Below are 144,179 nucleotides of genomic sequence, written 5' to 3'. Positions count from 1 at the left end.
ATTTACATACGTGTATATGTACATATGTAATTAGATGACTATAACACAAATAATAGCATGGTAGGATATTACATATTTTTGTTTTCTTTTCACTTATCCATTTTCCCAAGATTTCTACAGTAATCTTGCATTACCCGTGTTATAAATATATTTTTTGAAACGAGCATGAGATGAGCTATAGAAGAATGCTTGTGGAACATAAGTCTCCTTACATAGTCTCAGAAAACCCAAGAATATATAAACAGAAGGAAATTTACAATTGTATGTAAGTAAACACACAGAGAACTCAGGAAAATAGACTTAAGCCTGTGAAAATAGTGGAGCTGCAATTGCCTCCTTGGACTATTTATATACACCCACAAAGATATTTATATAAACTTGTGGTCCAAGACTTCCCATGTTACATTATTGCGATTTATGCAGCCCTGGTGGCCCCAGAAGAGTTTCCTTTACAATCCTACAATTGGGTACCTTAGCCTTGCTCTGACATATAAATCCAAAGGGTATTGTACTATAATATGGGGAATCTTCTCCAATAACAGCTCAAAAAAACAAAAAACCACCAAACTTCTAAATGCCATTAGTTTTTAGGAGAAATAGGGGCCAAGGAAGAAGAAAGAGTGGTTAAAAGGCACACAAACGAACAAAAACAACCCTATTCTTTTCTTTTAAGGCAGAAGTACTAAATTGTAACTGCCTTGTAAATCTCTACCAATTTGTGTTCCATGTAAATCTCAAACCAGAGTTCTTCTAGTCATCCCTCCCCTAGAAAGTGGCTGCCAGGATGTTTATAGAATCATTACTGGTTTAAGGTTTTTTCAGTAGGAAAATCTCAATTGCAGCTCCAGTCTTTGAGGGGTACAAAAAACTGTATTTCAAGAGGCAGTATTCTTTTATATTTAAAAAAAAACTTTAGATTTTAGTTCAGATCATATTATATTCTCACAAAGAAATCGAGATATGAAATTTTCTTCCTTTCTTTTTTTTTCCAGTAGATCAATGCCTTTACCCAAGCAACAGCTCATGAATAAATCTCTTTTTAAAGATCTAAAATGTGACACAAGCTCATTATTTTAAAAATTCAAATAACTAAGTATATAGCTTTAAGGGGGAAAGACTGTGGTATAGTGTTCTGAATCAGAGCCGCGTTCTCAATGATAAATCTTTTTTATTTTTTTAATTATTGGGAAACTACATTTTTGGTTAGATTAAAGTAAGATCTGTGAGATCACTTTTCCTACAGATATTTCAACTGTAACAAAATAATGCAACACTAATCTGTAAGGCTTTTTCAGTAATAGATGTTTTTCCTCAGTAAATCAATGCAAAGGCTAATTGGGGTGGAAGGTGACTATCTCTCGTGGTTATAAATACATTTGCATTGCTATCAATCTTTTCCACCACCAATGTTAAACGAGGCTGAACAACCTAGAAAAAAAATAATAATAAATAAATAAATAGAATAAAAATGGAGTTTAACTTTAGAGCATAGTAAATGCTGCCATCAAGTGGCCAAATAGAGAGTTGCCTCACAAAAAATAATACTGTTTATAACATGTATTTAATCTTATTCATAGTTTGATGTGTATTTTTAATAATAAATAAAGGCCAAATGTGGACTGTGATGGTCTTCATGCTAAAAATGTGGTCTACAAAGTCTGAAAAAAATACTGTGTAAGTGAATCATCTTATACTAGCTTGTTACTAAATGGTATGTCCTTATTTCTTATCCTGTCTGTTCCAATATTATGTTTTGGAATATTATACCTGGAATATTCAATGTTAAGCCATTGAACTCTATTTTCTTATATTAAAGTATAAATTATTTTATGTAATAGTCTTAGCACCTAATATGTGCAAACTTCATTTTTAATAATTTTCACCATTAATTATTTAGAACCAACTTTGAAGTAGAAGGGATATTGTTTCCCTAAAAAAATAGCCTAATTGCTTTCACATATTAGACATTAGAAAATACAGGTTTCTGGGCGGCGCCTGTGGCTCAGCGAGTAGGGCGCCGGCCCCACATGCCGAGGGTGGCGGGTTCAAACCCAGCCCCGGTCAAACTGCAACAACAAAAAAAAATAGCCGGGCGTTGTGGCGGGCGCCTGTAGTCCCAGCTACTAGGGAGGCTGAGGCAAGAGAATCGCGGAAGCCCAGGAGTTAGAGGTTGCTGTGAGCCGTGTGACGCCACGGCACTCTACCCGAGGGCGGTACAGTGAGACTCTGTCTCTACAAAAAAAAAAAAAAAAGAAAATACAGGTTTCTGTTAAAGATTGGCCTCCGTGTCTCTGTGATTAATTATACGATTAACTTATTTCCATTTTGCATAGCAGAATGGAGAAGCATGTAGCAAAAAATCACCCCCAAAATGATATTTTTTAAAAATCAAGAGATTGAATAATGTTCATGAGAGACAAAATTTTTTTTTATTTACATAGTGGCAGGTACAAAATCATTGAAACTAAGTCAGGATGTTTATTCTCAAACACATTCTACATTAGCAATTAAATAGCTAATCATTGCTCAATGAACATTCTAAATATGCATTTCATAACTAAAAGAATTTGGAAATGGGAGTAGGTTCTGAGGTTTCCAAAGTTCTTCTAAAACCTGTAGTGTAAACTTTAGGGTATTTCTCAAAGTGTAGTCAACATCACCTGCAACAAAATCTTAGGTAGTGTTTATTTTAAAAATCAGATTCTTAGATCTTATTTTGGACCTATTGAGTCAAAACTTCAAAGGGAAAATGGAACAAAAATTTAAATTCGTAGCAGATCTTATAGTAACTTAGGCAACCTTATAGTCTAAGAAACACATTATTTTAATAAATGAGAGACTAAAGAAAACTAATTCTCTTAATATCCCAAATCTGGGATTAGAATTAAAAGTAGAAACCAGCCTTCTTACCCTCTAGTCTAAAACTCATTATCCTATATACTATATGAACAAGGAAATACCTTCCCATTTCAGGTCTCAGAACCCTTGCACTATTACTGGGAACAATTGAGTATATGTAGAGGCATTTCTTAAGTTCTATCTTACATTCTTTAAAAAATAAAAACTAAAAAATGCTACATTATTAGAAAAGGAGAGATTATAGCATTCTTTTTATTACTCATCACCACTTAAAATTATAATAGTTTCACTTTCCATTTTAAAGGGAGCAGGATAAAATTGTTTCTGCTCCTTTCTTTACTATGAAACTAAATAACAATAAAGTCAAATATCATAAATCAAAAGATGACCCTAAATGCAGTAGATTATTTGCCCAAAGAAAGGCACAGTAATTCCCTCTATAACTGAATGTGTGTGCTTTTACAATGTGACTTTGCCACCCCTTGACACTTTTGGTTCTCTGAGTCTGTGTCTTTCTAGCCTCAACCATCAGAGATCTTTCTTCTTACCCTCTTAGAATACAGGGATCACCATGCTGTGAAGACATTCAGGATGAAAGACCCTGCACAAAGAGAATCCCAGATGCTCCAGCTGTTTCACCCATCCTAGCTGAGTCACCAGCTGGCCACAGCCACAAAAATGAATCCAGGTGAGACCAGAAGAACCCCCCAGAATTAGAAGTAATAAATTGTGGTTTATTAAGTCTTTAAGTTTTAGAGTGGTTTTTTACACAATAATAGACCATTAGTATGCTAAGAAACAACCATAATGCTAAACCACAACATATGAAGAAAAAACCACAATGCTGCTAAACCATAACTGCTGTCAATTGCAGTAAAAACAATGTGAAAAATAGGGAGGGCTTCATGGAGACACAAGCCTCTGCAGGTGTTGAGTTGAGTGAGGTATTCATCACAATAGGTGGGGAATACTAATACAAAAAGAATCACCCTTCACTTGAATGGCCAACTGAGTTTCATAAAAAGGCTATTCTGTTACTTTATACAACGGAATGGAAGATATTGTCAAGCTAAATAAGAAAATGTACAGACATGCCATCTTTTCAAGAGATGTTGCTGTGGTGAAAAAGGGTGGTGGAGACATTATCAGTGGTAAGAAGCCCTGCAGAGAAGCAAGGGAAAATTATTACCAAAAGAAGAAGGAAGGAAGGGAGGGAGAGAGACAAATTAATAAATAAATACACCTATGGCTTCACTATGTGCCAGGGAGATGTCTTGCTAACTCAAAATTGATTTATAGTCCTAGGGTAAAATCATATTAAGAATGTGATTGAAAGCCATGGTCTAAAATTCAAACTGTTTGCTATACTCCACTTAGCCCTCCTCTATGCTATCCATTATCAAATAGCTGATTCAGGCTATTTAGAGATAAATAGTAGGAAAAAAACTCAGCTTGAGGCATATACAAAGACAGTAGCAAAACCTAAGGAAAAGGATATGCCAAACAGAAGGCAAACAAAACATCTGCAAGATAAACACAAATAAGATAAACAATTAGCACATAAATCAAACAGACATACAAAAATATCATTCTTTAAATAAAAGGAATTTTAAAATATACAATCACTCTGAAACAAGAATTCAGACAAGACATGATAAAACTCAATGGAAAAGATCAAAAAATAAAGGTGATAAAAAGTGATGTTTGGGGTTCAAAAAAGAACTATTACATAAATGGAAGAGTACATTAGAAACATCAAAAAGAAAAAGAAAAGCTATTTCTGAAAACAAAGAAATATAAAATAACAAAGATTATTAAAGTATTAAAAATGAAATTTATGTTATGGAGCCATGAAAGAGGAGATATGAAATGTGTACAACTGACACTCTTAAATGAGAAATAGACCAAAATAAATATTCAAAGCTATAATAAAAGAAAATTGACCTAAAATAAAGGAAAAATCAATGGATAGAAAAAATGGGCACATAGTGTAAGAAAAACAGTTGCTACAGAATAATTAGCACATAACCTGGTTAAGCTTACTGGACTTCAATGATAGAGCATTCTCTGGGGGATAAGAAAGGATAAATTTTCTTGTAAGAAAGAATAATATCTGGCTGGCCTCAAACTTAAAAAAAAAATCACTATAAAGGGCAATAGAGCAATACCAAGTCCTCAAGAAAGGAAAATATTAACCAAAAATATTCGATCTAAACAAGTTATCATTTCAAGTATAAAAGTAATTTACAGGTAATGTGAACATACAAGAAATCACTCCTTTAAGCTCTTAAAACAACTACTGTAATATAACCTCAGATATAAAGGAGAAAACATTGTAAAAACACTACCCAACTGGGAGAATCAGAAGTACTGTAGAACAAAATGTAAATGTTAAGGTCGAATCCACTTCAGAAGATATACGGGAAGGAGATGTGGAAGAGAAAGTAAAATTAAAAGAAAACGTACTCATTTCTATAGCTTTTAGACAGGGAGTCAAACAAATTGAACTGTAAAGTAATAAGCTGTCAAGTCATGATTTAACTATATAAGCAAATGAAAAACTATGAACATTTCAGACCATTTAGCAAGTAAAAATGATTACGAACTAAAATATCATTAAAAAAATGACAGGTTTTAGGCTGGGTGGGGTAGCTCAGGCCTGTAATCCTAGCACTCTGGGACGCTGAGACACACAGATTGCTTGAGCGCAGGAATTTGAGATCAGCCTGAGCAAGAGTGAATCCTGTCTCTACTAAAGAAAAAAAAAAAAGGTGCTTGCTTCAGCAGCACATATACTAAAATTGGAACGATACAGAGAAGATTAGCATGGCCCCTGCGCAAGGATGACACGCAAATTCGTGAAGCGTTCCATTAAAAAAAAAAAATAGAAAAATAAGCTGGGCATTGTTGTAGGGACCTGTAATTCCAGCTACTTGGGAGCCTGAGACAGGAGGATTGCTTGAGCCCTAGACTTTGAGGTTGTTGTGAGCTATGATGATGCCATGGCACTCTACCCAAGGGAGCAGAGTAAGACTCTGTCTCAAAAAAAAAAAGTAAAAAATAAAAATGAAAAAATTAATCACAGGTTTTAAACCAAAGGTGGTTGTCAAAATATTAAATGTAAACAAGGCAGAAAATATCCCCCATATATGTGTATATTCTACATAAAAGGGTGATTCTGAAAGGCTTGAAGAAAAAGAACCAGCCAAAACAGATTGGTAAACAAACAGACCAGAAAACTGTTGGTCAAGAAAGAACCAGAGATCCACCAAGTTACAGGTAAGAGTCCCTGGTCCTCCCTCATCCATGGGGAGGGCAGTGAAGCCCATTCCTGCCTAAAAGAGGTACACCATCTAAAATGGGAAGCCAAAATTCAATCAATAATTATAATAAATAATAGCAAATTTCAACACACCTGATTTATTCAACATTTATTCAATAGCATTTAACAATTTTTTTAAAGTTTCACTATATTTATATTAATAAGGAATATCAAACTCAGAACTTAGATGAGCCTATTCTGCATTTTTTTGATTACTATTATTTTATTTCAGATTACTATGAGAGTACAAACAATTAGGTTACAATGTTTGCATTTGTTAGGTAAAGTCCCTGTTGTAGTTGTGTTCTGCACCCAGGAGGTGCGTATATAACCTAACCTTGTGCCTATTATAGAAAAGCACATCAATCCTTCTCCGTCCCCAATAAATTGAATTTTTCTGAAGATCACTTTTTTCTTTTGAGACAGAGTCTCCTTTTGTCACCATCCATAGAGTGCTGTGGCATCATAGCTCACAGCAACCACAATCTCTTCTGCTCGAGAGATCCTCTTGTCTCAGCCTCTGAATTAGTCAGTACTACATGCACACATCACCACGCCTGTCCAGAGTTTTTTATTTTTAGTAGAGACAGGATCTCACTCTTGCTCACGCTGGTCTGGAACTACTGAGCTCAAGCCATCCACCCACTTCAGCCTCCCAGAGTGGGAGCCACTGTACCCTGCTAAGATTACTATTTTAAATAGCTGTGTTTCAGGGTTGTTTTTACAAAAATAATACTTTCATTTTTTAAAGTAATTTTTCTAAGCTATTTTTTATTCACTGGTACAATGTACTTTTTACTCTAGGGAGAGAGGAAAAAGGACCATCTGAAAGGTGATGGTAACCCACTGAGTTTGATATTCTTTGCCATTTACATAATTTTCACAATATGCTTCAATGCTTCTTGAAAAATGTACTAAAGTGGCCTGACAGTCCCTAGAAAGCTATGTCATAATCCTCTATTCCAAGCAGCTTAGAAGAACAGTATAGGACAATGGGGACAGCCATCTCATTCTCCACCAACTTGGTATGAAAGGTCTTCCTCCTGAGTACGTTATGACTAGAGGTGATATTCTAGTAACAATTCACTGCCAAACAGAAAACCACCAGGATAATGTTCACAGGGAAGTGGCAAGTTCAACAGAGACCATAGATACCACAAGGCTGAATATACTGGAAGGAAGGAAGGGAAACTCAGCAGAAAATACCAACATGGGGCCAGGTGTGGTGACTCACACCTATAGTCCTAGCACTCTGGGAGGCTGAAGCAAGAGAATCACTTGAGCCCAAGAGATTGAGATTGTTGTAAGCTATGACACCATGGCACTCTACCACTCTACCGAGGGTGACAATTTGAGACTCTGTGTCAAAAAAAAAAAAGAAGAAAGAGAGAGGGAGAGAAGAAAAGAAAAGACCAATATGTATTATAAGTGCCCAAATAGGGAAGTAAATAAGCTTAGGTGATTTAAAGAAATAAATTGAAGGAGAGAGAGACAGGAGAGAAAGAGGAAGGAAGGAAGGGGTGGGAGTGGGGAGGAATTAAGTCACAAGTACCTGATCATGAGGTCCTTAAATTATTCTAATTAAGCTACAACATATGAAAGGGGATTCACTTTAACCTTTCCTCTAAAATGGACCACCAATAGGTTTGGGGTGAGAGCTTAAGCCAATAAAAAAAAGGATAAATCACCAAGAGGAGATGCTTTCATACAGTCTCTAGTAAAAGGATTACACAAAACTCACATTACTTTCATGAGGTCATCTGCTATCTCTAAAAAAACTTTAAAAATGCATCTCTTGGGTATTACAGGTGAGATTAGTTGGGAACATCATTTTATTCCTGCATTTGAGGATTGACGCATGTTGTACTGAGAGGGGAAGGAAAGGGAAAGAGTAAGTGGGGACCTGAAGGAACCAACAGCTGAACATTGAATCAACTCCTCACCTTTCCTGTACTCTAGAAGTGCACACTGGGTTAGCAGCTTCACTTTTCAGCCATTAACTATTTTAACAGAATCACCTGCTTAAGAAATTGCCTAGGCCTTAACTTCTTGTAGCTCATCAGAGAAATATGAGAAGCCAGCTGGATTTCACATTCATATGTTTTAGGACTGCCCCTATCCCAGAAAGAGTTAAGAAGTTTTTTGTTTATAAGTCCTTAGCAAACTGGCAAACCATTTTGATAATATGAACAAGGATTGTGGATAATGTAAACAAGAATCTGTGGGCCATGCTCTCTCTCCTGTAATACAAGTGAGAGAATTCAAGGAAGGGCTTGAAGAACGGGAAATGGGGTTTTGTTCTAAGACAGTGGTTCTCAACTTTCCTAATGCCATGACCCTTTAATACAGTTCCTGTGAGTCTCAACCTGTAAGGAGTAAGGTAGGAGGTGGGTTAAGAAACAACTGGAAATCTTTAAGTGAGGGAGGATGGTTCTGGTTCATATATAGAAAAGGTAAGTATCTGCTGTAACACAATGCCCTTGGGATTGACTGTGATAAAAATGAAATCCTAGGAACTATGGCCTTGAGTACCACAGAATAATTTCCACAAAATAAATTGTTCACTTATTTTAGGAGAAACAGATGCTCTGAACAGTAAACCAAACCTACTTTTAAATATTCTAAGGGTGCTGAAACAATAAGCAGTGTTTGATCAACTATGCTCACTATGCCCTTATCCCAGATTTCTGGCCTACTAAAGCATTTGAGGATTTGTTCAACTCTAGGGTGAGAAGCACCTGCTCAGTCATTATGATATTGGGTATCTGGCTAACCTATGTGAACAAGAGCTTAGATTTGATTTGATTTCAAAAAAATAAAACAATATGACATGTCTCGCACTCGAGTGTCATAAAACAAATACTTGTCTGTTTCATGTGTTTTACTTTTGCAATCATAGTCAACACAAGTTTTCCTAGGAAAAAATGTGTTATACTCAGTATCATATATTAAATTGAATCGTTACCCAGAGTTTTTAGTCTACCATCAATCTGTTCATACCACAACATGGCTGTTGAGCAAATTTATTATAAATAAAGGTAAAAGATATTATTATTTAATGGCAATCGATAGATGAAATACATGAGAAGACGGGATGAGATTTCTAAATTCAAGGCCTACCACTAAGACTTGCCATTGGATTGCTAAGGTTGAATATCATCATGGTGGATGTCAGTAGCCAATGGCTCTCATAAGCACCTCTCTCTCTGAGCCACTTCTGTCTGTGTACACTAGCCGGAGCTTGTGTTGGGACAGTTAAAAATTGTGAGGGCAAAACACTCTACACTCAAGCAAAGATGCTCTCTTGTGACATTTATATTATAGCTTGTGGTGGGTGAAAAAATGGCTCCAAAGATGGTCACATCCTAATCCCCAGAACCTGTAAAAGTTATTCTATATGACAACTGGGACCTTGCAGATAAGTTAAGGGTCTTGAGGTGGGATTATCCCGGATTGTCGAGATTCATCTATGTTATCACAGTGTCCTTATAAAGGAAAGGTAGGAGCTCAGAGAGAGGAGGAGTGAGGGAGACCCTGGAAGCAGAGACTGGAGCCATGCAGCCAAGAGCCAAGGACTACAGGTGGCCTCTGGAAACTAGAAAAAGTCAGAAACCCCTAAAAACTCTAGAAGAAATCATCCCTGCCAACACCATGACATTAGCCCAGGAAAATTGTGTTAAAACTTCGGACTTACAGAGATATGAAATAATACATCTGTGCTGTTTTAAGCAACTAATTTTGTAGGAATTTGTTATAGCAGCAATAAGAAACTAATACATATCTCTTCTTTTCCATGTTAATTCAGAGTGCTTCATAGTTTACACTGTGCTTTTCTATGTAACTGACCTAAGATTTACCCTGGTCTAATATTAGTTCAACTTTCCTACTCATACTTTGGAATTCACATTTCTCAGGCTAGAATGAAGAAACAAAAATCTATCTCCAGTGATCATAATGAAAACATGAATCCCTACCGGTTCCAGGCTTCCTCGCACATGCTACCTAGTATAATTCTTGCTGTATCTCTGAAAGGTAGGTAGTGATTTCCCAATATTTCACAAAGGAAGAAACAGACCCGGGGATGAAGTAACTTCCTTCCTCAAAACTTCACCTCCTCTGACAATCTTTCCCTAATCCCTCACCTGCCTGTGACCAGCTGGGCTCTCTCACCACCTCTGCATTCCCTGAGCACTGTGAGTTGGAAGTGAGGGACCTGCTTGCTCACCACGCCCACCCTCTCTGAACAGCCTTGAAGGCAAGAACTGTGCTTCATTCACGTCTACGCCTCTAGAAGAGCAGCTGGTATATCGTTGGGGTTCAATATATGTTTAATAAATGTATGAATTGAGCAAGCACAAAGAGGGAAGGCTTTGATGGCTCACGTGCCTGTCCAGACATGATATTAGGGACCTTCTGGTCCTCCTGTAAGTTCTGTGAGCTCGGCCAGTCTTCTCCATTAGGAACAAGCATTGATGATATACTTCAAACTCAAGATTTTTTAAAAAAGAAGTAAGCATCCCTGATTCTTATTTCTAGTTGCTTCTAAGCAACACTTCAGCTAAATTCATAGTTACATAAATTTCTCCTCCTAAACTATCCCATAAAATCCTCAGTGTTTAAGGAAAAAATATGCCATTTCTAGATAAAGTACCTATGCTATTTTATTTGACAACTTACCTTGTTGATAATGTTTTTAATCATTAATTTCAGATTCAGGGAGAGGGGGCTCAGCCATTTTTCACAGTCCCGCAGAGGTTATGCCTACACATTTCTGCTGAATCAAGCCTGAGATAGCACTGGGGGATTCACTCAACTGAAACACATCACCCCAGCCGCCATATGTTACCAACTATTAAAACAAAATGAGGATCCGTTTTCAACCCAATAGTTTACCTGAAAGTCTCTCTTAGGCAGGTTTGACCTTTATATCATGAATTTCATTTTTCTGTAAGCTCTTACATTTAGATTGCTGCTTAACATGCACTCTTCATAGAAATCTGCCCTAAGAATTTCTAACTGTATTTATTCATGTAGAGCATTCTGCTTAACTACCAGCCTAACAGGCAGCACAGAGAAATAACGTTTCCTGTTATTTCAGAGCTGTGAAGGTCAGACCACTTTCATACAAAGGGAAATGAAATGTTTGGTGTCTTTAGGCTGTGTAGTATAATTTAAACGCTTTGCTTACTGTTTATAGTAATGCCTCCCCCTGTTCCTATTTTACTATTTTGAACATGTTCTTCCCTGCCATCTCTCTCACACCATTTTAACTGAGCAAGGTTATTTCTAATGTTCTATTACCTGTAGAAATGATGTAACATGGACAGTCATGGACAATTAAAATTAAAAGGAGCCCTTTTTTAACCAGAAAGGAGTAGAATTACATTACTAAAATAGTTCTGCCAACTTCCTTCATCAAGTCATCCCTTGGATGAAGTCATTTATTTTATTCTGTATACTATTTTGAGAAGTCAGATGATCCCATAAAAATTGCCTATTAAACTTGCACACAATGGAAACACAACCCCACCCTGGTTAGTATAAGTGGTTGATTTTTAATGGAACATTTTTTAATTTATACATAACATTTGTACATATTTATGGGGTACGTTCATTGTCCTTAGGCACAGAATGTGTAATGGTTATGTTAGGGTATTTGAGGCATCCATCACATGAGTATTTATCATTTCTATGTGTTGGAAACATTTCAAGCCCTTTCTTCTAGCTGCTTTGAAATGTACAATCCACTGTTGCTAACTATAGTCACCCTACATGGCCGTGGAACTTTAGAACTTATTCCCTCTACCTAACTGTATGTTTGCGCCCACTGACCAATTCTCTTTACCCACCCCACACACACACACACCTTCCCCTGCCTCTGGAATCTATCATTTTATTTTCTACCTCCATGAAATAACAATTAAAGGAATTAATAATCTGTTGTTGTAAATTGATTCCACTCAAACATAAAACCTGTGGAAATCATGGTAAACTTATAGAAGTATAAATATTATAGGGCGGCCCCTGTAGCTCAGTGGGTAGGGCGCTGGGCACATACACTGAGGCTGGTGGGTTCCAACCCGGCCCGGGCCAGCTAAACAACAATGGCACCAACAACAAAAAAATAGCCAGGCATTGTGGTGGGGGCCTGTAGTCCCAGCTGCTTGGGAGGCTGAGGCAAGAGAATCACTTAAGCCCAAGAGCTGCCATTACTGTGACACCACGGCACTCTACCCAGGGTGACAGCTTGAGATTCTATCTTAAAAAATATATATATATAAATCATGAATATATTTTAAAACAATCTAATAGAGAATGAAGGAAGGAGTATGGTATAAGGAATATAAATACATTGACTTTTTTTATTTTGCAAGGCAAGATTATCACCAGATTGTTTAAAGTTGATGAATCTGGCTGGACACTGTGGCTCACGCCTATAATCCCAGCAACTCTGGGAGGCCAAGGTTGGTGGATTGCATTAGCTCAAGAGATGGATATCAGCCTGAGCAAGAGCGAGTCCTCATGCCCCCCCCCAAAAAAAAACAAAGAAATAAAGTTGATAAATAAAACAATAGAGCTAATGTTATTTTAGAGTACAAAGAGAAACATTCAAAGACATACATAAAAATAATATAGCCAGGCAAATTAAAAATAATATGCATTCCCTGTTTCATAGGAGACTGTATGTTGTAATGATTTTAAATCTTCATAAATCATTCCATAAATTGTGATCTCAGAAAAGGAAAAATATTCCCCCAGAATTTTAATATTAAAATATAATAAATGTTAAGAATTAGGTCAAAAAATAAACATGCAAACGTAAGTGGCTATCCTAATCAGCTATTAAAGTTTATCATAAAGCTATGGTAATTTTGAAACCAGAGTAAGTTAATGGAACAGAATGAAGTCTAAGAATATGTCTATAGTGGGAACTCAGCAGATGATAAGAGCTGTGTTTTAGAGTAACGTGGAGGGATCAGTTGGTCAACAGGAGTGTCAGGGAAAACTAGCCATGGACAGGAAGTGGATCGGCATACATCTCTACCTCACTCTATCAAAATAAAGTCTAAATAGACCAAAAGTTTTAAAAAGTTGTATATACACATACCCTTTAATTTAGAAATTCCAAGTCTAGGAATTTTTCTAATTTATATATTTGCTAATAACTGATACATGTGTTACCGTGGAACACTTTCTAGGGTCTATTTTTAAACTAAAAAGCAAGGTAGAAAACAGTACATCCAGTTTGTAGGGACTTGTATAGAGTATATAGCAAATATACATGATATGTATTTGGGTACGTGTGCCTGTGGGTGTAAAGTTTACACAAGCACAGAAACGTTTCTAGACAAGATGGAAGAAACCAAACAATGGTTGCCTCTGAGGCAGAGAGACGAGTTAACTGCCTATCTGGCTACGGGAGGAGACTTTCATTTTATAACCACCTGTGCTATTTGGATTTCTGTCATTGGAATATATTGCTCTTTGAAGTAATGAAAAGGTATCTAAAAGCCCCAAGTAGCAGAGGCAACAAGAGAAGCCCAGTGCTGACCCTTAATTCCTGGGACCTTGGGTCCCAGGGACAGGGCACTTACTCCACTGATTACAAACGTGTTGATGCAAGTTATAAATTGCATCAACACTGCTTGAGGGAAGGCCCAAACTTGAAAGAGGCATGGACTCAGACTGATAGCACATTTCTGTAATATATCCTCTATTTAAAAAGTTAACTCTTAGTGACTAGCCTGACAGGATCTTAATACTAGATTGTGAAGATAAAAGGATTATATTCATCACTTATATTCTAGAAAATAGTACTATGGCTTGGAAAATTATGGAACTTTAATTCAATATAAAGTTTGATCTCCTTTACTTGAGAATAGATACTTTGATTTCAAGGCACACTTCAGAAACTGAAAAATATCTGGTGATGTCTGAGGCCCCAAATACAAGGGGCATAGTTGAAAATAATTCTTTTGTAAGGCTGGGCTACAAAAGAATATTTTATAGGGCTCAGTGGCTCACACCTGTAGTTCCAGCACTCTGGGGAGGTGGGTGGATTGCCTGAGCTTAGGAGTTCAAGATCAGCCTGAGCAAGAGCAAGACCCTGTCTCTAAAAACAGCTGGGTGTTGTGGTGGGCACCTGTAGTCCCAGCTACTTGGGAGGCTGAGGCAAAAGAATCAGTTGAGCCCAAGAGTTTGAGGTTGCTATGAGCTATGACACCAAGGCCCTCTACCAGGATTCTGTCTCAAAAAAAAAAAAAAAAATTCTTTTGTAGCCAAGTTTAATATAGTAATTTATTTTCCTGATCATTTTACAGATACTTCATGGACATAGAGTCCCAGAAGGGGCAGAGCTTATAAGGCAGAGCTTTATCATGTTCTTTGTGATAACTCTCTAAGTTTCACATTTCAAAAGTGAACTTGGAGCCATAATTTCACATGCACATTATGTAAGCCAAAAGGAAACTGAGGCTCACGGGAGAATGACGTACCCATTCACTCACGTATTTTTGTAGTCAAAGAAAAGTTTCCATATTACATAGTCCGAAAGTATTTTGCATCTGAAGAAAAGAGAACATTTTTAGGGCAGGTGATGCTGCTGCTTTCAACTTAGTGAAAGGTAAATAAAGAGGAATTCAAGGTATCCTTGCAATTGAGACGGAGTTTATTCATCACAAAAGCTCTTGAAAACCTCTCACAAGTTAACTGCCTGTCATTTTCCAGCTGGACTGCAGGCTTCATTTACTGTTTTTACAAAACAGAAAAGAAAAAAAAAAAATCAGCTTCAGAAACACATTTAGCGTAGAGATTCTAAGGGATAGAATTCAGGGGTCCTCAAACTATGGCCCGGGCCACACGAGGCGGTGTGATTGTACTTGTTCCTGTTTTGTTTTTTTACTTCAAAAAAAGATATGTGCAGTGTGCATAGGAATTTGTTCATAGCTTTTTTTTAAGACTATAGTCTGGCTCTCCAACAGTCTGAGGGACAGTGAATTGGCCCCCTGTTTAAAAAGCTTGAGGACCCCTGGATAGATGATCTAAAATCAACAGAAATTTAAAAATATTTCACTAAATAGTGCTAAGTCCACTATTTATATAATTTGCTTATATATTTATAATATATATTTAATTATAAAATGGAGAACATAAGTACAGTATAGTTGTAAAAGAACGGATTAGTGTAATATATTAGCATCTAATAACTACCTATTTTTTTATTAGCCCATCTCCATCTTATTGGTGATACAGAATCGTATCTCCAGTTTAATAGACTTATATCAAATACTTTTTCTTCCTCCCTTTTTCTAATGAAGTTTCATTCTACCTGCTCCTTACATGGATTAAAAAACATTCTTTTCCATTAGACCCCAATAATAAAACTAATGAGGAAACAATAATTTATTGAGTACTACCTGTAAAGCTCTATGTTGTATACTCGGCTCTGTGAGAGACCAACATATTTTTTAAATGCTTCTAAAAGGTCTTGATAGACGAGAGTAGAGAAAATCTATTTCAGCCTTGTTCAGGGGGTTCTTGTTATGTGTTTAAGCCTTCCAGACAGCTTTAGTTGGCATCAGAAAGCAAGAGTCCCCATAGAAGAAACATAACCATTTCAATTTCCTTAAAAAATTTTGATCCCACACAACATTCCTCTCCCCTTCCCACTAACATCTATCTCATGTTATGCTAACATATTCTCAGGTCATTCGTTCACCAGATATTTGTAATAAACCACAATACAGTGTAAATAAGATACCTATTAAAGCAAACTAAAATTTCAAATTATACAAATGGAGGCTATCGTGGTGTCAATAAAGGTGGTGATGTTGAAACTGATCAGTTTACATTCAAGTTGTCAACAAATATGGATTTTCTAGAGTAGGATCTGTTAACAGAAAAAAAAAATTAACTAACAACTATACGTGTTTAATCTTGTTTGAGTTTGCTAAGATTCTTGACTACTCAAAGTCATAACTTTAACCAAATTAGGAAAGATTGTGGTCATTATTTTTTAAAATAATTGTTAAGCACCATTCTATCTTCTTACCTTCTTGAACTCCAATTGCACACATATGAAACTTTTGCTTTTGTCCCATACTTGCCCAAGGCTCTATTTATTATTATTTTAAAATATTTTCTTTTGTTCTTCAAGTTGGATAATTTCTTTTCTTTTATTAAATCATAGCTGTGTACATTAATGCAATCATGGGGTACAATGTGCTGGTTTTATATACAACTTGAAATATTTTCATCAACCTGGTTAACATAGCCTTCATGGCATTTTCTTAGTTATTGTGTTAAGACATTTATATTCTACATTTAGTAAGTTTCACTGTAGGTGTGGTCCCACCAATTACATCCATCCTCCCCCCTCCCCTCCCTTCTCCCTTCCCTTTCTCCTCCTTCTTGGGCTATAATTGGGTTATAGTTTTCATATGAAAGCTATAAATTGGTTACATAGTAGGGCTGAGTACATTGGATACATTTTCTTTCATTCTTGAGACACTTTCCTAAGAAGAATATGTTCCAGCTCCATCCATGTAAACATGAAAGAGGTAAAATCTCCATCTTTCTTTAAGGCTGCATAATATTCCATGGTGTACATATACCACAATTTATTAATCCATTTGTGGGTCAATGGGCACGTGGGCTTCTTCCATGACTTAGCAATTATGAATTGGGCTGCAATAAACATTCTGGTACAAATATCTTTGTTATAACGTGATTTTTGGTCTTCTGGATATATATGTAGTAGAGGAATTGTAGGATCAAATGGCAGGTCTATTTTTAGATCCCTAAATGTTCTCCAAACATCTTTCCAAAAGGAATGTATTAGTTTGCATTTCCACCAGCAGTGTAGAAGTATTCCCTTTCTCCACATCCACACCAACATCTCTGGTTTTGGGATTTTGTGATGTGGGCTAATCTCACTGGAGTTAGATGATATCTCAAAGTAGTTTTGATTTGCATTTCTCTGATGATTAAGGATGATGAGCATTTTTTCATGTGTCTGTAGGCTGTGCACCTGTCTTCTTCAGAGAAGTTTCTCTTTAAGTCCCTTGCCCACCCTGAGATGGGATCATTTGTTCTTTTAAGTTGGATAATTTCTAATGCTCTGTCTTCAACTTCAATGACTTTCATCCGTCATCTCCTTTCTACTATAATGTGTAACCAATGAATTTTTTAACAGTATTCTTCATTATCTGGAATTTCCATTTGTTTCTTCATTACAGTTTATATTTCTTTCATGAGATTTTCTACCTTTTCATTCATTGCAAGTTTATTTGTCTTTATATCCTTGAGTATAGTTGAATCAGATTGGTGCAAAAGTAACTGTGGTTTTGGACCATGAATTTTACATCATTATGACCAGGCCCAAACATGTCTTTTGATTAATGTATTACATTATGACCAGGGCCAAAATGTATTTTGATTAATGTATTACAATCAATACATTGTTGCCAATGAGAAATAAGTTTATTTCTTCCTGTAGCATAAAAATCCCTGCTTCGGGATTCCACAAACTTTGGGAAAGCATTTTCTGCATCCTGCTGGTTGTAGAAGTGTTTTCCCTGCAAAAGCTTGTCAAGCTGCTTGGAGAAGTGGTAGTCAGTTGGTGGTCAGTTGATAGGTCAGGGGAATATGAAATGAGATAAAACTTCATAGTCTAATTCATTCAACTTTTGAACTGCTGCTTGTGCGGTGTGCAGGTGGGCATTGCCGTGGAGAAGAATTGGGCCCTTTCTGTTGACCAATGCTGGCTGCAGGCGTTGCAGTTTTGGGTGCATCTCATCGATTTGCTGAGCAGACTTCTCAGATGTGATGGTTTTGCCAGGATTCAGAAAGCTGTAGTGGATCAGACCGGCAGCAGACCACCGAACAGTGACCATGACCTTTTTGGGTGCAAGTTCAGCTTTGGGAAATGCTTTAGCGCTTCCTCTCAGTCCAACCACTGAGCTGGTCATCACCAGCTGTCATATGAAATCCACTTTCTGTTACATGTCACAATCTGATCCAGAAATGGTTCAGCATAAAAGAAGATGACGTTTGAAAATGACAATTGCTCTGATTTTCAGTCAGCTCACGAGGTGCCCCCCTTTATTAAGCTTGCTCACCTTTCTCACTTGCTTCAAATGCCAAATGGCTGCAGAATGGTTGAGGTCTAGTTCTTCTGCAACCTCTTGTTGAGTTGTCAGAGGATCAGCTTTAATGATTGCTCTCTACTGGTCACTGTCATTTCTGATGGTGGCCACTGTGCTCATCTTCAAGGCCCTCATCTCTTTCTCAGAACTTGAATCACCACTGCACTGTATGTTTATTACTGTTCCTGGGCCAAATGCATTGTTGATGTTGACAGTTGTCTCTACTGCTTTAGATCCATCCTGAACTCAAATAAGGAAATCACTCAGATTTGCCTTTTATCTAACATTATTTTCATAGCCTAAAATAAATATAAACAGCAATAAGTCATTAGCATAAAATATGTAAAGCAAAAAATGTGCATTAAAATGATGTATAAAATAATAACCACATTAATTAAGAACATACTCTCCAATCAAATGGCAAATTTCAACAAAGCAAAAACCACAATTACTTTTATGCCCTATAATAGCCACTCTAAAATTCTTGTCTGGGCTCAGCGCCTGTAGTTCAGCAGCTAGGATGCCAGCCACATACTCCAGAGCCAGTGGGTTCCAACCCAACCCGGGCCTGCCAAACAACAATGACAACTACAGCAAAAAAATAGCTGGGCATTATGGCAGGTGCCTGTAGTCCCAGCTACTTGGGAGGCTGAGGCAAGAGAATCGCTTAAGCCCAAGAGTTTGAGGTTGCTGTGAGCTGTGATGCCATAGTATTCTACTGAGGATGACATAGTGAGACTCTGTCTCAAATAAAATAAAGTAAAATTCTTGTCTAATTTTAAACATGGGCCGTTTCAAGTTTGGTTTCAATCAATTGACTATTTCTTTTAAGAATGAGTTACATTTTCCTGTTTCTTAATATGTAGAATAATGCTGGATTATTTATTATAAATGTCTAGTTATGGAGTTCTATATTATGTTACATTCCTCTGAAGATAAAGGTTATTGCATTAGTTTGTTAGCTTGTTTGTTTTAATTGGCAGTTAGGCTGTATTCAAACTTCAAATTCTGTCTTTTGTGTCAACTTTCATTTACACGTGTTTTACTCTTACCTGGAACCTGTTCACATGTGTGGTTTAAGGGTCGCTTAAAGATATTGTCAGAGATTATGCATAGAATTTGGGCTTTCTTTCTGGAATTTCCTCCTCATGTTATTAGGTATAAGACATGATGAAGGTTGTGAAAAATGTATCCAAAAGGTAACCCAAACTGGACAAACTGTCAAAATTGTGTTATTGGTTTATTCTTATTATGAATGTACAGGAAAGCCTGAAGGTACTTACACATATAATAATACCCAATATCAGATGTGTGTGCCCCCAGCAGGCCAGCTGTTTGCTACAATCCTTCTGAACCCCCTAAAATGTGTCTTTTTATATTTTCCATAATAACTAGAAGTTTTCCATGTAGAAATACTATATATTTCTTAAGAATTATTTCTCTGTATTTCATATTTTGTGTTGTCATGCTAACTTTAATTCTTTAATTGGTAATGGTATTTAATGGATATTTGTATATTGAACTTAAAAAACAATAAAATAATGGTAAACATTTTAAAAAGATCATCAATTAAATTATTTTTGAAAAAAAAACAAAAAACAGAACTTTAAAAGCTAGAGACCCATCCTTCAATGGGAGATCTTAAACAACCTCGGATAAAAGACACTTAAGAGCCAGACACTTACGTGCCACTTGGTAAGGTTGTCCCAGGAAAACAGGCCTCCTGCTCGACTCTAAGGAAATGATTAGGCAGCCACAACACACATAGGTAAAAAGTAAAAAGGTAGATAAAAGGTATTTCATGCACACAGTAACATATGGGAGCTGTTGCAGATATACTAATTCCAGACAAAATATATTTCAAGACAAAAGTTGTTAAAAAAAAAAATAAGGAAGAATATTGCATAATGAAGAAATGGCCAATCTATCCACAACACACAGCAATTATAAATATACTGCACCTAACGGCAGATCCTCAAAATACATGAAGCAGACCTGACAACTATGGAACACTCGGCCCAACAAGAGCAGAGTACACGTTTTTCTTAAGCACAAATGAAACATTCTTTAGGATATGTCATATACTAAGTGACAAAACTAGTCTGAATGAATTTTGAAAGACTGAAATTTTACAAAGTATATTCTCTGACCACCAGGGAGTGATTTGCTGCTTGCTTCAAAAACCTCACTCCCAGAGAGCTATGGATGGCTACAAACATGCCCTACATTTTCATGTTGAAAAATTTGCAGTCAGGGTTTCCACCACCACATCCTTTCTTCGGCAGCTCTATTCCCCCACATTAATTAAATAATAACAGCCAATAGTAGCTGCTATTCATAGAGCACCTACCTTTAGCCAGTAACTTGCTACAATTAACATACCTGCCATCTTACTCTGCCTTCTCTGTTTCTCTTTTATGGTGTAAATAAAGGAGGTGTAATCTACTCTGCCAAATGAGCCCCTCTTGAGGAATACAGACTAGCTCAAGTCTCTGGTCTTGACCGTGTAAGCTTGCTAATCCAGCGCCATAACTTGTCTGATATATTTGGATGGAAATCTCTCTCTGCATTATTTAGCACATAGCACACATAGCTTTCTGTTTTCTTAAGCAACATAAAAGGAATTTAATATTTCACATTATTTAGGACAGCACTTTTCAAACATTTTAAAAAGATAAATCTATTTATCAACCAAAATTTTTTCTAGAACCTCAATGTAATAGGTTCACAGAAGAAAAGAGATAGGCAGGTTAACCTAATAAGAGAGTAACAGGGTAGAGATAGTGTAATAAATGGACCATATAGACAGGGGCCACAGGGTTTACAGAAATCCAAAAGGCAGACAACATAATTGGATGTGCTGTTCCACTGGAGGAAGGTGCTGTTGACCAGTAGACTGGGTGGGGCCAGGTCACTTAAGCAAGGCACGTGCTGATCAGCATGAAGCTGGCATGGATTTATTCTCTCTCGGAAGACTGGAGTGAGGTTGTGGTCAGCTGGCTCATTATCAGAAGCATGGACACTGGAACAGTATCTTTGCTCATTTTCAGAGCTTGTGTATTGATCTAAAGTTATCGTGAATTAACAGTAGTTACTTGTTCACAACTTGGGACTTTGGCTAAATACCCTTTTCCTATCTTGCACATGAACAGTAAGGACTTTATTGGGTCTTACCTCACACAAACATGTAGGAGAGATAAGGTTTTGTCCAGATGTTTATTTGTGGAGTTATGATTTGCAGTTTTTGTTCCCACTTAAGTAATGTAAGCACTCCACATTACTGTGGAATAAAAATAGCTCTAATGGCTGAATGTTTGTGATTTACTGGGAGAAAAAAAAAACCTAAGAGAGGACATTTAGAACACCCTGACAAAGTCCATACAGGATGCAGGACAAAATACAGCACAGGAAAGAAAAGTGATTGACTTTTTACCCATGTACTATTCCAACGTGAGATTTTAAATTTCAAGATACTATTTAAGACGGTTGGATTGAAATTTTCATGAGATCATGGTAAAAAATATAACTGACATGTTAAAGTGATTTTTCCAATGAATGAGGGTAAAAATTTCATTAAAAAAATTACAAAAAACGATTGTCCTATACAGCATCAGGTTAGAGATGACCAAGTGATTCACTCAAGAAGAGTTTGAAAACAGTATCAAGAATTCTTTACATTAATGCATATTCAAAACTATAAAAAAGAACTAGATAAAAAGAGGACATAGTAAATATGACATAGGAGTTATGGACACTGGATTTGATGGGTTTTTATTGAAATACACTCATACGAGGGGCAGAGAAGTATAGGGACAGGACAAACATGCCCAGTGAAATTCAGGACACCCAATGTTAAACGCACTGTGGTAAATATCTGGGCAAAGAAAAGAGGGGGAGCTGGCATATTATAATGAAAATACGTTAGAAAATGTCAGGCCAGATGTTTAAAAAATCAGATTTAAGCGCACAACTCATTGCCAGGAACAGTGTTCAAAAAGCACAAAATACTAAACACAAAATTTGGCAGTCACAGAGGACACCAATTGTCCAGAAATTCTTAACTTTACTAAAACGAGAGCATCCACAAGTTCTTTATATGCCGAAAATTGAATTTCCCAAGAAATAGAGAAAGCAAAGATTGAAGCTATCATTCTGGACCACAGAAATGGCCAGCAAGAAAAATTGATTGATGACGAGGAAGTGGCAGAGGCAGGCACCTTGGGAGGACATGAGCGTCTCAGCTTAGGTCTGCGATACTTGGTGAAAAGAACTCAAGATTCTCATGTCATTTCCCCAGTTAAAGATGATCCTAAAAGGAGGCAGGGGAAGAATAATCTTGAAAAAAAACCCTTGCTTTCTTCCTACAAGCTCAGCTTTTAAAAGACCACATGTAAGAACTAAAATGTATTGTGTATAGCAAATGAATATGAAAAAGTGATAAAATCCTTAAGGTGCCCTATTAGATAGGGATCTTTATTAAAGGCTAAAGCCAACATAAAAGGCTTCTATAAACTTTGTGTAGAGCCCGATGTAAGGGAAACGCTGAAGGATAATAAATAAAATATAAGGCTCAGCTTTTTGTTTTTTCTACTATGGTCTTTAGAAAATCAAGAATTTCACAAGCCTGGAAAGTTAAAAGGGAAGGAGAAATGGCAAGAAAGAAATAAAACCCGAAGTCATAATCAAACTAAATCCAATTTCTGTTATGATAGTATCATGAGAATGGCAAAGGAAGGAAGTAATGGTTTACCTGGATCTCAGCAAAGCTTATGATAAACGGCTAATGGCAGTTAAGTAGCTGTGAATGATTACCAGGCAGAGAGAGAACAATTAGACATCGGTTTACTAGTTCAGTGGGCTGATGCTTAACTTAATATAGACCACAGTGGCTTGCCATGGGACTTTGCCCTGGCTTTCTCTTGTTTTTTCATTTTTATCAATAAAGGTATAAAATTAATGAGTTTTCATGTACTGAGGTCATTGAGACAAGATAGCAATTGTACAATATGACAGAATTAGAGTCCGAATATTTTTAAACAGATAGGAATGATGGCTTCAATATAGGAAGACAAAGTTCGACAAATGCAGGCCTAATTCTTGTCCCAAAGAGCAGAGGCACACACATTCTATGAGACATCAAGGGGTTGCTCAGTTTAAAATTATACTTTACTATGAAGATAATGATAAAAGATGCCTCGCATTGAGAGCCATTATAAAGATTATTCCTAATCCTCAGAACCACTGCAAGTTGGCATTATCTCCAATTGGAGGTGAGGAAACTGAGGATAAGAAGTCAGATAACGTACAACAATTCTCGCAAGTTAAGTGAAGAAGTTTGGATTCAAGTCAAATTTGTCTAATCCCCAAATGCACGCTCCTTCCAAGATGGCAGACTGCTTCACCATCCATATTCAACACGGGAGCCAGACTTACCTCGTTTGATTTTTAACTCCCATATGTGCCATGGCCTTATTTTCTTTAACACTTTAATTCTTGGTGCTACATCAACATGCCCCTATTTTTCATAAAGGGAAGAAATGTCATCTTTTGGTAAGTAGTTTCCTTCAATTAGGTATAAATTAATTCACCTTAAATACCATAATCTTCCCAGTGTGATATAGAACAGAGGTTCGTAAACTATGGTCTAGAGGCCAAATTCAGCCCACATCCTATTTTTGTTCAGCCCACAAAGTAAGAATAGCATTTTACATTCTTAAATGGTTAAAAAAAAATCAAAAGAATATTTCATGACACATAAAGAGTCTATGAAATTCAAATTTCAGTGTCTGTAAATAAAATTTTATTGGAACCCAGCCATGCTCATTCATTTACACGTTGTCCCTGGCTGCTTTCATGCTACAAAGGCAGAGTTGAATAGTTGTGACAGAGACCATATGTGGCGCTTTCATTGCTTCGCACTGCTGTTAACACACTACAAATCTCAGTGATGGTTATAATTCAACAGCATTTCAAGTGTCACACATATTGTCATACATTTTATTATTTTTTTACTAGTGCATATTCATCATGTCAAAAAGTTTTTAAAAAGTGAACTTTGAGTGTTGCGCTTTTAAGGCACAGTGGAGGGTGGATTATTTTGTTATACAACTATATGGCAAAGCATTGTGTTTATTATGCAATGACACTTTAGCTGTGCTAAAAGAATAATTTTCAGACTAAGCACTCATTACAGTATCTCCAACTCACAGGAAACCAACAGTCGAAACAATCAGACAACTTAACACATGACATCTACTTACAGCAGAATTTATCAACAATAATAATGAGGAGAGGCGTGCAAAGTAACTTTCTGATTGGCTCATTAGTTAACCACGCAAAGGAAGCATTTTGCTGATGGTGAATTAGACTTTTGTTTGATTGTAGCAACAATAAAGTGTGTTCAGAGAAAATAAATTTGTTTATGCCTACTAGCTTTTCAGCAAGAACTACTGATTGAAGACATGAGGACATTGTGGCAATACCAACAGTCCATTCAAAAAAAAGGCAAACGACTTCAAGTACTTTTTCTTGGCTTTTGAAGAGTCCACAAACATTATCAATACTGTCCAGTTGTTTACATGAGAAGTCAATTTTGAGTTTGAAGTGCCTCAAGAATTAGTCTTTATGGATAGTTTACATGAACAACTACAGGAAAGACTATTTTCAAAGAAGTTAAGAAAACATGGATTCAATACATACATGAACAACTACAGGAAAGACTATTTTCAAAGAAGTTAAGAAAACATGGATTCAATACAACCTGAAGTGGCTCTGCTAAGATGTGTTGCAAGTGATGGTGGTAAAGTACCTGTGGGGGTGGGGGGAGAGCACAGTTGTACACAATTACAAAGCTTGTGAAAAGTCTGATGTTTAAAGTCAATGTAATCGTTGTATTATTCATCAGCAGGTATTTCATGGGAAATATCTGACTCTATGATGTTGCTGAACTAACAAAGTCAATGGTGAATTTCATTCACTTGTGGTCCTAGAAATCATCAGTTCCATTAAGTTTTGTCAGAAACAGAAGTCTAATATTCTGACTTGCCCAACTATCAGCACTGTTTGATGGCAGTGATAAAGTTTTATTGCAAGTTTTTGAGCCTAGACCCAAAATTGTTAAGAAATGATCAGAATTATCCCTCAACTATTATCATCAAACACTGAATAGCTTTGGAAATTGGCCTTTTCTAAAGACTTGATAATGTTTCTTAATAAATTCAACCTAAAATTACAAGGCAAAACAGCACTGATAATGTGAAACACACACTGCAACAGGCCATTTTGATGACAACTAACGTGTAACTCACAAGTAACGTCAAGCTGTTTTATGTACTTGCCATGCTGTCAAGTTAAAAGAAGATCTGCCTTCCCACACAGATTTGCAGTGGGTGTAGTTTCCAAATTCACCTACAGTTCCAGCTGCCTTTTTGGGCCTCGATGCAAGTGCAAAGGAAAGTCTCACATTTCAATGTCAATTTAAACTTACAATTGAGCAGCCACCTAGCCTTCATAGTGAGTGACTAATCTGCAGTATAATGACATCCAGAGAGGCAAATACCAAGCACAGAATCAGAACCTAATAGAATTCTATAAATACTGTCCATGATATGTTTATGATGTGTTTAATAAAAATCACACACTTGAGGATTGATAACAGTATTCGGTAACATCTGTTTGGGTAAAAAGAGATTTTGGAAGATGAAATATGAAAACTCATGTTACAGATCTGCATTAACAGATGAACAACCACAATTAATTTAGTGAAATATTACCAATTTAGTGAAATATTACCATCTCAAAATAATCCAGTTCTTATTAATAAACCTTTATTACAAAAAAATCCTAACCTATTTTGAATTTTACCAATAAAGTACATGGAAATTTGTTTTCTTTCTCATTACAAAAGTATTTAATAGTCTCTTGGCCTCAAAAATGTAAACTTTGCAAAAAGAGTTTGCCAACTCCTAGTCTAGAGAAGTACCAGAGTGTCCACTTACTTTTCAGAGCATGGTAAACATCCCAGCAAACAATTATTCTAACAAAACTATTTTCATATCCCAGTAATATTACCTGACAATACTTCTATACCTGACTACAACCAAAGATAGCCCTTTCTTTGGTTATGATCCATACAGTCTTAGGAAGAAAAAAATTATCTAAGAAAATAACGCAAAGTTCTGTAGTAGCACTGGACAGAGAAAAACTACTTATCCTGAACACGAGCCAAGCCTGATAATTCTATTTATTTGTACTTTAGTAGAAGAAATATTTTAACTCTTCTAACTCCATTATGTCACTAAAACCCTAAAAAGCTAAACAAAAACAAAACACACCAATGAGGTACTAGCAACCCGCCTTTTTACCTGAGTCCAAAACATTTTCCAAATGTATTCATTTGCTATAAGTGATTTCTAGTATTAACAACATTCAGATCTCTAAAATCTCAATTTTTTCTAATTTAAAAACAAGTAGGTTTGAGTTTGACTTCATGCTCCATCTCGTTTCTTTTCAGCATGATAGTGGATATTTGTTCTTCTTCTGAGAACACCACCTTTGTTTTCTTTTGGGTAATACCCCTCCCTGTCTACCTCATTTCTCAGTCCAAAGGTGTCTTCTGAAGGTCAACTCAGGACTCAGGCTAAGCTACTGGGAGAATATTCCCTTGCCCACTGTGACTGGCCCGGGGTGGGCACATGGACCAATGACGGAATGGCAGTCTTGGGATCTTCCTGGAACTGTTGAGAAAAACAGCTTTTTGTTTTTGCTGAGGTTACTAAAATGGTAGAGAAGAAATCTCAAGCTGCTGGGTAGCCACTTAACCATCACACACTGAAAGTCTCCTCGATAGTGAAACAGCAGAGTAGAAAGCAAAACATTCAGAGACAGACAGATGGGATTAAGGATGTCTGAAGCCAGCCCTGCCATTGAACTCTACAGTTACATGAGATCAATACACTTCTACTGCTCCAGCCAGGTAAGCTTCTGTTGACTACTGCAATCATGCAGATGAGAACACCAATCTTAAGCTGGATCTTTCTAGAGAGCGCCTTTAGTTCTGTGTCATCTCCAGATCTTTCTCCTCCATCTGAATGTCTCTGGTGCTTACTAGACACATCACTCTGTGCTGAGTGTGTACTGCTCTGCCTGATCTCACCTGTTGCATCCATCACTAAGTAGAGCACCATTAATGTCATCTGTAAAACTCCTAAAGCACCTAGGACAATGATAAACTGAGTTACTATCACAAATACAGTACATACTCTTTACTTGCAAAGCTTTCCTAAGACTTTTGCTTAAAATCAGATTAAAATGCTTACTCTCTGTAAAGACAACAGTTATGATTTCATTTTCAAAAAAGAATGATTCTGTTTATTTCCCTTAATTTATCAGAAGGCATTCGTTTCAATGAACTTCTCCAGTGAGAGAAGTTTTAAAATGTCAAGACACAAACTAAAGTTCACATACTTCCTGGTAGTGGTCTTTGCAACCAGGTTTGAACAAAGCAAAAGGAAACGTAATCAAAGCAACAGGAGTATTCCTTTAACTCCGCCTCTCACCTGTAACAGACCAAATGAACGAATTTTTTAAATTCCTATCTTAAATTAGTGAGTGGCAATATTTTACCAATGATTAGAGGAAATGGGAAAGAGCAAGTTTAAAAAAACTACCTTTATTTTTTATTTCTTTTTCAGTTACATACTTTTAAACAGGGATGTGTTTCATTATTCAGACATTCAGGCAATGTTGACTTCATTAGTGTTGACAGAAAAGAAGCATAAAAATGCAAAACATTGTTGGCTTAACCTGAACATACCTGCATTACCTATTACTGACCAGTTCGTGTTGCCGAAAGACTTATTCCTTGGCATTAAAATGGAGCAATTAAAAATATTGCTAAAAAGCAAATGTCTACACGCTGGTCTTTGCAGCAAATAAGGGTATTTATACTTTTAAAATATTTTAAGTCCATAATTGGATTAATATACACACCTTCTTATGTATAAGGGGTTCAGATCATATAAACACTGTACAATCCAAAAAACCCTACTGACAATAAAACTAAATAGACTTATGATAAGAAATACAGATATCGCATGTATTTACAAATATCATAGACACACAGATTTGGTCAAATACTGTAAAGAAAGAAGTGGTTTCACATTATAATGGCCAAAACATCCATCTACCTTGCTGAAAGCAAACAAAAATAAAAACTCGGTATGTAATTCCTGTAGTTTAAGACATCATGACAAGATACAAACAGAAAAGAAACTACCAACCAAAGTATACAGCAAATGTTTTCTGAGCTGAGTGTAAGTCTTTAAAATCAAGAAAAAGATCATTCACAGGATTCAGAACAACAATGATAAACAATGTCCTGATTTGTGTGCTGTTCGGATGGGTGCCTAATTCATCAAAAAGAATGCATTAAGCTTTTGGCTATTAAGAAAAATAAATTACAAAAGACAATCAAATCCCTGTAAATGTAATAATGAAGTTTAAAAAATGTGGGTGTATTTACTTTAACACACATTTTAAATGTTACCTTGAGACAATAAAAATAAATAAGCATGCCTGGAGGCACGCGCTTACAAACAAAGAACAAACTGCATGGGAGAAGTAGTAACTCCAGAAATGAAAAGGAAGTGCGAGATTTGTTCAACATAATTAATGTCTGCAGCCAGTTTGTTTGTTTGTTTGTTTTAACCCTTCTAGAAAATTCTGGCTAGAATGCCACTAAAGTACACCTGTGTCTTTATGGCTTAAAACAAAGCATACAGGGAATGGGCTTCCTTTTTGTATAGAATGACTTCTTTGTTCATGTGCAGGCACTTCAAAAGACTGGAGGCAAAGCACCTGACCCATCCTCTCCAAAGTATTTTCCAATCATTGAAATTATGCTAGAGAGCGGGAAGATTCCAGAGGAACAGCAGAGTTGAATACAAGAGACTAATGTGCACAGAGGCGAGAGAGGGACCCAGTTGTTTATTGCTGGGTTTTTTCTTTTTTCAATCAAAGAGCAAAATAATTAATAAACAGACACCATTGCATAGCACATCCAAAGCTCCTGCGTAAGGGAGAATGCAATCACTCAGCAGCAGGCTTCAGGGGCCTCTATAGGCTTCAACCTTACACATCGCAACGAGGTTCACATTTACTTCTTCTCCTTAGTGTATTTCTTTAAAATTCCAACACTTATCACTTCTTTAAGTATTCACTTCTTGCTGTCTAACATACATTATTACCTGGAAGCAGAAAGTTATGTTATACAAATATTTTGCATTTTTAAAAATAGGCGCTTTTGACGCTTCTGCAACACGGTACTTCACACAGTGGTGCGAGAACGGGAGAGCTCGTGTTTACCAGGCTACTGCCACCACTGGACCACTACCGTCTGCCAAACCACAGAGCTTTGTCCTCAGTACCTCTAGGTGGTGACGGTACCATGATTTCGCAGAGAAAATGTGACTATGACTCGTGAATAACAGTACCATCACAATACTGAAATCAATGGAGACGTCACAAAATAGGAACTTCTCAAAGAGTAACTTCTTTTAAACATTTGGGCAATGCTGTTGTCTTTGGCACTGCCCACTGGGGAAAGAAACTGCTGTTTGATTATGCTCTTGCAGAAGTTACAAAAAAACAAATTAGGCATAAAAGTGGTTGACATTTAAGGTACGGTACTGCCTTCTAGAAGAGCTTCTAAAAAAATGTTCTATAGAACTGTGTTCGTCAATACCATCTCATTGGTCCATTCCATTCAGCGATGGGCAAAGCACTCGTGTTTCAACAAAACCTTAAAGCTTCCATAAAAGTTAAATTAGAAAAAAATATGAATGTAAGACAACCACAAAATGAAGTATGAAAGTATGACATTTTTGTTTCTAAGAGTGAGTCCTTGAAAATACATGTGGTCACTACAGAGATGATTTAATCGTGAGACGGCAGATGACACGTGAGTAGCTCCCCAGGGTCCGTCTGTGTCCAGGGTCATTTGTGGCGCTGGATGGTTTTCCTTTTCCTTCGTTTGAAAAAACAGCAGCACCTGCAGATAAGGGAAATACTTTTCTTTATTATAAAAGTACTAAAATGTTACAAAGTAAAGTTGAATCTATCACATGAGCTTACATGATTGTAAAAAGCAACATGCTAGTGCGAGGTGAACAGTGATACACCAGGGCAGCATATGTATTAGTGAAATGGGACAGAGCTGTTACTATTCATTACATTCCATCCACATGCCTTTTAGGAACAGCAAGACATTGAATGCAACATAAAAAGGAGCCATGAAATTCAAAAGGCTTTTACCAAGACTACCTGAGAAGGCAAAGCTGAATCTCAGCTGACCCGCCATTTTTACTTAGGATGTTTCATAATCTCTGTCAGTGGAAAGCTTTTATGTTTGTCCTGTGTAGTCTTTCCCTTGCTCACTTACGTTTATACATGATTGTTGAGGCCCTTATTAAAAATGCAATAAATAATGACTCTAACATTAAATTTTATTTTCACCAAGAATCAGTTTAGATTCCAAAAGTGAAGCAGAAAAATCCAGCATACACTATTCAATAAACACTTCCCACCATATTTACAAACTAGAAAAGAGAAAATACATTAAATTGAATGTCAAGGCTGGCACTTGTTAATTCTTTAAAAGTTAAAGAAGATCAAGCTTATGAGAAGTTATTTTAGTGAAGGTAAAACTTATGCTTAACATTTAATAATAGCGGGTGGCGCCTGTGGCTCAACAAAGTAGGGTGCCAATCCCATATGCTGGAGGTGGCGGGTTCAAACCCAGCCCTGGCCAAAAACTACAAAAAAAAAAAAAAAATTAATAATAGCACAATCCAAGTGATTCCGGTTTATAGTCAATACTATGTATTTCAAACAATGAAGTTCAGATTTTGATTCCTAGAAAAAAAATCTAGATATGATCCCTGAGATAATAGATTCTCTCACAGTAATTCTCCGGTCCTAAGATACAGCACATCTTGGCTGCTGTGGAACAAGCCTGAGGCTTCATGAAGTGAAAAATGAGAATCACTCATCAGTTCCCAGCACAAAAAATGAAACACACACACACCAAACCACACTCTGAAAGTCTGGCTTTCCTTCAAAAATAAAGATATAAAGGTATGGCTTCAAGCAAAAAAATATAGCATTTCTTCCCTTCTATCCCCGAAAGTCAATTTATCAGAACATACAAAATGACGAGTGCTACACACAGTGAGGCAGCTTTTTTTAGAAGTCTTTAAACAGTCACCTCTAATTCCTAGGGTTGAGTTTATTTTAGGTACAGGCAAGCATGGCTGGCTATCCCTTGGCTACCCCTAAATTTTCCAACAATGAAGTGCAGTGTGTGTGTGTGTGTGTGTGTGTGTATCTAAATCTTAGTTTGTAATTGCAAGGCATATATATGTACATGGTGTGTGTGTTTATAATCTTATTTTATAATGCAAGCCTTATTTATATACAGGATTTCATCACCAAAAGCTGCCATGTCAAAGACTGTGTGTAACATGACCTGACCTTATGAAGATGTTCCTATAATTCCTATCAACCCACATTCATAAAATTTTAACTCCACGTTTGCAAGCTAAGCATAATAGATGCCATGTTGTTTCAAGTGTCCTACCCAGCAAAAGATTATGGAAGATGAAATAACTGCTAAATATGTTCTATATATTCCTGCAAGACAAATGTAAACAGAAATCCATACTGTCCAGTTAAGTCACACAATCTCTCTGCTCACATTATCTCACATTTCAGACCATTTATTATGATTTAGGGTATGATGACACCACAGTGGGGGCACTGAAAACCAAAGGATACAACTGTATGTTTTCAAGGCATCAAATAGCACAATGACTAGAATATGGACAGTGAATAATTCAAAACTGTGTATCAGCTGATAAAGATTCAGCTAGAAATATGTACAATTATGATATTACAAATTTTACTCTTACAAAGATAAACTACTGGAAAGAACTAAAATGAATTACCCAATCAAGGGCCTAGAGATGGGCTGCCATAGTAAAATAAGACCCTAAGGATAAGAGAGTTTTCCTGGATTTAAAAATGTAAGTCAAATTTATTTTTAACTGTCAGCTAACTAATACTATCTCAAATCTCATATAAATTTTCTGAAACAGAAAAGCAAAACCCAACATTATCTAAGCCAAAATACTCTAAAAAATATAAATTATTTTAGACGTTTTTAAATTTTATTTTACTATATACTATATACTTTTATTTATTTTATTTTACTTTATTTTATAGTATAAAAATATGAATTACTAAAAATATAGATTACTCCATTACTCCAAAATGAACTTTTCAATTAGACTTAGAAAAGTCAGAAAATGTCTATATGGTAGAAAACAAAACATGAAAAAATAGATTTGTAGAAGAATCAGGAAAATATAATATTTAGTTTAAAAATCTGGTAATATTGAAATATAAGTTCATTAACTGTTCAATATAAAGTATAAATAGTGTCATTGGTCTTTTCAAATTACCAAATATATTCTTTCAAAAATTTTTCTACACCAGGTATTTTAAGTTATATAATGCCTTTCATGTAAGGAATTTAATAGGTACTTTAACAAACAAGTTCAAGTCCCAGATGTTCTGCGCTTGTATAAGCGATTCGTCTCACCTAGTTCATTCTTCTAGTTTATTTGCTTTCAATTCTAAGTGAAGTTCTTCTGGTGTAAGCTTTCCTTTATTACAATAATTATTACTGAACACATAAATCTATGCCTAGAATTTATTTGAGACTAAGTAAGATTTTCATATGAGTTCTAATGATCTAGATTCTTTCAATTCAAACACAATCTAAAAAGACATCTATTTTTTTAGAAATAAACCCCACTAAAATATTTGCAGTACAGCTAGCATGCTATTAAAGTGACTACCACCAGAGGGCAGCATTGCTTCGTGTGCGAAGAAGCCCACTACAAAGACGACAAAGATGCTCTCAAAATATGGTGTCACAAAAGTCAAAAAGTAAACTGATATTTTAACCTTATGGCTTATTTACTAAGATAAAAGTCAGCCCCAAAACATCTTATTTATAGTCTTGGTAATTAAGAAATGAGGTCTCATTTCAATTGTTTTCTGTCCCCAAGCACTTGCTCTCAAATTACTAACTTCTACTTTGAAATCCTTACCCAGGACGACTTCACTGATCTTCCCAGCTGGAAGTACATATTCCATTCTCCAAACTCCAATAACATTGTATCCTTTTCCCATAGTGCTAATCCCACAATACTTTGTATTAGACCAACGCCCCTCAACATGTATTCTCACTAGAACCACCTTGGAAACTTTTATAAAATACTAATAACCAGATGCCACTACATAGCAACCAGTAAAATCAGAAACTTGACAGTACAGTCTAAGTATTAGCATATTTTTAAAACCCCTCCGGTGACTGTAATGTGAAGTCAGGGTTGAGAACCACTGTGTGAAAGTCACTGTGTGTTTTCCGTCCTCCCTATGGTACACACACATAGCCTTCACATATCTGCATAATGATCATATTAGCAGGCAAACAAGATCTGGCTAGTAAATGCTGCAAGAAGGAAAAAAAGAGAGAAGGGGGAGGGGAATGATTTCCTATCACTTAAAAAATAAATAACTAAATTAAACTTTGTTCACTTAAATTCCTGTAAAGAATGATGAAGATGCTATCATGTGTTATCACCTGCCTTAAAACTCTCAACTACAGTCAACAAATAAGGCAAAATCTAATTAAGAGGGAAGAAGTCATTTTATATATATATTATACTAGAATATTTTCTATCATCTGGAGATTATATATTTACCCCAATGAGGTACTATGCTGAGAAATGTAAGAATGATAAATGCCCATCATGGAATACATTCTACTTAATGGGATGGGATGAGAATAATTTCTGCCAATCATAGGTAAGAAGCATGATGGAAAGGAAACAGATTCTGAGAGAGAAGTTCTAAGCAGGTCCCTAATTAGAGACCAGAACCCAAAACACGCACATAAAGTGGTGGCAGAGAGAAGATGCAATTAGAATAAGAGCCAGGCACAGAGGCTTGCACACCTGTAGTCCTAGCTACTCTGCTACCCCAAAAATAAGACAGTGTCTTATTTTAAGGTGTGCTCCCAAAAACGCACTAGGTCTTATTTTCAGGGGACGTCTTATCTTTCCTGTAAGCAGGTCTTATTTTCGGAGGATGTCTTATTTTCGGGGAAACAGGGTACTGGGGAAGCTAAGGCGGGAGATTCACATTAGCCCAGCAGTTCAAAGCAAGCCTGGTCAACCCTATTAGACACCACCTCCAAAACATCAAAATACAAAAGAAAGAAAAGAAAACAAAATCATGTTCACATTTCATAGTCACAGACTAAGAGAATATAAAGAACACAATAATGAATGTGGAAAAGTATTAAAATAAACCTAATCAAAGAAAATACAAAACCTTCTGTGCTTAAAGGAGTTCTTACCTAGTGAAGAAGTAGGAAGGTTAAGACGTCCTGAACCCTCCTGAGCTAAAGCTTTGCTGATCTCATGGATTGCTACCTTTTCTTTGTGTTAACAACCACTTTATTAAAATATAATTCACATGTCATAAAATTCACTTTCTGGCAGGCGGAGCAAGATGGCAGCCGAGTAACAGCTTCCTTGCATCTGGGCACCGTGAGTCTGGGGAGATAGGACTCCAGGCATCTCTGGTTGGTGGGAACTGCCTATCATCACCCCTGAGAGGATACAGGGAGTCAGCAAGAGACTTCTGGACCCCAAGAGGAGGACTAAAACAGTGGAAAACCGGCAAGTGGTCGCGTGTGTTCAATCCGTCTAAACCCGCCCGCAACTGTAAGTCCAGTGGCAGCGAGACTGCAAACCAGGAAGGCCTTACTTGTGAACTGTTTTGGTGTCTTTGGACCTGGCACTCAGCTGAACTACCTTGGGGAGAGCCTGAGCGGGAGTGCGGAGAACTTTGGCCTTTGTCTAGGGCCCCAGTCTGAGCCGCTGAGCCAGACGGAGCTAATAGTGTTTGGATCTGGGTCACAGGCAGACATTGTGAGCGATCTGCCCCGGCAAGCTCCGCCCTCAGGGTCCCAGAGCTGGAATTGGGTGGGAGCTGGTAACCCAGCGACCAAGTAGCCTAAGGGCGGGGTCTGAGCCGCCTTGCAGCCCTAACCCTCTGGGGCAGAGGGAGACCAGTTTTGACACACAGGGTAAGTGGATAGCCACTTCAGCAGTGATTCCAGCGACAAGCACTTCCCTGAGAAAGCTTCTGCTCAGTAAGTGAACAAGTTCAAAGTGCCTTTTAAGTGGGCTGAAGAGAGATTTAGGGTGTCTACCTGCTGGGGTTTGAGAAACTAGCAGCCTCCAGTCGTATCAGAACTGTGATCAACATCTCATACCCCAGAAGACCACGTGTTGCCCAGACAATATTCAATAACATATACATACTACTTTGCTTTTGGTTGTGGTTTTTTTTTTTTTTTGGTTTGGTTGTTTTTTTTGTTTACTTTGATGTTGTGGATTGTTATTTTGTTTTTTAAGTTCAACCTTTTCCATACAGATCCTTTTTCTTTCTCAATTTTTCTAGTTTAATTATAATTTCCCATTGCTGCCTATTTCAATAATTAGAACTTCATTTTTGTTAGTGTTTCTACGGCTATTATTTGGTTTTTCCAACCAATTTTATCCCGTAAAGTTTTCTGTTTGCTTGTTTTGGTTTGATTTATAGCATTTTTGTCTTTCCTCTCTACTTCGTGGTGGTGGGGTACTGTGTTAGCAAAGAGCTGCTGACCTCAAGGGAACCACCCAACTGGGCACCCCCAGAAGGTGTTTTTTTTTTTTTAAGGTTGTATCAAAGTACCCTACTGTACACCTATATTGCTCTGTCTCCCTCTTTCTGTGTCTCTCTTCTTTTATTCAATATTCCTTTTACCCACCCCCTCTCCTTTCTCTATTTTTCTTTTTTTTTCCTTATCACTGTCCTCCTTTCTTTCATCCCTTTTTTGCTCTTAAACCTTCTCACCCTTCTGGTCCTGTAACCCTTAGTCCACAGGCACCAGAACTTAAAGAGCAAGAGGAAGTCAAAGGAAAATTAGGGCAAGGAAACAGATAAAAGAAATCACCCATGAGGAAGAATCAGCAGAAAACTCCAGGCAACATGAAGAACCAGTCCAGAACAATCCCGCCAAGGGACCATGAGGTAGCTACTGCAGAGGATTCCACCTATACAGAAATGTTAGGAATGACAGAAAGGGAATTTAGAATACACATGTTGAAAACAATGAAAGAAATGATGGAAACAATGAAGGAAACTGCTAATAAAGTGGACAATAACCAAAAGGAAATCCAAAAACAGAATCAAATCAGAGATGAACAATATGAAGAATATAAAAAGGATATAGCAGAGCTGAAGGAAATGAAACAGTCAATCAGGGAACTTAAAGATGCAATAGAAAGTATCAGCAACAGGTTAGACCATGCAGAAGAAAGAATTTCAGAGGTAGAAGACAAAGTTTTTGAGATAACTCAGATAGTAAAAGAGGCAGAAAAGAAGAGAGAGAAAGCAGAAGGTTCACTGTCAGAATTATGGGACTTTATGAAGCATTCCAACATACAAGTTATAGGAATTCCAGAAGGGGAAGAAGAATGCCCCAGAGGAATGGAAACCATACTAGAGAATATTATAAAAGAAAATTTCTCAAATATCACCAAAGATTCTGACACACTGCTTTCAGAGGGCTATCGGACCCCAGGTCGCCTCAACTCTAACCGAGCTTCTCCAAGACACATTGTGATGAACCTGTCCAAAGTCAAGACAAAAGAAAAGATTCTGCAAGCTGCCAGGAGTAAGCGCCACTTGACCTACAGGGGCAAATCCATCAGAGTGACCGCAGACTTCTCTAATGAAACTTTTCAAGCAAGAAGACAATGGTCATCTACCTTTAATCTACTTAAACAGAACAATTTCCAGCCCAGAATTCTGTACCCTGCTAAGCTAACCTTCAAAATTGATGGAGAAATCAAATCATTTACGGATATACAAACATTGAGGAAATTTGCCACAACAAGAGCAGCTCTACAGGAAATACTTCAACCTCTTCTGCACACTGACCACCACAATGGATCAGCAGCAAAGTAAGAACTCAGAAATTAAAGGACAGAACCAAACCTCCACACTGATGCAAAAGATAAAACTAAGCAATGGACTCTCACAAAATAAGACGAATAGAATACTACCACACTTATCAATTATCTCAATAAATGTTAATGGCTTGAATCTATGTCACTGAAGAGACATAGATTGGTTGACTGGATTAAAAAACACAAGCCATCCATTTGCTGTCTGCAAGAAACACACCTGGCTTCAAAAGACAAAATAAAGCTCCGAGTCAAGGGTTGGAAGACAATTTTTCAGGCAAATGGAATTCAGAAGAAAAGAGGAGTTGCAATCTTATTTTCAGATACATGTGGATTTAAAGCAACTAAAGTCAAAAAAGACAAAGATGGTCACTTTATATTGGTCAAGGGAAAAATACAACAAGAAGACATTTCAATTCTAAATATCTATGCACCCAATTTAAATGCTCCCAGATTCTTGAAACAGACCTTATTCAGTCTGAGCAATATGATATCTGATAATACCATAATAACAGGGGACCTTAACACTCCTCTTACAGAGCTGGACAGATCCTCTAAACAGAAATTAAACAAGGATATAAGAGACTTAAATGAGACCCTAGAACAGCTGTGCTTGATAGACGCATATAGACTAACACTCCATCCCAAAGATAAAGAATATACATTCTTCTCATCACCCCATGGAACATTCTCCAAAATTGATCATATCCTCGGACACAAAACAAATATCAACAGAATCAAAAGAATTGAAATTTTACCTTGTATCTTCTCAGACCATAAGGCACTAAAGGTGGAACTCAACTCTAACAAAAATGCTCGACCCCACCCAAAGGCATGGAAATTAAACAATCTTCTGTTGAGTAACAGATGGGTGAAGGAAGAAATAAAACAGGAAATCATTAACTTCCTTGAGCATAACAACAATGAAGACACAAGCTACCAAAACCTGTGGGATACTGCAAAAGCAGTTTTGAGAAGAAAATTCATCTCTTTAGATGCCTACATTCGAAAAACAGAAAGAGAGCACATCAACAATCTCACAAGAGATCTTATGGAATAGGAAAAAGAACAATCTAAGCCTAAACTCAGTAGAAGAAAAGAAATATCCAAAATCAAATCAGAGATCAATGAAATTGAAAACAAAAGAATCATTCAGAAAATTAATGAAACAAGGAGTCGGTTTTTTGAAAAAATAAATAAAATAGATAAACCATTGGCCAGACTAACGAGGAATAGAAAAGTAAAATCTCTAGTAACCTCAATCAGAAATGATAAAGGGGAAATAACAACTGATCCCACAGAGATACAAAAGATCATCTCTGAATACTACCAGAAACTCTATGCCCAGACATTTGACAATGTGAAAGAAATGGATCATATTTGGAATCACATCCTCTCCCTAGACTCAGCCAGGAAGAAATAGAGCTCCTGAACAGACCAATTTCAAGCACTGAGATCAAAGAAACGATAAAAAAGCTTCCAACCAAAAAATGCCCTGGTCCAGATGGCTTCACTCCAGAATTCTATCAAACCTTCAAGGAACAGCTTATTCCTGTACTGCAGAAATTATTCCAAAAAATTGAGGAAGAAGGAATCTTCCCCAACACATTCTATGAAGCAAACATCACCCTGATACCAAAACCAGGAAAAGACCCAAACAAAAAGGAGAATTTCAGACCAATCTCACTCATGAACATAGACGCAAAAATTCTCAACAAAATCCTAGCCAATAGATTACAGCTTATCATCAAAAAAGTCATTCATCATGATCAAGTAGGCTTCATCCCAGGGATGCAAGGCTGGTTTAACATGTGCAAGTCCATAAACGTTATCCACCATATTAACAGAGGCAAAAATAAAGATCACATGATCCTCTCAATAGATGCAGAAAAAGCATTTGATAAAATCCAGCATCCTTTTCTAATTAGAACTCTGAAGAGTATAGGCATAGGTGGCACATTTCTAAAACTGATTGAAGCTATCTATGACAAACCCACAGCCAATATTTTACTGAATGGAGTAAAACTGAAAGCTTTTCCTCTTAGAACTGGAACCAGACACGGTTGTCCTCTGTCACCTTTACTATTCAACGTAGTGCTGGAAGTTCTGGCCAATACAATTAGGCAAGACAAGGAAATAAAGGGAATCCACATTGGAGCAGAAGAGGTCAAACTCTCCCTCTTTGCTGACGACATGATCTTATACTTAGAGAACCCCAAAGACTCAACCACAAGACTCCTAGAAGTCATCAAAAAATACAGTATGTTTCAGGATATAAAATCAATGTCCACAAGTCAGTAGCCTTTGTGTACACCAATAACAGTCAAGATGAGAGGCTAATTAAGGACACAACTCCCTTCCCCATAGTCTCAAAGAAAATGAAATACCTAGGAATATACCTAATGAAGGAGGTGAAGGACCTCTATAAAGAAAACTATGAAATCCTCAGAAAGGAAATAGCAGAGGATATTAACAACTGGAAGAACATACCATGCTCATGGATGGGAAGAATCAACATTGTTAAAATGTCTATACTTCCCAAAGCAATCTACCTATTCAATGCCATTCCTATCAAAATACCAACATCGTACTTTCAAGATTTGGAAAAAATGATTCTGCGTTTTGTATGGAACCGGAAAAAAGCCCGTATAGCTAAGGCAGTTCTCTGTAATAAAAATAAAGCTGGGGGCATCAGCATACCAGATTTTAGTCTGTACTACAAAGCCATAGTGCTCAAGACAGCATGGTACTGGCACAAAAACAGAGACATAGACACTTGGAATCGAATTGAAAACCAAGAAATGAAGCTAACATCTTACAACCACCTAATCTTTGATAAACCAAACAAGAACATACCTTGGGGGAAAGACTCCCTATTCAATAAATGGTGTTGGGAGAACTGGATGTCTACATGTAAAAGACTGAAACTGGACCCACACCTTTCCCCACTCACAAAAATTGATTCAAGATGGATAAAGGACTTAAACTTAAGGCATGAAACAATAAAAATCCTCCAAGAAAGCATAGGAAAAACACTGGAAGATATTGGCCTGGGGAAAGACTTCATGAAGAAGACTGCCATGGCAATTGCAACAACAACAAAAATAAACAAATGGGACTTCATTAAACTGAAAAGCTTCTGTACAGCTAAGGAGACAATAACCAAAGCAAAGAGACAACCTAAACAATGAGAAAGGATATTTGCATATTTTCAATCAGACAAAAGCTTGATAACTAGGATCTATAGAGAACTCAAATTAATCCACATGAAAAAAGCCAACAATCCCATATATCAATGGGCAAGAGACATGAATAGAACTTTCTCTAAAGATGACAGATGAATGGCTAACAAACACATGAAAAAATGTTCATCATCTCTATATATTAGAGAAATGCAAATCAAAACAACCCTGAGATATCATCTAACCCCAGTGAGAATGGCCCACATCACAAAATCTCAAAACTGCAGATGCTGGCGTGGATGTGGAGAGAAGGGAACACTTTTACACTGCTGGTGGGACTGCAAACTAGTACAACCTTTCTGGAAGGAAGTATGGAGAAACCTCAAAGCACTCAAGCTAGACCTCCCATTTGATCCTGCAATCCCATTACTGGGCATCTACCCAGAAGGAAAAAAATCCTTTTATCATAAGGACACTTGTACTGGACTGTTTATTGCAGCTCAATTTACAATCGCCAAAATGTGGAAACAGCCTAAATGCCCACCAACCCAGGACTGGATTAACAAGCTGTGGTATATGTATACCATGGAATACTATTCAGCCATTAAAAAAAATGGAGACTTTACATCCTTCGTATTAACCTGGATGGACGTGGAAGACATTATTCTTAGTAAAGCATCACAAGAATGGAGAAGCATGAATCCTATGTACTCAATTTTGATATGAGGACAATTAATGACAATTATGGTTGTGGGGGGGAACAGAAAGAGGGAAGGAGGGAGGTGGGTGGGGCCTTGGTGTGTGTCACACTTTATGGGGGCAAGACATGATTGCAAGAGGGACTTTACCTAACAATTGCAGTCAGTGTAACCTGGCTTATTGTACCCTCAATGAATCCCCAACAATAAAAAAAAAAAATTCACTTTCTGACATAATTCAATGTATAATTTTAGTACATTCACAGAGCTGTGCAGCCATCACCACTATCTAACTTCACAACACTGTCGTCACTTCATAAAGAAATCCATTATGTATTATCTAATTTCCTCTCTCCTCCCTAGGTAATCAATAATCTTTTTGTGTGTACCTCTATATTTGCCTGTTCTGGACATTTCATTTAAATGGAATCACAAAATGTTTCACTCAGCATAATGTTTCAATTTAATTTCTTCCCGTTACCACATAACCACTGTATGGGTATACCAAGTTATTTAGTAATGATTTACTGAAGCATACTGTTTCAGCTACTGAGGATATGATGATGAAAAAGGCCTTGTTTTCAAAATATTCAACAAGTTTCAAGAAGCAGGAGATACATAAACAGAACAGTATTAACAAAGGCAGACTTAAGGAACCAAATGGAATATAGGGTTCAGAATAGAAAATGGGGCTGGAGACATAGGCAGGGGATAGAGGACGAAGGGCATGAAGAGGTTGGTGCCACGCCAAGGAATCTGGACATGATGTTGCAAGCAATGGAGAACCTTTCCTTCAGGAACAGCCTTCCCACCATCTCCTTCTTTCTCATCCTCTAACACCTACAGATAGAGACCTAAACCCAAAACCACACACATTCACACTCATTCCGGTGAAATAAATTACTATGCCAGTCTTCAAAGCCACGTACATAAAGCATTCTCTTGACCATGCAGGTCAGGAAGCAATCTTCCTCTTTACAAATGCTAACCATTTTTTATACCTTTCTCATAGTATTACTCATACACAAGCACTTCATAATGCAACTGAAATATTCCCTGCTAGTTTGTAATCTACTTAAGAGCAAGGACTGTAGCAGGTGTAGCTGAAATCTCAGCAGTGTAATTGTTGACTGAATAAACAGATGGACTCAATGAAGAGTGTGGGTATGGAGTGAACACAGCCAGAGTCAATGAAGAGTGTGTGTATGGAGTCAACACTGCAGAGTGAATGAAGAGTGTGGGTATGGAGTGTGAACACAGCCGGAGTCAATGAAGTGTGTGGGTATGAAGTGAACACAGCCAGAGTCAATGAATGAAGAGTGTGTGTATGGAGTGAATACAGCAGAGTCAATGAAGAGGTGGACATGGAGTGAACACAGTGGAGTTAATGAAGAGTATGTGTACGGAGTGAATACAGCAGAGTCAATGAAGAGGGTGGGTATGGAGTGAACACAGCCGGAGTCAATGAAGACTGTGTGTATGGAGTGAACACAGCCAGAGTCAATGAAGAGTGTGTGTATGGAGTGAACACAGCCGGAGTCGATGAAGAGTGTGGGTATGGAGTGAACACAACCGGAGTCAATGAAGATTGTGTGTATGGAGTGAACACAGCCAGAGTCAATGAAGAGTGTGTGTATGGAGTGAACACAGCCAGAGTCAATGAAGAGTGTGGGTATGGAGTGAACACAACCGGAGTCAATGAAGAGTGTGTGTATGGAGTGAACACCGCAGAGTCAATGAAGAGTGTGTGTATGGATTGAACACAGCCAGAGTCAATGAAGAGTGTGTGTATGGAGTGAACACAGCCAGAGTCAATGAAGAGTGTGTGTATGGAGTGAACACAGCCGGAGTCATTGAAGAGTGTGGGTATGGAGTGAACACAGGGGACACTGGCTGGGGGCAGCATAGGCCTGGGAAGAACAAACATGAAGACTGTCACTGGCAGCTGGAAGAGGAGAAATAAATAGGGGTGATAATAGTGGCTGCATGCCTGCCATGTGCCAGATGAAATACCACAGCAACCTATGAGGTAGATAGTATTAGTCTCAGTGTACAGAAAAAGGAACAAGCTCTCTTGAAGGTAACAAATAAGTGGCAGCAATGGGATTCTACACCCTACGTGTCACGGCCACTCTGCTTTCATACTGTGCTTCAGAATGCACCTAAAATTCACAAGCAAATATACGCCATTTGCTTACATATTTTTATTTTTGATTTAAAAACACACAAGTATATAGCTAATAATATCCTGAAATACACTGAGCTTAGTCATATTTTCAATAAATTCTATAATCAAAACTGGTTAAAATGGGCTCGGTGCCCGTAGCTCAGTGGTTACAGCGCCAGCCACGTACACGCAGGCTGGCGGGTTTGAGCCCAGGCCAGGCCTGCTGAAAAACAATGACAACTGCAACAAAGAATAGCCGGGCGTTGTGGCAGGAGCCTGTAGTCCCAGCCTTGGGAGGCTGAGGCAAGAAAATCGCTTAAACCCAAGTGTTTGAGGTTGCTGTGAGCTGTCACGCCATGGCACTCCTACCGAGGGCAACAAAGTGAGACTTTGTCTCAAAATAAATAAATAAATAAATAAACTAATTAAAATGAATCTTTGATCACTATTCTTTAGAAAGAAAGATCCATAGAAGTTTCCTAATTGTGCAGCCAGATTATGAGTATTAACTTAAAAATATAAGGTTGCTTTTGGATATGAGTAAAATGCTTCGAAATTTACTAATCTGAGCAACTTCCTTTATTCATACCCGGGCTGACTCAAACTTTGTCTTGAAATGGAGAGAAGCATTTTAAACACAGTATTATAACAAAAGGCAAATACTAGAATTATTTTAATATTTCTACTACTAAGAACATTATTTTTCATAATATCTGCAATTATCAGACACTACTTAGATGAGGATTTTTAAAATTACTTTCTCACTGTAAGTTTATCATAGAAGTCATCAATCTTGCATTCAGGGCAAGGATAATTGGTTAGTCAACGAAATACTGTTTTAGTGACACTACTCCAGAAGGGGAGAGGATCTACTGAATGTACGAGTATTTAATCATTACAAACAGGAAAAAACAAAGCTTAACGCAAAAACCTATCTTTCTCTTTAAAATAGCAAATAAAAATTATGTTACAAAATGAATGCACAAGCAAAGCAGAGTTGGTAATTAAAAAGTGGCCCCAAATCTATGTAACTGGAAGCAGAAAGTTTCAGCAGGCAAAAGAGCTCCTGAAATAATTGTTTCTTCCTTATTCAGGGATATATTAATGATAGGAAATACTTTGGAATAACTTCCGCGAATTATGATTTCTATGTTAGGAGGTTTGTTTTCAAAAAACACAAAACAGTGCTAAATCTTTTAAATCGTAGTCAACGGAGCTATTTCTGCCTGCCTACACTTGAGAACTCACCACATGTTCAACACTTTCTGGCAGCTATACACACACACAAAAAGAACAAAAACAAAACAAAACAAAAAAAATACAAGGAAAAAAAGAGAAAGAAAATCATCAGAAATAGCCCAAATTCAAATTATCACATTGTTTTTCATGCTTAAATTTTTCCAATGCTACTATATAATGTATTTTAAAAATTTTTAAATATTAATGCATGCATCATTTTATAAAATTAATAAGTTTTCTTATGATTACAGGAAAAAATGTATCAATAGTACAACAATTATTTACATGCATCGATACTGCTAAATATCAAAAGCTAAAAATATACTGTTAATTCTAAATAAGAATTTGATCACAGTTCTTAAATAGCTGTCTTTGTTATTTTAAAATATGTATTGGAATAGTACAATTTTAAATGTAGTAATTAAAATAATTAAGTATACAACTTGTTTTACGTGCATCTATTCCCTGAAAAAAATTCATGAAATAACTGTACATGACTATAAATCTCAAACATGCACAGTTTAAGAACAAAAGGTGATTAAAAGAAGCAAAACGCAAATACATACTTGGTTTCATCCATCACTTCTACTTCAGCAGGGGCTGTGATGGGCGCGTTTGAACGTCCTGCAGTAGGGTCATCTGTGTTTAACTCTCCATTTGTAGAACTTACAACCTGTTAAAAAAAATACATATATATATAGATAGATAGACAGATAGATATAGATATATACAAACACACATACACACAAATATACATACACACTAAGTAATAGGTTATATAATGGTAAACTAAGGTTAGAGTACTGAAATTAGAAAGTTAATATGAGGAATACATAACAATAGGTAGCTTTTCGTAACTGAATACAGTATAATTCTAGCAATTATTAAAGATTAAGGTCATCTAATACAAGCTTTTCAACTTATTTCCTTTCCATCTTGAAGTTTCTGTCTTATGTCTCTTTGCCTCTGGTTTTTAAGGCTTACACCTACACCACGTCTCTAAGTTTCCTCTTGTGTACCCATCTCCTTTGGTGCTTTTCTACATCGTAATTTACGTTCTTCAAAAACTTCAATACTGCTCCTTCCAATGGATCCTTCACTTCAATTTCTAATCATGCTCAAGCCTCCATCTCAAATTTTCCATTTCAATAGATGGCAACATCATTCTTTCATACAGTTGCTCAAACACAAGAGGAGTCACTGTGACTCCTCTTCCACTTAAACGCCATATCTAACTCATCCGCATGTCCTGTTAAATCCTCCCCCAAATATACCCCTATTGAATCAATTCTCACGATTTCTACTGGTACTAGGACTCCAGTCCAAGCCACCAGGATCTCTTAAGAGCAAAATCCTAGTAACTGCTCTTCTGCTTTCACTTGTCTTCCCCTCCCACAAAATGTACTGTCCACACAGCACATTTAGGAATAATCAGGGTGTTCTTTTAGATAAATCAAATCATGCCTAACTTCCTGCTCAAAACTCTCCAACTGTTGGCTTCCCATTTCACTTAGAATAAAAAGAAAAAAATCTATATTCCTTACTCCAACTGACAAAGTCCCACATGATGTGACGATGCCCACCTACCTCTGACTTCTTTCTTTCTTTTTTAGACAGTTTCTTTCTGCCTCCCAAGCTGGACTGCAGTTGCTCACTGCAGCCTCCAATTTCTGGGCTCAAGTGATTTTCCTGCCTCCAACTCCCAAGTAGCTGGACGTACAGGAGCGCACAACTATGTCCAGCTAATTTTTCTATTTTTTGTAGGGATGGGATCCAACTATACTGCCCACACTGGTCTTGAACTCCTTCCTGGTCCCAAGTGATCCTCCCAACCATGAGCCAGGACACTGGCCTCTACCTCTGATTTCATGCAGCTTTCCCCACAGTTCACTAGCCTCCATCCAAGATGGCAAGCTTCTTTCCAACTTTAAAGACCTGGCATTCTCTACTGTCACTGTCTAGAATTCTCTTCCTACTTATTAGCTGTCTTCTTATCTTTCATATTCTCAAATAACATCTTTAAGAAGGCCTCATCTATCATGCAACATAAACTTTTAATTCTTCACATGGTATCTATCAGGGTTGATTTTCATCTTATTTGTTTTTCTTGATACCCACCTCTACCTTCATTAAAATTAAGCTCCATGACAATAGCAACCTTGTCTTACTCCCCACTATACCTGGCATAGAGCAGGCACGCACTAAATGTGCTGAAATAAATGAATGCATGCATGAATCAAACCCCAAAACAAGATACCTGACTTTGGTAAACAGTATTTTATTGAAATGTTTCAAATCTCATTTTACTGGCTGACCAGAACTAAAAAAGTAACATCTACCTTGTATGTCAGTCTTTCAGGGTTTCTCAATTCCCTAACACTCTGAGTAAAGACTAGTATCCTAAGATTGGAACAGAATCAGTGCAATAACAGAGTTAAGATAAGATACTGATATTGTTCCCTACAAAGCATCCTATTTAACAGAAGTGACTTGAGAGTGCATCCCGGTATTAAAACTGTTTTCACTGGTCTTTTTGCAAAGGGATTTTACAAAGAAGAAACAAAGACATAATATTAAATAATGCGTTATATTCTGGGAAGCCTAAATCAATCAATCATACAAATATATATAAATTAATTTTGTAATCTAAGTTCTAAATAATTCTATTCCGGTGACATTTCTGGAATTATAACTTTAACTAGACGATGAAAGCCTCTGAAATATTAGTGCTCATCCAGCTGATTTCTTTAATGAAAGTGTATAAAAAAATCAGCAGATTCTCTGAGGTACAACATTTCAAAAAATAACTCAGAAATTTTACAGGTTTGTGGTTGTTCTTAAAGAAATTTCTTCTGACATTCCCAATCTGACAAGAAATCAGTTTTTATTTTAAGAAGTTTTTTAAAAAACACAACTGGACTCCAATTTTACTGACAGAATTTAAGGGGGCTGTCGGGGAAACCGCCCACAGGTAAGTATAAGAGATAAACAATGGTTCACTTAACAGATGCCTAAACATTAGATGACGTCTAATTCCAGAAGACATCATTCTCATAGATTTCAGAGTACAGAGACAATACACAGTATCTTTACACCCAGTGTTCTAAGCCAATTAATATACGTTCCAGATATAATGAATTCATACAAATTAGTTATACTACTATCTTCCCAATTTCTATTTGATTTCTTATAAGCATGGTTACCAACTGCACAGTAAAGGCTTAATACTGTACAATATATTAATTAACCAAATCTCCAACTTTCTAATGCATGTAATAGAAATATTAAAACATCATATATTTTATTTATATACTCAGCTTTTTCTAAAAGGCATCTAAAAGAAGGAACACTAATAAATGAAATATATTTAAAACAGTAATTTCCAAAGGGTTTACCAAATCCATGCTAGAGGACACTCGTACAATATGAAACCAACTTCCTGACATCCTCTACAAAATATCACTAGAGTTATAATTGTTATTCTAAAAGATAACTCCAAGGCAAAATGACATTCTTACTGACTTTCCACAAAGGTAAACCAAAATGCATTTTCAATTAAACGTTCACTTACAGAGGCATTAATTAGAGCATTATTTTCTTTGAGCAGTACAGTCTTTGGTGATGTTACTGTTAATGTTATTGTAAAACATCATCAGAGTAAATTCATGATACCGATTCACCCAATGGTAACTATACAGTCTAAGGTATTTTCCAAACTAAACTAAAGAAGATGAACTGGTTCTATTTACGTAATAAAATAAACTCCCTTCACAACCTCTCTTTTGAAGATTTCAGTGCCCCAGAAAACTATAAAGGGAAAGATGTGATTGAACAGTCACATGATTTTGTTCCTGTTAGTAACGCTGTAACTTTTCAGATTTGACAGGAAAGACTGAAACTAGTTCTAGAAATGTTTTAGAAAGGTCAGCACTCACAATTAGCCTAACTGAAAACTGTCTGAGACATGATATAGATGCCCCTGCCTCCTCTGACTTTTAACCAAGTATGTAAGTTTTGCTACCATCTCAAAACACATTTGTCAAATCCTTTTTCTGTTCTCGTCACTCATATTTGTACATTTGATGCTTTGTCAGCTAAAACCTCAAGGTGTTTATTACAACAATCACCATTATTCTTTCATTTCCCTCCACAGTGCCTGGACGCACACATGTCTGCACTACTGGTGATTCTGCCCTTCTCTGGCACTCGTGCTCAGAGTCACATAATTACTTACATTCAAACCAAACTGTAAGAGATTTCCAAGCAATCAGGAGGTAGGCTCCACACCGTGTGAAATAGTTTTCAGTAGCACCCTTAATTCTGTCTTCTTCCCTTTGCTTACAGTTGCCTCTCAGTTTTAGGATCAAATTTTGAGCTGACATTGAGCTCAGCGGAGCTGCAGTACAGTGAAAAGCACAGGTGCAATGGAAATAGAGATCACCGCGGCCAGGGGCACGTCTTGCAATCCATCTGGGTGCTCGTCACTTGCCAACTAGAAGCGCATCAAAACGGACAACAACCGAATTCTTCCCTACTCCTCAGCTCCCAGCCCCAGCTAAACTCTACCTTCCAATGACCTCACAGACCCTTTCAGTTCTCTTCATTTCCACCACCCTTCATTCTTCCTCAGCTACAGACTTGAGAGCTGAGTCCCTGATGGAGACCACTTTCCTCAGAAATTCTTGACCCACTAACTCCAGGTTAGGTGCTTTTCCTGTCTGATCTCCCAGCACCCTGCGCCACCTCCACCATGAACCCTGCCTGTTCACAGCCTCCTCCACAGACTGAAAGCTCCAGGGACACAGGCACCACCTCGCCATCTCCATCTTCTTCCTTCATTCAAAGAACTTACGACAATGCCTAGCACCCAGTGAACATTTATGTATTTGCTGAATATCAGCCAAAAAACTGAATGTGGTAGGTCTAAGTTTCTCATCCATATTCATTGCCAATGACTCTAAAGGGGAACAGATGGAGGAACACCTGATTCCCCTGGAGGTTTTCCAGAACACATACGGGCCAAGAATAGATTCAAAATGAAGTCTTTAGATATATGAATATTATTCTTAAGTCTCCTGAGTGGAAAAAAATCATCAAATGTGTATCTGTATCATTCTGCTTAGTGAATGAATATGATTTCACTAAAGAGATAGAATTAGAAAAATTCCAATTAGCAATGCTTTCTTTTGATTGTACCTCTGCACTTCCCATAGACAGATAAAAATACTAGTCAAATTTCTTAATTTGCAAAAACAATAGATTCTACTTACCTAGCACTTCCTAAGCCTCTACTTTCTATGCTAAATATGTCTTTAAAATTAAATTTTCACAACAAAACCATAAGGTAGAGGCATTAATATCCTTAATTTACTGGTAAATAGTCTCAGGCACAGAACTTGATTTCAAATCTGACTCCAGAGCTTGTGGCTCTTAAGCACAATGTCATCAACTTGGTAACTTGTATGTCTGGTCTGTTATATAATTTTTCTGAAAAGGCAGGGAGTTCAAATTTAGACTCTGCTACTAGTTTCTATTAAAAGTATATCTGAAATAACAAATATCTGAAAACCTTTGTATAGGTTAAAAATTGTAAAAGGTTTCATCTTGGATGTCAAGTTTCAACAGTCTGGGATTCTTTTCAGGGTGGCACTAGGAGCAACTATCAGTCCCATGGAATAGAGTGCAGTGACAGATTGGGAAGGAAAGCCAGAGGCCTAGAATGGCTCAGTTCATCCTAACTGTTGATTTCTGTTTCTCAGTATCCTAAATCTGTACCACATCTCACTACCATGTAAGGACATACTTATTATGGACATGTCTTTCCTGAAACACTATTGGATGGTATTCCCTTAGTACTTGTTGAGAACAGTCTTCTCAGTGCCACACATCTCCTCAAACCCAACGCTTGAAACTTTGCTCAACAGGTGGTTTCAGGACCCCTGAACAAAGAACCGCAAGGGAAATTCCCCTCATACTTGGTAAAAGGATTTTTCTTGTTATCTCCTCCCTTTATCAGACAATGAAAAGAACAGAACTTATTATTTCTCTTTCTGCTTTCATTCAAAATAAAACATAGTATTCAATTATAATAATCATATTAGCTCGGATGTTAGGTACTTTCCTTTCCTCTTATTATCATTAGTTTTAATTTATAATTTCATTAGTGTAATTACACGAGCATCACATCATAACTCTTCAAATAATTTTGAAAGTGTATAGAGTATAAATTATGAATGAATTCAGTCATTTAAAGTGGGACAAGATCCAGGCATGATTCTACTTAGGCTGACGGTAAATTTTTCAAGAAAGTCAAACATTTTAAATGTCCACCATACTGTTATGCTGGTCAGTTAATATTATAAAATATATTCATGAAGTCAATAAAAATAGTATATGTATTTTTTGTTTACCTACGTATTTATTCTACGTATTACTAGAATTCCAGTAAGTAAAACTGATCACTCCTGGAATATTAGAATAAAATGAGATGTGGTCTCCATAGGCAGAAAAGTTTTAGAGAAAACGATGAGAAGTGAGCAAAGTTTAAACACCTCTGTGAAAACGTGTGAAACAACAGAACAGGAAGTACTGGTGTACCTCAGCCAACGGTCAACTCGTTTACCCTTTGACAGTCCAAAGGGATTCCTTGAGCCACATTTGGGAATCATGTAAGAGCAAGAAGAGGCTAAGAACACAAATCTGTGGTAATCATACAGAAGTGGTAGAAAAGCCTTCTAGTAATGCCTTAATTGTTGCAGGTTTCCCCGAGCACTGAGCAAAACACTTCCTATAATACATACACTCAAATTAGAAATGTGTAAATGTATACAAATACATATACGATTCAGTTTGTGCTATGCAAAGTGAATATAATTTGCTTAATTAGCCTTTTAAATGATATGAATTGAGGTCAAAAATTTTTATAATTCAGGTACCCTTGCCTTTGAGCCCTTCACTCTGGACTTTGACGAAACTATTCAAATACTTCCACTGCACATTACTGAAAATTCCACAGACTTCAATATTCTATAAAAATATTTGGTTACATCATTTTTAAATTACCTCTAAAATTTAATGGTGAGAAAAACATGAGAACTCGTAAGATTTAACTATGAACTAATTTCTAGAGTTCAAATCAAGAAAGAATGAAACCCAGGGTATAAAATCAGTGATTAAATGTGTATTAAGAAAACTGCAAACTTGATAAAACCTAACAGAAAATTATTCAAGTAAAAATATGTAGAGAAAAAATGAAAATGTAAAAAAGGATTCTAAATTGAAATGTACTGAAATAAAATTTGTTATTGCAAGAACTTAAAGCTAGATTTTAGAATGCCTTCTCAAACCAACATTTTAAAAGACGTAAGAGACTCAGTAATCTCCCCTATTTCTATATACACAGAAATGATTTAAATTTAGGGGGCATGGGAGGACAGAATATGGTAGCTGTCTCTAAGTGTATAATAATGGGACAAATCATAAATAAGGGACTGCTTTAAATCTATATAAATATCCAACTTATTGAAGGGAGTATTCAGTAAACACTTCCATTAAAATTGTTTTCTCCAAATGTTGTTATTTTTGACCAATTAATCAGAAAGTGCATTCTGAGTACTAAGGATGAAAAAAGGTATCTACTTAACTGATTTGGGTTTGAAGGAATCAATGAAAGGGAAAAAGATACAAAAATGTTGTGTTACTTAAAGCATTAAAAAAGATTGAGCTTATTTTTGGAAAATCAATTTTAACACATACTTGAAGTAATACAGTTTTCCTAATCTGTTATGAGTTAAATATTGTTGCATATACTTGCAAAATCTTATAGGTCTTTCTAGACCACTATAAGTTTGTTTTTTAGTTAAATAACAAAAGAATAAAATTATGGATAGAGTTCAGCAACAAAGTTTCCATTAGGTTATGAAATCATGCTATGAGTTCAAAAAAAGGGTTAGTTGTATAAATTTGGGAAATAATCACTCATGCAAAAATCAGAAAATACCTGTACCGAGCCACCATGTCTGTCTGCTGCAAGGTGAGCTCTCAAATGGTGGGGATTTGCCTGCTGGGAGTCCCAAGCTGCCCTGTGGTCTGCCGACTGCCATGTATTTAATGCATGTGGCATGCATGGAAGAAGAAAAACCCAATATGTTAAACATCTCATCCTTGTAATATATAAAACAAACATATAAAAGGAAATTTAAAATATCCTTATTTTTCGGAATCATGGTAGTTATCTTTGCATATGGAATATGGAGAGATTTTTGTTAAATTGCCAAATTGTGTAATGATCAATAATAAGAATAAAATAGAATCATAAAATTTTAGAAGTAAAAAGATTTTAGAAATCACAGATTCTATCCTCTAACTTTATAATGAAGTTAACAAGAAAGGTAAAAATTATTGTGCCCAACAAAGCGTGCCAAATAAATCACGAGCACACTAAAAGACCATCCACTCACTATATGTTCTTCTGATAGAAGTCCTCTTTTTAATAAGATAAAAATGACAGTCTATAAATAACTTCTTAAGATCCTACAAAGAATTTCTCTCTTGTTTAGTCCCCTGTTTGTGATTATGAGGATAATATGAGAAAACAGAAAAGTTCTTTGAAAAAAGAGAAGCACTATATGGAACACCTCGAGACCAAACACACAATCACGTAAATCCCTTTGCTTCCTTCTTCTCTTTTTATCTGGCTCAAAGTAAGAAACCCATTGCTATGAAACAGGCTAAAAATGCTTGGTTGTCAGATCCTTGGCAAATCTGCCTAGCAACATCCACTAACATAATAATCTATAGTGCAATTAAGAGTTCTTTTTTTATGAGAAATACAATATACTCATTTCATTTAAAAGCCAATTTACTTACAATTAAGACATTTTGCTATACTACTATAGTTGATTTTTTTCTAAATTTCAAATCTTATGATTAATAAGAAATGTCTTCCTTAGAAAAGAAGATGAAACTATACCCAGCAGAAATGAGCTTCTATCCATTTCCAGAAAAAAATCCATTGCTAACTATGAGATTACCTAAGAGCAGTTTCTTCATAGAGGTCAATGTCTATGTTTCAGGAAAAAATGTGAACACAACCAATAAAAAGAAGGAAGAACACAGGATGTAAGTTTTACTACATGTTTTGTACTACATTAGCTGCTTTATATATGCCGTTTCATTTTGAGATAGACAGTATCCTCTCACTTTACTGATAAAGAAAGGTATTGAGATGGTAAGCACTTTCCTAAGGTTACAGAGCTAGCAAGACTACAGAAGGAATTCCATCTCAGCCTACTGTTCTTCCAATTAATACTACCCAGCTCCTCACCACAATTACACATAGTCTAAAGCCTTTAGTGTTCTTTTCAACCAAAATCAAGAAAAATCTTACAACAAAGTGCCAAGCACACTGGGCTACAAGGAGCCCAAGCAGATCGGCAGCCAGAGCCACCTTTCAGAGGAGAGATGTTAAATTAAGCTTCCTCAATTCAAGTGTGCAATCCCAAATAGACTGTGTGGCAGAAAGTACTTATATGTTCTCAAAAGAGTTATAATGGTTCTATGATGTCTTTTCACTAAACACTCCCAATTTATAACCAGAATTTAGTAGATTTAGAGCTTAAATTTAAATGGATTGGATAAAATCAAATCTAGATGGGATGAAAGAATGAAAATAATACTAAAACCGAGATAAATATATAGAGCGACTGGCAACATTTCAGGGTCATGAAACTTTCTAAAAATATAGCAAAAGCTATGAACCCTTTCTCAAAAATAAACTATACACACCCAACATTTACATAGAATTTCATGATGTCCTAAATGTCAACCCAATGACTCCAAGTTACCAATCATTTACCTGAAAACATTACAAAGGTTTCAGTCATTGGAAAGAATTAACCTTTTTTTCCTTTGGGATTGTAAACTGTGGATTTCTACTTTAAAACTCAAATGGCTTACTGGTTCATAGATATTTAAGAAGAGATTTTTCTAGATATATAACTTTTCTATCATGACAAGAATCTGTATATTTGGGTCTCAAATTAAAGATACAGCCTGTCCTAAAGGATTTCCCTACATTTAATTCAGTAAGGACTTGACAAATAAAATAGGTTTCCCACCCTCATTAAGCTTACAATATAGCTGGTAAGACATCCAACACATATAGAAACTTCAAAGACTAAAATATTTAATTTACAATTTAATTCAACAATAAAAGAAGAATTTCTTATATAAGAAGATATCTTATTATAATACCTAACAGGTGAAATGAAGAACTTCAGAGAATACCAATTATTACCCTTCTTCCAAGTACATTCAAAAAATTAATTCTGGTTTATAAGACACAACTCAAGTCTCGCCTCCTGAGTCTTTTATTTCTCTATACAACATCTTATCAGGGTACTCAAGCTATCTAATTTTAATTTATCCATAAAGTAATTAACATATGAGGCCTTTATTGTCCCAATTTTTATAAATCAATATTTTAAAATTAATCTTTGTAAGTTGCCTATACTTTATAGCATATTGCTAAATACCCTTAAAAGTTAGCATTTATCTTACTATGGTTTTTAATAAGCAGTGTTCTTCCCTTTGATTTTTATCCCTTGTTTTAACCTTTGCCTATATTCTGCTAGAATACACAATGTTAAAGGAAAAAGAGTTATAATGGTTTTAAAGTGTTTTCATTTCTCTTTTTTTGTACAAAGGAATTTTATTGAAGACATCCTTGGTTATGAATTCTGGTTATAAGTTTGGCGTCTCCTTGTAGGTCATATTATTTTTCTTACTTCCGTAGATCTGAGGTGTGTAGAATAGTAACTTTTAAATAACAGAAATTCAATAAACAATTTCTTGAACTAAACTAGACTATTGCAAGCTCAGGTACTCTTATAATTCATTCCAATATAGGATATCCGAATACTTTCATAGTATAAAATGTTACTCAGTTTACATGAATTTATATCATTAATTAGGGCTTTATGATTAAATATTTTAATGATAATTAAACTAATAAAATTAGGAGAAATCATTTTTCTATTTTCTGGATATCACAGAACCATTATAAACTCTTTTTCATTTTACATACATCATCGTTCTTCAAAAAGGGTTATAAAAGAAAACAACTATACAGTTTTTAAACTCGGGGTGACAGCAAAATATTTAAACCAAAGACGTCTTCAATAAAATTTCTTTGTACAAAAAAAGAGAAATGAAAACACTGCTCTAAAATTTCAACAGTTTTCTCCTAGGAAACATGAACTATTCACTCTCAGCCCATCCTCTAAGCCTTCTCTCAAACCTGTCCTCTGCTCCCCCATCTAGTCTTGCTCTGCCTACTCTCTGCTCCAAGGAAACTGGACCACTTGTAATTCTGCAAACCAATCTGACAGTTTTAAACTTCAATTTCATATTGTATACTAGCCCCCAAATGCCCTTATTCCTTCATTTCTCTTTAAAAATACAATTCATTCTTTAGGCTTATCTCAAAAGCCACCTACCGCTACCTCAAAATCATTATAGACCCCCACGTGTGATCTTGCATGGCACTTCTAATGCATATATCATGTAACACGTCTTATTCTGCTTTGAGCTGTAGTTATTTGTGCATTTACTGTAAGAATCGTAATAATATTAACACCAGTCACAAGAGTTGAGATTGAAAGCTTACTTTATGCTAGGAATTAACACGCATTATTTCCATTTTATAAATGGGAAAAGTGAGGCTTTGGAAGATTAATTTGCCAAGGGTCAAGCCATATCCATGTCTAACTCTAGAGTCTGAGTGAGCTCTTAACTACAATCCTGCTTGTAGCTACTTGTTACAAAAGCCTTCCTTATAGGTCATACTATTTTTCTTACTTCCGTAGATCTAAGGTGTGTAGAATAGTAACTTTTAAATAGCAGAAATTCAATAAAGAATTTCTTGAACTACACTAGACTATAGCAAGGTCAGGTGCTCTTACGATTCATACCAATATGGGATATCCGAATACTTTCGTAGTATAAAATATTACTCAGTTTACATGAATTTATATCATTAATTAGGGCTTTATGATTAAATATTTTAATGATATTGTTAAACTAATAAATAATAAAATTAGGAGAAATCGTTTTTCTATTAAGATTAAGAATCTGTCAATCTATTTTATTTACTGAAGAAAAAAGTCCATGTTTCACTACTGAAACAAATAAGACATTTCATATCTGCAAGGGCAGCAAACCTGGTTCTTGGACTGTTGCATTTTATCTCTGTGTTGATGGGCTTCCCTGTTTGAGGCCAGAGCAGGATCTTGCTGAACTGCACCCACTGGAGTAGGCTACAACACAATAACAATCGGTATCGATACATGCTACTTCAGAAATCTTCTTTAAAATAATTCATTAATTCATCTAGCTGCTTAAAAGGATCGAGGAAATAAGACACTGTTATATAAATTAAGGCTTTAAGAAAAGATATTATTCTCAATATATGTTGTTAAAGCTAACACAGTAAAGCAAAGAGAACATCTAGACTTTCTAAGCATTTCTAAATATTTCTAAATATTTAAATACTTTATAAGTGTTTTTATATTTATTAAAAACCTTCTAATACTGTCATTACTTTTAGGTTACTTTTTAAAACAATGAAAATATATTTGGTTATGTCTCTCATTTCCAAAGCTAATGTGTAAATAGATAAATAGAATACATTATTTTTTTCAAAAAAATTAGAGAACAGTTTAAAAAAATGATAAAAGTGCTTATCTTCAATATTTTGACTCAGAGAAGAGGCTTATACAAAGTGTTAATTTTCATCAAGGTATCAAAGTACTAAAATTAATCAAAAAGAGTATCTTTAAGAACTAAATCAGGATGGAAAGATCAAAATCACTCTTAAAAGCAGAGAATCCAAATGTAGGGCTTCTACAAAATTCAAAAACAAATTCAATTTAACACTATTTAGGAAAATGTCTTTAAAAAATAAAATAAAATGAATCCTTTTAAAAGTTATTTGTTCTCAACTCTTTTAAATTGAGGGGTCTGTACTGTACTCTTATTACATAGCTTAGAGTGCTTACCAACTGTTTACCAATCCAGTCGTATTCATAATCAAACATATATCCTTTTCGATCAAACAAGTCTGTAAAAAGCTTTCTCAGGTAGTCATAGTCCGGCTTTTCAAAAAAATCTAGCCTTCTTACATAACGAAGATATGTTGCCATTTCTTCTAGAAAGAATGTAAGTATTATTCTAACTATACTTTTCTGTTATACTCAATAACAAAGTCATTTAAATGTCTAGAAGCATACTGTATCACAAAAAACATGGAAAAGTAAAAAAAACACAGAAAAGTAAAAAAAAATGTATTGCAACTTAAAATTATCTGAGTTTAATTACAACAAAAAAGTGGAAAAGGAGAAAAGGAGGTAGAGACTAAAGTGAGAGGTTAATTTAACAGCCACTATTTTTGTTTCATTTCATTAAGAAAAGCTAAAATTTTTATTTTATAATACTGTTTTTAATATTAGGCAGTATGAGAAGTTGAATTAGCAGCTTAATAATGTGTGATTAATCACAAAGCATCACACTCAGATCATAAGTTAAAAAGTTATTTACAATATTGGTGGAAACTGATTTATATAAAAGTATCTGCACTAGCTTGCAGGATTTCCTTTAGAACCAGTGACGTACACTCATTGACCAATAGAGCATCCAGATTCCTAACCTTGGCTATGACTGGTATTCTAATCAATTAAGCTACAAAATAAAGGTGAAATAAAGGTGAAGCAGATCTCAAAAACATAACACTGGAGCCCACTGTAAGTCTTTTCTTAATCTCCAGTCATACACTTAACAATTTTTGGTAGTATACAAATCTCCACATACCACTGTAATTAGATTTATGAATTTTTAAAGGTCATATTTTTAAGGAAGAAAATAAAACCCATGGAAAACAACAGGCAAAATGGTGAGCAATTAGTAAAACAGAGTATTTCACCATAAGGCAAAGAAAATCACGGCAGTAAGAGATGGTAGGTTATGCCCAGCTGCTTTTCTGTTCCAGTTTATTCACTGACAGCTCGTAAGAAAAGGTCACACCTAGCACAACAGGGAGGAAGAGTGGCACCCAGTGACCGTCCTCATGTGACTTTCCCACTATCCACCTCCTCTCTAACCACCTGGCTAAGTTATCTTGGCACCTCCCTTTTTCACTGCCTTTATATAGACTTCTTTAATCCCAGCCAAACTGCCTACACCTAAATTCCTGGGACTACCAACCAATATTTCTTAAATCTTCAACTTCTAGATGTCATGGCAAGAAAAAAATAAATATAATTAAAGTTTGCTGTCAGTGAATAATTTAAGGAAACTTGAGAGATACCTCAAGAATATATTGATGATAATATTATTATTACAATAATAATGTTAGCCTTGTATAAGCTAACTAGTGAATATTAAAGTGAGATAGGAACTCAATTTCAAATCTTCAAATTTAGTTCTCTAATCATTTATGTTGCTGCACAAATCACAGCATATATTTTAAGATATTAACAATAACATTCTTATTCCTTATTTATTTAGAAACCTGAAGTAAATTTTTGTTGGTTTAATTTGTATTGTCATAAGTCTACCTGAAAACAAAATATTTTCACAAATGCATATAGCTCTCCATTATAAAACTAGTCTAAAACTAGAAAGGTCAGGAAGATTTTATTGTAATGTGAAAACTAAACTAAATCAAACTTTACACACTTCCTTTCAATTTGACACTGAGACTCAACTGACTAATGTTGTACACACTAACTTTTATAACCGGTATTCTTTAGCAAATACTTTAACTTATAAAAAGTATGCAACTGAAGTATTACTTCAGATGGTATTGGTCAACACTACTAAAAGATGGGGTTCTCTTCCATTGATACCATTTCACAAGAAAATACACAAACTATTCCTATGGGCTATGCATCAAATGCTGATATTTTTAAATCACATCTTGAGCTCAAATTTTTTAAGCATGAAAAAAGTGTTTATAAACTTAAGCAACAAAAATTAGCATTTTGTGTCTTCTGTATATAAGTACATGAATCAGTCTGGCATTATTCATTACCTGGAAAATTTTCACATAACACTTCTATGGGTGTAGCTCGTTTTGTATCTCCAATTTTCTGATATCTCTCTTTTAATGTGTCAGCCTAAAACACACAAAAAAGTTGAGAATATAGTATAGATTTAGCTAGAAGAGAGGACCTTAACATAGCTTAACATTTTATGACATTCAATAAGGAAACACAAAAACAATTACCTTCAAGCCTTGCCAAGGAAGACTGCCTCTGAGAAAATACATAAACATATGACCTAAAGCTTCTAAATCATCTCTTCTACTTTGTTCTGAAATACAAGAAGAACACCAATTTCACTTTTCTCTACTAGAAGAATGCAAGAATGGAAAATTGATCCTTTTAACATAATGTCCAAGAAGTACAATATGTAAATACAAAACACAAATGCAATGCCTATGAATCTCACTATCATGTCTTGTTAAATAATACTTTTACAGACATGATTGCAAGAGGGACTTTACCTAACAATTGCAATCAGTGTAACCTGGCTTATTGCACCCTCAATGAATCCCCAACAATAAAAAAAAAAAAATACTTTTACATTAAAATTATTGTGCATCTGTAAAATATGCCATTATGATTTTTTAGATGCTATTAGAGATTTATCTATTTAGATCTTTATTGATAGAAACAAAGGCCAAAGGAAACCTAGCTCTCTGATCAAGCAGAGTCACTGTATACTACAGCTCTGCCTTAAAGATGCAGAAGAAAACACTAAAGATTCTGAGACGTATAGAGTTAAAAATGTTTCCTTTTATTTACCCATGCATTTCCTAAACCTTGATGAGCATGAAATTTCATCACATGCTCTCCATTAATATGAAACATGATTAGTATGTACATTAAGGTATTTTAAGAAATATTTCTATCCAACAGGTATCAACATTAATAATCCCTCCACTATCCAAAAAATGACTCTAGGATGAATTGTCATTTTCAGGTTATTTTAGCAACAAACTTGCACAGCACATAACTGTGTGCCAATCACAGACGCGAGGCTCAGGGAGACACTGTATATGGATCATAAATACCTGCTGACAATATTTCAACTTTTTACACAGAATTTAAATAGTTAAGATTTCTAGATGCTTTCAATTAATACAAAAGTGCTAACAATGAAGGTAAAATGATACTTTACTGAGGGGATGTTGTGTACAAAATATTTTATTCAGATAAATAATCATCATACTACCTGGGCGGTACTACATGCTTCAGAAAAGCAAACTTCAAAGTATGAATCTGAACTAGAGTAAAAGGGTAAGAAAGGATTTTAATTTTTACTAATATTGTCAAAACATTCCATACTTCTATAACACTTGCTATAGTTTAAAAATACGTGTTTGTGAAATCCTCAAAGAAAGCATAGGAAAAACACTGGAAGATATTGGCCTGGGGAAAGACTTCATGAAGAAGACTGCCGGGGCAATTGCAACAACAACAAAAACAAACAAATGGGACTTCATTAAACTGAAAAGCTTCTGTACAGCTAAGGAGACAACAATCAAAGCAAAGAGACAACCTACACAATGGGAAAGGATATTTGCATATTTAGAATCAGAAAAAAGCTTGATAACTAGGATCTATAGAGAACTCAAATTAATCCACATGAAAAAAAGTCAACAATCCCATATATCAATGGGCAAGAGACATGAATAGAACATTCTCTACAGAAGACAGACAAATGGCTAACAAACATATGAAAAAATGCTCATCATCCCTATTAGAGAAATGCAAATCAAAACCACCCTGAGATACCATCTAACCCCAGTGAGAATGGCCCACATCACAAAATCTGAAAACTGCAGATGCTGGCGTGGATGTGGAGAGAAGGGAACACTTTTACACTGCTGGTGGGACTGCAAACTAATACAACCTTTTTGCAAGGAAGTATGGAGAACCTCAAAGAACTCAAGCTAGACCTCCCATTTGATCCTGCAATCCCATTACTGGGCATCTACCCAGAAGGAAAAACATCCTTTTATCATAGGGACACTTGCACTAGACTGTTTACTGCAGCTCAATTTACAATTGCCAAAATGTGGAAACAGCCTAAATGCCCACCAACCCAGGAATGGATTAACAAGCTGTGGTATATGTATACCATGGAATACTATTCAGCCATTAAAAAAAATGGAGACTTTGCAGCCTTTGTATTAACCTGGATGGAAGTGGAAGACATTGTCCTTAGTAAAGCATCACAAGAATGGGGAAGCATGAATCCTATGTACTCAATTTTGATATGAGGACAATTAATGACAATTAAGGACACTGTGGGTGTGGGGGAAGGGGAGAGCAGAGAGAGAAAGAAGGAGGGAGGGGTGGGGGAAGGAAGAGCAGAGAGAAGGAAGGAACGAGGGGGTGGGGCCTTGGTATGTGCCACACCGTTGGGGGGCAAGACAGGATTGTAAGAGGGACTTTACCTAACAAATGCAATCAGTGTAACCTGGTTTCTTGTACCCCCAATGAATCCCCAACAATAAATAAAAAAAAAATACATGTTTGTGTTACTATTTAATCACTATCTATCCTTCTCCCAAGCTGCAAGTTGTAAGAAAGCAGATGTCTCTTTTGGCTCATTAGCCTCAGAACTAAGTATAATCACTGGCACAGGGTAGTACCCAACACGTACATGGTGCCAGGTGCAGAGGCTCATGCCCATAATCCCACCACTAGAGGAGGAGAGAGGATTGCCTGAAGCCAAGAGTTCAAGACTAGCCTGAGCAACACAGAGAGACAATATTAAATATATGTCCCTTTTCTAAACGTACAAAGAAAACTAGAACAGCGGTTCTCAACCTGTGGGTGGCGACCTTTAAGTATTAAAGGTCCATGGCATTAGGAAGGTTGAGAACCACTGATCTAGAAGAATATGCATCAAAATTGATGGTAATTAAGGCTATGAAATTAAAGAACTAGAGAAGAGATTTCAACTCCAAATTCACACTTCACATAGTATAATGGAGAATTTTTCTTTCTTGCACTTATTATAAAAATGTAAGGATCTGCTATTAAAAAGCTACCTTTTCTAAAATAAGAAAAGCAAACTTAAAATTCATTTTAAATTCACTAATGAAAGAGGGGACATGAATAACAGGAATAAAATCAGGAGTGACTTTACAACAAAAATTTTACTTCGCTAGGTTCTAAGAGACTTAAGAATGAAAAATTCTGCAAAGAGAAAAATACTTCTAAATTCCAGCTGAGAATCCAAATCACCTCTAAAACGTCTTTAAAACTCAGATAAGCAGGCCGGGGCCTACTGCTAGCGACGATTCCTTGGGTATAAAGTAGGGTAGAAAAACGTGCATCTTTAAAAGCTTAGCAGACGATTCTGAAATGCAGGCAGATTTAATAACCACTGAAAAAGAAACTTCTTTCATTGAAGGACAATCAATGATATGGGAAGTACAATTCTTAATTTACATATATTAAAATATACCCACAATAAGGGGACAATTTGGTTAAGTTGTGACAACACAGATACCTGCAAAAGTAACACCACCACAATTAAGAAGCATTTCTAATCCTCAACCAGATTCCATTACGCCCTTACCTCTTTTTTTGCCTTTATCAGCACAATCTCCAGCCTCTGGGAACCACTGACCTGGCTCTATCACTACAGATTAGGTTTTTTTAATATACTTTCACAAGAATGGAATCCTAAGAGAACGGATTTGCGTCTGAATTCTTCCACTCGAGGTTCTCCAGATGCATCCATGCTGTTGTGTACCGCAGACCAATACATTCATCTTTCCACTACATTTGGGTAGTTTGCGGCTTCAGATTATGTGAAGAAAGCTTGTTATAAATACTCTTAAACAAGTCTTTGTGTGATCATAGGTTTTTGTTTCTCTTGGGTAAATATCTAGGAGTGAGACCGCCACGTCATACGGTAAAGGTAGGACTAACTTTATAAGAAACGTCCAAACTACTTTCCAACAGGATGAAATTCATTTCATATTTCTACCAGTAAGTCTTCCTAATTGTAATGGCTTTGACATCTTACCTCACCATGATTCAATCTGTATTTCACTGGTGATTTATGTAAGTGAATTTCATCTCATGTTTTATTTCAAAGACTTCATATATCTTTTTTGTGAATCACTTATTCAGATATTTTGTCCAGTTTTGAAACTGGATTGTTTTATTTAAAAGGTGTAAGAGTTCCTTGTATATTCTGGATACAAGTAATTTGCAGATAAAGTTTTACAAATAACTTTCTCCCTCCAAGACTAAAACTTATTTTGTTTTCTTAAGAGTATCTTTAAAAGAAAAGAAGCTTTATATTTTGATTCAGCCCAATTTATCAGGATTTAGTTTCTCTCATTATTTATGTTTATTTATGTCCATTCTAGGAAATTGCTGCCTACCATCAAGGTCACAAAGATTTGTTCCTATTTTTTCTGCTGGAAATTTTGTAATTTTGATTCTTACACTTAACACTATTATTCATTTTGAGGTAATTTGTATTGTTGTTGCATTGGGTGTGGGGTTAGGGCTGAGATTCATTTTCTTTTTAATACTGGTATCTAGTTACTCTCCACAGCTTCTTGACAAAACGGACCTTTCCTCCTGAATTGCTTCTGCACCATTCTCCAGTATCAACTGACCACCTATGTATGAGTTTATTTCTGGACTCTACAGTTTGACCAACTTATCTATGCCTGTCTTCATATCAATACCACTCAAAATAAGTAGGAGAAATTAGAAAATAATAAGTGATGAAATCAATGGCCAGATAACAACAACACACAGTCAACAGAGAACCTATGAAACAAAAGCTGTTTATTTGAAAAGTTGAATAAAATCATTAATCCTCTCACTAGGCTAAGGGGACAAAACAGACTTCAGAACAGATCCTACAAACATTAAAAGAATGAGAAAAGAATATGAGGAACCAACATTATGCAACAAGTTCAACAACTTAGATGAAACAGGTCAAATACCTTGAAAGCTACTAATTACCAAAATTGCCTAAAGAAAAGATAAATGGTTCTATATCAATTAGAGAAATTTAATTTGTAATTTAAAATATTCTCTCTATATAATCCAAGGCCCACATGGCATCCCTGGTGAATTCTATTAAACGGTTAAGGAATAATACAAATGCTACACTAACTTAGAAGAGTTCCCAATTTACTGCATGACCCTGTTATTAAACATAAAGACATTATAAGTAAAGGAAACTACAGGAAATATTCTTTATAAACAGACATAATGCATTATGACTAAATAAGTTTCATCCTAGTAATGTAAATTTGGTTTAACTTTCAAAAATCAATGTAATTCACCACATTAATAGAGTAAGATATAAATCATATGATCACCTCCGATATAGAAAAAGCACTTGACAAAACCCAACATTCATTCACAATAAAAACTCAGCAAACTAGAAATACATGAAAACTTCTTCAGCCTGACAGAGAATAGCTATTAAAAACGTACAACATGGAATACTATTCAGCCATTAAAAAAAATGGAGACTTTACATCCTTCGTATTAACCTGGATGGAAGTGGAAGACATTATTCTTAGTAAAGCATCACAAAAATGGAGAAGCATGAATCCTATGTACTCAATCTTGATATGAGGACAATTAATGACAATTAAGGTTATGGGGGGGGAAACAGAAAGAGGGACGGAGGGAGGGGGGTGGGGCCTTAGTGTGTGTCACATTTTATGGGGGCAAGACATGATTGCAAGAGGGACTTTACCTAACAATTGCAATCAGTGTAACTGGCTTATTGTACCCTCAATGAATCCCCAACAATAAAAAAAAAAAAAAACGTACAACTGGGCGGCGCCTGTGGCTCAAAGGAGTAGGACACCAGCCCCATATGCCGGAGGTGGCGGGTTCAAACCCAGCCCCAGCCAAAAACAGCCAATAAATAAATAAATAAATAAATAATTAAAAAATAAAAAACATACAACTAACGTCCTTAAATGGTAAGAATAGGAAGTAGAAGTAAGATACTTCTAAACTCAGGAAGAAAACCAAGATGTCCGCTCTTGCCCTTTCCAGTGAGTACTGTACTGGAAGAGGTTCTTACAGTACAAAAAGCAAGGAAAACAACATTAAAAGGTATGCAGCTTAGAAAGAAAAAGAAAGGCTCTTTTTCTTTACAGACAACATGATTATGCATGTAGAAAATTTTAAGTAATCTACAAAAACCCTACTACAATTAGTGAGTTTTAGCCAGGATACAGGATATAAGATCCATATATAAAATCAACTATATTTTTATACTAGCAACAAACAACTGGCAATTGAATTTATAAACCAATTATCTTTGCCACGGCATCAAGAAAGAAGAAATATGTAGAAGAAATATTGATAAATGTATCTATATATATAGCATACAGTTTAAAAGACTTAAGATACAGTATATATAAAAGTATACTGATCCCTACAGTAAGACTCTTTGTTAAGGAGAGGAACTCAGTATAAAAGGCAATTCCCCTTTGAATCCTAACCAAGGAGGGCTTTAGTTACCACAGTGCTAGCAAGCCATGATCATAAGGTCATGGCATCTACGTGGTTCTCTGAGAGAACAGTTTAGTCGCACAACGAACAAGGCACTTAAAAATTTAAGCCATAAATATAAGCTACCCTGTTTCCCCGAAAATAAGACAGTGTCTTATTTTAAGGTGTGCTCTCAAAGATGCGCTAGGTCTTATTTTCAGGGGACATCTTATCTTTCTTGTTAAGTAGGTCTTATTTTCGGAGGATGGCTTATTTTCGGGGAAACAGGGTAGTAAAATAAACCCACGCCTAAAATTCAGTCTGAAATGCAATTTACCCTCGTCATTCCTTCCTCCGTGTTCTTTCACCGCCTGACATATCTGTAAAGAAATTCCACCACATAGTACAGTAACAGAAATCATAAGAAGGCTTTCTCTTTGAACCACAGTAACTGAAGGAAAAAAAATCTCCCAACAGTAACCTGGCCCTTAGTAAAAAACTGATCACATTTTTTAAAGCACTTAACCACAAAGGCCTGTTTGAAAATGGCCATTTTTCCACAAAGCCAAGGATCATTATGGGCACTCTGGCTATCAGCACCTAAAGAAACTAGAAAGCAACAATCTGCTTTACAAAAGGAATCATTAAAGATTCTTTTAAACAGCTTCTTCAAACCAATTTAAAAGTTATGAAAAGTTAAAACTGTGCTCTTCAGAAACGTATGTATCACAGGAAATAAACATAACCAACACATTATTAAGAGACCATCTCCTTGTTTCCATTTCCATTGAAGTTTTAAATCAATTTTAAACAATAGAGAAGTATTTCATTTTTCATTAACAGAAATTTATCAATATAAAAAAATACGTCAGGGCAGGAGTTGCGGACTCAAACAGTGGCTGTGGGTGTCAGGCAGCCACTGTACAGGCGGGACCACTTGCTCAAAGACGGCAGCCCAGACCGCTGAAGACCTCAGCCCAACCTCGGACCCCTCGGTGAAGTGGCACTAATGACCAAAAGCCTTGGCCTCCAGTGGCCGTGAGAATGTTAAAGCCCTAGAAACAAACACAGCCACTGAGCCACACCATCTTCACCAGGGAGAGCCAGCAAGACAGGCGGACCCGGGAGCAGCACTTCCTGTGGCTTTAAAAAAAAAAAAAAAAAGTACATCTTCCTCAAAATTAATTTAGTTCACGTTTTTCAAAATTACATAACAAAGATGGTTTTTTTGTTAATACGAACACAAACCTAAAAGGAAAAGAAAAAATACAATCAAGCAAGATAATATACAACAACTCACTAATTTGAATATGTAACTACCAATAACAAGAAAACCTAGGAATTAAAAAAAAAAAGTTTTCTGAGCACCTAAACCACATGCATTCATTCCCTTTTTCCTGAAGAAGTTCTCTTAAAATCTAGAACTCTTAATTTGGATATAATTCCAGGAAGTTTGGCTACCAGGTTAAAAGTAGCCAATCAAAAGAAGAAAAAAATCAAAGTGCTACTAACAGTAGGTATATATCAAGGTGCCAAAAAAATGTATACACGTTAAAAGATGTCACCTATGTGCCACTCTCCAAAGCCGAACTGAATTACGATAGCACTGAGTAGTAAGATATTTGCTCAAAAGATGACATTAATCAATGAAGACAGCGTCACCATGTGCTGGGCAGGTCAAAGGAAATGGCAGAAGCACAGCTGTCATTTGAGGAGCACAAGACCATTCTGAAGTGGTATCTGAAATTCAAGAGCACTGCGGAAGTACAATGACGATGGAGGTGTGAGTGGGCAACGTTCAGAACCTCCCAGCGCCAAACAACTGCATGCATTCATGGTAAGTCTGACGCGCAGTGCTGTCTGGACATGCACACGGGAAGATCTGAGAGGTTCCCACGGCAACAAGTCCTGCTGCTTCCACACGGTGTTGGGACAGTTTACACACTCGCCACAGAAGCCCACTGAACAGCATGCACGAGACAGGAGTGAGCAGAACAAACACACAGTGCATTCTGAAAAGAGCAAAATGGAAAGCTTCATCCCAAGATTATCACACACACTGAGACATCGGAGCTGACCACAGTGAGAATGTACAGGACAGTAGCCAGGACGAAGAGGTGTGCTGGAGTTTCCCCCAGCTCTCCCGACTTGACTCCCTTTCTGTCTAGGAGTGAAGGACAGTTAACTGTAGAAAACTGGCTACACTGCTGATACTTGGGAAAGAAAAGAAAGGGTACGCGCAGCAATGCAGGTGGACACTTGGGCAAGGTCGCTCAAGCAGGAGTTCGCCATAATCTGAAGCATCTGTATGACGATGGTGATCACTCTGAGTGCCTCTTGTAATTGCAGAAGTCAAATGTGGCTTGAATCCCTCTTTTGTTATCAGTATATATTTAGTACTACCATTTTAATAATAGTTTTTCCTTTTCTTAAATTGTGTACACATTTTTCGGCACCCTCTGGGGTATGTTGGTAGGACACACACAGTACCTAAAGTGAGGGGAAACACGGCTTAAAGCCAAAGGAACCACAGAAAAACATAATATGCTAAAAAACACAGATAACATCTTCTCTAAACATATTTACATAAATCTATACATCCTAACACTAACTAATCATGAGAATACCACTATATAATAGTAATTATACAAAAAATATTTACCGTGAATTGACAAGAAAAAGAATCAATTATGTTCATTATATTTTCTTTTAAAAAAGGAAGTACATAACACATTTTAGACTATTAAAATATAATAGTAAAAAAATGTAAAGACATGTTTTTAATTTAATTTTATTTTGTTTTTGTTTGTTTCTTTGTTTTGCAGTTTCTGGCCAGGGCTGGGTTTGAACCTGCCACTGCCAGTATATGGGGCCAGGGCCCTATTACTTTGAGCCACAGGTGCCTCCAAGTTGTTTGGGGGCTCGGCGCCCGTAGCACAGTGGTTACGGCGCCAGCCATGTTCACCGAGGCTGTAGGGTTTGAACCCAGCCCAGACCAGCTAAACAATAATGACAACAGCAACAAAAAATAGCCGGATATTGTGACAGGCTCCTGTAATACACAGCTACTTGGGAGGCTGAGGCAAGAGAATCACTTGAGCCCAAGAGTTAGAGGTTACTGTGAGCTGTGACTCCACTGCACTCTATCAAGGGCAACATAGTGACACTGTCTCAAAAAAAAAAAAAAAAAGTTGTTTGGGTAGCTTAAAAGGGCATGCCTCCAGAATTTGGACAATTAAGCTAGAAATTGAATAATATGTATCCCATCACAGAATGACATCACAGGAAGTAGGCATTTTTGGAAGACCAGAATTCTCCGATTCCTTCTCCCCTAATTCACAGAGTTTACTTACCACTTAGAAGCTTGAAATATCATTCTTCTGGAGAACACAGATTTTACTAACACTTACAAAGAAACTCCCAATTTATGCCTCAAATCCTAGTCTTTTTATTCCTGAATAATAAATAATAATTAAAAAATAAAAGCCTTGATTTTTATTTCCAGACTACTCACCAAAGAAAAATATAGAGCATTTACTGAATCTTAAATAATTCCAATAAGAGAAGACATAAAAGGGAGGAAAAAGTGATCCAAAGGAAGATTATAAAATGAGGTTCAAAGCTGTTAACAAGTCTAAAAAGATATTAAAAAGCAGATGTGATTGGATCAGATACAAAAATAATAATTCAACATAACTATATTAAAGCTTTCGTTCAATAGACCATGGAAATCCCTACCTGTCACACACAACTTTACCAAGATTTTATCCTGACAGTAGCTTAAATCAGAGATGAGAAAGGTATAAAAGTGAATCCTTACACACTGCACTGCTTTCTGAACACAAATTACCCAGTTAAGATCAATAGACACCACAACAGAGATGCAAATTCCTACAGTGTGATTTTACACTCTTCTTCCTTACTATTATATTAGAAACATCTTTACCTTTTTAAATCAAACACAGTGTCAGTTTCCAAAAGGAAAAACACTTTGTCAACCCATATAATACTCCTCTGACCAAATTCTCTACTTAGAAAAGTTTATAGCAGGCAAGAAGTCCTTGCACGCACAACCGTGAATGAAGGAACAGACGGGAGAACGAGTAAGGCTTTAAAAGAAATCACCCAAATCCAGGAAACCCATAGAGAGTGGGAATTAGATACGCACACATTAAAATCACCTTGAGAGGTAACATCTTCCGTCCGTCTTTATCTCTTCCTGACTCCTCACAAAGTCAAGTACTCTTTAACTTAAAACATGACTAGCTATTCTCTGTTCGCAGGCATCACAAACTCCAGAATACTTTAATTCTCCAGCACTCAAACTCATATCACATTAGCTTTCTTTTTTAAAAATAAGAATTCATATTAACTGTCAAACAAATTTTTTCTCTATTAATATTACTCATCGACTCCTGAGTGTGACATGAAAACTGACAAGCAGGGCTTTTATAAATGGGTGAAAGAAAGCATTAATGCTTTTGCCGTTTGCAGTACTTGCCAAAGAAATACTTTTCTGTGTTCTTCCTGAGAGAGGAGTAAAAAGAGATTACTGCAGTAGTTAAATGTCATTTCCCAAGCTCTGAAGACTTTTCCCAACAAAGACAAACGTATCAGTCGCTTTGCCATTTCTACAAATAGAATGCTTTTTACATCTACCATTGTTCAGATAAAGAACATTAGGCCCTAAAGGAAGTTGTGACTTCATGTTTCACAATAAAATAGTGGTGAACCTTTGTGAGTTGTTATAAAATAGTCTGTTAACAACTCCCAGGAAGTGAACATTTCTCTCAGACACAGTGCATGTCCACACAAATATGCCTGGTTTTAACAGAAGGCACAATCCTGAGAGTGGTCTATCTACCCAATCATCTTTTAAATTTATGGTAAAACTTTGCTACCGAAAGGCACGCCCAGAAAATATTAACTGAATAAAACTTATGTTTTATAATTTTAGATGCTTGAAGCTTACTTTTTTTAAAAGTACAAATTTACATTGTTCAGGCATTTCAGACATCTGAAAAGAAAAAAAATATTATGAGCCTGCTACTCAGGCGGCTGTGGAGAAGGATACCAAGGGCTATTTAGTTCTGGGTGAGAGGCAGAACAGGGGCTGCAGGGCCTACTGGGTCAACCTGGGGAGAATGGTTTGAGAAGCTGAGATTAGAGGAGCTAGAAGGGGACTAGCTGGCTTCTAAAGCCCTGTCCAGATCTGTGACTGCCTATTTTAAGGTACTGTTGAGCAGTGCTGATAGATACATAGTAACTGGTTTCCACTTCTGTCCTAACTCCTGCCAGTGAGACATCAAGAACAGAAGTTTGTACTTCCTATAATAAGCACATTGACAGGGCAAATTCAGTCAATCTAGGACTGAATTTTTTAAGAAACACACAAAAGTAATTCAAAGGGAAGGAATATGATACTGTAAAAAAGAACTTTAAACGCCTATCTCACAACATATAAGAAATCAATGATCACAGATATAAAGTAAGATAGACTTCATATTTTAACTGCTGCTAAATGCAGTTTTGCTCAGCAAAAGATACCTGGAAGAAAATATACACAATACATATATATGACAAAAGAATTATATCCAGAATATATAAAGAACTCCTACAAATTATCAATAAAATAATGAACATTTCATAAAAGAAGATATACAAATGCTAATAAATGCATGAAACAGATTAACGCATCAAAAACATTAATCACAGGGAAATAAAATATCACCATATACCCACTAGAATAGCTAAGATGAAAAAGACTGACAACATTAAATTTTGTCAAGAATATGAAATAAAACTCTCATTCATTGCTGATAGAAATAAAAGAAGATATAAACACTTCAAAGAATAGATAGGCAGTTTCTTATAAAGTTAAATAACACCTACTATATGACCCGCAAAAAAGATTTACAAGAATGTCATTAAAGTTTTATTCACAAGTCAAAAATTATTAATCCAAATGTCCATCAACGTTAGAATGAAAGAACAATTCATGGTATGTTTACGCCATGGAATACTCAGCATTAAAAAGGAACAAGCTACTTACAACAACATCGATGAATCTCACCAATATCATACTAAGTAAAACAGCCAGATGATCCCATTTATATGAAGTAACAGAATCAGCAAAGCTAATCTATGATGAATGAAATCAGACCAGTGGATGCTTCTACAGAAGGTGGGGACTGACTAAGGGGAAAGATGTCCGTACCATATTATGGCACCGTCTACATGAAAAAGCTACCATAATATGTAAGATGTGATCGCGTATGACAGATGACAATGTTCTACACCTTGACAGTGCTGTGGGTTGCACAGTGTGCACACTCACCCATACTCACAAATTATACACACAAATGTGTCATCTACTCAATGTAAATTTTACTTTAAACTAAAAAAAAAAAAAAAACCTCTTGAATAAAATAAGAATTACAAATATTATAATTCCAGTAGTCTCGCTTCACAAAATGGTATTACTTGGCAATTCTGAAACTTCTTCCTGAGATTTCTAGTGAAGACAGCATTAGTAATGATAGACTTATCATTATTGGTAAGTGTGTGTGTGTATATATATATGTAAAAAACCTCCAAAGTTGATATTATACCCCTTTACAAATAAGAAACCCCCTTAAAAAGGTTGAACAACTTGCCCAAGATTATACAGCTAATATATAGGTAGGCCAGCATTAAAAGCCAGCTGTGCCTACCTCTGAAGTACATGCTTTTAGCATTATACTTGTTAGACAGGTTGCTACTTCAATGGCAAGCCATATTAAAGAGTTATAGTCTTAATTAAAATTTTTCACATGCATTAAACTCAATTAAAATGATGCCCCCAACTGTATCAAAGTTGAACATTTCAAGTTATCATATAAATCTAAAAAGGATAAAGCAAATATAAGAATAGCTATCATTCATTTACAGTAGCTTAAAGAGAATTTTATTAAAATATAAATGAAAGTAAACACTACACAGATGCGATAAATAAAAATCACAGTACAATCTATTGTAATCTGCAAAAACAGAGCTGCATTAACAAATTATGACTCACAATGTTAGCACAGCTGCTGAATTCAAACTTCCATACTTACAAAAGGTACACATACCTTTTCCTAAATGTGTGTTTATGCTCATGTATCTAGCTGTTCCGGTAAGGCTCTTGTGTTCTCTGTATGGGATGTGTTTCTTTGTCTCTGGATCAATATATTCCTTTGCCAAACCAAAATCTATAATATGAATAACTTGCTGGGTTTTGTTTCCCGGTCGTCCTATTAAGAAGTTCTCAGGTTTTACATCTCTGTATATCAAGTTCTTTGAATGAACATATTCCATGCGAGAAATCTTGGTTTAGAAAAAACAGAGAAGAGAAATTTTATTTTGGGCTTTGAGTAGGCCAAGAAAGCATGATAAAAAGAAGATAGAACTTTCACAATAAAAACGTAAAAAAAAAAACAAATTGTTTTCAATGCTTTAAAAGTAACATGTCAATTTACAGTTCCTCATATATATTTTATATATATATACACACATAATATATAGAGTTCCATATATATATCTATATATATACACATGTATATACACACATGTCCATGTGTCCCTATGTGTCCATATGTGTGTATATATATACACACAGTTCTATATATATACACACACATGTCCAATTTTCATTAAAAAATCTTTGCCTTTATTGTTACAGTTACTAAGAAATGCAAGTGTTTGAATTTATAAATTCCTTTCATATCAGTAAGCCTGATTCAATCAATACTTTCAGAGGATGCTACCACATAGAATCAAAAAGCTTTGAATTCAAAAGTACGTGTAAGTAGACATATGCAAAAAGCTGCAATTTATTCTTCCTTATCAGTTTGATAATCAAGCAACTTTCATAACTATATTAAGGAAACCTAAGAGTCTAAACTGTTAAATAAAAACAATTTCACAGCACCATTCAGTATTTCTTTCATTTTCTCTTTTATAATTTGTTTTCTTGATTTTTTTCCTAGGTACCGAGTATTAATACTCAGTAATACTTAATACTTAATAATAAGATCTTAAAATTGGAAAAGTTTGGAATCCAACTCTAATAATAACAAAGTACACTATTGCTTCACTTATTGTACAAACTGCCACAAAACAGAACATTACGAACAAGAAAATAAAACTGCTTCGTTGAGTGCTAACCATGGCTGACAGTGTAATGTAAGTTCCACAGGCCACTCTAATTTGTTTAACAACTTCAGATCATATAATATATAATATTCTATGACATACTTTTATTTAATGGTATACTATGAGCATTTTCCACATCATAAAATATTTATGGCTATCAATAATTTATTCAACTAACTCTGTTATTTCTGCACATTTGGGTTGGTTCTTACTTTTCTTATAAACATCCTTGCGCATACAGCATTAAATTCATCTGAATACTTTCTTCAGAATCAATCTGTAGGTGTGGAATTAATGAGTCAATGGATAAAAACAATTTTAAGATTTCTGCAGCATTTTCCTACTGACATTTATTTCTAAAGTACCTTAACATCATCCTCTAAATTGTTATCCCACAGGTCCCCTAAAGTTTAAGTAATTTATTAAGACTCTTTCATTTGATTGTTTCTTCTTTTTCTAGGTCATAAAGTTTATTACTGAGACTAAGTTAGACTAAGAGTTTTCATTTGAATTATTCATCTTCTACATGAAAAAGGTACCAGAAACACTTCACTCTCAAACTAAGCATTCTCATCTCAAAGCAGTTAACAAATTTTCATACAAATAAAATAAACTTGACTCAGTTACTAGCATCCTACAAAGACAATATAAAAAGTAGAAACATTTATATTGGGTCAAATGTACTATAAGATAATATCCCAAAACTTTAGACTTTTAACATCCATTATGACCAACAGACCAGGCAATCATTCCAACAACTTCAAACACCCCGCGTCACTTACCAGTTGTATAGCTATCATGAGAACTGTTTTAAGAGAAAACGTCCTGTCACATAAGTCAAACAAGTCTTCCAAACTAGGTCCCAGCAGTTCCAGCACCATAGCGTTATATTTACCACAAGGGCCAAAATAGTAAACTTGAGGTATACCATCTGGGGGAAAAAATAGTCATTTAATAATTTCATCATCTTAAAAAATAAGGTTTTCTTCACAGAAAATCCATAAATAATTTTTTTTTTTTAATTTTATAGTTTCAAGAACACCAGACGCACAAAGTTTTCCCTCCCTACACCTCCTCCTTATTGTTCACACTGCAGGCTGGTGACGTCTTGATAGCTGCTCAGTAGACTCTATTATGAACGGTCACTTCATTGCTGCTCTCCACTGCGACGTCTGTGGTGACCACGGACAAGAACTAGGCATGTTAGCCTTATATTTCCAGGACGTGGAGAAATGCTTAGCACACGGGAAGATTCCATTTTATGGAACAAGGAGTCACTGCTGTCTCTAATAACCCTGTGGTAGGCATACTACAAGATGACCCAAGAGTCCCATCTTCTGGTGTATATACCCTGTATAATACCCTCCTTTTGAATGTGGACAAGATTTCTGGGATTTCATGCATTCAGCTAGCTATAAGTTATATGGTGGAAATGATAAAATCAAGGCTCCAATCTGTTGACATAAGTTAATCACAAGGAAGAGTATCCTGGTGAGCCTGCCCTATTTAGGTGAGTCCTTTAAAGAACATCTGTAAGTCAGAGATCCTGGAAATGGCAGAGAAGCTCTCCTGTTGGTGTTAAGCAATGCCCCATGCTGGAGAGAAAGCCACATACAGGTAGAAGCCTCTACAAACTGAAGACCCCAGTCCTATCGCTCTGGGGAACTGAATTTTGGCAAGAACCTCTGGGCTTGGAAGAGGTTGCTGAGCCTCATATGAGACTGTGATCCAACCTTACACCTTGATTTCAGCACGATGAGACTCTCAACAGAGAACCCAGTTAAGCCAGGCCTAGACTCCTGACCTGGGAAATTGTAAGATTATACAGAGTCTCATTTTAAGCCACAAAGCTGGCAATAATTCATTATGCCACCATTGTTAATGATCCCTTTAGTCAAGGGTAAACCCTCCTCATTTTTCCTTTAAAGACCCTGTCTAGGTTTGACACTTAACCCTGCATTTATTGGTCATGAAGAAATGAACTTCTTCGACCAGAAATGTCTGAGGTTTACTTCCAAATAATTTTTTTCAGTAATTTTAAAAGGAAGAAAAATCTAAAATATAATAAAGACTCTTCCCATTCTTTCTTATGAATAATTATTTTGGAAACATATATCATTCTTCTCATTTACCCTATCACTTTGAATATAAATTATTGCAAAAACAGAAACAAGGACAAGTAGGTTCTTACTCTACTATTATCTAATATTCACCAGCTGTGTGGCTAGCTTGACATCCAATCTCTCAAATGGGCTTCAGTTTGGTTATCTATATTAGTAGCTTGGGTAAAACCATTGTTTCTCAACAGTGAATATGACTGAGGCAGCGGAACATCTGGAGGTGGGAAGGAAAGATGGTATAATCACTATCATGCCAAGTTCGAATCATGTAATTTGGTCTCCACCCTAGAAACAAAAATGTTGATATACCCTCACATATAAACTTCAATACTCCCTGCAAACACGCGCGCACACACACCCATCACACATGCCTGTCCTATTTCTCTTGCCACCAGGAATCATTATCTTAGTATGAGCCATTTCTACCATGGGCATTGTTATCACGTATTTATCATATCTACCCCTCACATGTGTAAAAGCAGAGAAAAGGTTCTGAAACAGATAATGAGAGATTCATTAAGTTTATTCCTACTCTGAAATCCTGCTTTTACTATGCTGTATACATTAAGAGCCTGGAGCCGTAATTAAGATATAGCAACAGCTTTTAACGACTAAGCTTTCAAAATTCTTTCTATCATGCTTTTTTCCCTCTGAGCCACTTAAAGTTGTTAAATTTATATGTCCTCAACTTAATCTCCAATAACTTATTTCTACTCTATAGCTTGTTACTTCTGAGGTAGGGTGCGAGGAAACCAGATCATCAAGGCTTATTAGAACTATAAATAGAACATAAAAATAAATAGGTTTTGAAGATCTTCAATGAAAAGACTATCAAAGGGATGCTCTACTCCCTTCTGAGATACCATCTACAGTCTCCCCTAGTTAAAGTTGGGAATAAAGTTACTGAGAAATGATCTCTAAACAAGATAACAATATGTTTTGGTTTATTAAATGACTGGAGTTTTCTTCCAAATGTTTTCAAAAGTTTCCAAAATTGGAAAACCACTTAAGGAGTTTTGTAGTCTTAATTCATTCACCAAATCAGCAAATACTTACTGAACATCGACTACATCCTTACGGGACTGGGTTGGGCATTATGAATACAAAAGTGAGCAAGCCACTGTAAGGATGTGTTAACATGCAAAAATCCACCAGTGTAATTAACCATAATAACAGAATACATGTGAAAAACCATAAGATCATCTTAATAGATGCAAAGAAAAGCATCTGAAATGAACTCAGAACAAATTTGGAATAGAGGTTCCTAAATTTGACGAATGGCATCTATGAAAAGCCAAAGATTAAAAAAGAAAAAAGCTACCAGCTAACAACATAGTTAATGACAAAAGACTGAATGCTTTCTGGATTTCCATTTATGACTGGACAAGGATATCCACTTTTGCCTCTTCCAATTCAACAAGGCAATGAAGCAAGAAAAAGAAAAAGCTTTCTCAAGAATGAATGAACAGACCCTATCACTTCAACAAAACTGACAACTATTTACTACTAATAATAAAGTTCAAGATTTCAAGCAATAAGTTGAATTTTATAAAATTTCTATCTTCCACGATGACCTTAATTTAAAAAAAAATTTTTTTTCCATGATGAAATTGTGGTGAAGTAACTATTAAGATTTAATTTGGGGTAATGAGATATATCAATATTTGAAATATGTGCATAACTCAGTGAAACAGTATTTTCCAAAAACACAATGCAGGTAGTTACAAAAATCACGCATGGGTAAACAATCCATTCAAAGTACAATGGGACAAGTTTTCTGATATGACTTCTAACTCTGCACTGCAACTCACATTAAGAAACTACCACCTGGGTGGCGCCTGTGGCTCAGTGAGTAGGGCGCCAGCCCCATATGCCGAGGGTGGCGGGTTCAAACCCAGCCCCGGCCAAACTGCAACAAAAAAATAGCCGGGCGTTGTGGCGGGCGCCTGTAGTCCCAGCTGCTCAGCAAGCTGAGGCAAGAGAATTGCGTAAGCCCAAGAGTTAAAGGTTGCTGTGAGCCGTGTGACATCACGGCACTCTACCGGAGGGCGGTACAGTGAGACTCTGTCTCTACATAAAAAAAAAACAAAAAAGAAACTACCACCTATCAAGTTCTGGTACAGTATCAAAAGAATATTCATAACTTACAAGTCAATAACTTTGTCAACGAGTCCTTAAACAGGCACAGGACTAGAAAAGATAGGGGGAAAAAAAGAAAGCTACCAGAGACGACTGGAAACACAGCTGATTTCTATATTTCACTTTTATACTATGGGGACTCTTCCCAATTTTTATGAAGAATATATGCCACTTTTGCAATCAGGAAAAAAAATGCACATTTTAAAAATTTTTCTGGGATTGCAAAGAAAAACTTGAATTGGAAAAATATTTAAATCAAACTATAATTTTATTTCCCAAGACAATTCTAGACAGCTTTTTATCACTGAGCAAAGAATTAGATTGTTAAGAGTTAGGAACAGTTGCAACTAACTAACAGAGGTCGGGACAGGAAATACTCTAAGCATAACACCAAAACAAAACCACCACACCAACATCAATATGGTGGGCAAGACAAGGTAGAGATTTTTTTTGGAAGCAGGAGAGATAAGGGAAAAAAGAGCAAGAGAAGAGAGGTTCAGAAAGAAGGCAAGAAGGAAGAATAATGGAGAAGTTATGACACTAGTTATGTCTATTAATCAAATATTTGGCTACTGAATTTTGTAAGTACAATTCAACGCATGGGCAAAAATCAAGCCTTTGCATGTATTTGTTCTTATACCTTCCTTCATATTTCAACCATGAACTCACACTGCACCTACTGCCAATGGTTCTATAATTATTTTTAGTTGAGACTACTATAAAAAGTATTCATTGTGAATACATGAGTGTTAGTTCTAACAACGTCCAATATCCCTCATTGTCAAGCATGCTTATTAGCATCCCTATCTTCAAGAGAAGTCTATTTTTCCAAGAAAAGCTCAAGAATGAGTAAGAATATAAAATTCACATATTTGAAAATAAGTCTTAACCTTATTCTCCCCAAAATTCACATTACTAAATACTTTATCTTATATTTCAGTATTCCATTTAAGTGACAAAACACCTTAAACAAAACATAATTCATAGGAAGTCTTAACACTATTAAAGTCCCACCTGGCACTTCCTGTCAGGTCCTAAAGTACTTCCGTTTTTACAGGTGGGCATTAGTTAAGCAGTTCATTGAAAGAAATATTATCATGATCCATTTCACAATCCCTTTTCAGGTCCAGAACTGTTCACATAAAATGTTAAATAGGAATAATTAGAGCCAAAGTATCAGCATACTTATTAGGAAATTTAAGCTTCACAGTTCTGGTTATTAAGAAAACCTAAAATGTGGCTCAGCACCTATAGCTCAGTGGTTAGGGCACTGGCCACACACACCAGGGTTGACAGGTTCGAACCCAGCTGGGGCCTGCTAAACAACAATGACAACTACAACAAAAAAACTGCTGGGTGCTGTGGCAGGAGCCTCTAGTCCCAGCTACTTGGGAAGCTAAAGCAAGAGAATCACTTAAACCCAAGAGTTGGAGGCTGCTGTGAGCTGTGACACCACAGCACTCTACCGAGAATGACAAGAGGAGACTCTGTCTCAAAAAACAAACCTAAAATGAGATTAGAAATACTAAGCAAAGAATTATCACACAGGCTGTACTCATTTTCAGAGAAGTTTTATGTTAAGACATTCTTAACTTCAGCACAAATGCTTATACTCCTAGGCCAACAGTTTTCAACATGTGGTGTGAAGACACCTGGAGACAGAGATGGTCCATGAGACCCTTTCAAAGGGTCAGCAATATTAAAATTATCTTATGGAACATGAACACATTATTTGTCTTTTTCATTCTCAAGCTCAAACAACTGAACAGTCTCGTTTTCCACAGATTACAGGACATATGCTATCACAACTGATTGAATACACATGAAGATAGGGGAATCTACCTATTTTCTATTAAGTCAGACATTAGAGTTGCGAAATACCTAACATAATGCTACTTTTCTCACTTTTTTTTATTGTGAAAAGTACACAACAAAATTGTTTTTTATTTTAAAATGCTTGAATTATTTTTATTTGTATTATTTTTAAATCAATTAATATAGGAACTTTGTATATTTCTCCTTTAATTTCTAATATGGCAAATATCATAGCTGTAACTCACAACAGCAAAAGGTCTAGATCCTCAAAATGTTCAAGAGTATAAAATAAATCTATGACCTAAAACTTTGAGAACTTCTGACTGAGTTGAATAGTAAGCACCGACGTGAACATGATGGACTTGGTAACGGTTCCTCCGTTAAGAGATCATAATATCTGCCTTTATTAGTAAAATTCTACCAATTAACCCTGAAGAAAAGCAGTTAAATAAAAGGAATCAAGTCACCCCACTAGAAATAGGGAACTGGGGCGGCACCTGTGGCTCACTGGGTAGGGCGCGGACCCCATATACAGAGGGTGGCAGGTTCAAACCTGGCCCTGGCCAAACTGCAACAAAAAAATAGCCAGGTGTTGTGGCGGGCACCTGTAGTCTCAGCTGCTCGGGAGGCTGAGGCAAGAGAATTGCCTAAGCCCAGGAGTTGGAGGTTGCTGTGAACTGTGAGTGACGCCATGGCACTCTACCAAGGGTGCTTGAAACTCTGTCTCTACGAAAAAAAAAACAATAGAGAAAGGGAACTGTCCTTTCTATAATTTGATTTATACATTTAGAAGTTTCTAAAGTACAAAGAACATTAAAAAGTAACAACACCTACAAACAAGTAAAAGTTTAAATGTTACAAAAACTAAAAGATTTTATTATTCTCTTTGAGCCTAAATAATTGAGCAAAAATGGACGAGATCATTCTTTTTTTTTTTTTTTTTTTTATTGTTGGGGATTCATTGAGGGTACAATAAGCCAGGTTACCCTGATTGCAATTGTTAGGTAAAGTCCCTCTTACAATCATGTCTTGCCCCCATAAAGTGTGACACACACCAAGGCCCCACCCACCTCCCTCCTTCCCTCTTTCTGTTCCCCCCCATAATCATAATTGTCATTAATTGTCCTCATATCAAAATTGAGTACATAGGATTCATGCTTCTCCATTCTTGTGATGCTTTACTAAGAATAATGTCTTCCACGTCCATCCAGGTTAATACGAAGGATATAAAGTCTCCATTTTTTTTTAATGGCTGAATAGTATTCCATGGTATACATATACCACAGCTTGTTAATCCATTCCTGGGTTGGTGGGCATTTAGGCTGTTTCCACATTTTGGCGATTGTAAATTGAGCTGCAATAAACAGTCTAGTACAAGTGTCCTTATGATAAAAGGATTTCTTTCCTTCTGGGTAGATGCCCAGTAATGGGATTGCAGGATCAAATGGGAGGTCCAGCTTGAGTGCTTTGAGGTTTCTCCATACTTCCTTCCAGAAAGGTTGTACTAGTTTGCAGTCCCACCAGCAGCGTAAAAGTGTTCCCTTCTCTCCACATCCACGCCAGCATCTGCAGTTTTGAGATTTTGTGATGTGGGCCATTCTCACTGGGGTTAGATGATATCTCAGGGTTGTTTTGATTTGCATTTCTCTAATATATAGAGATGAGGAACATTTTTTCATGTGTTTGTTAGCCATTCGTCTGTCGTCTTTAGAGAAAGTTCTATTCATGTCTCTTGCCCATTGATATATGGGATTGTTGGCTTTTTTCATGTGGATTAATTTGAGTTCTCTATAGATCCTAGTTATCAAGCTTTTGTCTGATTGAAAATATGCAAATATCCTTTCCCATTGTGTAGGTTGTCTCTTTGCTTTGGTTATTGTCTCCTTAGCTGTACAGAAGCTTTTCAGTTTAATGAAGTCCCATTTGTTTATTTTTGTTGTTGTTGCAATTGCCATGGCAGTCTTCTTCATGAAGTCTTTCCCCAGGCCAATATCTTCCAGTGTTTTTCCTATGCTTTCTTGGAGGATTTTTATTGTTTCATGCCTTAAATTTAAGTCCTTTATCCATCTTGAATCAATTTTTGTGAGTGGGGAAAGGTGTGGGTCCAGTTTCAGTCTTTTACACGTAGACATCCAGTTCTCCCAACACCATTTATTGAATAGGGAGTCTTTCCCCCAAGGTATGTTCTTGTTTGGTTTATCAAAGATTAGGTGGTTGTAAGATGTTAGCTTCATTTCTTGGTTTTCAATTCGATTCCAAGTGTCTATGTCTCTGTTTTTGTGCCAGTACCATGCTGTCTTGAGCACTATGGCTTTGAAGTACAGACTAAAATCTGGTATGCTGATGCCCCCAGCTTTATTTTTGTTACAGAGAACTGCCTTAGCTATACGGGGTTTTTTCCGGTTCCATACAAAACGCAGAATCATTTTTTCGACGAGATCATTCTTACCCCTACTCACTAAGGTACAAGCTTACAAACCATTTCTTCTTCCAATGTCCTACATTACACTGAAAGCAAAACGAATATGAAATTATCATTTAATTTTTCATGGACTTTTATTTTACTATTACATGGGGAATTACAAAAATAATGCAGTACTTAAGAAAATTAAGTCTCTTATTTGCCATTTAGTAATACTCTATTCAAAGGTACAATTAAGTTTTTAAGATTCTTATTTGATTAATTAATTATTAAAAATTCTACATTTACTACACAACAAACAATTGTCCAAACACCTGTACCATACAGGCCAAACAGAAACTACTATTTCTCAAATGTACACACTGTCCATAAACTACAATGTTAACAGAAAAACTTGGTATACTTCCATATATTTTGAAAGTAGTATTAATGTCCATATACATTAACATATAAATTAATGTTTAGCAAAACAAAACTTACAGAAATTCCCATACAGAGAACTCTAAAAAAAATTATAAGCATTATATACTTTTTAAGACGCCTTCTAAAATCAACAAAGACAGAAAAAGGAATTCCGTTGGTTGTCTGGGCTGAGACTAAGTCTACACTAATGAGTAACATCATCCATATGGTACTATTCATTGTTTTTGTTAATGCCAAAATACAAAAGAGGATAATTGTCTTATCACAACAAACAAGTAAGTGAGGCGATGGACGTGTTAATCAGGTCAATATAAGCATTTCACGTTGTGTATCAATCAAATTGGTACACTGAACCCCATAAATGCATCAACGTACACAGCTATGATTTAATATAAAGAAAAATAAAAAAATAAAAACACAAAATACAGTAATATTCTAATTAGCTTATTTACTTCATTTCCATGCTATTTATAATAATATTTCCTTTCAGTTTTATCAAACAGAAACAGAGAGAGAGCAGAATTTTTTATGTTTCTTAAAATGTGTCTGATAAACTTGATCTGGTAACTGTGTATAAATTTTAAGATATTACTGGATGCTCTATATCCTCAACTGCATAAAATGTATACTACTACCTACAATCCTTTAAAAGTAAACAGTATGATAAAATTTCTCTACGTTATGAAATCACCAACATTCATTTAACTAGCACACAGAACTAGTCTCAAAAAGAATGTGAAAAAGGAGGTGTCTATAAACTAGAGCAAAACATGGAAACACACAAATCCTGACTTTTTAATAAGGTACAAATCAAGAAGACAGAGACGATCAGTATAAAGAAGAAAAAGGAAGCTTTCCTAACACCTTGAAGAAGGCAATACTACAAAGACTTACAATTTCAGTAACAGCCACTATGCTACCATAAAATTATTGTTTATAACTATACAGTTCAAGGAGCCTTAAAAAGTCAAGCCATTCACTTAAGAAACAATGATTTAATATATGCATATCCTCAAACAGATTTTTAATATGGTTTCTACAGAGATTTGCAAATAGTAATTTATGACAGAGAAAAAGATTATTTACTTATTTTGATAAGTAATAATTTATGACAGGTTATTTTATTTCCTACGATAAAGACATGAACTAATAAAGAAATTATAAGAAATAAATTAATTACAAATTTCTCCCAATGTAGCCCACTTCAATTTTCTGATGTCAAAAAAAAAAAAAAAAAGGTTTTTCTTTTTTTGAGACAAAGTTGTGTTCTGTTGCCTGGGCCACAGTGCAGTGAAACAATCCTACTTCACTGCAACTTTAACTCCCACCGGCAATGTATAAGGGTTCCAACTTCTCCACAACTACACTAACACCTGTTTTCTGTTTTTTATTTTGTTTGAAGTGTCTCGTTGTGATTTTGAGTTACATGTCCCTAATAACAAGTGATGCTGAGCAATTTTTCATGTTTTTATTGAACATTTATGGATCTTTGGAGAAATATGTGTTCAAGTCTTTTGCTCACTTTTGAATTGGATTGTTTCTATTTTAGCTGTTAAGTTTTAGGAGTTCTTTATATATTCTGAATATTAATTAAATATATCTATCTTGTTAAAACGAATCCTAACAGAATTGCTATCTAAACGAAATTTATACCATAGGAAAGTTACAGGTTAAATGATATTGAATGGCTCATTTATTATTAAGAGCAGACTGAAAATATAATCTTTTCAGGTATAAATACCAAAATCAAATTGTTTCAAAGTCGTCAGTCTCCCCATAACAATTAAAGATCACACTGGTGGTCAAAAAAAATTTTTCAATTCACGATTGCTTAAACACAAAAAGTACCCCAAATTTACACAATTTGTACAAAATAAAATCCTGTTTTCCCAAAGACAATTTTACTAGTATATTAAAGATAGAGCTGTTGTTTTTAATCTCTTCAGCATCCAAGCCACCTTATATATCTCAAACCCTGAATAGGCAAGCAATGCTCCCCATTCTTAGTCTCTGAGGTTCAGGTGGCTCCTGGGATGACTACCTGATCTAACTTTAGACAATCAATTTCACAGTGATTAAATCAAGAAAAAGCATGAGCCCCAAAATAAGACAGTGAGATCAGTCCTAGAACATTTTCTGGAATTTTTAAGAAAGAGTTCTTTTCATAATTGCTAATCCTACATAATTGGTGGCCAGGTCCACCATCTCTTAAGAAGGCACACCAGGGACTAAAGCTTACGCATCACAGAGGCTCAGGATGCTGATGACAGAATCTGAACCTCTGGATACAGCAATGTCTTTTACATCAGGGTATTTCCTTGAACTTCCAGTATATGAGTTAGTAAATTCCTTTTGTCCCACCTTAACTTCTTACTTGCTAGTCCTAACTAATATGTATGGTTTCACATACAATTAGTTTTATACCCATAGCTTTAAATCTCAGTTGTCAGTAAAAATTTTGATAACCCCCTGAGCCTCTGTATCAGACATACATATGCATTATAAGAAGTCCATAATGATAAACATCAGTACAAAATTACAAACTTATTGTCCCCACAGTGGTTACTCATTTGCAAAGTATGATCTTAAAAAACTACAGAATCAGTATCAGTATTAATAAATAGCTCTACAAGTTAGAATGTAAACAAACTTATACAAAGTACATGAAGATATCCCATTTTTATTAAATCTGAAGAAACAAAATGCTCTTACCCCATATGTATATATATACACACTTACTGTACTATGGAAGAAACTGTACAAGTAAAATCACTACTTAGTGGAATACAAGTATACAGAAACGTAAAGGTGTAAGAAGCTTTAACATAAAGGAAATGTGACATACTAGACAAATTTTCCATTAATTATCTCCAGTGGCACAAAATAGCTATTTGCACTTAAATTTAGGGTTTGTGTAAAAATATAGCCACATTACTGCCTTGAGTGACTTGTAACAAATTACTACTAGTTTGGTGGCTTAAAACAACAGAAACTGATTCATTCACAGTTCTGGAAGCCAGGTCTAAAATCAGTTTCACTGGGCCAAATCAACGTATTGGCAGCAGCACTCTCCCTTGAGAGCTTATGGAGAAGAACCCTAGAGTGTCTTCCAGGCTCTTACAGTTGCGAGCATTCCTTTGCTTCTGGCTGCATCACTCCAATCTCTGCTTCATGGTCACATTGCCCACTTCTTTTCTGTGTCTGTAAAACGGCTCCTGCCTCTCTCCTTTTTTAAAAAGATAGTAGAGAGAAGTATCTCTCCTTCTCAAAATCCTTAACTTAATCATACCTGTAAGGTCGTTGCCATTCAGCAACACTTGCAGGTTCTAGGGATTATGATGCAGATATCTTTGGGGGGCTATTTTTTAGCCTACCATAATATCATAATATTGTCATAAAGGCTAACATATGGAAGTTACATGCATTTCATATTCTCAAATTGAATTATTTTCACAATGTTGTCTATTCATACCAACATAAAAATTCCAAATCTGTCATATTTTTTTAAAAAGGGATCACTAAGCAGGGCACAGTGGCTTATGCACTCTGGGAGGCCAAAGTAGAAAGAGCGCTTGAGTTCAAGAGTTTGAGACCAGCCTAAGCAAGAACGAGACCCCATCTCAACTAAAAATAGACAAATTAGCTGGGTGTTATAATGAACAAATTAGCTGGGAGGATAGTTTGAAACCAGGAGTTCAAGGCTGCTGTGAACTAGACTAACCCATGGCACTCTAACCCAGGTAACAGAGTGAGACTCTGCCTCACAAAAAAAAAAAAAAAAAGAGAGAGAGAATCATTTAGACTATGGTAAGAAAATATCTAGTAAACATAGCCTTATGAAGTGACTTTTCTTAAACAAACTTAAAATACCATTCCTTAAAACAGTTATTTTCATGACAACCTATTTTATTGCAAATTTTAAAATTACTATAAAACTTTACCTCCAGATCCTAACTGCTTGTAGAATCTGTATTCCAAATGTAGCTGTGGTGCTCTGGATTTCATAGGCTCCTAATTTAAAAAAAGAAAAGAAAAAAAAGATAAATATGTAAGTTATTAAAAGATCACTAGGCCCCAATTGCAACTGTTACATATTTTGGGGTCAACACTTACATTGTGCCATCTTTTCCTTAGATTAGATTCATATAGAAATCAACTTTTTGTTCACTATAAAGTAAAACCATAAATGTACATAAAGTTAAGTAGCAATTAGATCAAACAAGGGGAAAATCTCTGATGTCTGACTCCCTGACCCTGAAGAACACTATGCTTTGAACATTCATGACTAGGGAAATAGTGACCCTTATACGTTTCTCCTGTTCCCAGAATTCACCCTGGAATGTACATTTCTCACATAACAATTGTAAGTCAAAGGGAAGTCACAGAAAAGCAAGGAAGAACAAAGATGATAATATGAAAATTGTGATAGTAACAACACTGTCTTTGTAAATGTTTTTAACTGAGGTACAACGTACACACAAAACACAAGGTTCTTACGTGTTAGATCCACAAGCTTTGTTAACTCCACTACCCCTACAACCGCCACACGGAACAATCTGTTGATTAATCCATTTCCATTACCACTTCCTCAGAGGTAATCCCCTTTTCACTCTTATTACCTTTTGATTACTTATGCCTGTTGTTGGATTTCATCTAATCAGTATAGGCTTTATTTGTGTCTGATTTTACACCTATCAACCAACATGTTTTTGAAATACACACACACATACACACAAAGACAACATGCACAGAAGCAACACAGATTTTAGACGTTAGAAATAATACTGTAAGTAGGAACACATCTATAGGAAACAGGAAAAGTCTTAACATAGGGTAACAAAGGAAATTTAAGAACCAAAAGGAAAATATAACAAGGTAATAGAAAACTTCAAAAGGAACCAACAGAACTTGAAAAATAAAAATACGGTAACTAAATTAAAAACTCAGTTTGCCAGCAGATTAACACACCAGAAGAGAGCATTTAGGAACTGGAAGGCAGACAGAAAAACCACACAGAAAGCCTAACGCAGTGGCTCACACCTATAATCCCACCTATCCAGGTAGCTGAACAAAAAGGATCAGTTTGAGTCTGGGAGTTGGCTGAAGGGAGCTATGATCGTGTCACTACACTCCACCCTAGGTAACGGAAAGGTAGCCCATCTCAAATAAATAAATAAAAGCCCAAATGAATGAATCGCCGAGCTAAAATTTTAAAAAAGGAAAACCACACAGAATGCATGGTGAAGGAATTAAAAATAGAAAACATAGAAGAAAAGATAAAGAGACCTGGAAAGTACATTAAGACGGTTTAGCACGTACTAATAATAGTGTCAAGAGGAAAGGAAAGAGAAAAATAAGCAGAAGCAACAAGTGAAGAAATAACTGCTGTAAATATTCAAGAAATGAAGAGGAATGTGAATCCTAAGAAGGATAACTAAAAAGACATTTAGTATCTCAAGAATGGAAGAAAAAGTATCCAATGTACTCAGCCCTACATGAAAGCTATGACCCAGTTATAACCCAAGAATAGAGGGAAGGGGAAGAGGGAGGGGAGGGAGGGGGAGGGGGGTGGAGGGAGGGTGATGGGTGGGATTACACCTGCGGTGCATCTTACAAGGGCACATGTGAAGCTTAGTAAATGTAGAATGTAAATGTCTTAACACAATGACTAGGAAAATGCCAGGAAGGCTATGTTAACCAGTGTGATGAAAATGTGTCAAACGGTTTATAAAACCAGTGTATGGTGCCCCATGATCGCATTAATGTACACAGCTATGATTTAATAAAAAAATTAAAAAATTAAAAAAAAAGAAATTTATACCAAGATACATCATAAGGAAACTATGATCATCAATGAAGTCTTCAGATAAGCAACTGTTAATCCCACCAGAAAATTTATAATCATGATTAGTTTAAGAGGAAAAAATGAGCTTAGTTTGTGACAGATACTGTGCTATACTTAAGAGCACAATGAAACTAAATGACACGGGGTTTGAATCTTGAATCCATGCCTTACCAGTTGTGTGACTTTTAGCAAGTTACTTAACCTTTCCATATTTTCAGTTTCCTTATCTGTAAAACAGGGTTAAAACTTTACCTTTCTCATAATATACATACCGTACTTAAAACACATGCTCTGTGCTACGTTACCTATAATTCTTCAGTTAACGCTCTAAAAGTACATAACCCTAAGATGTAACAAAAATATGAAAAATTAAACATATAACTTATTCAGTCACGAATACCCTATAGGTAAAAATAAAAACCAGATCTGACTCAGCTGTTTGAGGCTTATTCCAGTATCTTACTAGATGTAAAATTTTATCATAACAACATACGTGATATAACAAAGGTCACCTTATGACAAGATGGCATTTTCATTATTCATGTATAACTGACCATTACATACCTGCAAACAACTATGTAAGGGTTGTGGTGAAGGTCAAATTGACAAATTATCCTGAAACAAACTATCAATCTAAACAAGGATAATATTAGACAAATGTAAAAATCTTTGTAAGAGGTGACGAAGCTGAAAGTAGTCATTGAAATCTGCTCTCCAAACACCATGGTATCAAATAACACCTTTATTTGTACCAAAATATAAAAAACAAATAGCACTGCAAGTATGCAGACATAATATTTTCAAGTGATTGCTATAATGCCAGATTTTGACAAAGAAAAAAAACACATAAAGAAATAGTAAAACTAAGTAACAAACTATGGTTCAAAATCTCTGAAAATTTTTCTGTCCTTGCAACACATTTTTTGGATGAAGTTGAGAACATGACTACTACAACATCAAAATATTAGAGACACAGATCCAAAAATATTCCCAGTTCCCCCAAAGAACACTGAATGATCATAATTATTATATATAGTGCCAATCATTGTCCTTTAGAAAAGGATAAATAAGAGCAGAGGAAAAAATCCAAAAAAGGAGAAAAGGTAAGTAAAGAGATAGTGACATGGCACAAAAATAAACTTTAAAAAGTGATGTAGGCAAGAGAATCGCCTGAGCCCAGGAGTTGGGGGTTGCTGTGAGCTGTGTGAGGCCACGGCACTCTACCGAGGGCTATAAAGTGAGACTCTGTCTCTACAAAAAAAAAAAAAAAAAAAAAAAGTGATGTAGGTGTGTCTACATAAGAAGGCTGAAAGATGACATAACAAATGTGAAGGAGCACATCCACTGCACCCTTGTAGGTAAACCAATCTCATTTGTGCTCCTTGAAGTTACGAGACCCTGAGAAGGAACATTTCCAGTACTTGGGCTACATGTGAGTTTTGGGGGATGTTCTCCCCCAGCTCACATAAGCAACTTTGCTGAAAAATGCAGGCAGTCACACTTTTAAGGAAAGAATATTCTGGAGGGCTCTCGCCAGGTCGGAGCTGGAGACAGAGCATCTGCCTCAGGCAACGGACCTTTGCACTTAATCCCCGACCTCTACTTACACAAAAACTTTTAGTTAATCATATACAGAAGTAGGCATTCAGAACAGACAACCCAGCCCTTTGTGGTTCATCTCCATTGTTGTTTATCTCTAAACAAGATATTCTTGGTTTGGAAAGGTGTGTACGTACTTTACTGGATTAACTCTGATAAGGAATCTTTACCTTTTGTCTTCCTTGTTCTTGGATTATTTCTATCTGATGATTTTGGGTATATGAGAATGTGAATGAGAACGGCCATTTGCTGCTGTGCCTGAGCGAGCACCAGCCATCTCTTAATAAATCATTCATTTCATCTGCAGTGTCTGCCTCCTTGTCTCTGACTAGGCCAGTGGACAGCAACATCTGGCGCAGCGAGCAGGGTACGGCTGGACCGAACTTGGTCAACTGTCTACTGAATCTCCAGTCTCCGACCTTAAGGTAAAAACACTGGGAATGGGCGAAACCGGGTGGATACAACTGAGCTGAAGGTACTCAGGACTGCCAACAAGGCAAAATTAAGGGATCATAATGGGAAATATGGCTTCCACAGAGGAGGAATATGTTCAGTTACTGAGATCTTTGTTAGATTCCATGAGAGTGTCAGTTAAGACTCAGTCTTTTCGCCGTCTCTGAAACCATTCATAAATGTTGCTATTTGTTTTCTCCTGACTCGAAAAATCAGTTAAATTTGTCTGTTTGGGAAGATACTAGACAGGATATGAAAAGGCTTCATTAGCAAGGGAATATTATTCAAAAAGCCAGGACTCTAGATATTCTCCTCGTGTCCGTGATGAACCAGAACCTGATATTGGTAAACTCACTGTTAATGATGAAATGAAACCATTAGCACCTGAGATCGAATCAAATGAACGAGACAAGGAAGAGGTGCCTCATTCCTCTTCTGCTCAGTCTTTACAAGACAAAATGACCAATTTGAAAAGTTTTTTAAGGGAGTGTAATGAATTTCTTGATAGCTTAAAGCAGAAACCTCCCAAATCACTGCCGTTGCCTATTTCAACTGAGATGTTTTTCCTCCTCCACCTGAGGAACCCAAGCCTTTGTGCTCTCATCCCCCATCTCCGGAGGGACTAGCAGGAAACTTTTATCCTGGGCCTGTTCCAACTGCTCCTCTGTATGAAAGTAAGAGCTTGATGGCAACTAGATTAACTAGACAAGCGGTAATTCCTAATCCAAAAGACATTAAAATTTTTATTGAACCTGAAATTTCCATGGACGGCTCCGGTTCTTGCAACCGGGACCTTGAATTGATCACGCCTATCTCTCACATTACTAATCTAGAAGGTGAGAACGAAGTACGGTATGCTGAGGTTCATTTGAAGTTTCTTAAAACTTTGAAAGATGCTGTTACTGCCTATGGCCCTAATGCTTCTTATGTTCAAGGACTTTTAAGATCATATTGTGGGGATCGATTTTTAACTCCTAGAGATCAGGAAAGAATTGCTGAAACTGCCTTATCCCCCGCTCAGTATCTCCAATTTTGTTGGAGAAATGAAGCACATTTGAAATTAACCCTAATGTTGCTTATGATCAGTTAACTGGGATGGGAAACTTTTGCCGCCACCAGAGGCAAATCAAGGTTTATCATCAAATACGAGACATTTGCATGCATGCTTGGGCTCAGCTTGAAGAGCCTGGCGGTGGACAATTTTTTACCAAAATTTTACAGGGAGCAAACGAGCCGTATCCCGAGTTCCTTGCACGGCTCCGTGCTGCCATTAAGCGTTCAATGCCAGGAACTGCCACGCAGGATATGCTCTTGCTTTCCCTTGCTTATGAAAATGCTAATGATGACTGTCGGCATATTTTGGTTGGTATTAGAAATGAAGAAAATTGCATCTATTGATAAGTTCGCTCGAGCTTGCCGAAATGTAGGCTCTAGTTCTTTTCAGGCAGCTTTAATTGGAGGTCAGATTGGAATCCACATGGCCGCTGCTATGAAACAACGCAGTGCCCCTGAATGTTATAATTGTGGAAAATTAGGACATTTTTAACAGGACTGTAGAAAGGGTAAGGAAGAGAAGGTTAGTGACCCCCCTCTTCCACCAGGGATTCGTCAAAGGTGCAAAAAGGGGAGGCATTGGATTAATGAATGTAGATCCATAAAAGATAAAGATGGTAACATTCTTCCTCCTTGAGATTCAGGAAACTCCTCAGTGGGCCAGACCTGAGGCCTGGATTCAAACAACACGGGGAAACTGAGTCAGATTTATCCAGTGAGCCGCAGGACAGATCAGGCCCACGTTCAGACTCAGGAACCTTCCGACTTACAAGGTCTGTAAAAGTTGATTTTTCACTGACTAAAAATCCTGAAAGTTCATCAGCTAAAAATACTGAGAGACTTCTTTTCTCAGACTTACTTCATGCTACTCATAATAGTGCAGCTTTCGACTTACCACTTGTTAATAATGTTTCTTTGGTACCCCATGACCTCCCATACGTTTTGGCTATTGGAGTGTACGGGCCTATCTCCGAGGGAACTGTTGGAATTATATTAGGACCAAGCAGTTCCTCTCTAAAAGGACTTTACGTCCATGCCGGTGTATTGACGCTGATTATCATGGTGAAATTTCTATTATTGCCTCTGTTACTCAACCTATGTCTTTGACCCCTGGACAGCGCACTGCCCAGCTTTTAATTTTACCTTATCACAAAGGAAAAGCTGCACCAATTAAAAGAGAGGGTGGATTAGGCAGCACTGGAACTCATGTTTTTTGGCATACCTTTTTAAATGATTCCCGGCCCCGATGCCCCATTTTTTGGTGGTACTAAATTAGAGGGTCTAATCGACAGTGGAGCTGATGTATCTATAGTGGCTTCTTTTGCCTGGCCTCAACAGTGGCCAAAACAACACATTAAAGATACCTTTGTTGGCCTTGGAACCATGTCTGATATTGAACAAAGCACTGAGACACTGTCATGCCAGGGACCCAACGGGCAGCCAGCTAAGACCATATGTGGCTCCCATTGCTATTACTTTATGGGGAAGAGACATATTACAACAGTGGGGAGCCATGTTATCTATCCCAACGATCTCTTCTGCTGCAAAGAACATTATGTTTGATATGGGATTTGATTCCTCTCAAAGTGTTACTCCAAAGCCATCAGAAACTGTTAGAATGGGAAAAGACAATCCAGGTCTTGGTTTTCCTGTTTTTCCACAGGATTTACCATAGGGGCCACTGTAGAGCACCTCGCCATTCCACTTGCATGGAAATCTGATACCCCTATTTGGGTTGAGCAGTGGCCCCCCCCCTAAGGAAAAGCTAAAGGCACGTCATCAATTGTTGATGAGCAATTGAAACGTAATCATATAATCACATCTGTAAGCTCCTGGAATTCACCTGTACTTGTCCTTAAGAAAAAATCGGGACAATGGAGGATGTTAACAGACCTGAGAAAATTAAATTCAATTATTCAAGCAATGGGACCCCTTCAGTCAGGACTCCCTAATCCATCCTTAATCCCTCGTGATTATTTTATAATTATTGACTTAAAAGATTGCTTTTTTGACATTCCTCTAACTCCCAAGGATTCTGAAAGGTTTGCATTTACAGTACCTAGACTAAACAATAGTTCTCCTACCTTAAGGTATCAGTGGCAGGTTTTGCCACAAGGAATGTTAAATAGTCCTACTTTATGTCAAATGTATGTACAACAACCCTTACAAAAATTAACATTGAAATTTCCTCATGGAATTTTCTGTCACTATATGGATGACATATTATTTGCTCATCCAGATCAGTCCATTTTAAATGATATTGTTAAACAAGCTTGTCAACTTTTTTATATTTATGGGCTTCATGTTGCACCTGAGAAAATTCAGAATTCTGACCCATGGAATTATTTAGGTTATAAAATTACAGCTCAAAAAATTATACCTCAAAAGTACAAATTAGGAGGGATTCTTTAAAAACTTTGAATGATTTTCAAAAACTGCTAGGTGCTATCAATTGGGTCCAGCCCACATTAGGAATTCCTACTTATTCCTTGACACATTTGTTTTCTATATTGGAAGGGAATCCTAAATTAAACAGCCCTCGAACATTGACTAAAGAAGCTGAAAAAGAGCTTCACTGGTTAGAGAAACATATTCAGGACGCACAGTTAGATCGAATTGTTACCTATCAAAACTTCATTTTCTATGTCTTTCCTTGTAACCACTCTCCTACAGGATTACTAACACAAGAATCTACTTTTATTGAATGGTGTTTTTTACCTCATAAAGCTACCAAGAAATTGCAGACTTCCAAATTGCAATCCAAAAGATTGCGAGTCTAATTATCTGAGGTCACCATCGACTTCGTCAATTAGTTGGACAAGATCCTGAAAAGATAGTAGTGCCTTTAACAAATAAACAGATTTCAGATCTATTTGTACTATCCCAAGATTGGCAGATAGCTTTGGCTGACTATTTAGGTTCTATAGATAATCATTTTCCCCCAAAAGTTTATAGTTTTTAAAGAAGACATCATGGATTCTTCCAAAAAATATTTCTCTTCATCCAATACCTAATGCTCAGAATTTTTTCACAGATGCTAATAAATTCAGTATGGCAGGATATATGAATGGTCATGTTAAAAAAGTACAACAATCCCCTTTTAAATCAGTTCAAAAGGCAGAATTATATACTGTTATAGTAGAATTGCAAGATTTCCCTAATATTCCTCTCAATATTATTACTGACTCAATTTATTCTATTTATACTGTCCAAAATATTGAAACTACCACCTTGTTTAATGATCATCCAGAATTATTTCATCTGTTTTATACTCTTCAGAATTTAATTCATAATACAAATGTTCCAATTTTTATCACCCATATTCGGGCTCATTCTAATTTACCTGGTCCTTTAACTGCCAGTAATGAATCCATCGATCATTTGATTGGCACTGTTCAAAAGGCACAAGAAGAACATGCAATCCATCATAATAATGCTTCATCTTTAAAACAGAGATATTCTATAATTTGGAGAGATGCTAAACAAATTATTCACTCTTGTCCTACTTGTCAGGAAATCACAATTCCCCATTTACCTCCTGGAGTAAACCCCCGAGGACAAAAGCCTAATGAAATTTGGCAAATGGATGTAACACAATTTTCTGAATTTGGTAAATCTAAATATATTCATCATTCAATTGATACTTATTCTAGTTTCTCATGGGCTACTGCCCTTACATCAGAAAAAGCTGATTCTGTTATTACCCATTTATTAGAAGCATTTGCTGTAATGGGTGTGCCATTGACTATTAAAACAGACAATGGCTCTGCATATGTTTCTCGAAAATGTCAACAATTTTTTCAAATTTACAATATTAAAAATATATCTGGAATAGCAGGTAATAGCACTGATCAAGCAATTATTGAAAGACATAATCGTACTCTTAAAGAAATGTTGCTTAAACAGAAAGGGGGAATGGCATATAATGGGTCCCCCAGAAATAGATTACATTCAACATTATTCACATTAAATTTTTTAAATTCAGATACTGAAGGCAATACACCTGCTGACAAATTACAGGTAAAACAGCCAACCTCTCCAATTAATCAACCTATTTATTATAAAAATCTGGCTTCCAATCATTGGCTGCCCGCAGTGGTAGTGCATTGGGGTAGAGGGTATGCTCTTCTCTCTACAGAAAAAAATGAATTCTGGTTCCCAAATTCATCAAATTCCAGCAGGACCATTGGGTCCCGCCGTCCAAGACAGGCCAGGAACTTGGCAGTACAAATGTCCTCCCTGACACTAGAGGACAGGGAGATCCGGCAAAGCCAAAGACCTGTCCAGAGGATGCAGCACAGGAGAGAGCAGACCTCGTTCCCTCTGATGACATGGAGAGGACTTTCTCGACTATGCAAGGAAGTACAAGCAATAGTGACGGTGAGCAACCATCCAGCAACTCCCCAAACACTGTTTCTCGCAATGATAGCCATTCTTAATGTTCAGGTAAGTGCTAACAGAAATTATTTTTATTGGAGCTATGTCCCTAACCCTCCTTTACTTAGAGGGGTCTCCTGGTTTGAGCCTTCTGTTTCCATTTATGTTAATGAAACTTCTTGGCTTCCTGGGCCATATGAATGATCGTGGTCCATTTAAACCCGAGGAAGAAGGCACATCTCTTAAGAATTACTCTACAGGAGGTACGGGACCTCCTATTTGTGTTGGGCACGAGCTCCCTTGTTTATCTTTTGGGGCTCAGCAATGGGTCAGTTTCAGTAATACTTCCAGAAATAAAGACGTCTACATGCTTTCTACTATGACTTTTACTAAATTAATAGTGACACAACATTCTTTGTTGCCTCACTGCCTCACTACAAGCATCATGTGTTTACTGATATTGAAGATTAGATTCATTGTTCAAAATGTCAAGGGTCTCTTTGTATGCCTTCCAGCAAACTAAATTTGGATCTATTGTTGAGTGGAGACCTTCTTCTTATGTTAAGGGAGGACTTGAAACTGGTGACGGTTATCTTAGTTTACAAGCGAAATGCAATGATATTATATACTCATCCTCAAAGGAATTAGTGTGGGAAGAGAGCTCACCACCAGCTCCAGGCCTTCCTGGATATGCATCCCAACTTGATTTATGGAAAACTGGACCAGCTCTGTTTGGCCTTCATGCCCGGAGGGGCTCCCACATTTACAAACCGCACCATCATTCCCAATATACTTTCCACGTTAAATTGCAAGAAGTGTATTTTACTCATGCTGGTGTAAAACTGTCTTTCGTTTGGCTTGTGGGCAACATTTCATGGAATGAGAAAACTGGAGAGATCTACTGTCCAGGAACTTGTCAATTATTTACTTGTCTTAACATTTCTAGGAGATTTGATTTTTCCCAAGATAGGATCTTTCTTCTGCAGGCCAGGACTGGGATCTGGCTGCCAGTGAAGATGATGAGGCCTTGGGAAGAATCCCCACAATTTCAGTTCTCGCGAATCTGGCTTGAAAGCTGACCAAGAGAACCAAGCAGTTTATCGGTCTACTTATAGCAGCAATTCTTGGAATTATAGCTGTCATGGCTTCTGCAGCCGCCGCTGCTGCAATAGCCCTTACTGAATCTATTAAGACTGAAATATTTGTATCTAATTGGCATAAAGATGCAGAAAGGTTGTGGGTTACTCAAAAACAAATTGACACATAAATTCATAATGAGTTAGCTGATTTAGAGCAAACAGTAATTTTGTTAGGTGATCAACTGTATAGTCTAGAAAAACAAATGAAATTGAAATGTGATTGGAATGTTTCCCCTTATTGTATTACTCCTGTCTCTAACAATGAAACTTTATTTCCTTGGTATAAAGTTAGGAAACACCTGCTAAACCATGAAAATTTAACTGCTGATATTGTTGAATTACAACATCAGGTATACAGCACGTATGAACAAAAATTAGAACAAATCAATGGAGATGAGATATTACAAGATATTTCTGATGGAATTGTACAACTTAACCCATTAGATAAGATTCATGCCTTGTTTGAAACCTCTGCAGGTACTCTGTTCTTGTTTTGCCTCATAATTTTCATACTTTATATCATTTGCAAAAAAGTCCAACAGATAAAGAAAACTCTGATCGTAATGCAGCTGTCTTTTTGGCTGTAACAGCAGTGCAGGCAAATAGTCCTTAGTTGGAAAGGGGGAAATGAAGGAGCACAGTCCACTGCACCCTTGTAGGTGACTCAGTCTCATTTGTGCTCCTTGAAGTTACGAGACTCTGAGAAGGAACATTTCCAGTACTTGGGCTAGATGTGAGTTTTGGGGGATATTCTCCCCCAGCTCACATAAGCAGCTTTGCTGAAAAATGCAGGCAGTCACGCCTTTAAGGAAAGAATATCCTGGAGAGCTCTCGCCAGGTGGTAGCTGGAGACAGAGCATTTGCCTCGGGCAACGGACCTTTGCACTTAATCCCCTACCTCTACTTACACAAAAACTTTTAGTTAGTCATATACAGGAAAGTAGGCATTCAGAACAGACAACCCAGCCCTTTGTGGTTCATCTCCATTATTGTTTATCCTAAACAAGATATTCTTGGTTTGGAAAGGTGTGTACGTACTTTACTGGATTAACTCTGATAAGGAATCTTTACCTTTTGTCTTCCTTGTTCTTGGATTATTTCTATCTGATGATTTTGGGTATATGAGAATGTGAATGAGAACGGCCATTTGCTGCTGTGCCTGAGCGAGCACCAACCATCTCTTAATAAATCATTCATTTCATCTGCAGTGTCTACCTCTGTGTCTCTGACTAGGCCAGTGGACAGCAACACAAATATTTACTAAGTATCAATGGTATGGACAAGGTAAATAAGTTCCAAATCTAAAAATAATGACTTGAGAGTCACTGCTTTAATGAGTAAAACAGACAAGGTTATGGTAGAGCAGCGACTCCTACTTTGACACAAGGGTTCATCTATCTTGACACATAAGATAAATACCATTCACATGCAGAACACACTCCCTGAGTAGGGCTGCTCACAGGAAGCTGCTGTATCAATACCACAGGGCATCCTTCCACCCTGCATGCCACTGCCCCACACCCCCATGCCACACAAAACCTAGGTTCAAGACCCCTCGCCTGGTACCTGAGAAGGAAGAATGTCAAAGAGATCAAAGAGGCCTATTAAGATTCATATTCACTAAATCCCTTTGTCCCAATTTCATACTCACCAAGGAACTCTGTAATTTTAACTTGGCTCTCTATGTAGATCAGCCTATAGGAAAAAAAATTGGGCATTCTGGACCTATAATAGTAAAATACTCACTATAAATTAGAAATTCACTTTGCTGAACATTTACATCTCTGGGATCTTGATTATGTGAATCTACCTCCAAGAAACAGTGACAATCTTGATGAGATGAGCTAAGCAAATTTCGCATTATAAAGCCCAAAACCAGACTTTAATAGATGAACTCATCTAGGTAAATCCAGCCTGAAGTCACATGTCAGCCAACCAAGTCTCTCTTGACAGTACCATAACCCCACAGGCATATTTATTTCCCAGGGAAATAAACAGAACTGATCACACAAAACTTAGTCTATATGCACAAAGATACTTTAAATTAAGTAGTACTGAGTTTCATTTCATCTGAAGTTTTCTACTGCCTCCTTCTTGCCTCTTCGCCTACCAGCCCCTCCTTTATATATTTATTTCACATTACCCTAATAACGGAGGTATTACCCTAATAATGGAGGTTATATTGGCAGAGAAAAGGTTGGCAAAGGCAGGTAGACAGGAAGAATGAAACCATGCTAACCCTTAGGAAAACCTGGCTGGCAAACCAAACAGAAAAGTTGTGCCAGATGAAAGTATCTTTTAAAAAGAATTTTAGATCCCAATTCTTCCAATTCCTGGATCCCAATTCTTCCTATTCCTGAATCCCAATTCTGCCTGGCAGCTGTCATAGTAGGCACATTTAAGACTTGAGAATAATCTCGGAGGAATTTGCGTTCTTTTCATCCCTACCACATCAAATATTTCTGAACACCTGAAAGTCAAGCAGTAGGTCAGCTTTACCATATATGTATGTCCATAGAAAAAGAAATTTCAGAAGCTACCTGGGAATATGTTTTCAAAGAACAGAATCATAAATACTAAAATACTTTTGTCAAAATATTTGAATCAGAAGAATAAATCTTGCTTTCTAATTTTTATCTAATTAAAAATCCTTCCCAAAATTAAAAATCACGTGCCAAATTCAAAAACTCAATTCTGTAAGACTGCTAAAGAAAAGGGATGGAATTGTTATTGCACAGAAAATCACAAATGTCCTACACATTAGCATACACTTGAAGGACATATCAAGAGTGTAATAACAAAAGATCAGTTATGCACACAGCTTCTCAAACAAACACCCAAGTAAACAAAAAAAAAATTAAAATAAGTTAATAATTAAAGAAGTAACAAGGAAGTAATTAAGAAAAGTTAAGAAACATGAACTTACCAGTTTAATTGCCACATATTCATTTGTGTATAAATTTTTCCCTTGAAAAAGAAAAAAAAGTCAGATTCCACCAATAATTAACTGTAAAAGATATATTATAAAACTGTACTCTGAGCAAGAAAGTACACGATATATTTAAATAAAGCATAATTTTGTGTCTATTTAGCAACAAATTCAATAACAAAGAAATTTAAATTTATAATCAACTCAATTTTGTATGTAGTATTTCATCTGGATATAAAGTGATACTAATAAGCACTTTAGCCTGCATACAAAAGTAGGAAGATTCTGATTTTGTTAGAATATTGTATACAGTTTAAAAAGTAATCAACAAACATATGCTAAAAAAATTTCAAAACCAAAACTTTTGTAATAACAGGAATACAAAATTCCTCTCCCAAACACCATCTTACTTTAAATCCTTCATTATTGCGGAATATGAACTTATTTGGAATCACATTTAATTCCAGAAATATTAATATGTCAAATATATTTTTAAAATCTGAAATATATTTAAAATGAAATGAGAAAGTTATTATTGACTGAGAAAAGCTAGTTAACTACTTTGAGGGAAAAGTGGGTTATGAGCACCTCACCTTATAACCAAATTAATTCCAAGTATTTTAAGAGTTAAATATAAGCTATAAAACAAAAAAAAAAATTATCATCCCTATGTCCCCATATATGGCTTTCTGATTGTAAGAAGATAAAAAGAAGACGATCTGAAGATTTTACATAGATTTGATATATATTCCAAATTCATGCAAGTTGAAAAAAAATACCACAAAGTGTAGGTATAAGACAAACCAGAATATAGATTTAATACATGTATCATTAACATGTAAATAAATCAACTTGTAGTAAACTTTAGCATTGGCAAAATAATCTAGAAAATTCCATTGGGCCAGCATCTGTAGGCCCTAAGGGGAATTTTGGTAGCAAGGACTATATGAAGACAATTTAATATATAATATGTGTCTTTGTAAGTGTGTTTTTAAAAATGAAAAACAGCACAACACGTGATTTTGAATTTCCAGTATGTTTTTCAATTAGCATGTATTACTTCTGTAATCAGGAAAAGAGAACAATGACAGATATTTTTTTCCAAATGTGACAGTAAATGGCCCTGGTCACACTGGCTACTGAACACAGAAGAGGCGATTGTCAACTTTGGACACATGTGGTTTTCCAGCATAACACCCCTAAATTTTGCCTAACCTCCAGGCAAAATTTCAGCCTCAGATGTGTTGCCACTTTTTATAATAGTTTATTCATATACACATAATTCTCTTCTGAATACTGTCCTTACTGTACAAAAATAAGTGAAAACAAAGAAGAAAAACAAACATTCATAATAATGCTAAGTAGCATAGGTCTCATAAACCCAATTAGTTGGCATAAGGATAGAACTTGAAGGACCCTAAAAAAATACCTTGGACGCTCGCTCTCTATAAACTATTTGCTTAAAACCACTATATTTGGGTGGCGCCTGTGGCTCAAGGAGTAGGGCGCCAGTCCCATATGCTGGAGGTGGTGGGTTCAAACCCAGCCCTGGCCAAAAAAAAAAACCAAAACCACTATATTTGAGATTTTTTTTGTTACATCATTATAGTCTATTCCTTAGTTATGACATTTTTCAGATAGATCTTATAATATGTTTCAGTCAGAAGTAGTTGAAAACCAATAAATATAAAAATGATGAACCCACCCAAATCTACTTATTTATTTAATATATACTTTAAGGGCTACAGAATTTAACAGAACAATTCTCAACCATGAATAAAAGAAGGAGAGTTATGAGCTATGTGGGAATAGGAAAAGAAAGAAAAATAAAGTATGTTATGGAGAAGCTCTTGTAGTATACCTAATTATGTCAGAAGTTGTAATATCTTTTTCCAGACAGTTATTCATAAATACATAACATCTTTGCACTATGTTCTTTTATGTGATGATTAATCAGGTGTGGCCTCAAGAGTACACAGGAAAGGCTCAAGAAAAAACTAAGTTTATTATACTCACAAGTCCTTGGGGGGAAGGGTCACACTGAATACCATACAGGGCCACAGGGGATGCACCATGTTTGATTAGGTGACGGAAGACAGAAGCAAGTGCAGAGTTAAACCAAAGCCTTTACTGAGGTAAAGACAAGGCAGGGAAAACAGTTCAGGATTCCTAGTCTGAATAATTCCAGTGACCCCTGAGCCATAGGGATGGTTTCCAGTTGCCTGGTACACGGCTCTTGGACAATCAAAGCAGAGGAATATTGCCTCCCGGGTGCGCTAACCAGATAGAAAAAGTATAGCTGTGAATTGGTTAGTCTGCATGTCAAAGGCATGATGAGCCTTTTACTAACTCTTAAGAAGTGGCTAATCCCAGGAGAGGCAATCTCTCCCAGCCACGAAGGTTTTGTAAGATATCCAAGTATCTTAAAACACAGAAAAATTAAAAAATACAAGGGCAGCGCCCTTGGCTCAGTAGGTAGGATGCCAGCCCCATAAACCGAGGGTGGTGGGTTCAAACCTGATCCCCGCCAAACTGCAACAAAAAATAGCTGGGCATTGTAGCGGGTGCCTGTAGTCCCAGCTACTCGGGAGGCTGAGCCTAGAGAATCACCTAAGCCCAAGAGCTGGAGGTTGCGGTGAGCTGTGACACCACGGCACTCTACCGAGGGCGACAAAGTAAGACTCTGCTTCTTAAAAAATAAATAAATAAAATAAAAATACATGCAAAACAACCTTATATTTAGCTGGCTATGTTGGGTGTCAACAATCCTGGGAGTTTTGACTGTCTAAACTAGAAATACATATTCCAGTGCAGAATGCAAACCTTACCAACAATACATAAAGATAAAATAAAACCACAAATACAGACAGACCTTAACTTACAATGGTTTGACTTAAGATTTCTTGGCTTTATGAAGATGCAAAAGCAATACACATTGACTTTAAATGCTGGATTTTTTTTTTTTTTTTTTTGAGACAGAGTCTCAAGCCGTTGCCCTGGGTAGAGGGCTGCAGCATCATATCTTACAGCAACCTGAAACTCTTGGGCTTAAGTGATTCTCTTGCCTCAGCCTCCCAAGTAGCTGGGACTACAGGTGCCTGCCACAACACCCCGCTATTTTTTGGCTGTAGTTGTCATTGTTGTTTGGCAGGCCCCGGCTGGATTCGAACGCGCCAGATCTGGTGTATGTGGCTGGCGCCCTAGCCACTGAGCTACAGGCGCCGAGCCTAAATGCTGAATTTTGATCTTTTCCTGGCTAGCTGTAGTTCCCAATCAGCCACACAATACCTAGAGGAAGCAATCAATATTCTATTATAGTGCCCAGCATTGCCAGCATCTTTTGAATATTGTGTTTTCTGTCTTCACATCACAACATGTCTACAAAATGTCCACTTTCAACTTACAATAGGTTTATCGAGATGTGGTCCTATCATAAGTTGACAAGCATCTGCACATCAATTCATCATTTTTAAATAAAAACAGAGTCCAAACAAAAATGAAACAGTTTTTTTTAATCTCACGGCCAATTTTTGTTTTACTTACCTATAAGAGTTGTTTCAACAGTGGGTAGTACAGTTTCTTCTTCAGGTGTTTGTACAAGGGGGACTATTTTGATTTGTACATAAGGTTGCAACTCCAATTTAGTACCTAAGAGGTCTAAAGTTTTCAATGCACTGTACAATATGAGACTTGTCTTCTACAAAAAAGAGTTGTGCAGCCCAAAGTTTTGAGAGCACCTTTGTTGACAGTCATTCAACTATAATATGTGTACTTTCTAGTCTTTCTTACTCAGTACTAACCACAAAAAAATTCAATACTAGTAACCAAATGCCAAATGTTTAGATGTGTCTGTTAATGAGGTTTTAAAGAAAGCATTTTAAAAATCCAAACTAGCTTTTAACATTCGCATTTGGTTATCCAGGTATAAAAAGGATAACACTCACGATAACTTTTTCTTACTGAAAAACTATCTGAGGCCTTTAAAAAAAAAACAGTAAAATATTCCTTTAGTAGTCTATGAAAATGGAAAAATGTGATGATTAAATTAGTTCTGCATAATATATATACATAATATATAATAATATATATAATATATATATAAAATGCAGATCATAAATATATTTAAATAAATTCATGTAAATATACACACGTATAGGTATATACCAAACACCCCTAGATAGGTTAAACAGATAAACAGACAGATAGGTAGGTATACTAAGAAATCACCTTATTTCTATTACTGTTTATTCACAAACTGCAAAAAAAAAGGGGGCGAGGGATGCTCTACTCCTTTTTCAGTATATAGTAAATACACTGAAGTCACATTTGACTTCTGCAACTACAACAGGTGCTCAACATGACTTGTATTTATCCTTTATTAATCAGCATATAGTTAGTATTACAATTTTAATAGTTTTTTTCCTTTCTTATAATGTGCATACATTTTTTTTGGCACCCTCTGTAGTTTCAGTATGTGGTACCCATTGCTTCTCATATCGCCCTGGTTAGAATGGTCTACTAAATCACATGTATACATACATATATGTATGTATAAGTATTTATGTGTGTGAACATATTTTGAAATAAATTACATGAAACAAATTTTGAATAAAAATGGCCAAAGTATATAGCACTGGTCTTTTTATGTTATCACCTAAATTTAATACTCATAATGACCTAGGAAGTAGAAATAATCCCACTGTAAAGTGGAGGAATATGAGGCCCTCAGTGGTTAAGTGACCTATGTATTCCATAATGGCAGACTATTTCTACATATTTCCAGTGTATTATTAGTGCCTAACCATGTCTGGTACATGACAGACATACAATAAGTAATGGATGGGTGCTGTTCAAAGTTATACACAAGAATAACAGTTATAAACAAGAAAGTTTTCTCTAACTCTAAAATCAGAAATATTTTAAGTATTTCCAAGTAGCTAATATAACATCCTTCAAAAAATAAAATGTAAAACATTCACCCTTTCAAGAGTCCCTACAAAATGCAATACAGTCTTCCAGCACATGTTACAACTATGTACAAAGTCTATCATTGTCTTTTATTGGCTTGCTTCGTTCAATTACACAAAAACTAATAAGACAGAGGCGTCATCACAAAGTAGGGTGCTTCACAAGATAAAAGCAGAAGTGGCTGAGTAGATAAACATACAACTGGATTCATTTGGAGGAAGAGGGTGGGATCTAAGGAAAATCGTCAAATCAAATTTTCTTTTTGCATCTAAAGTTCCCACTCTTTGTGGTCCATTAACCAGAACTCTCATGGCACCTCAATAGTGACTCCTATACAACCATACCACCTTCTTCTTGTTTCTTTTCAATGGAGAAAGCCATATCTCTACTGTATTAGGGGTTAAAAGACCTATATTTTGATCCTTAATCTGTCATTAAATTACTAGGGACATCTAACAAGTAGCCTTCCCCTCGCTGAATTTTAATTGCTTTAAATGTAGAGCTAAGAGGTTTAATTAAAAGTTTCCCAAATTTACCTGATTATAATAACCAGAGTCAATATTCTGTGTCCCTTGTTAAGATTACAGACTCTTGAACCCCACCCTATGGGGAGCGATAGAGCGGGAAGGGTGAAGAAAAAATAAATTATAAAATGTAAATTGCATTAATTTTATGACATTTCAATGTATTAACTTGACTTTAAGTTATTAGCACTTGTTTCTGCCTGCTGAGCCTTTTTAATTTACTTTCTTGTTTTCTCATATTCTGGGTAATTTCAAGAATATAGACGCTCCTATATGAGGGAATTTCTTACAAATGAAAATACTAGTACATAAGAAATTTCTAACATCTGTATTCTTTAAATTATGTGATACTGTAAATAATTAAATAACTGTATCATTTCCATTAAAAAGTATCTTCCATTTCTAAAAATGATTCTAACATAATAAACAAAATAGTCTTACCTAATCGTAATTCTCCAAAATTGCCACATCCAATTTTTTTTCCAACTCTAAAGTTAGGTCCAACCATTAAAACTCCAGACGATGAAGACCCAGTTCCTCGAGTGGTGTGCCCCGACCGGCCACTAGGTCGTGCCATTCTATCATCTGATTTGTCTTTGTCTTTCTTTTTATTATCCATATCAAGTTTGCGGTACTCCACTTTGAATTCTTTAATCAAGACAAGCACAATGAAATAGGGTATCGTGAAAACAGGTACATCACTAGGTAACTGTACCAGGTGGGTAATGTTAACATTTAAATTGCAGAAGGTAGTCAATTGACTGAAGCGTGTTCATCCCATTCGTAAAATTTTTCTCAGTTGTCTTCTCAGCAAAACATATCTTCAAAATTATCTTTTCAGTGATGTGAGCTGATATTGATAGAGAGCTAGAAAATGAAGAAAAAAAGACTAGTCAACAAAGAGAACTTGAAAATAAACATTTGGGAAATTAGATCACATAAAAATTTAGGCAATCAATCATTGCTACTTGTTGATGCCCACTGAAGTCACACCAGAGTAGACTCTCAGATTAACTAACCATTACCCTTTATTTCTGTACTTAAATATCTAAGAAACTATAAAAACAAAAGAAAGAAAATCAAGGATTCAGTTATTTCTTAAAATTAAAAAATGGAAAAAAATATATACTCAGCACAAATGAGTAAGATCTCTGCTTTCAACCGTGATAACTATAAAGCCAGATAAAACATATGAAGCACTGGGTTGCAGGCATCAGATAATACGCAGTACAGACTGCGATCCTTAAGGAAAACAGCACAAAAGGTAAATTCCCCTTCATCCAGGCTGTCTGGCTGGGAACAATTTCCTGATCATAGCGCAAGGGGGTGACAGTACAGGCAGCACACAGCGATCACAGGTAAGAGTTTGCAGCTGCTGAAGTGAGTGGCGTCTGTGATACGTGGAGCCCTCCCTGAGGGAGGGAGTTTAGCAGAGGGGTGTGAGGGGCAGTAGGGCGGTAAGGCAGAAGGCTGGGCTACCATATGCAGGGGAGTGCTCTACCTAGCAGATAACGGCTACTGCAGGGTTAATATGAAGAATGGAGACACTGGGAGCTGAACAGCGCTGAGAGACTTTAGAGTTTCTCTCCAGTGACAGTGGAGGAACCTCATTAACAGCCCTGACATGCAGCTGAGACATCACAAAGACAACCTGAAAAGTAAGGACTGAAAATAGTAAGGACTACGCTACACAGGCCCAACTGAAGCCTAACCAAACCCAGATAGTATCGAGTGGCTCTGAGAGCCAAGGAACTGCATTCCAGAACAAAACTCAACATTTTCAAGAAGACAAAAAGCCCAGACTCACAAAATATTCATAGACAATCTCTACCATACAATTAAAAATTATCAAACATGCAAAGCAGCAATAAATGGGGCCCGCAGCCAGGAAACAAAGTTGTCAAAGGCAACAGACTCCAACTTGATCTGGATGTTTGAATTAAAAGACAGGATTCTAAACCTACTAAATAGCTATGAGACCTATTAAACTGAAGGAAAGGAATAAGACAAAAAAAAATTTTGAAAAAATTAAAGCTGAAAATTCCCGCGATTTGGTGAAAACCATCTACTTACAAATTGAAGATACTCAGTAGTCCCATAAGGGATAAATACAAAGAAAACTAAACACAGGCACATCGTAACCAAACTTCTAAAAACCAAAACTAAAAAAATTTTGAAAGCGTAGAAAGAAAAACTACACTTGACATATAGAACTAACTTTTACTCAACCGAAACAAAAGAAAATGGAATAATGGTATTTTTTTTTTTTTTTTTTTGAGACAGAGTCTCACTATGTCACCCTGGGTAGAATGCCGTGGTATCACAGTTCACAGCAACCTCAAACTCTTGGGCTTAAGCGATTCTCCTGCCTCGGCCTCCTGAGCAGCTGGGACTACAGGTGCCCGCCACAACAGCCGGCTATTTTTTGTTGCAGTTGTCATTGCTGGTTAGCTAGCCTGGGCCAGGTTCGAACCCACCAACTTTGGTGTATGTGGCTGGCGCCGTAACCGTTGTGCTATAGTCAAGGAGCCAGTAATGGTATTTTCAAAGCAATGAAAGGAATAAAAAAATAATTTCAACCCAGAATTCTACTTGCAGTAAAGTCATTTTTTACAAACAAAGTAAAAGAAAGCCATTTTCAAATGAAGAAAAGCTGAGAATTAGTTACCAGCAGACTTGCAAAACAACAGTCCTTTAAGCTAAAGTGATACCAGATAGAAATTTGAAACTTGAAGAAGAAATGAAGAAAGAACATTGAAAATAGGAAATGCATGGGTATTCATTTCCTTTAAAGATAAATTACGTGTAAAGCATTCAGTCATTTATAACATAAGTGAATGTTAAAATGTAGAACAACATAAACTGGCAAGGGGGAGTTATAAATGAATTACAGTATTTTAAGATTTCTCCTTAAAAATCACTAAGACTAGATTTCAAGGGTTCTCAACCACAAAAAAATGATAAGTATGTGAAGTAATGTGTATGCTAATTATCTCCACTTAGCCATTCCTCAGTACCGTACACATATTTAAAAACATTACATGGTGCATAAATATGTACAATTTTTATTGTCAACTAAAGAAATTAAAAAGAAATAGAGAATAAAAAGAGGATTCTTATATTTGTGAAGAATGATGTAAGTTCCATACTACTTCTAAAGAGCCAATGATAAGTTACAAATGCACATCTGAATGCCTAGATCAAACAGTAAAAAATACATTAATTACAAGAGAAATAGCTAAAAAGCCAAGATAGGAAATAAAATGGTGTATTAAAATGTTACTTAGTTAAGGGCGGCACCTGTGGCTCAGTGAGCAGAGCGCCAGCCCCATATGCCGAGGGTGGCGGGTTCAAACCCGGCCCCAGCCAAAATGCAGCAAAAAAATAGCCAGGCGTTGTGGCGGGCGCCTGTAGTCCCAGCTACTGGGGAGGCTGAGGCAGGAGAATCACCTAAGCCCAGGAGTTGTGGAGGTTGCTGTGAGTTGTGTGACGCCATGGCACTCTACCAAGGGCAATAACTCTGTCTCTACAAAAAAAAAAAGTTACTTAATTAAAACAAAAGAGAAACAGAACATGTAAGACAAAAGAAAACAGGAAAATGATATAAAAAATTTAAAAAATGAAATAGACATAATTCTCCCCCAAAAAAGGTAAAAATTGTCAAAATATATAAAAAATCAAGACCCAAAGTACACACTATATATGAAACAATTTTAAACACAAAGACACAGATAGATTGAATGCAAAAGAACAGAAAAAAAGATACACTATGCAAACAGTACATATAATAAAGTTTGTTGAGACCATATCATACAAGGTAGATGTCATAACCAAGGAGTACAGAAGTCCGTTTCACAATGATAAAGCTTTATGTCTTTCCACAGAAAGACATAAAAATCATAAATGTGTGTGAGCAGAATGAAGCAAAACATAACAAAACTAAAGGCAAAAGATAATTATTTTTAAATAGTTTAACAACATTCTTTTAGTAATTGATAAAGTAAAGGAGACAAAAGAATCAGTAATAGATCTAAATAATTTCATCAACTACCTTAAACTAATTGACATTTAGAACAGACAACATCCAAAACAGGAGAATAAAATGTCCTTTCAGTGTCCACCAAGAAAGATCACATGCTGTGCTATAATTTAAGTCCCAAGTAACTCCAATATTACAGAATATATTATTTGATCAAGACAGAATTAAAGTAGAAATCAATAACCATATGATACCTAGAAAAGCCTCAAACTTTGAAAATTAAACATACTTTCAAATAATTTATGAGTTGAAATCACAAGGAAATTAGAAAAAAATTCTAAAATATATATTATATATAATATACATTAAAATATATAACATTAAATTTTGTAGGCTACAGCTAAAGCAATGCTTAGAGGGAAATTAGAAGGTTAAATGCGGTTTTATTCAATGATCTAGGTATTCTCCTTAAAACGCTAGAAAAAGCAAATCAGATGTAAGTTGAGGAAGCTCTTTAATACGCATATAGTTATTAGTAGTCATGGACTTATGGTAAATACTGTATTAAAGAATAAAAACACAGGAATTCTGAACAAATAGAAAAATAGCAAGCCAATTTTAAAAATGGAGACCTTAGAACAAGCGTCCTCAAACTTTTTAAACAGGGAGCCAATTCACCGTCCCTCAGACCGTTGGAAGGCCGGACTATAGTTTAAAAAAAAAAAAAAACTATGACCAAATTCCTATGCACACTATACATATCTTATTTTGAAGTAAAAAAACAAAATGGAAACAAATACAATCACACCACTTCATGTTCCCCGTGGGCCGCAGTTTGAGGACCCCTGCCTTAGAACAAAAAAGATCACATCTGAAATGAAAACATCACTGGATATACTCAACAGCAGGCTGGATAAAGCACAAGAAAGCATCAATGCACCTGAAGGTCCAAGCAAATTATCCAGAGAGAAAAATCAATAAAATAAAAAGTAGATCAAAATAGAACAGACATAGAAAAAAACCTACAGATAGTGATTAGATCAGTATAATTAATATATTCATCATCTCAAACATTTATAAATTTTTACATAGAGAACATTCAATATCCTCATTCTATCCACTTGAAACTATTCTTTTTACTGCTAACTACAGTCAGCCTGCAGTGCTCTTGGAACACTAGAATGCATTCCTTCTATGTAGCTCTATAAAGCTTTCTTTAAAAAGGCTGCCTCCTCAATGAATCCCCAACAATAAAAAAAAAAAGAAAAAAAAAAAAAAAAAAAGGCTGCCTATACTTTATTACAAAATGAAGTAGGCCAATTTTCATGTTATTTTCAATACATTGCTTTTCATTTGTGTTTAATTAAATATAAAAAACATATAGTACATGTCCCCCATCCCCTTTGCCCTTCCCAGAGAGAATCATTATTTTCCATTTAATATGTATGCCCCAAGCCTTTTCTTTAGTACATGCATATATGTACTTAGTATAGAAATATTTGTAGGATGACTGGTTCATTTCATATAAGAGGATTCTATGAACCCCCTGAAGATTCATAACCGTCCCACAATAGAAACAGCAATTAAAGCCAAGTCCTTTCCCTTTCTTAACTTCCCCCCAACATCAACTCTAGAGGAGTCTGGGGCAGGTAATGAATGGGAGAAAGAACAATCAAGAAACAGCCCAGTAACTCATCCTCAATAGAAGGTCCAGAGCCAAGGGCCATGCCAGAAACTGGGAGGCGGGAAAGAGGGGTAGGAAGAAACTATGAATTAGATTAAAATTGAACCTCAAAATTGGAACAGGTCATCTTAATACCTGAAAATAAATCCATTGTCAAAATGGAACTATTCTTATTAATGTACATGACAAGAAATCACTGGAAACTGATGAGGATATCATTCTCATAAGTAGGGAAGGAGAAATAATCAAAATACACATAATAGTTGTTGCTGAGAAATTACACTATTTCCTATCTTAACTCTATCCAGTTCAGTAAATAGTTCAGCACATTCAGAAAACTGCCCTACGTTTGTAAATAACAGATTTTTTCAATATTTTTAACCAATTAATTTTTAATAAAAATATTTTTTCAAGAGTCTCAGTATGTTAGTACTTTCCCTAGCACAGCACCTATCAAGCAATGTTAGAGTTCCCTACATGTTAGTCTACACCAGATGTCACCAAACTGCCACCAGAACGCTGAATCCAGCCCAGGGTCTTTACATTTTCTACAAGGTTGGGGAAAAACTTTTAAGAATAATACTTTGTGACAAGTGAAAACTGTAAGAAATTCCATTTTCAGTGTTCACGAAGTTGTATAGGAATGCAGCTATGCTAAATTGTTTAGGTATTGCTAGTCTGCTTTTGTGCTACAAGAGCAGAGTTGAGTAACTGTGACAGAGACCATCACGGTCATAACCTTACAGTGTTTACAGTGCCACACATAACCATAGCCCACTGTAGTTCTTCTTTATTATTAATGAATACCCATAATGTCAAAACCAAAAGAGAAAAGTGGACTTTGTCATGCTTTTAAGGCACAGTGGAGTGTGGATTATGTGTTATCAAATTATATGAGAAAGCATTATGTTTCTCATACAATGACACCATGCTAAAGAATACAATACACTTGGACATGATCAAATGTATTAGTTTTCTATTGCTCTGTTAACCACTTATTAAAAACTTACCTGTTTAAAACAGTGCACATTTACTGTCTCACAGTTTCTATAGATCAAAGGAAAGGCAGAGCTTACCTGAGTCACCTGCTCAGGCTGTATTCAAGGCACTGGCTAGGTCACATTCTCATTTGGAGACTCACAAGGGGAAAAATCTTCTAAGATGTACAGATTGTGGGCAGCCTTCATGCACTTCCAGTGTGTAAGTGACAACCTCAGCTTTTTGCTGGCTGTCAGATAGAGCCCCAACTCAGCTTCTAAAGGTTGCCTACAGTTCCTAGAAGCCACCTACAGTTCCTTGCCATATGGGCTTCTCCAACAAGGCTACTTACTTCTTCACATCCCTAAGAAGAATCTCTAGCTCCAATTTCCTAAGATAGAGTCTTAATATAAAGTGAGATAACCTTCTCTCATACCTAAGAGGAGAGAGAAACTAAGTCTCAAGCAGGGTCCAATACACCAGTTCTCCCAGGTCTTGGGATCTTTGCTATCTGCTTCCAGACCTCTTTAATGCTTCTTGCCAGGCCATATATTACAAAGAGCATAGGATTAAACAAAAGAAGTCTTGGAATCCCATTCAGCTCCTAATTAGTTGTGTAATCTTGAGCAAAACACTTACTCTATCTAAGCTTATTTTTAAAATATTTATAAAACAGGAGAATAAGACTATGAGATTTCTAAGAGTATTCTGATATTATGTATAATACTATAATTGTTTATCGCATTTGATGACAGGAATCTCTTATATGTACTTCATGATCTCTGAACCTAGCACACTGCCTGGCACTAGGACAGTTAATGTGTATTGTAGATTCATGGGGCACAGATAAGACAAAAGGAATGATAGCGCCAAGAGTATCTGCATCTTGCAAAGTACAGAGTTTAAGGGATAATGTTAAAATTTACTAAAACAAGAAATAGTGATATGAGAACATTAGAGTCTAAAGTAAACATAATAACTATGCAAAAATTTAAAGACAGAAGGGGAAGTGGAAGCATGTGAGCTAAAATACCATCATTCTTAATGAAGAAGTAAAAGATAAGGCAAAAATTTGACAGTCTCAAAAAGAAAAGTACAGTAGAACCTCCTTAGTTAACCACCCTTCTTAAATTGACCTAATTTTCATAGACCAGGCAAGCTCTACATGGACGTATCAATGTATCAGTACCATAGGCCTAGTTCCTTATATTGACCACCTCCATATACTGACCAATTCCTCACAGTCCCTCAGGTGGTCAATTTACAGAGGTCCTACTGTATATGTATATTACTTAGAATTATACAAGTAACCACCTGACACATTTAAAATTTGAAATAGGTAAAAGTGGTTGTACCTACTAAAAAATACAAAGACTAGAGATATGAGGCAAAAGACTGCTTATATATCCTTCTGCGTTATCTTTATTTTTCCTTATGCAGGCCTTAATTTAATAAATATGTTAACGTACTATCAATAAGCAGATTACCTGCATCCTAAATAATTAAAAAACCTGTTAAAACTTGATGAGAATATTTAAAATGACTGAATAGTAAAGTACTAAGCACCTCCATAAATCATGGTTTGTTTTTTGCATTTTTGCTTACTTTGAATGAAGAGTCCCCACCAATTGTGCAGTTGTGGAGATCTTAACCTGAAATCCATTTTACCACACCCACCCCCCAAGCATTTTCTGAAGAGAAGATCCATAAATTTCAACAGATTATCAAAAATATTATGGCTAGGCATGGTGGCTCATGCCTGTAATCCCAGCATCTTGGGAGGCCAAGGCAGGAGGATCACTAGAGACTAGGGCTTGAGACCAGAGTGGGTGACTCAGCAAGACCCCGTTTCTATAAAAAATAAGACAACTTAGTCAGGCATAGTCCCAGCTACTTAGAAGGCTGAAGCAAGAGTACAGATTGAAGGTAGGAATTTGAGGCTGCAATGAGCTATGAACAAATCACTGTACTCCAGCAGAGGCAACAAAGCAAGACTCAGTCTCTAAGAACCACTGACAAATACAGTTATTTTCCCACTGAACTGTTTCATACATAAATTCTTAGAAACAGTCTATCTTCAAAACTAAGTAACATCTGTCCTTTTTTTATTTAAAAGCCAACTTCGTTTAAAAAAGATATTCAGAGCAGTTATAATTAAAGAACTATAAAAGGTCTGAAAAAAACTTAAGGCAATAAAAGGAGGCAAGAAAATAATGTTAGGAATAAAACTAGATAATATTAATATATCAAAGCAAACTTATTTCTGTACTTTCTAATAGTCAAGCAAAAACAGGATTATGATTATAAATATGACTAGATACAAGATTCAATGTCCACTAAAATTACACCAGTTGCTGAAAACAAAAACCCACAAATATTCCTAATACTGTATTATATGTGAAGATGCAAAAAACTGAAAATTTCTCCCAGAGAAGGTTTAAATTCAAAAGTTATAAGTAAAAGAATGAAAAAGTGCAGCTTGAAAACTTAAAAATTAGGCATCCATTTAAAAACTATTGAGAAAAATTTCACAGAAACATGCCCTATTTACAAATTCTTAAAACACAAGTAAAATACTTATGTCACTTGAGGATATTTTAATTTTTATAGGAGATATTGTCCCTTTAACTGAAATCCATCCACTAGTAAAACATAGCAAATATGTATTTACTTAATGTACCATAAAGTTACATGCGTGTATAAATAATTGCTTTCATAAATAATTATAATTTTGATACAGTAACATCCACTAATAAAGATAAAAATGAGCGGCTACATACAAAAAACATGAGACGTAATCGGATTATACAAACAGAAATGTAGGCCACTGGCATACTTCTAATTTGATGATGATCACTGACGAATCTTTAAAACATAAAACAAATAATCAGGTTCTATAATCTGCATGGCCCAATAATTTAGGACTTTACAGAGTCAACTGACCTCCTCAAGGTTGCAACTAGATAAAACAGAAAAAGTAGTCTAAGAATCAATCAGTATTAAGGATTAAAAGTTTCCACAGGTATCTTTTCATGTTTAGCATGTTATTCAATATTCTTTGTAAGTATAAATTCACAACAAATGGAAATTTAAAAATCAAATTTTATATTCAAATGATACTTGTCACAGCATTGATTACTCATTGCTTTGTTACCTCAAACAAAGAAGTCCATATTTAGTACAAGAAATCACTTATTCGGGGTTTCAAATGCTTTATTCAGTAACCATAAAAATTACAATACGTGTGTTTCAGCCTTCTCCAAAATTTAAATAAGTAAGGATATTTGTGATGTGATGGCTAGCCCTTACATCACATGCTTCTATTAGCAGCAAGTGGCCCAGTTACTGGTTTCTGGCATTAGCTGAACTGTGGTTGTCTAAGAAAAGAATAAGCACTTATTTTTAAAAGCTAAATCATTAGTCATAATGTCAGAAATGTAGATCAATTTCTCTAATTACACACTACAGAAACTTTAATCTTAGAAAGATTTAATAACTATCATCTAAACAATTATATTTTTAGAACTTCATTTCAGTGATATCCCTTTTACATCCTATTAAGATCCAGGAATTTCTAGCTTTTAAAAATTACCACCCAGTTTATTTGGGCAGTGTTCTCCAAACTGTGGATCAGGACCCATTAGTGGGTCATTAAACCAATTTAATGGGTCTCGAGCAACAGTTTTTCAAATGAAATACCATCAAACAGAAACGAAAACACAGTACACAGAACTAGTACAGACCAGCCATGTTTAATGAAATTTCTAGTCCATTAAATACATGCATATGTATTCCTAGGTCACATGTTAAATATATTTTTGTGGGTAGCTGTGATCAAAAAGTGTTTTTATAGTTCCCAAGCTACTGTATAAAGGCATAGGAGTATCCAAACATAGTATATTATAATCAATTACAATTAAGTCAATTTTTAAATGGCAAACCTTATTAAAATCTAAATTTCCTCAGTATAAATATTACTGAAAGTCTACTTAAATTAATATTCTAATAATTGGGGTCTGCCTATTCTCCACTAATTAGATATGACTGTTTCATAGATCCTCAAAACGACTTTTTTATCTTCTATTTTCAATTGCACAAGTAAAGTTATACTCCCACTGGCAATACCCCTTTATCACAGACCACGTGTCTAAATTTGAAAGTGCCCACCCACCTAAGCATTTGTTATACGTACACCCAAAGAAGAAAAGAGCACCCTCATCTCTTGCCCCTTTAAGAATGACAGGAATCAAAGATTAAGGAGAGATCATGCTAAATTTCTATTACTGAATATTCACCACACCAACCTCTATGAGCAGGTCACCTCACTATCTATAATCAGAAACTTGATTACAAAACCTAATCACAGCTATAATATAAAGTTGAAATTGCAAGTCATCAAGGAAAGTCATGTTCCATTGTGGCACACTTAAACTTTCACTCAACAAATAATTATTGAGTATTTGCTGTGTATTAAATACAGATCTAGGTGCTGAAAATATTGCAATGAACTTGTCCCCAAAATATTTCATCAGGCCTCCTAATGATCTTCTTTTTTCCATGACTCACGACTTTCAGCAATACACTTTTTATACTGATTTAAAAAGATATTCTTTTGTATCTCAAGAAAACCAAAAACAGCTGATTCAAAGTAGTTATGCTTTATAAAGTCACTACAAAAACAGAATTATCAAACACTGAATCACTCACTGTTCCTGGGGATAGGTTCCTGTCTGTCTCTGGTCACAAGATTTTCATCAACCAGTCAATACACAGCCTCGTTTTATGTATGTTTCTGTTTAAAGATACCGTATTTATTACATATTTTTGATTCATTAATATTGAAATCGTAGCCAACAACATTATAACACATGTCTGAACTAAGCTTATTTAACACATGTTTTGTTTTGTTTTGTTTTTTGAGACAGCATCTCACTTGGTCACCCTCAGTAGAGTGCCGTGCTGTCACAGCTCACAGCAACCTCAAACTCTTGGACTTAAGCGATTGTCTTGCCTCAGCCTCCCATGTAGCTGGGAGTATAGGCACTCGCCACAACACCCAGTTATTTTTAGAGACAAGGTCTCACTCTGGCTCAGGCTGGTCTCAAACCTGTGAGCTGAGGCTATCCACTCTTCTTGGCCTCCCAGAGTGCTAGGAATTCTAGACAGCACTTTAGCACTAGGTCTGAGGGCCACCATAAACAGCAAAATCACCAGAAAAAAAAAGCACTAAAAGAGAAGGAAAAAAAGTAAGTCTCCTCTTTAGGAAGAAGAGAATCACTTTATTCAACCTCAGCTGAAAACATACACATCAGGTGACTCGAAATTTTTGCCACTCTGTGTTTGCACATGTCTAATAACTGTGACAATACCAGGATTGCTGATCTGGGGGTTACAAACATATTTTAGCAAGCAGGTGAATTTGCAAATGTGGAGTCTGTGAATAAGGAGAATCACATCTGATTGCTAAGGGGAATTTAATCTTTAGAAATATTCCAGGTAACAAGTGAGTAAGGCATGACAAATATTACTACTATGCAACTCCTAAGAAACCGACGGAGTAGGGACACAGAATTCTCCAACATGGCAGCAGTGGTACTGCGGGGTGGCTGGTGCCTCTGTCCACGGGCCAGGTGGACAAGTGGAGCCAGTAGGGCCAGTTTGGGGGTGGGAGGGGGGTCTCCTCCTCAGGCCCTTGCTCCGCTGGAGGCTTGGGTGTGGGTATAGAGCAAGGCCTGGGGTGGGAACCAAACGTACCTGGCAGGGGACGGCACTGAGCGAGGCCTGGCCAGGAGGGAATCACCCTTGGCTTCCTTGATCAGACCTCACTGTGCAGGGAGATGCATGTTGGCCAGGCAGTGGCACGCCATGGAAAAAGTGGTGAGGCAAAGGCAAAAGTTTGTGACCGTCACAACTCGCATTTAAATATCAGAGATGCCTCGGCCATAGAGTCCAGTTTCTTTCCAGCTGCAACCTTCCCACTGGTTCAACCTATCAGACCTGCCAGCCAGGTGGAGAACTGCCACTGCCCAAATCATATTCTTCCAGAAATAGAAAAGGCTGTCTGGCTTGCTAGATAATATCAAACAAGAATTAGCCAAAAACAAAGAAATGAAAGAAAGTATTAAAAAATGCCAAGACGAGGCCAGGAAGCTGGAAGTCAGATGTGCTCCAGGACTCAAGAAGGAAACACCACCACTGACCCAGAAACCACTTGCACCAGCAAACTGATACTAAAGCAGCTGGGGGGCTGACAGCACAATGAAGGAGAGTACTGAGGAAGTCAGTAAAAGTGACTGCCCAGAAAATCAGGGAGGGTGCGGAGAAAGTAGCAAGAACTACCCAGCCATCAGCTGAGTCCATGTCCAAGGGCTAGGAGAAGCTGGGCAGGACTGCGGTGCCCTTCAAAGCGCTCTCTCGGGGGTGGAGTCTGTGAAGAAGGAAATGAACGACAGTGTCCTGGGGCAGATCGACCCTGCCACAGGTCCCAGCAACTCCGAACAGGACAGAGTTTGCAGGAGAGAAATTCAGAGAAAAGAAAAGTGTTTGAGCCCAACTAGGAGGCCCTGGGGGGGTTGTGCGACACAAAGGACTCCAAATGATACCAGCATTGGAAGGACTTTAAGGATAACACCATGGAGTTCAACCGGTTAGTCGAGATGAAATATGATGACAGAAACAAGGTACTCATCCAGGTGTCTCAGGTCCTGATAGACAAGGTCACCGATTGGTTGGGGATGCCTGTTTCCCAAGACAGAGATGTCCCAGGTGTTCATGGAGATCCTACAGGTGGATGCAGCTGTCTTCAACAAGAATAGGTTTCTACGGCAGTGTGAGAATGACATTCCCACTATTCTGGAGATTATGATTTCTGGAGAGCTTGACATTCTCAAAACTAGTGCTATGAAGCTAGGTACAGCCACCTGGCCCTCCTAATCCACCAGGAAGGCCTGGGCCTCCAGTTCCACCCCCACATCCTAGATATCGACAACACTGACCTGGGTCCCTGCCCGTCATCACCTTTCAGGCCTAGCTGGTGATGGTGGTCGAGGGTAACCAGGACGAGGTGCTGGCATGCTGTGAGGGCATCCTGCAAGACCAGGACGCACTCATCTCCTACCTGACCCGACAGCTCCTAGATATCCCTGCATCAAGCACAGAGCAAGTCCTGTAAGTATGGCCACCACGGCCAGAGAGCCCCAGGGCTCTATCACCTGGCCAGACACTCATGGAGAAATGCAGAAACTCCACACCTCTAGAGACAAGATTGCAGGCTCTGCCCCAAGCTCTGCCAGGACAACCCAAAAAAACAGCTGGTGGGGAAAGGGGCTGAGAGTTATTGAGGTTCCCAACAACTGAATACACTTGCCAGCTCCTGCACTCTCTGCCACACAGAAGTGTATAGGCCTGTGAGCCAAGAGGCCCTGGCCTGGGGGCACAGTGGAGGGCCCAGGCCCTACCACTCAGAGTGGCCAACTGGCCACATCAGCCAGGCCATATTAGATTCGTTTTTTATTTTAACAATGCTCTTGTTTACTGTATCTAAGCCTGAGATTTAAATGTTAAAAAAATACCAAAGTACAGGAAAGCAAAAAAAAAAAGAGAGAGAGAGAGAGAAAGAAAAGAAAAAAAATTAATGGCCTAGGGCCAGGATCATCAAAGATTGCTGATGTTATGAAAAGAAAGGCAATCTTTGATCTTCCTAATGGAAGAAAAAAATTGAAACTGAATCTGATCAAACCTCAATAGCTCATTATCAATTTAGAGAAAGATAGGGTGTGTTTTCACTCTTTAGTTTAACATTAAGATACTCCATTTTTCAATCTGATGTTCTGAAGGACAGGGGTCATATTTTATTCAACTCTATCTCCCCAGTATCTATTTAATATATAGCAGTCAACACTGGTTAAAAGTTTCTTGAATAAATTAAGTGAATAAATGAATAAATGAACAATCTCTTAGAAATTTAAGAACACTAATTAATATGGTCATCTCTTTTTCAAATAACAGGAAAGAGACAGGCAGACAAGTTACAGGTCCAAGAGCTACTATAAGAATTGGAATAACACCCTAGAAATCAGAGGTTATTTTTACTGTAATTTCAACTGTTCAAAAGAAAGCCATCGACAAGAAGAAAAAAAAAAATTCAATGAGTAAGATCATAAATTGCACATTCTCTCTATTAATCAATAAGAGCGCCTAAACTCCACTTAAGAGTCCATTTACTTTTATTTTTAAATAAGTTTAACAAGTTTTCACAGAAATCAGATTAAAAGGGAAAAATTGAGATGAGTAGTAAAAATATTACAGAGAAAAGGGAAGACAAACAACCTTGGATTTGTCAATCAATCTGTAGACAACTCTGCATAACAGCACACTTTATACCTGATATTCAGAATGAGAGCCCTGAATTAACAAGAAAAGATTTGAGTATGTTTAGAAAACACTGAGAAAACAATATTACTTTGTAAAGTTTGCCCAAAAACCCGGAAATAAAAACACATAATAGTATAAAGAGTATGCTTCAATCTTATAATTTATCTAACTAGTCATTCTCTGTCATGCCAGATAAACGAGAAAATGCACTCAGGAAAGTCAGTGGCTGTATCACACAGGGCTCTCATAACAAAGTTACATTCGTTTTTAACTACCATGATAATTTTCTAATTCATAAAAACATATAACTACAAATAGCAGTCTAGCACATGGAAAGGTCACAAATTTAAAAGGCTCACTCAAGAGTATTGATGTTTGGATATTTTAATTATGAAGCTAATATTGTCAACTGTCATCACAGAACAGACTTAGTAATATAACTGATTGTAAAATTATTAAAAGTTAACAACTACAAAATTCTAAACTGAAACATGCAATAGGTGACAGAAATAAGGTGAAAGTACAACTCCTCCTCCACAGACAGAATTTCCTTCTACCCAGCCAAATCAAGAGAATCCTTCCTCAAAGTAAGAAGCACACTGAAGGGTCGCACTCTCTGAAAAACGAGGCTCCTCTGAATCACTACTGCTAGGTGGCAGACCTATAGCAACAAAAATGTCATATTCAGAATTACGTTATTGTCACGATAGTACCAGTAACGCCAGCAAGCTCACAAACCAGAGCAAATCAATATGGCCAATTCAAATTTTAGGAACTGCTTATTACTGCAACTTGTCTACATGTACCAGTAGTGGGGAAGAAAACGATACACCCAGTTTGGAAAACAGTTTGGCAATTTCATATAAAGTTAAGTACACACTTGCCATACGACCCAACAACCCCAATTCTAGGAACTAAACCAAGAGAAATGATAACTTATGTTCACCACACACAACAGAAAGCCCGGCACACAAATGTTTGACGGCACACACATAATCACTAAAAGCTGGAAACAAGCACTCCACCTGGTGAATGGACACGCACAGCAAGGTCATCCACACGCTGGAATATTGCTCCACAGTTAAAAGAAGCTTCTGTACTTGCTGCAGTACAGAGGGAGCTCAAATGCATTCTGCAGAGTGAAAGAAGCCAGATTTACAAGGCTATATGTGGTATAAGACATGATTTAATTTACATGATATTCTGGAAAAGGCAAAATTATAGAAAAAGAAAAGAGATGAGCAGCTGCTAAGAACTGCAAGTGGGACCTGGGGCCGACTACAAAGGGGGCCGCATGAGAGAATTTGGGGGGTGCTGGACTGTTTTGTATTTGGTGATTGGGAGAGTGAATTTTAGACAGAAAACATGTTTATTCAATATAAAAAAATCTCAAAATCAAATTAACTGAAATGCTCCAAAATATGAATATTTCCTTTAACAACTAAATCTTCTGGCCACCCACAAATACATTTAATTTCAACTTGCAAAGTTCTATTATGCCTGAGTAAGTCAGATCTTTGTGTTTATTATTTTATTTAAATTGGGGCCAATTCATGTGTTGGAGATTCGTCTTATACCACTGTGACGATGCAAACTAAATTGGTTTAGGATGAAGTTGGTGCCTCAGGAGGCTTTTAATCAAGGTTCTTCCTTGTTAAAATTTTCCTCCATAAAAAAAGATGAAACAATTAATCCATTCATTCAACAAATAAGTGGTCATTAGAGACATATTATGTGCCAAAGACAGGAAATACAAATGGCAAAGAAGACAACCACAGTCCCTAAAATCAAAGTTTAAACAAGCAAAAACAGAAAGTATGATATGGACAACAGTAGAATTACTGTGCTTTCAGACGACATAGAAAGTGCACAGAGTGTAACCACCTAAGTTCTAAATCTTATTTTTAAGGTGGAGAAGAATGGCTGTCTACAGGTTCACAAGCCCCCACTGGGATCCATAGAATGCCTGGTGAACTTGAAAACACAGCTTAAAAAGCATGCAACACTAGTGTTCACCACCCCATTACTCTTCAGTGTGAAAGGACGGGAAGAAAACGAAGAGACCACGTTCAAACAACACTGTCCCTGCACAAACTGCATGTGCAATAACTTCTCTCCTACAGCAAGGTCCTCTTTAGGGAAATACAGTATTAGAACAGGAAGATGTATTTCTGTCACCTTTCCAGCAAGCAGAAAACTTTTCTGTTTCTTCCTGAAGAATATCATTTTAAAGGTAGGAGGAGAAAGAGAGAGAAGAAAAGAGAAGAATCAAAAAGTCTGGGAATAATAAGAAGCAAAAAAACAAGCTAAAGTAGGTATAAAGATTTTTGCAAAGAAGTCTTAATTAAAGAAGTCTGAGGAAATGAGAGCAGAGGCAGTACAACCACACCCTTGCTTCTTTCTATTATTAAGAAAAGGAAACCAAGATAAGTAAAAAGAGGGCTGCCGACGGGTGCTTTGGAAGTTATTGTGTGCAAAGGTAAAATTATACAACTTCAAAGACTAAAAAGAGTGTTTGATGAATACTCAGCTATGCCAAAGTTACCTTAATCAGTTTACATCTCAAGCATCCTAATCACAGGGGGACCCACAGGACCAGGGTTAATAACTTAAGTGTCAAAAACCAGAAGAAAAACTTCCAACAACGTTTAAAGAAACTAACGCTGATTAAAATAAAATGCTTCTTGTATGTATGTATTTGCCAGAGGAAAAAAGGCAAAAGAAATTTACTAGCATCTTCTGAAACTCCATCTCAGAGCAGTAAGACACTAAGCCTGCAGGGGTCCTCAAACTACGGCCTGCGGGCCACATTTGGTGGTGTGATTGTATTTGTTCCTGTTTTGTTTGTTTACTTCAAAATAAGATATGTGCAGTATGCATGGGAATTTGTTAATAGTTTTTTTTTTTTAACTGTAGTCGAAATGGCCCCCTGTTTAAAAAGTTTGAGGACCCCGGTACAGTTCCTTCTCTAAAGTTCTGCAGTCACACATACCTTGGAATTCAGAATGTCTGAGGATTTACGATGGGTGATAGCGCACGCACCATGCCCTAAGAAAAGGCTACAAGGGCACAGAGAACTTTGGGACGGCACATTATAATCAAACATTTGCTTTTTCCACAGTGAAACCCATAAACACATGAAATAAAGACAACAGAACAGATTTTGTGGAAAAAAAATCAATTTGTGCCAAACATAAAAGTTTTGGGTTTTGGAGCATTTGGAATGTTAGAACTGATGTAAGAAATTGTGGTTCCAGAGAACAGTAACAACTACCCCTTTTCATGCGCTGATGTTACTATGGTATTTTGATGATCCCAGAATAACTCTAAAAGTCTCCCATTGGCTCTCATATAACAAGTCCTCTAAAGGGATGGCCAAACTTTTTCCCTTTCTCCTGCATATTAAAAGAATAAGAGTTGTCTTGGGCCACAAGTAAATACACAAACACTAACAAAAGCTGATTAGCAAAATAAAGTTCCATGCATAATTTTTATGATATATGACACCACAGATAAATAAAAAGTCCTCAAAAACTTAGCACATGGCCTTCAGATTCACAGGTTGGACACCCCTGTGAGTGTAAACCCTATCTGCTGTTAAATTTCTCTACCATGAATTATCCTATCAGGGTAGTTTTCAGAAATCTAACCCTTGCAATTCACAGAACTCCCAAATCCAATTTTGCCACCATGCAAAAAATTGTTCATTAAATTCAATTGAACATATTGAACTCATCCTAAAACGGCTTGCTCCCAGTTTTAAGAGGAAAAATGCTGTAAATGCTGAGGGTGCTGCTGACTCAGGAAGAAACATCAAATAACAAAAAAGACCCCAATTTGTCATAAATGTCAAGGTATAACAATAATAATAATAAAACCCTATTATCATAGTGCATTTACATGGATACATTTACTGACTATATACTATAAACATAATCACTATAACGAAGGTAAAATAATTCCACTAAAGAGAAAAACAGAGTTCTTTGGTCACCAGTGGTATAAAGGAAGATAAAGCAGAATAAGGCCCCTTTTATCCTGATGTTCTATGAAAAATACCATTCAATGCTATCATAAATATGGTAAGTATCAACTCAAATGAACAACTTTGATTAGCACCACTTCTTGCCTTCTTATAATTTATACTAATTTTAACGATATCCATTAGGTCTCCTAAGATTTCCAGGAATTCCCAGGAATTGATGCCTTAAGTTATTCTTGAGAAATTTCCCTTTAACAAACTCTCCAAGTTTTAGAAATCCTCTAACTTTGGAACTGCACTTATCAACATTTGCCAATGAACAATGCATATAGCAGCCTCACTAAGGATCCTAAGTACAGTCAACCCTCCATATCTGCAGTTTCCACATCCAGGGAGTCAACCAGCCATAGATCAAAAATATATAAGGGGGAAAAAAAGCGTCTGTACTGAATGTGTTTTCTTGGTCACCATTCCCTAAACAATACAGCAAAACTACTTGCATAGCATTTGCACCATGTTAGGTATTATAACTAATCTAGAAATGATTTAAGTATAAGGGAAGATGTGCATAGATTATATGCAAATACTATGAAATTTTATATCAGGGACTTAAGCATCTGTGGATTTCTGGTATCCACAAATAGTCCTGGAACCAGGACTGAGTCACACTGGTAGGGTACTATGAAGAAAAGCCACTTATTTAACCTGATCCTTTTGCTAATATCTTCTATGCATTTCTTCAATCATCTTCACACTCCCATCCTTAATTTTTTTTTTTTTTTGTAGAGAGAGCGTCTCACTTTATGGCCCTCAGTAGAGTGCCGTGGCATCACACAGCTCACAGCAACCTCCAGCTCCTGGTTAAAATAAAAGGAAGTCTTTTTTTTTTTTTTTTTTTTTAAGACTAAGAGGTTTGTGTAAAAGGAAGAAGAAATCAGTCATTTTCCACTTTGTGCCCCACTGGGATAGCTTATAGAAAGAAATCATAAAATATACCAATGCCCTAGCCCTATCATTAGATTCAAAAATAAACCAGCATGGGTCAGTTGAGAGCCACTGACATGCATAAGCTGCCCCCCCACCCTACAAAGTCTTCTCTCTTCCATTAGTGTCAGCATTCCCAACCCTATAGCAAGGACTGCAAGGGTTATCTTATGCATTATCCATTTTTCTTCTTTCATTTACTGTTACAGAAAAGTAATTACTAATTTTCCACTGGAAGTTTTTTAAAAAGTTCGTGTGACAAAATTCATTTAAGCTAATTTGTTATTTTCATTCCCGAATGCTCAGGATTTCCTTTTCAGTCCTCAAAAACCATCTTCATTAGTAAGGCATGAAGATAAACAGCAAAGCATACAATAATAAGCAAACACACAATATACATTCCAGTTATCAAATGTCAATAGATTATCAAAAACTACTCAAAAGACTGTTTTAAAAAGCTAATTACATTTTCGTAGTTTACTAACTACAAACATTTACAGAAGAGAATCCAAATTGTACAAAGGTATATGAGACATAATATACCCTGATACTCAAAAGAACTCAGTAAGTGCCATGTTTTGAATGAAAACTGAATCACAAGACTCTACATCTGTAAGATTTACATTTGGGGGATGGGGGAGTGATACTGTCAGATTCCCTAAAATAAATGTAGAAAATAAAACAATGTTTTATGAAAAATATGCATCTATACATACCAGTTTTCTTTTTTAACGTTACCTACATTATATTGGCTTCCTATTCAAAATAGGAATAGGCTGTTTTTGAGGCTATTTTTGTACTCAAATTAAGATTTTATTAAAAAGGACGTGCACACCATAAGACTAGTAGAACCATGTTTTCTCTTTTCTCTTCCTATTACATTACCTATATATCTGTCTGCACTTGAAAGCATTCATTGCTAGAACATAAACTATTTCACAGAAATAGAAAATAAACATGATACAATCTGAGTATAAGGGAAAAAAACATTCTCACTTCCCTTTTTACTAAAGGAAATTCTGAATGTAATTTTAACAGTAATATATCACATTCTAATGTGCTAGCTAGTGTACTACCTGAAGTCAAAGCCAAACAAGTTACAAAAAACAGATAACACAGCAACTTAAAAACATTCAGAAGTCTACTGCTTTTATAAAATACACTTGTACCAAAAAATATCATATATGTGGTCAATTTCAACTTAAAACTTAATAGTAATTTTTAACAAATACAATTTTTTCTTTTATTTTTTTTTTGCTGAGACCAGGTTTGAACCCACCACCTCCAGCATATGGGGTCGGTGCCCTACTCCTTTGAGTCACAGGTGCCACCCAACAAATATAATTTTTAAAATAAAGAAAATTGCAAAGCACTGGAGGCACACTTTGAGACACACTTTATTCAAGGTAATATACAAGGAAACCAAAGTTGTATGTTAAAAAATCTAAGTTGGTGGATGGAATATATTTAAGGTAGAGAAAAGTTCAAGATAATTTTCTTAAAAATAAAAAATAAACTGCTCCAAACACTCACTCTGCTGTTCCATTTTCATTTAAGCAGGTCAAGTTTGGGATTATAGAGAGTGTGTGTGTGTGTGTGTGTGTGTATTTCTGCATGGTAGTATCACTGTAATTTATTACTTAAGAGGAGATGAAAAGTGTGTTTGCTTGTTTTGCTCAAAAAAAAATTTTGTTTTTAATTTTTTTTTTTTTTTGCCCGGGCCTGGGTTTGAACCCGCCACCTCCGGCATATGGGACCGGCGCCGTACTCACTGAGCCGCAGGCGCCGTACTCACTGAGCCGCAGGCGCCGCCCTTGTTTTTAATTTTTAAAAACAGCTCAGGCAATATTTTTCCAAGGCCTGAGAACATAGATTATTTGTACTAAAAGTGACTGGTTGACTAATAGACAACAGTAGGCCATGGTCCTACAAAAAACTGCAAAGTAGACAAGATTACTTTTATGGCCTCCCACTCCTCGGTCAGAAAGCACACTGCACTAGTAATTAGACATGAGAGTTCTACGATCGTGTGTGTGGCTTGAGCATTTCACTCAGCTTTCCCATGATTCATTTCAACTCTAAATGTGATTTTTCCCCGTCCGCCCATACCCCGACCAACTTCTTTGCTGCTCCCAAATAAATAAAAATCATTCCTTCCTCCAGTCTCACTAGGATTCCATCATTCAAAATAAACCATACTCCTTACCACAAACTCTATTTCCTCAATGTACGTATTCTCCCCTGGGGGGGGAAGAACAAAGTAATCTGATGATATCAAAGGTACAGGCAGTATTTTGGTGAAGAGGGCAGCAACTAAAAAAACAAAATTAAGCACGTTCATAAAAGCAAAATTTTAATTTAAAGTTAAAATAGCATTATGAATTCTACAGGAAAAAATGTACAATCTTTCAACTTAGATCACCTATTTTATTGACTCAAAACAGTAAATTTTTAAAAAACTGTTTTTAACTCCTAAAATATGAAGACCTGCGCATATTTAAGACAGCAACATGGAAGCAGCTTTCTAATATTTCATCCCTTACATATGCTCAACACTTTAAAGTTCAAAGTACATTAAAATACATTTTTATTTTCATTCTCAAAACAAGTAGATATAGTGGTCACTACACTCTAACATCCATTTCCACCATTTTCTCCCTTCCCATTATTTTTTTTAAAAACTATGCTCCCTCTATCATGTAACTCAGGAAGATGAGACCCCATCACCAATTACAGAGGGAATTTCCTGATTTAGTAGAGACCAGTCAGGATAACTTTATTCCCCTCATCATAACAGGTTAAGAAGTATGTGTAACTTAACTCTGGTCAGTGAAATACGAAAAAGTATTGCTGATAGGCTTGTGTACAAGACTTCCTTGACTTTGGGGGATGGAGGAAGAAGGAATGCTCCGCTCCTTCCTCTAGCCAACGCACATCTCTCTCGGTGTAACCTTACTGCAGAAATGCTCCGCTCCTTCCTCTAGCCAATGCACATCTCTCTAGGTGTGATCTTATTATCAGTCACAGGATGAATCCGACACATAAAGCATGTGGAGGGAAGAAAAAGAGCAGACCAGGTTTGGCCCCACCCACGTTACTCCCATATTCAATGTTTCATTTCAGTATCTATTGCATCTTAGCCACTGTAATGTGGTTGATAATAAACAGCACAACCCATAAACCTCTCCTTTCCCAGCCTGAATCTCCTGCTCTTTCAATTCAAAGTTCCCCTTTCCACTTGGACCGAGTTAGGAAAGAGAGGAGGGTAGCTGTTTCTAGGTTATTAAGTAAGAAATGTTTGACTTCCTTAAGTACTAAGTTTGATGACTGATACTTGACACTTCGGTTTGATACTCCTTGGGTTTTTTTCCGGGTTTTTTTTTTTGTTGTTGTTGTTATTTTTTGTTTGTGAAGATACATCCTCATTCTTTCAGATAAATGTTTTGGCTTGTAATTATCTTTCAAATTATTTTTCAGAGCAATTTTTGTAAAACCACGGATAAGTCAAAAACTTGTGTTATTTGTGAAAATCAGTTCCACCTTGGAACCAATGCAGCATAGACAGCTGCAAATATCAACGGAGTGTTGGGGAAAGATGTGGCTAATGAATGTGCAGTGTGTCAATGCTTTGACAAGTTCCATCCTGGTGACTTTAATCTTGAAAATTAGCCACGTGGGTGACCTGAGACCAAGGTGGATAATGACAAACTGAAAGCTGCAGTGAAAACAAATCCATCTCAACCTACACGTGAATTACCAGCAAGGTTTGACCTTACTGTTCCAACAATGTTGGATCATTTGAAACAAATTGGCAAGGTAAAGAAGCTGGATAGAGGGGTTCTGCATGAATTAGATGATCATCAGAAGAGAAACAGTCTGACAGCTCTTTCTTTGCTGCTATACTGTATTATTACAAGTGACAAAAAGTGGATTCTTTTTGACAATCACAAGGATTTAGCACAAAGGTCAGATAAAGATCAAGTGCCAAAACACAGTCCAAAACAGAATATTCATCAAAAAAACCTAATGGAGTCTGTTTGGTGGTCCAGGGCTGGTATTACCCACTACAGTTTCATGAAACCTGGTCAATCGATTACAGGGGATGTCAACCAATTGTACTGCAACCCATTGGACTACACGATGAGGATGTTTGTGAGTAAGCAGCAGAGAATCATCAACAGAGATACGCCAATCCTCTTGCAAGGCAATGCTATAGCACAAACGGTGCTGTGCAAACTACAGGAGCTGGACTGGGAAACTCTGTCATCCACCATGTTCACCTGACCTTGCACTAACTGACTACCACTTCTTCCAGGCTTTGGACCACTTCTTGCAAGGAAAAATATTCAATTCTCAACAAGCTGCGGAAAATGGCTTTCAAGATTTCATCACCACTCGCCCTCCAGCCTGCTTCGCCACTGTCATTAACAAGCTACCATTAAGATGGCAAAACTGTGTCGATAGTTGACGCACATACTGCTTCTTGTTTGAGACAGAATAAACTAAACTTTTAATTCAAAATCGGACATTACAGATTCAATGTCCTAATACAAGCTGTTAAACCAGCATACTCTGTAACAAGCTCAAGTTCTCCTGGTACACATCAAGGGTGTCACATTTCCTTTTTCAAAGAATAATCTCCTCTACCCCCAGAAGGCAGCAATCCCTACTCCAGCTGACATTTTGGGATTATAAGAAAGTTCCTCCCTAACCCTGAGGCTGTTTAAAAGTAGAATATGAAGTCAGATAGAGACTGTATCAGAAAATAGATGAGAACCATAGACTGGTCACCTGACTGGGTAATTAAACAATTCAGTCTAAGGAATGAACCTCTGGTAGGTTCAGGAACACCAGAACCTTTCTTTTTTTTTAAGGCTGCTATTAAATAAATCTCTAAGAGATAGATAATATGTAAGAAGAAGACAACCTCTTAAACATATTATTACCAATAGTTCTTAAATTAGCTTAAAAAGGAAATTGTTTTAAAAAAATATATGAACTCTAAATATTTTATTCCAACTAAAATATAAAAATGTGCATTTATAAGACAATCTTATAATACAGGTCCATGACCTTTTCTTCAAGTATAAGTGGGTCTATTAAAGGATGTTCTATTTTATGTTTCTTGCAAAAACCACACCCATCACCTATGATTTCCAGTTTCTGTTCCTTAAATATGGAAAGACGTTTCACAAACACTTGAAAAGTAATTTTACTGCAGAATGTTTCTAGGTTATTAGGATTAGTTTTTTCCTAACCATTTAAAATTATTTCACCCTCACCTATTTCAACTGTAATCGATTTTGCCAACTCACTTGTTTTCAAAGCAGCCAACTGGTTCTCATGAAAACCCTTTTCACCTTCAGACTTCACCAAATGTTTCATTTAACTATGTAATTACAATATTAAGCTCGACTACCATTAATAGTTTCTTAGGTACAAACAGAAATGATTCTTAGTAAGTATACAATAACTGGTCCGAATAAAAAGTTCAAGAGTAAACTATAGAGCAGTCTACTGCTAGTAAGGTAGCGTGGGCATCAGTCAGTAAACTATAGAGTAGTCTGCTAGTAACGTAGTGGGCATCAGTCAGTAAATTCTACAGAAAGAATGAAGAGCAGCATTTGTTTTCATAAGCAGGTTAAGCAAAAGTCAGGCGAGAGAAATTCTCCCAAGACTCTCCCAAGAGTCATTGCCTATCTGCCCACCAATCAGCCCACCAACAATTCATATATAGCAGCAACTTCTGAAATGAAGAAAAGAATTATATAGTATCTACTGTGTGCCAGGCAATCACATAGTGTTTGCCACTTTATATAAATTTTCTCAATTTTGGTGAAGAAAATATTGACAGAGTAACTCCCTTCTTTTTTTTTTCTTTTTTCAAAATCAACTATTAGCTAAAGAAAGTAGTTTCAAGTAACATAAAATCATTGAACCAAATGTAACAATTTTAATATAGCTTCAATCTGACATTGCTACAGTAGAGAAAAAAAGCATTACAAATCTACTGTTTAAGAAAAAGAATATCATGAGATTTTAACTAATTCTACTGAAAACTATAAAAAAATATGGAAATGATTTATCCATAATGTTCACTAAATTAAAATATAACTATGTAATACGTCATTAGTAAAGAAAATGCCTTAGTATGCTTTATTTTCCAAATAGATAAATACTTCAAGTTCGTTATTAAGAATTCTTTCTCAGAGCTAAGATGACAGGTGGGAAGTACAGGAGAGAATATCATCAATCACTTACTGTGGTCTAAGAACAAATTAGTATGTACTTTCCTCAAGTTCCATAGTAAGAAGGAACCCCAACATTTACAGTTTCCAAATCTCAGCTTGAGAAGGGAGCTAGGAAAAGACAAATGTTTAACAGCAAACTCCACTTCTCTAAAAGTTATCTATCCCCAAATGTATCTCTCTTTATTTTTTTCCCAGCCAACGCTGTTTGTTTCCAACATATTAACTTATTTTATTTATTTATTTATTTATTTTTGTTGTTAAATCATAGCTGTGTACGTTAGTGCAATCAAGGGGTACAATGTGCTGGTTTCATATACAATCTGAAATATTCTCATCAAACTGTTCAACGTAGCCTTCATGGCATTTTCTTAGTTATTGTATGTAGACATTTGTATTCTGCCTTTATTTCGCCTGTAGCCATTCTAAGATGCACCATAGTACAGTGTATCCCACCCATTGCCTTCCCTCCACCCTAACCTCCCCCCTCCCTTCCCCTCCTTTGGCCCTTTCCCCATAGTCTTGTGCTATAGTTGGGTTATAGCCTTTATATGAAAGCTATAAATTAGCTTCATAGTAGGGCTGAGTACATTGGATACTTTTTCTTCCATTCTTGAGATACTTTGCTAAGAAGAATATGTTCCAGCTCCATCCATGTAAACATGAAAGAGGTAAAGTCTCCATCTTTCTTTAAGGCTACATAATATTCCATGGTATACATGTACCACAATTTGCTAGTCCATTCATGGGTCGATGGGCACTTGGGCTTCTTCCATGACTTAGCAATTATGAATTGGGCTGCAATAAACATTCTGGTACAGATGTCTTTGTTATATTGTGATTTTTGGTCTTCTGGTTATATACCTAGTAAAGGAATTATAGGATCAAATGGCAGGTCTATTTTTAGATCTCTAAGTATTCTCCAAACGTCCTTCCAGAAGGAACGTATTAGTGTGCGTTCCCACCAGCAGTGTAGAAGTGTGCCCTTTTGTATCTCTCTTATTCTATATATTCTGAGTAGTTCAGAGGCCCTCCAAAGTCAATTCGCGTTAATGGACAATACATATTTGGTTTCCACATATTAAGAATCCCAAGTATGATCCTGCAGATCAGTACAAAGGTGTTGTTGTGAGGCAGCTTAAGTTACCAGAATCGTACTGTCTGTTGTATAGAATCTCTACCATTCCAGAAAGATACCTCAAAACTGCCACTTCCAAAGAGATTACATCTTGAAGAACCAACACTGGACACCTACTAACAACACCAATTAATCCCACTAAATGCTAACTGCTTGAAAAAAGACAAAACGATTATGAAGATGGATTGTTGGTGGTATAAGACTTTGAAGTCAGAAAAAAAAATTGAACAAATATGCACTCTGCTACTTCCAAGATTTATCGTCACAGTTCACTTGAACTCTACTGCTTCCTGCTCTCAAAAAAGGTGACAGCAAGAACTCAAGAGTTACCTTAACAGCATCATTTATGGCCTCTATACAAAGTAGGCACTTAATAAATTATAACAGGTGTTGTTACTGGGAGGTTGAAGGTAACGCAATTTACTTACAATATAAGTCCCTTTTCAATGCTAGGAAGGAAATGCTTACTTTAAAAAGAAAAAAAAAAAAAACATCAAACAACTTGGACCTTCTCTGTAGCATAATCCTACATGCACTTAAAGACAGGTGTTGTGAAGGAGATGTTTTGCAAAGTACTCCAAATAATGATTAGGTTTGGAGTTAGATTAATTTAGGGTCATCTAATATTTAAGATTGACCGAAAACCTCACACATATTTATCTGGAACTGTGGAAGTTTTGCATTTTATCATCCCACTGTTACAGTCAGTTCTCTATATACATACAAATTCTTTACATTTTACTACAGCAAACCTCACTTATTAAGAGTAATATAAACTAGTCCATGACCTATATTTTGTTTTGTTATTAATATTTCAGCATTTCCTCCATTTAGTTTGATACATCCTTTCCAAAAGCACTTTGAAACTAAACAACCACTTGTCTCACTCTGAAAAAAAATCTAAATCAATAAACTACATCAGAATATGTCTACTTTCAGCATGAAAGGGATTTTAGGATGGATCGGAGGGGACACAGAGAAGTAACTAGACAGCTTCCCATTTCTTCCTGAGTCACATTTTTACAGTGCGGATTTATTTCATGTATAACCAATTATCAGATTACCAGACACACCCAAATTCAAATGCAAATAAAGAAATATAACAAAGCTATGTATAAACTGGTCTAGATTGTATATTTTTCTGCTTTCCTTTAGAAGTACAAATACAGCAAATTGACTATTTTGTTATAATCTGTTTCCTTAAACTTACTGCCCTTATTTGCCTACCTACCATCAGCATAGGATCTACATACACTTGGACCTTCACACCTCAAACTAATTTCTAAATGCAAGACATTCTGGACATCATGGCCTGATCTCCACCTTCCTTCATAGTTTTTCCTCCACAGAGAGATCCTGGCACAGCAGCCTTAAGTCCAGTACAACATGCCCTGTAATATCCAACCACATGCCTAGGCTCAGGCTATTCCCTTCACAGAGAAAACTAGCCCCCCTGACCCCAATTTACCTGTTAAACTATTTTAAGGCCCAGATGGAATATTACCAGCCCTATGCTCATTCATAATTCTCCAGCCAAAAATTAATATCTTTCACAAACACACCCCATGCTTCCATGCACCTTTAACAAAACCTACAGGAATCTTGTACTGAACTATTTTTCTTCATGTCCGCTTCTCCCTTGAGGGCAAATACTGGGTCTCATTCATCTTCACATTCTACCCACTATTCCACTCTCATCACATAGTAAAGGTCCAGGTTGGATTAAACCACTCCTTGATTCTAAGTCCTTTATTTGAAAGTAACGTCTTTCAAGTATGGAAGATTTTGTTAACATATTGTTAATGCTTGCAAATTTAATGATGAAAATGTCAATAAGTAGATAATGCATTAATTTTAAGCTGACGAATGGCAGAGGTCAGTGAGTACAGTAAATCCTCAGTAAAGATAATTTCTCAAGATGCCCCCCTAAGAAGTCTCATACATATCAGCATTAAAATTAACTTTTCTTTCCCCCATTCTAATTTAAACTACTTCTACATGATGTATATACAGAAATGCAAGCTAACTTAAAGCAGAAGTATTTCTACATTCTGCTAAGAATCTATGCCAAAGCTAGGCAATGTATTTGATAATGTCCTTCATCCAGGACCCATAAATGTAATTTTCATCTTTTGAATAATTATAAAGGCTCACATGTACAAAACATGAAGATAATTTACCTATGCTCAGGATATAGCTGATGCAAAGCTTGGAAATAATTATAAAGTGCACTAAGCACATCTACAAAAGAGAGAGAGAAAGGAAGCTAGCTATTAAGACTGTCACAAACCAAATCTGATTTTTTGATGGAAAACTTTTTCTTAAACTGCAGTTACATCTAACTCTAAATTATTCTTTTAGTTTTGTAATATTTTTCTTCAAGTTTATTTACTTACAAGGAAAGCCAATATTCTTCAAAGAAAGATACAGAACTTTAAAAAGTAGATTTTTTTTATTTTAAAACATCTCCCATTTAATATATAGATCAACATCTCTTACTCTATGTGGGCGATCAGCATTTGTATCAAAAGAAGTAACGTCAAAAGTACAAAATAATAATAACTCTTATTTTGTTAATGTATTAAAAATAGGTAAGCCTTTGGTTTTCTAGTTTAGGGCAGAAGTTCTAACACAGAAGGTTTAAAAGAGACCAGGGACTGACCAGTCTAAGTACTCGTCACACACAGTTAAAACTCATTCACAGTGTAGCAACAGTAGCTATCTCCCACACGGACTAACTCTCTCTCCCACTTGAACTTTTCCTCCTTGTTTGAAACACGAAGTGGGAGAAACTCTAATGATCATGCCGCAGGCCTATCTACCCGCTTCCCCCACGAGCACCCATATCTCCATCACCACTCTGGGGAAATGAAATGTGGGGGCTGTGGACCAAAAGAACCGACGCTTCAGTGTGTCACTTCCCCTCGGTGTGGGAAACAAACAAACCAGCACGGTAACAGTAACCCTCAGAGTCATTTTGTTACCTCCGAATAATGCTGTGGTTAAGTTTTGAGCTAAGTCAAAGCTCTATCAAATAAGCAAATCCCTGCCCCCCCTTAAAACAAACACTCCAACGGGAAGTTTATTCCTGAACTGAATGCTGGCCCCAGCCACCTCCTTCCAGCAGATCTGTGCCTCCTTCCTGCCCAAAGTCCCCACTACGAAGGTAATCGTCTAGACACAATCCAGAAGAGAAATGGGATGCACTCTTCACCTCAAAACCCCTCCTGAACGCAGCCCCCGCCTTTGCCCAGCTCGCCCACCTCCCTCGCGTTCCCATTCGCCGGGCACCTCTCTGGCAACTTTTGCACCCAGCCGGGTACGCCGCCCGGGGCCCCTCCTGTCCCCCGAGCCCTCCGCGCCCTCTACCTCAGATCACGGCCCCTCCTGCCCCCTGAGCCCTCCGTGCCCTCTACCTCCCACCGCGGCCCTCTCCGAGCCGCCCGCCGGGGTCCTCGCCCACCCCTCCCCCGAGACCGCCGCACCCCACCCCACCCAGCCGGGGACCCCAGCCCACCCAGCCCCACCCGGGAAGGAGGGAGCCGCGGCCGCGCTCAGCCTGCCGCTGGGCCGGGGCCGGCCGGCCGAGCACCGACGCGCAGGGGGGCTTTACCTCCGAGGCGCGGTCGCCAGCCGCGGGTCGGTCCCGGGCGCGGGCGGCGCCCCCAGTCCGTCAGTCAGCGGCGGCGGGGGCAGCAGCGGCGGCACCACATCACACGCGCCGGCGGCCGGAGCAGCACAGCGAGCCACGCAGGGAGGGAGCGAGCGAGGTAGTGGGAAAGGAACGAGTGAGGGAGGTAACGCAGCTCGGATCAGACTGGGTCCCCGCACTACTGCTGGTGCCTCCTACCGCCACCGCTGGCCGGAGAGTCGCCGCCCGAGCCGCTGCTGTCGCCACCTATGCAGCCGGGAATGAATGCACAGCGGTGCCTCGCTTATCCGGAGGTCAAACATCCTTCTGCCTCGGGCATCCGGATCGACGCCGGACCCGGAAGTGAACACATGGAAAAAAAATAGAAAAGGAAAGCGTCTCTCTAGTGGCGGCGGGCCCCCAGCCGCCCGCATCGGCGAAAAGAGCCGAGTAGAGCCGAAGATTACAGTGCCCTGTTCGGATTGGTCAGATTGCCGACCGGAAAAAAGGCAGCGTGCTCATTGGCTAGCAAGGCTTATAAATACCAAGCCACGCCCTTCCCCACCTTTGCGCTACCAGTGAGTGGGTGAGAGCCGAGTGTTTGTGGTTGCAAGTATGTTTCTCTGGTGGAGGCTGCGGAAGAAGAGGCTTAGCAAAGTCCACAGTGAAAACTGGAAGAAAATGCTTGCGTGGTTTAAGAGCGCTACTAAGAATTAAGCGAGCAAAGATCGTTGTGCGGTTGTACCAAGTCAAGGTGCTGAGTCTTTCCCTGTTGAGCCGAGCATAGTCCTCCAGGTTCTGAAAAATCTTAGGGCCCATCTAAAGGGGATGACATCACTAGATTGACATTCAACCCCCACTCCCTCTTTCTAACCCCAGTGTTACATCAGGGATTCTTGGTTCCAACTTCTTGGAAATATGAATTGTGGCTCATATTTGCATCTCATTTTCTGTCTATGAAGAATTCTGCTTGTGGGCTCAAGTAATCCTCTGAACTAAATAGTGTGACAGATACTATCTCGGTTTTTCAAATGAAACTTCTGAAGTTCCCAGAAGCTGAACATCACGCACGTCATCAAGTTGTAGAACACAAACTGGAATTGATGTTTTCTGACTCTTCTTTCCAGTACACTCTGCCCAGATAGAAAGAGCACCTTGCTGTTGGTTAACCACAGTGGAGATAAGTCACTTTGGAAGACCTCTATGGAAATTGACCCACCATGAAGGCAATGTAGAGGTTTCCGAAACTTTAAATCTGTAATTGTTATTTTTAATATTAATTATGTCTAAAGTCTTTTCAAAAGCTAGGCATTAAGATGTGCATAAAGAAAGACTATAGGGGCAGTGCCTGTGGCTCAGTGGGTAGGGCGCCGGCCCCATATACCAAGGGTGGCGGGTTCGAACCCGGCCCGGCCAAACTGCAACAAAAAACAGCGGAGAGTTGTGGCAGGCCCCTGTAATCCCAGCTACTCCGGAGGCTGAGGCAAGAGAATCGCCTAAGCCCAGGAGTTGGAGGTTGCTGTGAGTTGTGACACCATAGCACTCTACCAAGGGCGACAAAGTGAAACTCTGTCTGAAAAAAAAAAGAAAGAAACTATAACTTAACACTATTTTCAAATGTTCATTTTTATCAAACATTTTTATATTCCTGATATACTCACTATTATCAAGAAACTTATATATCTCTATCAGTTGCTCTTTTTATCTGTCACTCAAAACTTAAAGACTCCAGTGAAGCAATTGCACTTTAACTTTATTAAGGATTTACCTAATTTTCCTCCCTACCTTGCCAGATTGATGGTAGGGCTAATGTGTTACCTTCAGAGGAGTATTTATGGGGAAAGATGCTGTTCTTATTTTTGTTTTGTAATAACAGTGCCATTTTTACCTCACTTTTCATGCTCTTCCCCAAACTGGAGGTTAAGGAATGGCATGGCCAGCCTTAGAGCAGTGATAAGAGCACTGCTTTGCACTTACCACACTATCATTCTCAGAGACTCAAAAGCAGTTAAGATTTATGCATGCTCATACTTGTGAATAATTTGCCTCATCAGATGACATATCTCAAAATTTCTGATCTATCTAATCGATACTAGACAAGAAACAAAAGTTAACTCTAACTCACTAAATGGAAGAGAAATTATCTGCAAATAATATTGTCCTCAACTCTCAACAAATACATTTCTTTCCATCTTTCCAATGGAACCATCTCTGGGCTACCTAATACTGGTTCTCAGGTGATGTATCTTGATAGCTGACTGAACAAGTCCCTCCTCCATATTCTTTTTTCAAAAGCATATTGCCTATTTTTACAAATCTATCTTTTCAGATAAAAACTTATTATCAGGCCCGGCGCCCGTAGCTCAGTGAGTAGGGCAGGCACTACAGTTGGAGCCTGGCCCAGGCATGCTAAACAATGATGACAAGTACAACAACAACAACAAAATAGCCGGGCGTTGTGGCAGGCACCTGTAGTTCCAGCTACTGCGGAGGCTAGGGCAAGAGAATTGCTTAAGCCCAGGAGTTCGAGGTTGCTGTGAGCTGTGACGCCACAGCACTCTACCGAGGGCAACATAGTGAGACTCTGCCTCAAGAAAAAAAAGGCTTGGGCGGCGCCTGTGGCTCAAGGAGTAGGGCGCTGGTCCCATATGCCGGAGGTGGCGGGTTCAAACCTAGCCCCCGCCAAAAACCACAAAAAAAAAAAAAAAAACCCTCCACATAGCTGCAGGGTTCGAACAACAATGACAACTACAACCAAAAAACAGTCAGGTATTGTGGCAGGCGCCTGTAGTTCCAGCTACTTGGGAGACTGAGGCAAGAGAATCACTTAAGCCCGCAAGTTAGAGGTTGCTGTGATGCCATGGTACCCTACCGAGGGCGACATAGTGAGACTCTGTCTCAAGAAAAAAAACACACTGTACCCCACATATGCATAAATGTATTCATGGTTTGTGTGTATATGACTTAATAAAAAAAAAACTTTCCAACAACAACAACAAAAAAAAATACACTTTCTGCCTCAAAAAACTCAGTACACACATTGTACCCCATGATTGCATTAATGTACACAGCTATGATTTAATAAAAGAAAAAATAATCTCAGTAATGATGAAGAACACCAACCCATCTAAGTTTTAATAAACATTTAAGAATTACTAGTATATATGATCAAATCACATTATAAAATTAGAAATAAAAAGGAATAAATGTTTACTTTTTTTACACATCAGTAAAGATTTTTTTGTTCAAATTTGGCCTAGAAATTTCTATAGATTAAAATTGGCAAAGCCAAGTACAGTGGCATATACCTATAGTCACAGCTACTTGGAAGCTTAGGCAAGAGAATCTCTTGAGCCCAGGAGGTAGAGTCCATCTCAAAAAAAAAAAAGGCAAATAATGTAGGCAGGAACCAATGAGATTTTCAGGTCCTTCTGTTAACTTGTAAGAAAAAAAGATGGCAATTTGAAAACAACTTAGACTAATGAAAAAAAAGCCAACCCCCAAGCATCTTGATAAAACTCTTTTATTTTATAGCAAGGTATCTCAACATAAGCAAACAGATCACAATTTTTCATCAGTGATATTATAATAATAAGTTTATTTCTTGTCATCTTATGTTTCCTAGCACTGCCATTCTTCAGTATTTAATATCTACTAATATTTTTATTATGATTATAGCATAAATCTATGTGTTAGTACTGTCACAAGATTCTAGTACACTGGAAACTTGAATGTGTCAAATTTCTCTTTTGCCAAAAGCTTCTTTTCATGTCTTACAAACGCTTTGTTTGAGAGAGAGAGAATGATACACAGATTTTGTGGAAAACAAAGCTGGCCCTTTTCCTTTCTTTGTAAGCAGTAAAACTTCAAGTGGGTGAAAGACTGAAATAGAGCAATTTGATTAGGGTTTTAAACAAGAAATTACGAAATTAATATGCTTACTAAAACTTTTCAAAATAAAAACAGATGAAACCTTGGTTTATTTCTTCCAAATATTTTCTTTAATGGTAATATAAACTTTGAATAGTGATACACTGGTTGACATAGGGTAAGGCCCGAGGCATTAGAAACTATGCTTAATTCTTTATTTTTCAATATTATTTTTAAGCTAAAGTACCTGAAGGAAAGCTATAATTAAGAAAAAGTAAATGGTGAAGTAGAAAGCGGAAGGGTATATAATGAGACAGTGTAACAGTAGACGGGCTAGCTACAGAGCCGCATATTTTTCTAAGACCAGGATAACTTCTTCCCTAGTCAAGCTTACAGTCAAGAGGGAGAGTCAGGAAGGAGTCTGGAAAAAAGCCAGTCACATACAGCGGCTAGATCAGGTTTTCGAGAAACTATCATTTAGCAACCTTTCTTTCAGATTGTTACATGAATACATCTGGAGTCAAGAAACTGGTTTATACTAACCTTAGAAGGGTGATTTTAAGTATTTTATAAATGGAAAATAAATGTGCAAGAATCACAAAACTTTTCTGAAAGACTTTACTATATTGTATAATAATGTTTAACTGCAGAAACGTTTAATAATGTCATATATTTAGGCCTCCTGGTCTCAGCTCAGGAAGCCATAGCAAAACACCATAGACTGGGTGACTTAAGCCATAGAAATTTACTTTCTCACAGTTCAGGATGCTGCGAGTCTGAGATCAGTGTGCCAGCATGCTCAGGTTCCGGTGAGATCTCTCTTCCTGACTTTCTGATTGGCGCCTTCTCCGTGTCCTCACACAGCCTTTGCTTGGTGTGTGGACATGGAAGGAAAGAGCCATCTCATTCCCCAACCCCAAATTCCCTCACATTAGGGGTAAAAGTTTCAACATATTAACTTTGGGTAGACAAAAGCCAGTCCATAGCATTTTTCAAAGGACTATTTCCCAGGTAGGCAGTACATTATTTATAAATAACACAGAAGGTAAAAGTTACACTGGATGTTAATAAGGGAAGAAAACTTGCGGGCGGCGATATTAAAACCTCATAGAGAAAAGAATACATTCTTAAGAGGAAGAACTTGAGTAAAGAAGACTCCATAGAAAAAAGCTATAAACACCATGAAAGGGTAAAAATGTCTTACCAAAAGACACTAAATCTCTAGGTAGACCACTTAATTTTTGTTTCTTTTTCCATCAGCAGACCTGCATTTTGGCAGTTTGAAGCAAATGTGGCTATCCAAAGAATGTTGCTTTGTGATAAATGGAAGAGTTAGCTAAAGCTGTGATTTTATTTTCTTGTAATGGTTTCAAGAACAGCTTCTGAGTAATATATGAATCTAAATTTTTAAGATGATTCCAATTTGCCTCCTGTTATCTTCTTTTGCTCCCCGTAGTTTTCTCTCCTTTTCTCTACCTCAAGAGTCCTTCCTGCTCATTAGCAAAATCTGAGCAAGGCTAAGGGTGCCGCCAGCTCCTCCCCATAGGGATGGAGCAGCCTCTAGCTGAAGGTGCAGAATGCCCAGAGCTCTGGATAGAGGTAGACATCCAGGTGTGCCACTCCCCTATCTTTCTCATGTTTTCCCAAATCTACAGCACTGGATTTCTCTTTTGCTTTCCTTTCACAATAGAAACGTTAGCCTTCCTCAAACCCCCGTTGAATGTGAAGAAGGTTTAAGCTTTGCTGCTAAAGTTTTCAGTAGTCCCAGTTCTGACTAGCTCATCATGAATACATCCTCTATTATGATGAATTATCCTCAAATGCTAAACTTCTGCAACCATCACCCTCAGACTAAAATTATTATATCCTCTGCTGAACAGGACTGCACTTGTCTGTGCCATGTCTGAACTTCCAGTGCCCTCTGGACAGTGAGCAGTGGTCTGCCTTCTGGTGCTCAGTCTTTTTGTCCAGTCATGGATCTTGGTCTCTATCATAGTTGGTCATGTTTAATATTAACTTCATCCCTCTTTTCACCAGCTCTTACTAAATGCCTGACATGTATTCAACTTCCCACCTACTCCTATTATGGTATTGATGCCATATCTGACTGTACAAGATCACGAGGTCAATAGAAGTTAAAGTTATGAGGGGTTTATATGAGGGGTTTCAAAAAGTTTCACCTTAGTTATAAAACCCTCACATCCATTTATTTCTCATTCTACTTTTACTATAATTAGAATTATACCACCTTTCAATTTCCTTCTGTATTCCTTGCAATAAGCTATTTAAGGACGTGGGTCGTTACAAAAGTTCTGCTGTACTTTGAACCTCAACTCATCTGTAAAATGAGACAGTCATATCCATAGCATCTTGACAACAGGAGGATTAAATGCAGTAATATATCTGCAATGTACTGACCACAGGGTCTGGCATATAGTAAGTACTAAGTAAATGACTGTTATAAGATACCACATGGCCTCTAGGAACCTGCATTCTCCAGTCTAACATGAATAGTAATCAGAAGCTGAAAATATCCGATTCTAAGCTGGGTCCTAGCATTAAGGGACTAAAAATAAAACTGGATTTGTGGTCCTGAGGAAAACATTATTTGAATTTGCTCTGAGCCCTTTTCTTTTCTTTTTTCTTCTTTTTTTTAACTAAGTATACATGGACATTTATGGTAATTGGCTGCCCAGCATCTGCTTACCCTTTTTTAATTGCACTCAGATTTTCTTTTGGTGGATTTTCTCCATCTCACTTTTTTCAGTGGCTGGAAGCTCTGTCTTCCAGTAGATGTGAAACCAGGTGGGAGTCATTTTGCCTAAGCAATACCAATTGGTTGCTGTCTCCCTAGATTTGAATCTTAAGCTGAGGGATACAGTGACTGAAAATGATGAGAATGGAACTCCATCCCAAGAGCAGAACCCTGACTGCACAGTTCCTGACAGAGAGCAGTAGCTGTGATCCTATTTCCAGCCTCCAGAGCATTTTGGAATCTCCCTAAACC

General features: G+C 36.7%; 1 protein-coding gene and 1 non-coding gene across 9 annotated transcripts; one reads left to right on the top strand and one right to left on the bottom strand.

The window, feature by feature from the left end:
- Window positions 1-5,630: 5,630 nt before the first annotated feature.
- Window positions 5,631-5,737, top strand: LOC128569344 (U6 spliceosomal RNA). The gene has a single exon (XR_008375309.1). It is a non-coding gene; the product is annotated as a U6 spliceosomal RNA (small nuclear RNA).
- A 21,972-nt stretch (window positions 5,738-27,709) lies between these two features.
- On the bottom strand, window positions 27,710-137,745 carry CSNK1G3 (casein kinase 1 gamma 3). Of its 8 annotated transcripts, none has more exons than XM_053566698.1 (14): window positions 137,285-137,745; window positions 106,747-107,172; window positions 100,811-100,851; window positions 87,360-87,429; window positions 75,282-75,430; window positions 73,437-73,671; window positions 60,045-60,130; window positions 59,850-59,934; window positions 57,820-57,968; window positions 56,983-57,078; window positions 52,761-52,856; window positions 45,328-45,434; window positions 44,771-44,794; window positions 27,710-30,376 (listed from the first exon to the last, which is right to left on the bottom strand). In XM_053566698.1, exons 2-14 carry the CDS (start codon window positions 106,922-106,924, stop codon window positions 30,322-30,324), a joined length of 1,371 nt encoding a protein of 456 aa, XP_053422673.1. In that variant the 5' UTR covers window positions 106,925-107,172; window positions 137,285-137,745; the 3' UTR covers window positions 27,710-30,321. The 8 variants fall into 8 exon arrangements, with proteins under 8 accessions (XP_053422673.1, XP_053422675.1, XP_053422676.1 ...); XM_053566700.1 differs by having other exon boundaries at window positions 57,820-57,965; window positions 137,285-137,731; XM_053566701.1 differs by lacking the exon at window positions 44,771-44,794 and having other exon boundaries at window positions 137,285-137,731.
- Window positions 137,746-144,179: the final 6,434 nt, after the last annotated feature.

The sequence above is a fragment of the Nycticebus coucang genome, chromosome 17, assembly GCF_027406575.1.
Source record: "Nycticebus coucang isolate mNycCou1 chromosome 17, mNycCou1.pri, whole genome shotgun sequence".
Lineage (NCBI taxonomy): Eukaryota > Metazoa > Chordata > Mammalia > Primates > Lorisidae > Nycticebus > Nycticebus coucang.
The sequence above is the reverse complement of the archived record's forward strand: the minus strand, read 5'-3'. Positions and strand labels throughout refer to the sequence as shown.

Excerpts from the sequence above, each read along its gene's own strand:
- CSNK1G3 (XM_053566698.1), bottom strand. The coding sequence starts at position 106,924 with ATGGATAATAAAAAGAAAGACAAAGACAAATCAGATGATAGAATGGCA. Across the intron at positions 87,430-100,810 it reads AATATGTGGCAATTAAACTG|GAGCCTATGAAATCCAGAGC; the intron begins GTAAGTTCATGT and ends TTTTTAAATTAG. Across the intron at positions 44,795-45,327 it reads GAAGTGATGGATGAAACCAA|CTGCCAGAAAGTGTTGAACA; the intron begins GTATGTATTTGC and ends GTGTGTGTATAG.